A 135,712-nucleotide genomic window follows, 5' to 3' on the forward strand; every position below is an offset into this window, starting at 1 on the left:
CCTTCCGTTCTACCTGCTTCCCGACCCTATAACAAGGAAGCTGAAGTGCCGGGCTGACCAACCTTCCTCACCTGACGTCAATTCTGACATCGGAGAGGAAGTTCCAGGCCAGTCAATCAATCGCTGCCTGGCTGGCACAGAACTTCCTCTCTGACTTTAGAATTGACGTCGGGTGGGGGAAGGTTGGTCAGCCCGGTGCTTTAGCGTCCTCTTTACGGCGGTGGCCTGTTCCCCAATGGCGGTGGAGGGCATGGAGACAGACAGAAAGGGAGCATGGAAAGAGAAAGACAAGGAGATAGACAGAAAGGGGGCATGGACAGAGAAAGACAGGGAGGCAAGGAGAGAGGAAGAAAAAGTTGGGGGAGGGAATGAGGTCTAGAGGAGAGGAAGTATACAGGAGGCTGAAAGTAGGGAAGAAATATTGGATGCACAGTCAGAAGAATAAAGTGCAAACAGAGACTCATGAAATCACCAAACAAAGGTAGGAAAAATTATTTTCTTTTCAATTTAGTGATCAAAATGTGTCCGTTTTGAGAATTTATATCTGCTGTTTATATTTTGCACTATGGTCCCCTTTTACTAAACCGCGATAGTGGTTTTTAGCGCAGGGAGCCTATGAGTATCGAGTGCAGCGCAGGGCATTCAGCGCAGCTCCCTGCGCTAAAAACCACTATCGCGGTTTAGTAAAAAAGGAGGGGGTATATTTGTCTATTTCTGTATAGTTGTTACTGAGGTGACATTGCCTAAAGTCATCTGCCTTGACCTCTTTGAAAACCCGCAGAATATAAATGATAATTAACATTTTCTCTGCATACAGTGTGCTTTGTAGGGGGGGGGGGTATTTTATTGTTGGTAGATCATGTGACTTGGTCATTTTAAAAGTAGCTTGCAAGCCCAAAAAGCGTGGGCACCCCTGATATAGATGATGTCTTTTGTAATCCTCATGATTAAACAGAGAGAACCTATTAGTCGGGACTCCTGTCCCTCTTGCACAGGAACTTCCCATTATAGAGGCTAAGAGGCTATCATTTTGCAAGCTGAAATGCACCAGTCAAAAGCACATTTCTGATCGTACCACTTTCTAAAGTGGTACCAGGCATATGCAGCACTGAACATACATATGAGAGACAGTGCTCCACAGAGCTTACAGTCTAGTCTAGACCAACATTAGTACATGGCCAAAAAGACCATTTAAGAGAATGTATTAAAGTGACAATTTTTCTGAGATCACTTATTCTATAAATAAATCACTGAAAAGCAATAAAATGTCAGCTTTCCAGATAAACTTAATTTGTGGAATCCGAGGAACTATCTAGTGTAAACAAATACATCTCACACCAGAAAGTACTTAAAATTCCTAAACATAACATAAATTTTTATTTATATAACGCAAAAGGCTTTCGGTTTGAGGCATTTAGAGGAAAAATGGCTGAGGAGAATCAGCGAGCTAAAGCAAATGTTAAAATGCTAACAGAATAAAATATAATCAAAAACTAGTTTTACTTTTTGACCTATCAGCCCATTGTCTTTCTAAAATTGCTGCTGAAAGTTCTTAAATAGAACTCTAGGATGTTTAAATAAACAATAGCTTTAACTTGGATATTTTATCTAGTGAATTTTATGATTGTTAAGCCTGCTCAGTTGAAACCTAATACAAACCAAAACTCTCAACTCTAGGATCAAGATAATCCACTCTCCTTACTTGTGTAGACTTCAGATTCTCCGCTAAGGCTGACAATTGTTTCTTTAGTCATGCATTCACTGGGAGCTACACTGTGACCATCAAATTATTTCATGTAGCCCATGGAATATCTTTCAGATGTTAATAACTCATCACTATCAACCTGAAGCAGCAACCTAGAGAAGAATAATTCCATAAGGCTCTGTCAATTCACTGAGCCATCCTACCCTCATGAATGTTAAGGGTGATGAGTCAAAACTAGATGCTTGACATTTCAGCTGACACATTGCCATGTATGGTTGATATTAAAACAGGGTAATATTTGAGTAGCTATATCGGTTCAGGAAAACATTCTTTTAGATTTAAAGACTTTAAGGACTAATAAAATGATATACTAAAGAAGTTTTTCAGATCTCGTAGGCCTCTTCTTCAAGATTACAATTTTTTTGTGGGGCCTTTTAACACAACAGTATCACAGCCTACAAAGGCTCCTAAAAAATGAAGTGTTACAGTACATGGTAATAAAGTCTTTAGTGTTGAGACCACCCCCAATCTTAAACCTAATTTTAATGTTTTCCAGGATTTATGTATGAAGATGGCCATGCATTGGCAAACAAGGCACTGCTCCCCAGAAATTTAAAGAAAACAAATCCCTTCTTAATATTTCAAATTAATTTTCATTTTCCTACAATATCTAATAATCAAATTCATCAGCCATCGTTCAGTAAACACATCATTACTTTATATATCTCTACGGGTCTTGGTATTATTACAGGGATATTTGGGTAACTTTATTCTTCATTTGTATTATATATTAGGTTATATTGTGCTATTGATATATGCAAGAAAATGAAATTATTGAATGATATTTATGTTACCTGTACAGATATTAGTGTAATGTATGTAATACCTACTGTTCTTTCATTTATACGACACTGTTTTTGATTAAAAATCAATAAAGATTAAATTAAAAAAAATAAAAAAACAAATCCCATGAACTGTATGAAGCTGAAAATACCCATCTATGAAAAAGACTTTTGTACAAATAATAAGTGCAAGGTGCTTCTAAGATCCTTATGTCATTTTAGGTCGCCCAGGCAGCCAGCTGCTTCATTTCATCATCATCTTCCACTCTCTTCCTAGACGTTGCTGCAATGAAACAAAAAAATTAGAAGAACTCTGAAGTGGAACACTATCTACAATAGTACTGGCAAATGTATGGCACAAGTGCCCAACATAGACAATTCTATTAGAAATCAAGCTTGCACAATTTCCTGCTGAAACACAAAGTACCACCAATATTCAACACCAATTTTCAGTACCTGGGGAATGGAAGATTTTTGATAGGTTATGGAATCGGCAATCCAAAAAATAACTTCCTCTACCACAGGGCCACTAAAGACTGGACTCTGTTTTGAAATTAATTACTCCACCCTGAACCGACTTGGATAAAAAACATGCTTCTGTAAACTGTCTGTATCACATGCAAGTAAATATCCACCATCATATTCTGTTTTCTAAATTTATTTAAATTTCATGGGCTTGATGTCATAGTAGACTTGCATACTGTATCAGTACCTAATTATATTAACATGACTGAGACAGTCTAGTGAATTGGTGTTTTTCCACTAATCATATCTATAGTAACAGTCATCCAAATAGAAAACAAGACACAGTCCATTAAAAAGTCAAAGCATTCAAATGATTCCATTTCAATAGGGTGTATTTGTGGTCCTGATTTTTTTAAGGGAAATGAGAAACACAGACACTTATGTGTACTTGGAAAAATTCAAGACTGGCTCAGCAATTTGCTTAGCAGCTGAAGCAATCTGGTAAACCTCATGAATTTGTCTGTCTGTTGTCTATTGGATTAGTTATCATCTTTTCCTACCCTGGTGTTCTAAATTCTGGTCAGCCTAATGGTTAGTGCAATAGTCTGAGAACTTGGGGAACTGTGTTCAATTTCCACTAGAGCTCCTTGTGACTCTGGGCAAATCATTTCTATTACCCCAGGTACAAAATAAATATCTATAAATCATTTTGATTGTAACCACAGAGAGGCAGAATATTAAATCCCATCCCCTTGCCTTTCATCTATAGTACAAATTGTGTTTACACAGAAAGAGAGAAAAATGAAGGCAGATAAAGACCATAGGGCCTATCTAGTCTGCCTATCCATGTATCTACTATCCTTTACTCTCTCTTAGATATCCAATGTATTTATCCCAAGCTTTCTTGAATTCAAATACACTTTTCATCTCCACCACCTTCACCAGGCGGCCATTCCATGCATTCACTATCCTTTCCGTGAAAAATTTTCTGAGGTTACTTCTTAGTCTATCCTCTCATTTTCATCCTATTTCCTCTCATTCAAGAGCTTCCTTTCAATTGAAGGAGACTCACCTCAAGCGCATTTATGACACATAGGTATTTAAACGTCTCTATCATATCTCCCCTATCCCATCCTTCCTCACAAGTATACATATCTTTAAGTCTGTCTTCAAACTGTTTATGCTGAAGACCACCAACCATTTTAGTAGCAGTCCTCTGGACTGACTCCATCCTATTTATATCTTTTGAAGGTGTGGTCTCCAGAAAGGTACATAATATTTTAAATGAGGTCTCACCAGAGTCTTATATAGGGGCATCAATACCTCCTTTTTCCTACTGGCCATTCTTCACCTAATGCACCCTAGCATCCTTCTAGCTTTCGCCATTGTCTTTTCTACTTGTTTGGTCACCTTAAGATCATCACATACGATCACACCCAAATCCTACTCCTCTTTCATGCACAAAAGTTCTTCACCCCCTAAACTGTACTGTTACCTTGGGTTTTTGCAGCCCAAATGCATTACCCAGACAGAAGTGAGCAGAAGCTGCCCAAAATATGTTCTTCGTTTCCTTTTTTTGAGGAAATAGTAGTGTTAAATTACAATGTTTTATTCATTTAAGACCAAACTGATGTTTCAAAAAGATAAATAATCCCCCAGCATAGATACTAGGACATAAGCAGTCCACTTACATAGTAACATAGTAAATGACGGCAGATAAAGACCTGAACATCCAGTCATACCCATTAAAAATACATGATTAAATTAACTTGTCTCTTCTTTGATATTTCTGGGTCATAGACTGTAAAGTCCACCTGGTATTGTCCTAGGTTCCAAATGTTGAAGTTGCTGTCCAAGATCACTCCAGCCTATCCAACCATCCTGTTTGCAGGATATCTACCATAAAGTCTGGCCAGTAACATCCTCATGTTTCAAGTTAGTGGAATTTCCATTGATGCCCTCCCCAGCCCAATCCTACACCAAATCATCACATTTGGGACACAGTGTGCAAGATTCACTTCTTCCTCTCCTATGGACCCTGACCTTCAGTATGGATAGAGATACAGATATACTGTCTAATCCACAGCTGAATTTGCAGGCCATTTCATTCTTCTACTTACTATCCTATCAAACACTACTGAACATTTGTTAGTGGTATCAAAGAATCCCTGTAGCCATTAACATTGATGGCAAAGCACATGTCTAACTAAATTCAGTCTTGCCTTGTTCCCCCTTAGCAACATTCGGAATCTGAAGGTAGTCTGTATGGCCAACACCAAATATGTATGAGCAAAGATGGTCTTACCAGGTCTGGAGGGTAATGATGTGGCAGGTACACTTGGAAGTCGCACATCTGCCATATGTTTATTTAACTCTTCCTGCTCTAATTCTTCTAACTCTGCCATCAGCTCATCCTAAATGCAAATTAAAAAAAAAAAATGAACAGTTCATGTTTTGTAACCAACACCACTTTCAGTAAACAAATGTCACAGTATATTCCAAGATCACAACTTGGGAAGGGTAGGAAACCTAAAATGGACACTTTAGAAAAAGTATACTCTTACCTCTGATTCAGATATAATGCACAGTACTCTAACTGAAATGTCATACACAGGGGGGTCTCTACTACAGCATTAACACTTTATTACTGACCTCATCAAACTCTTCACCAAATCCAGCAGGTCGAGAAATGGCATCTGATATTTCTTGGGCAATATCTTGCTGCTCATGGATATCCTGCATCAAGGAGTCGATTTTGTCTACATCCCTAGAAGAGAAAATAAAAGCAATCTAGTAGAAATAAAAAAGGAAGTAATACTGCATAACCAAAGGAAATTGAACCTTGCCCCACTCCAGACTATTGCTATCAAAGTTTTCTTCCAAAGTTAACACAGTAATATAGAAACATGATGGCAGATAAAGGCCAAATGGCCCAACTGCAGTAACCATTATCTCTTCCTCTCTCTAAGAGATCCCGTGTGCCTATCCCATGCCTTCTTTTATTCAGACATAGTCTCTGTCTCCACTACTTCTTCAGAAGACTGTTACATGCATCTACCACCCTTTCTATAAAAAAGTATTTCCTTAGATTACTCTGGAGCCTATCACCTCTTAACTTCATCCTATGCCCTCTCATTTCAGTACTTTCTTTCAATTGAAAGAGACTCGACTCATGCTCATTTGTGCCACATAGGTATTTAAACGTCTCTATCATATCTCCCCTCTTCCGCCTTTCCTCTAAAGTATACATATTGAGATCTTTAAATCTGTCCCCATACAACTTATTATGAAGGTCTGACCAGTGGCCATCAATACCTCCTTTTTCCTACTAGCAATACTTCTTCCTATGCACCCTAGCATCCTTCTAGCTTTTGCTGTCACCTTTTCAACCTGTAGTACAGATTATTACTGGTTCAAAACAGATTTTGGGTTCTGGTAACTATTGTTCTTTATTCAGCACACAGCTATAAGAAAAGTAAAAGTTTGGACATTAACATACTATTATAAAAATATAGGGTTTAAGGGAGGTTTTTATGACTAATGATGGCTCCGATACATGGAAACTTGGCCAGAGCATTCTAAACCTTTGTTCCCTGGAGCACTTGAGGTCTTTTCCTCCCTCAGTCATATATGAGATAGGCTGTGATCCTTTAGTTTGTGAGGTTGTCTTTTAAACCTATTAACAACGTGGTGTACATTATTTAATCAAAAAAAAAACAAAAAAAAACAAACTGATAAAGGAACAATGCTACTTCAAAAAACCTTTAAACCTTGGGTGGTGCTCAGATTCCAAGATGGAAAGCAAAGACCTTGGTGTCCCAGCACCAAGAGGGGGGGGAGAGAGCTGGCCCAGCCCGTGTCCTCCGAGACGTTTCCAGTAACTTGATCTCTCAACCCTGCTGGAAGCCTCATTTCTCCTCTGCTGAAAGGCACTTCCACCTCTTCCCTGCTTTTTTCCCCTCTTTTAGCCCTCGACTGGGACATATTTACCACCTCCTTGCGCCCCGCCACCAGGAATAAGACAAGTTTTGAACATTGTGTTATTTACTGACGTCAATTAGAACAAGCTGAATACAAGTTGCTTGCGGGTCTTCTGAGGAAGCCAGGGCGGCGAAACGCGTCAGGACCCTGCATTACCAACGCTTCCTGTATTTTACAGCTAAGTTCATTTTTTCAAGCTCATTCAATTTAAAGTTTATTCTACTTTGAAGTGTTTAAAGATAGAGACTAAACAATCATCGAGTCCATCACCAACAAGTACTTCATACAAATCTCTCACACGGTGCAATGATAGATACCACAGAGTCTCTATAGGGGTTAAGTCCCCATATTGAGGTCTTTGCTTTCCATCTTGGAATCTGAGCACCACCCAAGGTTTAAAGGTTTTTTGAAGTAGCATTGTTCCTTTATCAGTTTGTTTTTTGTCATGGACATTTAGGAACAATTTTGTTTTTTGAATTTACCCAGTTGTTTATATTGATATACATTATTTAATCAAAACAGAGATTGGCAGTCATGTGTTATGAAGCAATTGTACTGGCTTTCTTTGAGCTTCAACATCCATTTTCAAACACTAGTGAATATTGACATTTTATTCCACATTTTATTTTTAAATCTAACCAAGATGTAGGATCAATACTCCCTCTAAGGACTGGCCAGGTGCATGCACATTTTTTCTCATGTGAGCAACAAGTTCTGAAAATCAAACATTTTCCAGATTTGCAAGTGTTTTTGTAAGCAACCATGTAAAATCTGTGAGCAACACTCCTAGAATGTACACTTTTCCCTCCATATTTGCGGTGATTGGGGGATGAACAGACCCGCAAATAAAAGGGAAGCAGATACAAGGAAGGGGGAAGAAAGAAAAGAGAATAGAAATAGGAGCTATGGGGTTGAGACAAAAGCTTGTAACGCATTAAGAGCACGAGGGAAGCCATTACAGAACTAGAATGAGGCTTGGAAAACAACCTAAAAGAGACTATTGGAGCACCAGAATGAAGCTTGGAGTTTTAAAAGTTGGAACAGCTGATCGATTTGGGAACACGGAACCGGAAGTAGCGGCCGTTGTTCATTACATTGCTGCGCGCACTAGACCTTAACGCCAACATTGAGCTGGCGTTAGTTCTAGCCACGTAGCATGTGGTAATTTCCTGCGTGAACTAAAAACGCTAGTGCACCTTAGTAAAAGGAGCTCCTAGAAATACAACTATTATTGTGCATCTTTGCCAGTGTTCAAAGTGAAGTAGTTTTTTCCAGAAATACTGATTATTGCATGTATAACTATTGTTTAATAGCTATTTTAAGATACTAAACCTGATCATTACATAATAAACAGAGAAACATAATTTGCAAGGTACTCAACCTGTTTGCCTACTTCTAAACTGGAATGAACACTCCAGGCCTAGAAAACATTATAAGGATAAGATTAACATATGCTATAAAAGTGTGTTCCACCTGCATCATAAATAGCATAATACAGTATAAATTAAAGAAAGAGGTGAAAGCAGAAGACAGTCAGAATTGGCCTAATAGTTAGAGCAACGAGCTGAAACTGGGGAAGCTTGGGATCAATTCTTGCTTCTGGTCCCAGATACTGTCTCAGGTACCCACAGTGTAAGTGTTCTAGAGCAGTGTTCTTCAACCTTTTTACACCCGTGGACCGGCAGAAATAAAATAATTATTTTGTGGACCGGCAAACTACTAAGACCGAAATAAAAAACACATTTTTGCCCCGTCTCCGCAAGCTCGGTCCCCGCAAACCATCTGATCTCATCTGCACAAGCCTCAGTTATGATTTTATATTGAACGTATTTTATTAAAGTATAAAAAGAAACAATATTCTGTACAATTGTCATTTTATAAATATAAATATTCAGAGCAAGGACCAACAAAACCCCTGTCTCCCCTCCCCTTCACATATATCCCCTCTACTATCAAGAAAACTGAACAAGCCAATTATTACAGAATGCTACACAGAAATATCATAACAGAATACTGCAGTCACACATGATAGGAATAGTGTTAGGCTTTGCAGTCCCCAGTTATGTCTCTAGCAGGATATATATTTCAAATCTGATATATTGTAATGACAAAATAGAAATACAATTATTTTTTTCTACCTTTTGTGGTCTCTGCTTTCATCTTCTTTCCACTCTTCCTTCCAGCGTCTGCCCGTTCCATCCACTGTCTGGTCTCTCCTCCTTCCATATGTATCTGACTTCTTTCGATGCCCCTTTCTCCTTTCCATCCAGCCTGTGCCTCCTCTCTCCTTTTTACATCATTCATTCCAGCTTCACTGCTTTCTTCATTTTTATCTCTCCTACACCAGATCTAGCATATTTATCCCTCTCTCATTTCTCTGCTGACCCCCTTTCCAGCATCAATCTCTCTCTACTTTCTCATTCTTGTCTCTCCCCTTTCCCTCCTCTAATCTCCCTGCCAGCTGTTTCCTTCCTTTTTACCTTCTCCCTTCCCTCCTATCCAACAGTAGCTCTCTTCCCATCCCTTTCCCTCTTCCCCTCCCAGCAGCATCTCTCCTTCTACCTCCCTCCAGGTCCAGTACTAGCTCTCCCTTTATCCATCAGCTTCCCAGCCTCCAACAGTGGCTTCCTCTCCTTCCAGCAGCTCTCAGTACTTGCCTGCAGCAGTGATTTCCTTAGGCAGCCTTGGGTCGTTGCTGCCTCTGAGGAAGGGGAAGTTGCCAAAGTGAATCACTGCCCTGGTAAGTACAAAACTGCTAGGAGAGGAGACAGCCACTGTTGAAGGGTCCCTGCACATTCGCGACCCCCCCTCCCAAGCCGGCAAAAACAGCTTTGCATCGCAGGCCCTGCCGCCCAAGACGAGCCGGAGGCCCCTATCCGCCGCATCCTGCACGTGGGCAGACTCTCAGCACAGACGCTGCTGATGGCCCCAATCCACACGCTGCCCCCCACCGCGCACGCTGACCATCTCCCTTCTACTTGCCGCTTCCCCGCGGCCCTCTTCGGCGACTCGGCAGGGGCCGCGATCAAGACAGTCTGCTGACGTCGGGACCTTCCCTCTCTGAGTCCCGCCTATTTTGTTTCAACTTCCTGTTTCCGCATAGGCAAGACTCAGAGGGAATGCCCAACGTCAGCAGCCTGTCTTGATTGCCCGAGGCTGGGAGGAACAGAAGATTTCCCCGAACACCACCAGGGCAGGAAATTTAACAGCGTCCATCTCGCCGGCCCTGCGCGGACCGGCAGGAATTTTCAGCGGACCGGCACCGGTCCGCGGACCGGCGGTTGAAGAACTGTGTTCTAGAGCACTGGCATACACGCTTTCCACTTACTCTGTGTTATGTTATTTTACAGATAACACAGGGGAAGAGCAAACAGTTACTGACCCTTCCAACAAGGATCCCCTAGACCAGTGTCTCTCAAACTTTCTCAAGCTGGGACACACTAAAGGTAGTGGCCACGGCTCGAGGCACCCAGAAGTGCGTGGACATCGCCGTGATGACATCATGCGCATGCGTGACATCATCACACTCATATCCATGCATGTGCAGAGGCCCTCCAAGCAGGGTATGAAATGCCAGTAAGGCGTGCCAGCAGGGAAGTCCAACAAATATCAACTGAGTACCCCCAACCACAGACCTCCCAAACTCTACCCTAGACCCACCCAAGCTCTTCCCCAGATCCCACCCCCTTTACTAATTGTAATGCAATTTTTTTCCATTCATTTTTCATATACAAACAATATACACAGCAGACATAAATTCTCAAAACTGACATTTCAATCTCTATATTGAAAATAAAATCATTTTCCCTACCTTTGTTGTCTGGTGACTTTATTTTTCTGTGCTTTTAACTATGTTTCCAGGGCCTTCTCTGTCTTCACTTTCTGCCTTGCATCCATCTTTGGCATTAACTTAACATTCAATATTTCCATTTTTCTGCTTTCTTCTCAAAATCTACTTTTTCATGTCTTCCCTTCCTATCTCTCTCTCTCCTTCCTTTCCCCCCTTCCCAGTCGGGAATCTCTCTCCTCTCCTTCCCATAATCTAGCATCTCTCTCTACTACCGCTACTATTATTATTTCTATAACACTACCAGACTCCCAACTTTCTCTTCCATTCCCTGGTCTGATATCTCTCCCTTCCTTTAGTCATCTCTCCTCCCCCCCCCAGTGTAATATTTCTCTTTCCCTTCCTCCTTTCTGCCCCTTGAAGTCCATCTCCCTTCTTCCTTTTTGGCCCCCTCTCAGTCCAACATTTCTCCCTCCTTTCCACCAGCCCAACATTTTTTTCTCTCTTCCTCCAGCATGCTTCACCTGTGGTCCTCTTTCCCTCCCCCAACCAACATCTCTCTCTCCCCCTAATCTAATCTAATGCTTGGTATTGTATACTGAGACTTCAATCCAGGAAAGCTCGTCTCGGTTTACAATAATTAGTTTAGGCCAATAAGGACTATAGAGAAGGAGATATCAAAGAGAATTAGTTACAAAAATGCTTAGTGAACAGAATAGTTTTCAAAGACTTACAAAAAAAGGGAAGGGAGATAGAGCTTCTTAAAAAGAGTGGAAGATTGTTCCAAACTTGAAGGTCGGAGATTGACTAAAAATCTTGGCTCCTTTGATATCTTTGCTAGAAGGACAGGATAGTTTAAGTTGTTGGTCACCCCTTGCAAAAGAGAATCTATAAAGATTCTAAGATAAAGGAACTAAGAGAGTGAAAATACCATGAAGAATTTTAAAGATGACACAGGCACATTTGAACTGCACTCTGAAATACACAGGGAGCCAATGAAGACTATGAAGCAGTGGTGTTACATGGTCGAACTTATGCTTCCCTAAAATCAATCTAGTGGCAGTATTTTGGAAAGACAGGTTTTTGTACTACTAAGATAAATGACATTGCAATAATCAACATATCAGAATCTATTAAAACAAAACTGGACGCTCCCATCACCACGTCTGAGATTGAAACTGCTATATCCTCCTTACCCACTGGGAAAGCCCCAGGTCCGGATGGCTTTTCTAATGAATTTTTCAAAATTTTCCGAGCTCTTTTATCGCCTCAACTCCTCACGTATTATGATTTTCTCCACTCCACTCCGGATAAACAGTTTAATTTCGCTGAGGCCACTATTGTAGTTATTCCTAAACCAGAACGTGATGCTACTTTGGTTAAAAATTTCCGTCCTATCTCTCTCCTTAATTTGGATTACAAAATTATGGCAAAACTACTCGCATTAAGACTCACCACAGTGATCCCAACCCTTGTACACAAAGATCAAACAGGATTCATCAAACAAAGATACATAGGAGATAATTTACGCTTATTTCACTATATCAATGCTCACGCCAAAACACTGTTGGATCCTGTGATTGGTCTAGCCATTGATGCTGAGAAAGCCTTTGACTGAGTGGAGTGGCCATTCTTATTCCGAGTACTGAAATGGTACAATTTTGGTCCTTTCTTCACAAATTGGATAGAAACACTATATAGACAACCCACAGCCCGTATTCTGATTAACAACTCTCTCTCCAACAAATTCCCCCTTCATAGAGGCACCCGTCAAGGCTGTCCCCTTTCACCATTGTTATTTGACTTATCGTTGGAACCTCTCCTGTCAGCTATCCGACAATGTCCCCTAATTAAGGGTATCCCCTTGTCCAGTAGAGACATTAAATTAGCAGCCTATGCTGACGATGTCCTTCTCTTTCTCAGAGATCCTCTTGTCTCCTTGCCCCATCTTATTAACACTGTTTCTCAATACTCTCAACTCTCTGGATACTCTGTTAATTGGGAGAAATCAGAGATCTTTCCTCTCAATGACCATATCTCCTCCTCAGATCTGGCTCAATTTCCTTTTTCATGGTCACATGGAGCTGTGAAATATTTAGGGGTCCTAATTCATAAAGATCCAGTACATGCCCAGGATTTGAACATATCCAAAATCAAAAATTTAGTTTCAAATACTACAACTCGTTGGTCCCCACTTTATTTGTCATGGTGGGGTAGAATAGCCTCCATTAAAATGACTTTAGCCCCGCAAATTAATTACACCCTTTCCATGCTTCCCCTCCTATGCCAGAAAAAATTATTTCATTGGCTCAATATGAAAATCTCTGAATTTATTTGGAACAAGAAAAACCCCGTATTGCTCTCGCCAAGCTGAAAGCCTCTAAAATTAATGGCGGATTAAATTTACCAGATTTTTATTATTATTATATCGCATCTTTAGCCAAATATGGAGCTTATTGGATCGTTAATTCTAATCCTCAGGATCAACCAGCATGGTTTGAAATGGAACGCTTTTTATGTGCACCACTGTGCGTTTCCTGCTTCCTTACGGTGTCAATACCTAGACACTTGAGAAAGTATTCCTTGTTGAGTGCAACGCAGCATGCTTTTCATCTTTTAGATGCAACAGCTGAGATCTCTGTTAGTGAAAGCCCGCTCATGTCCCTTTGGAATAACCCTAAAATTCAAAATAAAGGTAGATCCCTCTCATGGAAAAGGTGGCAACGGGCGGGAGTCGAGTTTGCTCATCAATTGATCTCCTCCACCTCAATCGTTCCTTTTGATACTTTTTGTTCTGCATATTCACTTCCATCCTCTATACATTCCCAATGGCTCATGCTTACTGAAATACTGTCTAAGGTACATATGCGCCATGACTTTATGACCTCTATCCACACTGTTCACCACTGGTCTACTCTGGCTTTAATGAAGGGTAGAGCGATATCTCTTTTTTATAGTATTCTAAGGGATCACTCTTTCACCTTTTCACCTCAATCAATGAACCAATGGGACTCGATTCTGCAGACTACACTTTCTGATTGGGAACTTTTCTGGTCCTCCACAAACCGTCCTCTCCTATCTTCCAGAGTCTCGCAATCAATGTTCTTCGTTATGTGGAATGCAGTATGGACCCCATATCGCATGTGGAAAGCGAAGCTAAAACAAGACTCCACCTGCTGGAACTGTTTGAAAGAGTCTGGAACTCTTGATCACATGCTTTTTCATTGCACTATAGTCCACTCCTTCTGGATTCGTATTTGGGACACTATAAAATCTATTACTAAGTGTTCAGAAGAGATTTCCATGGACATTGTAATTCTTCGTTCTCAACACCCTTGTTTCACACAAACAAACTGCCCACCTAAACTCATTGACGCCATGTTTGTAACAGCTCTTATGCATATTCTGAAAAATTGGAAATCATCCTCGCTACTTGACTACACCTTTTGGTGGAATTCTCTGAGCATGTATCACAAATTTGAATCTTATGCATATGAGAAAAACATGATTTCTCGACTCTCCACAAACATGGTGCAAAATAAATCACCTTGGTCATTCTTAGACTCATATGTTCATTCTAATCAGTAGACACTTCTGCCTCTCTATCTATCTATCTCTCTCTTTTTCCTTTTCTCCCTCTTTCTTTCCCTCTCTCTTATTTCACTCTCCCTGCTTTTCTGCCTTTCATATATCTTCTATTAGCAGTTACATATACCCTAGATTCTTTTTATTAATCTGGTTGTAAGTAAATGATTATAGATATGGACTTTTTCTATACCATTGTGTCTTATTCAGATTTTGTGTGTTTGAACTGCTTTCTGTAAATTTCTTATAATATTCAATAAAAACTATTGAACTAAAAAAAAAAAATAATAATAATCAACATAAGAATTGCCGCTGCTGGGTCAGTCCAGTGGTCCATCATGCCCAGCAGTCCGCTCACGCGGCGACCCTCTGGTCAAATATCAGCGCCCTAACTGGGACTAGCCCTACCAATGTACGCTCTTGTTCACCAGGAACTTGTCTAACTTTGTCTTAAATCCCTGGAGGGTGTTTTCCCCTATGACAGACTCCAGAAGAGTGTTCCAGTTTTCTACCACTCTCTGGGTGAAGAAGAACTTCCTTACATTTGTACGGAATCTATCCCCTTTCAACTTTAAGAGAGTGCCCTCTCGTGCTCCCTACCTTGGAGAGGGTGAACAACCTGTCCTTATCTACAAAATCTATCCCCTTCAGTACCTTGAATGTTTCGATCATGTCCCCTCTCAATCTCCTCTGTTCGAGGGAGAAGAGACCCAGTTTCTCTAATCTTTCACTGTATGGCAGCTCCTCCAACCCCTTAACCATCTTAGTCGCTCTTCTCTGGACCCTTTCAAGTAGTACCGTGCCCTTCTTCATGATGAGATAAAATGATTGACTGAACTAGAATGGAAAAATAATGAAAGAGGTGTCTAACCTTCCTCAACATGCGCAAATTGAAAAAGCATTTCTTAATCACAGAGTTAATTTGATCCTTGAAAGAAAGTGAGGAGTCAAAAAGGACTCCTAGGATCTTGGCAGAAAACTCAATTTGTAAGGAGGATCCAGAAGCTAGTGTTACAGAACTAGGGAGACAATCCAATTTTGGGCCTAGCTATAATAATTATGTCTTAGATTCATTCAGTTTCATCCGAACGGCCTGGGCCAACATTAGAAGTTTGGAGATACAAAGATTAACTTTAGATACTAAATCGATGGTATCCGGATCTATCTCTATCAGTATAAAAATGTCATCTACATAAGTGAGTAAGGTTTCGCAAGTAGACAACTTAAAAATATTAAGGGTAGTCATGTAAAGATTAAATAATATTGGAGATCCCTAAGGGACTCCACAAGGGGACTGCCAGGAAATGGATGTATTACCTTCAAAATTCACTGAATAAGAGCGATACAGAAGGAATTTGGAGAAGCAATCCAAGACTGCTTGGTGGAGACCTATATCTGAAAGCAGCTGAAGCAGGATGTCATGATTGGAGAAACTGGGACTCTTTCCTGGAGAAGAGGAGACTTAGAGAGGATATGATACAGACTTATAAGATCATGAAGGGCATAGAGAGAGTAGTGAGGGACAGATTCTTCAAACTTTCAAAAAATAAGAGAACAAGAGGGCATTCGGAAAAGTTGAAAGAGAACAGATTCAAAACTAAGTTTTTCTTTACCCAACATGTGGTGGACACCTGGAATGCGCTTCCAGAGGGCGTAAAAGGGCAGAGTATGGTACTGGGGTTCAAGAAAGGATTGGACAATTTCCTGCTGGAAAAAGGGATAGAGGGGTATAGACAGAGGATTACTGCACAAGTCCTGGAATTGTTGGGCCGCCGCGTAAGCAGACTGCTGGGCACGATGGACCTCAGGTCTGACCCAGTGGAGGCATTGCTCATGTTTTTATGATGAACCACATCAAATGCTGCAGATAAATCAAACTGAAGTAAAATGGAATATTTATTTTGAAAATGAATTTGTTGGATTTTAGAAAGAAGAGAGATCAATAAAATTTCAGTACTAAAGTTAGAACGGAATCCATGTTGAAATTGCTGGAGTAGAGAGAATTTTTCCAGGTAAACCAGTTAGTTGGCTACCACAATTGATTCTAACATTTTTGCCAGTAGGGGAATATTAGCGATAGGGCAATAATGGGAAGGATCAGAAGGGTCTAGATCAGGGGTAGGGAACTCCGGTCCTCGAGAGCCGTATTCCAGTCGGGTTTTCAGGATTTCCCCAATGAATATGCATTGAAAGCAGTGCATACAAATAGATCTCATGCATATTCATTGGGGAAATCCTGAAAACCCGACTGGAATATGGCTCTCGAGGACCGGAGTTCCCTACCCCTGGTCTCGATCATCCCTCCCTGAGTCCAACTTTTCACTCTCTGCCCTCTTCCCTTCCCCATCTTTTCACTCTCTGCCCTCTTCCCTTCCCCAGAGTGTAAAATTTCTCCTTCCCTCCTTTCTGTCCTCCCCATTCATCTCACCCTCTCGAGTCAAACACTTTCTGCCTCCTGCACCCTTTCTCTCTTTGTCCTTGCATCTTCCCTCGAGTGGCATCCCTCCTTCCTACCCCCAACCCAACATGCTTTCTCCCCATGCACCATCTCACCCTCAACTCGTGTGTAGCACCTTTCCTTTCCCTCCCTTTCTGCCAGGTCCAGCAGCATCTCTTCTCCCTTCCTTTTACCTCCCCCCTGTCCAGCATTACCTCTTCTCCCTTCCTTTTACCTCCCCCCTGTCCAGCATTACCCCTTCTCCTTTCCCTCCTCCCTCCCCCATCCAGCATTACCTCTTCTCCCTTTCCTCCTCCCTCCCCCTATCCAACATTACCCATTCTCTCCTCCCTCTCCTGTCCAGCATTACCCCTTCTCCCTTCCCTCCTCCCCCAGGCCAGCATTACCTCTTCTCCCTTCCCTCCTCCCCCCCTGTCCAGCATTACCCCTTCTCCCTTCCCTCCTCCCCCCCTGTCCAGGAGTACCACTTCCCCTTCCCTGTCCAGCAATACCTCTCCTGTCTAGCCTAGCGGCAGCTCATTATGTGCTTTTAACTTTGGCACACAGCTGCCACTAGCAGTAGTTTACCCCCAGTTTCATCAGACAGCCTCAGGGCCTTTGCTAGGCCGGCCCGCATTGCATCATCGAAGCGGGGCGGCCTAGCAAAGGCTTCGAGGCTGCCTGAAGAAACCGGGGTAAACTACTGTCGCCGCAGATCGTGCTGTTACCCTGATCGCTACTGAAAACAATGTTCTTATCTTCGGCGGAGTAGTTTTGTTTGCAGCAAAATTCTGGCACCAGAGCTAAGTTTATTCTTTTTCCTTCTTTCATCTTTTGTTGTTTATATATGCCTTCTTTAAAAAAACGGGCTTTTTTGAATAAATGAAGTGAATAATCATATAACATTAAATGAAAATGAACAAATGAAAAAATAACTAAAAATTATAAAATTAATTTTCTACTGTGCACAGTAGTGGGTTTTCTATTTCTTTTGATTCCGACATTCTATTTTAGTGTGAGTTTTTTGCTGATGATAAAAACAACGCTAGCTTACAAATCATCAATGATTGCTAAGTGAAATATCGCTTGAGGCTTTTTCTCCACCTTTTTTACTTAAATGGGGGATCTGAGGAATTAAGTCCACTTCTGGCAAGTGACATTTTTTTGAAATTATTGATTTTACTGTCACTACGATTTATTTATTGAGAGACATTTAAATACCTACATTGCACAAATGTGCAAGAGTCAAGTCTCTTTCATTTGAAAGGAAGCTCTGAAATGAGAGGGCACAAGGTCAAGTTAAGAGGTAATGGGCTCAGGAGAAATTTAAGGAAATACTTTTTTTACAGTCTCCCAGAAGAGGTAGTAGAGACAGAGAATGTGTCAGATTTCAAGAAAGCCTGGGATAGGCATGTGGTTACTGCGGATGGGCAGACTGGATAGGCCATTTGGCAGTAATCTGGGATCATGTTTCTATCTTGCTGGGAAGAATGGATGGACCGCAAAGGTCTTTATCTGCTGTCATTTACTGTGCTTCTGTGAATGTTATATGTTGATATATCATTTTAAAACTTTTTGAAAAGTTCTCTTGTCCAAAGTTAAGAAGAACCAACTACAGTGGTGCCTCGCATAACGAACGCCTCGCACAGCGAACGCTGCGCACAACGAACTTCTTGTCTTGATTCGTACAACGGACTTCGTTTCACACAACGAAGTCGCCCGAGCTGCATCCTTCCGCACAGGCACTGCGCTTAACTGCCCTCTCTCACTTGTTTCCCCCGATTATCCAGCATCTAGCCCTCCCCCCCAAACACTTCCTGTTTCCAGCAAGGCGGCCCGCGTCAGAGGGGACGGGGTATCGAAGCGCGAGCGAGCTGCGGAAGTGGTGTTGGTGGTGGACGGCCTCAGGTATGAGTTAGGATGGTGGGGTGGGGAGGGGAGGCCTGAGAGCGAGCATGCGCGCACAGTGAGGAGACGGGGAGAGACGCGCTGGATTGGCAACGGTTGTTCTCTGTCGCCTCCCGGCTCCAGCGGCGTGACAGTTTTCAAACAGGCGCGTGGTTCTTTCTAAGCAGAACCACCAGCTTTAACGGCGCTGACTCCCGACTACAGCCTCCAACAGATGACTGCTTCCCATTGCATCCGGCCGCTGGCAGGTCTCGCGCGCAGCAGCCAATGGGTGCCAGCCACGAGTCGGCCAGCACCAGAGGGGGGAATCAGGAGAGACGAGCATCAGAGGGTGGAGGAGAGGCAAGGTAGAAGAAGAAAATCAGAGAGGAGGAGAGAAGCAGAGAGAGAGAGATTGGACAAAGAGGAGGGGATGGTGAAGGAGGAAGAGAACAGAAAAGGAAAGCATAGGAGGAGCATTAGAGAGGGAGAGGAGAAGACAGTTTGCCAGCCTGAGAAACTCCCTAACCCCTTATGCTGCTGCACAGGGAAATGGGGAAAAATGACAGACAGACAGCGGGAGGGAGGGAGACAGAAAGAAAGAAAGAAAGACACAGGGGCAGTGAGAGGGACAGAAAGACAGACAGAGAAAGGGGGCCAGAGAGAGAGTCAGCGGGAGAAGGAAAGGGGGCTGCTTTGGGGGGGCGGAGCTACTCTCGCCGCTTCCCCGATGCTAGAAAAAAAAAAAAAATGAACAGTTAAGTCCCAGTTTTTGCAGCCGAGACTCTGCCCTCTCTCACTGTAAAATTAGACTCTACTTAGTCTGTCTTTAAATTTAAAAAATGTGTGTTGTTTTAAAAAACAATTATGTTTTTAGATGTATCTAAATAAAAATAATAACAAAAAATTTATCTTTTTTTATGTCATCTTAGCATATTTTATGCTACAGAACGAATTATTTTTTTTTACATGTATTGTTATGGGAAAACACGTTTCACATAACGAACTTTTCGCATAACAAACTTGCTCCTGGAACCAATTAAGTTCGTTGTGTGAGGCACCACTGTATTACATTTACTTTTGCCAAACAAGACTGGCTAAAACCAACTCTCCTTTGCACAACAGAAAGGAAAGATGTGGATGCGAGACTTGTCTCAATGGCTACCTGAAACTTCTGGAAGTTAGTTAACATTACTACTACTATTCATTATTTCTAGAGCACTACCAGACATATGCGGTGCTGTATAGAGTCATGAAGGAGACAGTCCATGCTCTAATGAGATTACAATCTAAACATCTCTAGAAGTTTGTTTTCAATTTAACCCAAAGCACTTAAATTTTACTGGTTCATATGCTTGCATGGTAGTATGCACATGTGTGTGCTTACAAATACTGTACATACACTTTGTTGTGTCAATGTCAGCCTGCTTACATTTTTAACTTTATTTTATTATTGTCTATCAGTCTGCAGTGAGAGCTGCAAGGCTATACAGTACTAAATTCTGGCTGTGAGGAGGGAGATTGTCACTGTTTTTTGTGGTGCTGGGTGGCACATATGTTCTCCTTCCCTCTCCCTCCTACCTTCTTGCTACCTGAGTGGCTATAATTGGTTAAAGATGGCTTTGTTATTGCTTCTGATAGTAGCTTCATTCCTCTGCTCTCTTTTCTGCACTGTGGGTGTGGTGCTTAAGAGTTGGTGTAGTTGCTTAGCTGTGTTTGTAGGTGGAGTACAGGATGTTAGTGGAACAACTGGAGTGGCTGCCTTTCCTGCATGCTATGAATAGCTTATTTCAAGTCAAGTTGCCTATTACACCTATGATTTTGCTAAAATGTCTCAATACCTGCTTTCACAATTCTCTGGCATTTTCCACGATTTGCACTCCAGAGGACAAAAAGAATTGGGGTGTAAATAGTCATACTTCATACCACAAATATCACTCTCTCTCTCTACCATTTTTCTAAGGAAACCATAGAATGTGTCAATACCTCCAGAATATTCCTCTGTCTTATTCAGCATACCAAAGTATAAATCTGTAAAACAGACACCGAATTTAAAGGGTTTTCCCCCAAACACTTCCACCTGGGTCCCTTGTGCACTAAAATTAGCAGATGCCCCTTCCCCCACCCAAGAAACTATTACATCGCCTTCATCTTACCATCGAGGCATCAATGGGGTTTTTCCCTCTTCAAAAAAATGCAGAAAATGTATCTTTCTCAATATGTATCCCCCTACAGTCTCCTTGGCCATCAGTCTCACTCTATCCACCTCCCCACCCTACCTCTACCACACACACAAACACCCCATCCTTTCTATCAATTTTCTCTCTCAACTCCCCCTACCCTGAATCCCTACTACCCTCCTCTCTCTCAGGCAGTATTTATTCCAGAAACAGCTCTTCTATGGGCCTCCTACTTTTGGCCATGTGGGCAGATGACAACACCCCATCTTGTTTTTGACCTACATATTGAGGAAATCTGTACCCTGCTTTTGGCCATGTAGGCTGATTCTGCTACCTTCCCTTTTTACCCTAAGTGACCAAATAAAGCAACCTCAAAGAGCTGCACGTAGTTCACAAGATGCAAACTGTTCTTCAACCGCTGGTCCGTGGACAGGTGCCAGTCCACAGAAAATTCCTGCCGGTGCGCACAGGGCCAGCGAGATCGACAGCTGCAATTTCCTGTCGGTCCACACAGGGCCGGCAAGATCGACAAGCTGCAGGTCCGCGCAGGGCCGGCAAGATCATGGGGAGCCTCCAACAGTTGCTTTCTCCCCTCCCAGCAGCTGTTGGTACTTACCAGCACAGCGATTTACTTAGGCAGCCTTGAGGCTTTTGCTGAGTCGCGGCCGCCTCTGATGATGCAACTTCCTCTTTCCTCAGAGGCGACGCGACCCATCAAAGGACCTAAGGCTGTCTTAGTGAATCGCTGCGCTGGCAAGTATGGAGAGCTGCTGGGAGAGGAGAAAGCCACTGTTAGAAGCTGGGAAGCTGCTGGGCAAGGGGAAAAAAGGGACAGCTGCTACTGGACCTGGAGAGAAGGAGAGATGCTGCTGGACAGGTGGAGGAGGGAAGGGAGAAGGAAAAAGGAAAGAAACAGTTGGCAGGGAGATTAGAGGAGGGGAAGGGGGAGAGACAGGAATGAAAAAGTATAGAGATTGGAAGGGGGTCAGCAGAGAAATAGAGATGCTAGATCTGGTGGTGTAGGAGAGATAAAAATGAAGAGAGCAGTGAAGCTGGAATGAATCATGTAAAAAGGAGAGAGAGGGCACAGGCTGGATGGAAAGGGGAGAGGGGCAAAGAAAGAAGACAGATACCATATGGAAGAGGGAGAGGGCAGACAGTGGATGGAAGGGGCAGATGCTGGATTGAAGAGACAGAGAGGGCAGATGCTGGAAGGAAGAAAGTGAAAAAAAGATGAAAGCAGAAACCAGAGACAACAAAAGGTAGAAAAAATAATTTTATTTCTATTTTGTGATTAGAATATATCAGATTTGAATTATATATCCTGCTAGAGCTGGTGTTAGACATAACTGGGGACTGCAAAGCCCAGGCAGTGGCTTAGGGCTCTCTCTGACCAGGGGGCAGTTGCCCTAATTGCACTCCCCTAACACTATTCCTGCTATGTGTGACTGCGGTATTCTGTTAGCATGATATTTCCGTGTAGCATTCTATAATAATTTGGCTTTTTCAGTTTTCTTGATAGTAGAGGGGATATATGTGAAGGGGAGGGGAGACAGGGGTTTTGTTGATCCTTGCTCTATATTATTTGTATTTATAAAATGACAATTGTACAGAATATTGTTTCTTTTTATACTTTAATAAAATACATAAGAACAAAAGAATTGCCATCTCCGGATCAGACCCTGGGTCCATCAAGTTCGGTGATCCACACACGCGGAGGCCCCGCCAGGTCTACCCTGGCATAGTTTTAGTCCCCATATCACTATGCTTCTCAAGGGAGATGTGCATCTAATTTACCCTTACCCGTATCACTCTATGCCACTCTTAAAGAGATGAGCATCTAGTTCACCCTTAAATCCTAGAACAGTGGATTCTGCAATTACTTCCTCTGGGAGAGCATTCCAGGTGTCCACCACTCGCTGCGTGAAACAGAACTTCCTGATATTCGTCCTGGACCTGTCCCTCCTCAGCTTCAGTCTATGTCCTCTTGTCCGTGTCACATTGGACATTGTAAATAACTGCTTTCCCTGCTCCATTTTGTCGAATCCTTTCAGTATTTTGAAAGTCTCAATCAGATCCCGTCGCAGTCTCCTCTTCTCAAGGGAGAACAACCCTAGTCTCCTAAGTCATTCCTCGTAGTCCAGGTTCTCCATACCTTTCACTAGCTTCGTTGCTCGACTCCGCACCCTCTCTAGTAGTTTTATATCCTTCTGGACACAGTATTCCAGGTGCAGTCTGACCATGGCTCTGTAGAGCGGTATTATAACTTTCTCTGATCTACTCGTAATTCCCTTCTTTATCATGCCTAGCATTCTATTTGCTTTCTTCGCTGCTGCCGCCACACATTGCGCCAATGGTTTCAGAGTCCTATTTATCAGTACACCCTGGTCCTTTTCCTTTTCGGTCTTTCCCAGAGTTACACCTGACATACTATACTTGTGATCTTTATTTTTTTTGCCTAAATGCATCACTTTGCATTTTTCCACATTAAAATTCATCTGCCATTTATCTGCCCACTTCTCCAATTGAATTCAAGTCGCTCTGGAGTTCCTCGCTGTCCTTCTGCGATCTGATTGCCCAGAATAGCTTTGTGTCGTCTGCAAACTTGATGATTTCACTGGATGTTCCTTCTTCCAGGTCATTTATGAAAATATTAAATAAGATGGGTCCAAGTACCGAGCCTTGGGGTACACTGCTAGTCACTTTTTCCCATTCTGAGAACTTCCCATTTATGCCCACTCTCTGTTTTCTGTTCTCTAGCCATTTGCCTATCCATCTTAGTATATCTCCCTCTATTCCATGGCCTTGTAATTTCCTGAGAAGTCTTACATGTGGAACCTTGTCGAACACTTTCTGAAAGTCCAAGTATACAATATCCACCGGTTCTCCACTATCAATTTGTCTGTTCACTGTCTCAAAAAATTGAAGTAGGTTTGTCAAACATGATTTCCCTTTCCTGAACCCATGTTGACTGGCTCTCATCAGGTCGTGTGTGTCTAGGTTCCGGACTATGCTATCTTTGATCAGCGCCTCAACCATCTTTCCAAGGACAGACGTAAGACTCACAGGTCTGTAATTGCCTGGCACTCCTCTCGATCCTTTTTTAAATATTGGTGTGACGTTCGCTATCTTCCAGTCGTCCGGTATCTGTCCTGTTTTGATTGACAGGTTGGCAAGTTTTTGCAATAGTTCTCCAATTTCAAATTTCAGTTATTTTATGACTCTCGGATGAATTCCGTCCGGTCCAGGAGATTTATCACTTTTAAGTTTGTCGATCTGGTGGTAAATCTGGTCCAAGTCCACTTCTACTGTGGTGAGGCTGTCCTGTACGACTCCCTTGAACACTTTCACTGTGTCAGATATTGTTGCGGTGTCTTCCTTTGTAAAGACAGACGCAAAGAAGGAATTCAGTCTGTCTGCAATTTGTTTGTCATCCTTGACGCACCCTTTTCCTCCCAGGTCGTCCAGCAGTCTCACCGCCTCCCGTGTGGGTTTTTTCCTTTTACGTATCTAAAAAAGGGCTTGAAATTTTTGGCCTCTTGCGCTATTTTCTCCTCGTAGACCTTTTTGGCAACCCTCACTGCCTTGTGACATTTTTTCTGATCATCTCTATGTTTGTTCCAAGCTTCGGATGTTTTCGTGCGTTTCCACGTCTTAAAGGAGTCCTTCTTTTCATTTATGGCTTCCTTCACCTCTTTGGTAAGCCATGCCGGCTCTCTTTTGCCTTTGGTTTTCTTTACTTTGGACATCCGCAGAATGTAGAGGCTTTGTGCTTCCGTGATAGTATTTTTCAGTAGGGACCATGCCTGTTCCACCGTTATGACTTTGCCCATCTTTTTCTTGATCCGTTTTTTCACCATGGCTCTCATGCTGTTGTATCTTCCCTTTTTAAAGTTTAAAGTCGTGGTTGAGGTTTTGGTACCTTTCTTTTTCCCAACATCAAGTTTGAAGTTGATCATGTTGTGATCGCTTGTCCCCAGCGCGACTCTGACTTCTACTTCCTTTGCCGGACCCATAATGCCATTTAGGACCAAGTCCAAGGTGACGTTTCCTCTCGTCGGCTCTCCTATCATCTGTTCCAGGAAGCAGTCCCCTAGCACTTCCAGGAACTTTGCCTCCTTGCCACAGTTGGAGGTTCACAGGACCCAGTCTATCCCAGGGAAATTGAAATCCCCCAAGATTATGACATTACCTGTCTTACATTCTTGTTTAATTTCCTCTATCATTCCCGGCGGTCGATAGTAAAGGCCAATCTTTATGTCAGCATCGTTGTGTCTGGAAATCCTGATCTCTTTCTCTTCCGTCATAGTCTCTCTCGGATTCTAATCCTTCCCGAATATATAGGGCAATACCTCCACCTTTCTGCCCCATCTATCTTTTCTGTACAGTTTGTATCCCTGTAGTAATGTGTCCCATTTGTTTTTGTCATTCCACCATGTTTCTGTTATGCCAATGATTTCCAGTTCGTCGTTTTTTGCTATTGCTTCTAACTCTCTCATTTTGTTTCCCAAACTTCTAGCGTTCGTATACATACATTTGAGTTCCCTTTGTGTTACCTTCTTGGACTTTTTAAGCTTAGCAGTATCTACTGTTTCTTCCACGGTATCCATTTCTGCTGCTGTGTTGTCTTCCTTATTTGCTTTGTGGTCAACCCCTTCCGTGTCCGAGTAGTTGTCCATAATTCCTTCTACGGGCATCCTGTCACCCGGGCCATCGACTGGTGGTTGACTGTCGGCTTTCCCCTATCCTTTAGTTTAAAGCCTTCTCTATGGCCCTCTTCATGTTGCCTGCCAGTACTCTTACTCCTTCCTTGTTGAGGTGCAGTCTGTTTTTTCTGTAGTACTTGCTTTTTCCCCAGAACGCTGTCCAGTTGCTCACAAAGTCAAAGCCTTCCTCTTCGCACCATCGTCTCATCCAGGCATTGATTGCTTGCAGTTCCCCTTGTCTCTGTGCATCCGCTCTTGGTACCGGGAGGATCTCAGAGAAGGCCACCTTCACCTCCCTGATCTTCAATTTTCTTCCAAGTGAGCGGAGCTGTCCCTTCATCTCTTCCCTGTCATACAATCAATATAAAATCATAACTGAGGCTTGTGCGGATGGGATCAGATGGTTTGCGAGGACCGAGCTCGCGGAGACAGGACAGAAATGAGGTTTTTAAATTTCAGTCCTAGTAGTTTGCTGGTCCACAAAATAATTATTTTTTTCCGCCGATCCATAGGTGTAAAAAGGTTGAAGAACACTAGTCTACCCCACACTATACATATTTTTTCAATCTGAGCTATTCCTTTCACAACTAAAAAACACCTTTGTAGGGTTACTAGACATCTGGAAAAACCCAGACAAGCCCTCTTTTTCGAGGACTGTCAGAGTGCTCGGATGGTTTTTCAAAAATGGGGGGAGTCTGTCCGGGTTTAGCTGGCTCTCTCCTGACTCCCCCACCTACCTCTTCCCTGGGTCAGCCACTGTAATTGAATCTTCAGGCAGCCAACAGCAACAATGAAGTAAGCCTGCTGCTGCCAGCCTGCCCCTGAAGACATCTTTCTGCAAGTCCCACCTACACAGGAACAGGAAGTCAGTGCAGAGATGTGGCTTCCGGGGCATGCCGGAGGCGGCAGGCTTATCTTGTTGCTGCTGCAAGCTGCCTGAAGATTCAATTACAGCAGCTGACTGGAGAAACAGCATGGAGAGAGGGCTGGAGAAACAGCATGGAGGCAGGCTGGAGAAACTGCACAGATGGAAGGAAAGTGGGGAACTGGAGAAACAGTATGAAGGAAAGGAGGGAGAGAGGGAGGGAGGACTGGAAAAACAGCATTGAGGGTTGAAGAAGCATTATGGTAAAGAGAGAGTGCTAGAGAAAAAATGCATGGAGTAGGCAGTGCTGGATAGGAGGGGAGCAACAGAAACAGCAGGAGAGGAGGTTGGAAGGCGGGAGGGGTCCATAGTTTTGATTTCAGCCAAAACTGACCATGTGTTTTTGGTGAAAGCCAAATCGATGCAGACAGCGTGCCAGACTTTAAGAATAAATGGGATACCCATGTGGGATCCCTACGAGGGTCAAGATAAGGAAATTGGGTCATTAGGGCATAGACAGGGGGTGGGTAAGCAGAGTGGGCAGACTTGATGGGCTGTAGCCCTTTTCTGCCGTCATCTTCTATGTTTCTATGTTTTGTCCTGTTTATCTCCATCCCCCTTCCCTCTGAATAAGATTTGCCTCTCTTTCCTGCCCACCTGCAGATGTCCCTCTTAGCCTTATCTTACAATCCTTGGTGAGTTAGGGGTGTAGCCAAGGCAGGAGTAATCCCCAGTAGCTCCTGTCCATGTTGGTTCTACTCTCAAAATGGCTGTCATGACCTCTTGTGAGTCTGTCAAACAGAAAAGGCAAGGGAGGTGTCTTTTCAACCAGTAATAAAGTCTTTATTGAACAGGTAATAGTCCAACAAGGATCCTTTTTTTGGCGTGTAAAGCACCTTCTTCAGGGGACACTGAGACTGTGAAACGCTGAAAGTATAGAATCGCATGATTAGTCAGTCACCCCCCGCCTGCCCGCTGAACTTATGGCAGGAGGGATGTCCAGTTCCTCCTGCCATTGGGTCCTCTCCTCTCCTCCCTTCCCCCCAGACAAACAGCAGGAGGGATGCCCACTCCCCGGCCCTTTAAAAGTTGGGAGGAGGGGTGTTCAGTCCCTCCTGCTCCTTCGGCTTCCTGCGATGCAATGCGGGCCTTAGGCCCTGCCCCGGTGCATCATGTGATGCTTTGGGAGGAGGCTGAGGCGCCTAAGCCAATCATGGATTTCCTTAGGGATGATCCTGAGGAAGTCCTTGATTGGCCATTTTCTATTGCAGATACACTATAGTACAAAAGTTATTCATCATGAAGAAGAACGAATGAGGAAATGGTCAACCAGATATCCCAGTGCTAAAGTCTTCCCTTGAGTGAAATGGACTGGTCTAGCAGGACTCAAGGAAAGGAAACTCCTGTCTGTCTATCCAAATTAAATTGTAAGTTCTTCCGACCAGGGACAGGAAGTCCCTGATTGGCCATTGTTTTTGGTCAGAGACTTCCTTAGAAGCCGAAAAGCATGCCCAAACTGCACCCAAGAGTGACAAACCCCGCAACAGGATGGGACTCTGGATTCATCTGCTGTGACTAAAGGAAAGAAAATTATCAGATTAAGGACATAATTTTACCTTCCTTGTCATCAACAGCAGATGAATCCAGAGACTAGTGGGATGTACCAAAGCAGTCCCAAACGTAGAGAGGGAAATTAAATGTATAGCATTGCATATGCCTCTCAGTGCTATAGAAATGATAGTAGTAGTAGTAGAAACAGGAAGAATAATTTCAAACCTTCCTCATCCTGCAAGACAAATACAGACCAATGGGATGTGCCAAAGCTTTGTCCATCAGGATAGGAGGAAGACACAATGCCTGTGGCGGTCATGGAGGAGTCATCTTCCAATATATCATTACTGTAGTGCTTAAAGGAATGTAACACCTTGAGACATATTTTAGAAAGGGTGCTTTGTCTTCCATTAAGGAAGCTGCTTGCTATCTAGCTTAATGCTTTCCAGAACCATCCTTTAATTAGAAAGGTATGCCACCCTAAACTCAGTCTTCATCAAATGCCTAAAAAACACATACTACCTGCAACCTAAACTTTAATGGAGTTGAGTTCTAGACCTTTATCTAAGCTTTCCTGTAAAAAAATAAAATAAAAAAATAAAGATAAGAGGTAAATCAGTTCATCATACCAGTGGTCATAAAGTCTCTAGACAAGCATATAAGCAAAGGATGTCAAGGGCTTGCTAGCTTGAAACAGATTAGCTATAAGTGCAGAAATATAGCCTCTGTTCATTAGACTGTACCTCTCAAGAGCTGAGACGTAAGCCATAATGAATCCAGATCCTTCAGAATTGTTAGAAAGGGATGCAAAACAAGTACCTGTATATATGTAAATCATTCTGATTTTAACCCTAACCCCTTTGCCTTTTGAAGGCTGCTGGAGTGGGGTTGCAATAGAGATGAGTTAAGGTAGCACTGCCCTAGTGAAAGCTTCATGGTACGACTCATAGATGCTAGCTCTGTGGGTGCTTGAGCACCCCCAATATTAAGTAAACACCATTACTGTGACTAGGTAGCATACGCTTTTGTTGAGTTTAGCACACTCAATCTTTTTGAAAAGTTGGCTCCTACGGTATGACTGCCTGGCAATAGGAGATGATGCAAAGACAAACACCTAGGAATTAGTTTCTCCCATTTCACTTAAAATTAAGCATGGAAACCCCAATAATTAAGCTCTAGAAAAATAATGTGAACTAAATGCTATAAAAGTAATTTAAACTAACTTTAATGACATTTTAGCCTTAATAATTACTATATTCAATGTTGATCATAAGAAAAAATGTATTTGCTCTTAGTAATGCTTTCAAATGATATGTGGACTTACATGTTGGCATGAGCAGCTTTCATGGCTTTTGCAGCATAACCCATGTTCTTCAGTACTTCTGTATTGGTATGGGAGTTTTCCAGTGCTTCTCTCTGAAACTCAATGGTGGAAAGCGTCCCATCAATTTGTATCAATTGCTTCTCAAGCCTCTTCTTTCTCTTAAGTGCCTGTAGTGCAGCTGGATAGAACAAAGGAAGAAACTATAATCATGAATCTCTAATACTTACTAAAAACAGGAACAGACCAAAGCAAGTGTACTACTACACAGCATTAATAGTGACATTTTGCTCCATATAAAGCAGCTTTCACCTAGGGGCAAAAGGGACCATTGCCCAAGGCCCTGCATAATCAAGGACCCATCTAGCCTAATGACTACTGGAAGTACCTGAATTTCAGGCAGTAGAGAGCAGTCATATGCTTCTTGCTCCAGTCCCTCACTTTGCAGGCAGCAGCACTGAACAAGACAAGAAGGAGTAAGACTAGAGTCAACAGAGCATAGTGCACATCAAAGATCCATAAGAATAGCCTTACTTGATCAGACCAATAGTCCATCTAGCCCAGTATCCTGTCTACTCCCTAGTTTAGCTGCCTTCCCTCCCCATGTTTGAAGCAAACAGGAAGGAAGAGTGAAATAGGAGTGAATAGTAGAGCAAAGAATTCAGTTTTTGTTTACAAATAATCATTTCTAATTTATAGTCACTTATTTTATTTTATATTGGGGGAGGCTCTGTTTTGTTATGCATAGCCTAAGTGAAGAACTAAGTGAGGATCCGTAGTAGTTCCGCTTATTCTATGATCCTAGTACCTGAAAGACCAAGCTTTGCTCAGAGAAGTAGTATGAGTGAGCAGCACAGATAGACAGGATCTGTTGCCTTGGCAACTTTCAGTCCTGCTTTTTTTTCCCTGCAGCCTATTGGCTGGCTAAAGTTCCTTAGGAATGTCTGACCAATGGGCTATAGTTATCTTTTTATCACTTTCCATGCCTCCCCCAGCTTGCATTAACTTTAGTTGTGTTCTCCCTTTCACATTCCATATCTCTTCCCTTCACAACCCCTTACCTACACTGCAGTTCTTCTTCCTTAGTCAGCCAATAAGCTGCAGAGAATACAGGACCAATAGGTTATAAGATGTCAACCTTCAATCCTGGTTTTCCCTGTAATGTACTGGTTGACTAAGTTTCTTTAGGAATGTCTGACCAATTGGCTGCAGGGGGCAGCAGGAGCAGTAGCTACAGAGACACCTAATCAAACTTTAGTCCTACTTTTCCCTGCAGCCTGTTGGCTTGCTAAACTTCCTTAGCAAAATGTAACCAATGGGCTGAAGTGGGAGGCAAGAGCAGTAGCCACAGAGATAGTGCCTTAGAAACCTTCAGTTCTGGCTTTCCCTGTTGCCTAATGGCTGGCTAAGCTTCCTTACGAATATCTGACCAATGGGTTGCAGGAAGAGGCAGGAGCAGTAGCTAAATAGACACTGCCTTTTAGGAAAATCCCCTGGTTCACCCCCAAAATGAGTTTTGCCAAACTCCAGACCTAGCTAAATCACTTTCTTTCACCTGAAAACCTTAGATTCACCCTATTTCAACAAAATCCTTAGGGCCATTTTCTTCATCCAAGTCTGTGACAAACATACAATTATTGCTCTCTTTATAGGATAGGATTTTCAACCAGTGCCAACACTGGCAACCACATCTCAAAAAAAGATACAGTGAAATTAGAAGAGGTACATAAAATGGTGACCAAATGATAAATGGGAAAGAACAGCTTGCCTATGTGGAAAGACTAGAGAGTATTGTTCAAACTTGGAGAAGAAGCGAGAAATGAGCAGAGTGAAGAGGTAAATGCAAGCTGTTTAAAAAAGTATAAAAACTAGGGGACATATCATGAAGGTATAAAGTAGTACATTTAAAACAAGTGTATATTTTTATTCATTCTACAATATAATTAAGTTCTGGAACTCACTACCAGAGAATGTAGTAAAAGCTGTTGGGAGTGTGTGGTGCAGTAGTTAGAGCTGCCGTGCGGGAAGGCACCTACTCCTGAAACTGAGTGAAGCTCTTTACCGAAGCCACTCTGGAGAAAACTAAATTTTTTTTATTTTTATTTTTCACAACAAATAGCGTATATAACAACAGAAAAGAAGAACCACTCCACTGGGAACCACCAGCGTTCATACCAGCACAAAACAGCCCCGCAGTTCAAATACAAAGTGAAGTAAACATATACTCACAACCTTTTTAGAAGTGCCGGCAAATGCCGGCTGCTCAACACTAGCAGGGCAAAAACATAGCTGTGAAGTCCCTTTTTTTTTTTGTAAGGGAAAGAAGAAAAAAATAGGGACTAAGGCAGACCCTCTATCATCGGAGGGAGGGTGAGGCAGGGACATGGGGTGGCCAAAGTGTAACCTCTAAAGCAGGCATCGTTCAGCCGGACACCCCTGTCTCACTGAAGAGAAGACCTCAACAGGAGAAATAGATTATCCAGCTCACTGAAGAGAAAGCCTCAACAGGAGAAAATAAAGGCCCAGTCACAGCCAGATTCCAGGAGCTAGTTGAATAGCGACCATCACCTACTGGGAGATAGAGAATACTGGGGATATAGGAGGAGTGCCAGCCAATAGGACCACCTGTTAATCAGTTTCTCTATCTCCGCCTGCTGGTAGATGTGAGCTATCCCATTGGTCTCTGGATTCATCTGCTGCTGTTGCTAAGGAAGAATGTTTCAAAATTAATCAAGTCTGCAAAGAACAGTAGGCTAAGAAGTCCTCAACAGCAGAATGAAAACCCAATATCAAATTACAGGATATTGTTTGGTTGTAATTATTGCTGCTATAACAGTGATTCACCTGGTTATTAAGTTTAGGAGCAGTTACTTTTTCAAATGGGTGATATGGCTGTTGGATAACTTTGTTCTTTAATAAAGGAAGTCAATTTAAAACCATATTATGTGCTTACTCAGGTTTCCTTTGTCTTAAGATCATAAACCATTCAGTGCAACATACGTACAATAATAGCAGAAATCAGGAGGGAATTGAATACTTTTTCACATCACTGTGAAAACAGTCTATTAGGTGAGTAGAGACTGAAAAAGGGGATAGAATGCAGTAAGAAAAAAAAAAAAAAAAGAGAAGCTTATGTTTAGTGTTTATGGATTTAAGGGAAATCTATCTGCATCCCCAAAACTGCTACTAATCATGAAAATCTCACTCGTATAAAAGAATATTGTGCGCTCCTCTTTTGTGTTGGGTTAATGCACTTATAAAATATTCTTGGAAAGCTGCTAACATCCCATGTACTTAAATATTTGCCCAGTTAGTACTTTCTCAATATTTCTATTTAAGAACAACTTCCATGTAACAAATACATATAATATAATTACCAGTGATACAGTTTCCAAACATATGTGCACTTAGGTTATTTGCATTAATATACGAGTGAAAGTATTTAAAGCAGTTTCGATTTGTACCTTTTGGTTCTATACTGCAACATTAGTCTGAGGATTTTTTTCCCCCTCTTTTTGGGTGCATGCTGGGTTTGAAGAGGGGGGTACATCGGTGCCACGATCACACAACATTTTGACTCATTATAGGAGCATATTATAAGTTGTGTATCTTCATATAATTTATTAATATACGAGTACAATATCCCACTTTTATCTCCATCACACAGTGCAGGTTGTTTCAGTTGTATAAGCAAAATCTGCTACCAGTTCATCTGACAACTCCTTTGTAACATGTTACTGTATGCCTCTCAGTTGTAAAGAAAAAGCCAAACAATCATAAGAGCTGCAGAAGACAAAGAGAACTTACTTTACAGTAGTTTGTAGTTTGTAAAAATAGACTGAAAAAAAGAGAGATGGTTTCCCCAGGTCACAGATTTCAGAGAAAGAACAGAGTTAGATAAGAATAATCAGAGCTGTATCTAAGGAAATAAAAGGATAAGCAATTTAATGATTGGAGATCAGAATTTATTGAGCAAGAAAAAAAAAAGAAAACAAGAGGCTATCCATGCTTCAACCTAATACCCATGCCCAAGCTTAGGGGCACCTTTACTAAGCTGTGTTAAAAAGTGGCTTTTAGCACACCCATATGCCGGTTTATCCCATGTTTCAAGGCCATTTTTAAACCACAGCCGTAAAAAAAAAAAAAAAAAGCCTTTTTATTTTTTTGTAGTAATGGCCATGTGTGCTAATGTTGTCATTAGCGAAGGGTAATTAAAAAGATTTACTACATACACATTTACTGCCACCCATTTTGAAGGCAGTTAAGGGCTCACATGGTATCTATGCTATAACAAGTTAGCATGCGTTAATGTAGCTGCACTAACTCTGTAGGAATGCAAACACTCTGCCCCAGCTGATTAGTGTGTCCCATAGTAGGCCACTTTAAGTAGCATTAGGTGTGCATTAATATCTAATGCAGCTTAGTAAAAGGGCCCTTTAGTTACTTCTACCATAATTTAAGCAGACATTTATCCAACCACTGATTGCAATTTGGTAAACTTCCACATAAAGGAAAACACCTCGATTGGGTCCCACTATTTTAGTACACGTCTCCCTCCATATTCGCGGTGGATGCGGGCAGAACAAAGCCGCAAATATGGAAAAAACGTGAATAACTTTTCAACAGTTATTTGCGTTTTTTTGTAAAAGCCAGCATTTTTATTATTGAAACCGCGAATGCAGTAGTGTACAGTAATAATCTCAGGGTAAAAAAAAAAGTTGCGAGGTGTTTGCAAGAAGGTACAGTGCCCTGTTCTTTACTACTACTACGGGGATTTAAAAGAGCTCCTGAGCAGGGGGAAAGTACACACTGTTGAGTGCATGGCGGGCCGGCACTATCGATTGCCTCCCCGCCCCTTGCTTACCTTGGACATGATTAGCAGCTCCCTGTGCTCCAGGCCCCCTTTCAGCGTGAAGCCCCACAGTGCTCCCCTTGCAGCTGCACATGAATGCACTGGAAAGGGACGGCTCTGCTCTGCTCTCCATTCTCTCCTCCTGGCTGGCAGTGGGAGCTCCCCCCCTGATCCATGCTCTGCACTATTTAAAACTCATCCGCAGCTGGCTCCATTCACTGTCCGCTCCGATTTTACATACAGGAAAGAGAAGAGGTGGGGGACACGCGCACACGCCTCCGGCAAAGATTGTGAGGCACTGACAGTGACCCGGAGCACCGAAGCCCTGCGACTGACAAGGCACCACAGCAAAGGGCAGCCCGTGCCTGCCGAAATCCAGCCAATCATCTCGCAGTATACAGTAAAAGAAAAGGAACTTTACTCATGATGTAATTTGGGGGGGGGGGGGGCAGAGTCAGCATGCGAATAAGCGAAACCGCGAGTGCTGAAACCGTGAATACAGAGGGAGAAGTGTATCACAATGCAGCCCTTCTCCGCTGATTACTATAACTTCCCTTTTCTTTGCCTGTGTATTTACACCAATGGTCTCAAATTTGCAGCTTGGGGGGCCACATGCAGCCCCCCAGGTACTATTTTGAGGCCCTCGGTATGTTTATCATAATCACAAAAGTAAAATAAAACAGTTTCTTGATCATATGTCTCTTTAGCTATAAATTACAATATTATTATTAAGACTTGGCCAAAAGGAAAGATGTATAAACTATAAAGAGTTTTACCTCATGCAAGATTGTCATTTTTTAAATAAGACATTAACTATTTTTTCTGAGGCCCTCCCAAGTACCTACAAATCCAAAATGTGGCCCTGCAAAGGGTTTGAGTTTGAGACCACTGGTTTACATTATACCTTCCCATTCATTATTTTCTACTCCATCCACGTAGCCTGCTAGTTTAATTGCCTTCAGCTATATTCACTTACACTAATGAATTGATAGTCAAATTTCTGAGAAATCAAAATTGTAATACATATTTACTACATTGATAAAGGATAAAGATAGATTTTAAGTTTCATACAGCAAAATGCATTCCTGTGCTTTTTATACAATAAAACCTTTTATTGCTTAATTGAGATTTCTTGTTGCTTGCTTGGTAACTTTTCAAAGATATTTACTATTCCCCCATCACCAATATTCTACCAGTATCAAGTAGTGTGGTGACTACCTGAATATCCAGTTTCATTTTTATTATCCAGTTTCATTATGACTTTGGCAACTTAACCAGTTAAGTGTTTTGTGGTTAAAGACAGGCCATATATATAACAGACCTATATTAGCCACTAAACATAACTAGTTTGGCACGAAACATCCACGCTTAACTGGCTCTGTCATGTGATATAGCAGGTTAGCCACAGATTTTCAGCAAGAGATAACTGTCTGCAGTTAGGTACTAAAACATTATTTAACCGGCTAGGAGCCTTTCCTGGACAGTAAAATAATTTTGAATATCAGCTGGTTTATTCTTAAACTTCTGCACTGCTCTCTGCTGCACCAAAATGTCTTGCAAATGGAGAATCAGGTCACATTTATTCAAATGACAGTTACTTTTTCTAACATTCTCTTCTCTGCATAACCCATCTGTTCTGTATATTCTTTTTTTTTTTTTTTTTTTTTTTTTAATATTTTAATATTTTATTCAACAAAATGAAAAAACAGTACACAGGCAGCATGCCAACAGCAAAAGTACATTGCCCATAGGAAAAACATAACCCCCCCCTCCCCCAACCGAGTGATACAGCATAACCCTAAAACAAAAAAAAAGAAGAAAAAGGAAAAGAGGATAACTCAAAAAAGACCCCGCCAGGAGCCATAACGAGACCACTGACGATGAAACGTACCACAAGAATCATTATTCAAAGCAGTCAGTTTAGACATCAAGTAAATTTGGTCAATCTTATTTAACAATTCAGTACGAGAAGGCAAAGAAGCACGCTTCCAATATGTAGCCACAGTAAGTCTAGCCGCCGTAGCAACTAGAGCCACAAAATGATTCTGATCAACATCCAAACTCCCCGAAGGATAATTAAGTAGAAATACTTCCATACGCAATAGAATGGGTAAGTGTAACACATCAATCATCAGTTGTTGAACCATCTTCCAAAAAGGTACAATCATAGCACAATCCCACCAAACATGCCCAAAAGTGCCCAGACTCCCACAGTTACGCCAGCAGTGCCCATCTCCACAATGATAGAAACGGTGCACCTTTTCCGGCGTAAGGTACCACTGAAATAGCATCTTATACCCTTGCTCAACTAAGGGGGACGCTAAAGAAACTCTTAGTAATGTACCATAAAGGCGGTCCCATTGTTGATAATCAAATGTCTTTCCCAACAAGGTTTCCCAACGATGTTCATATGTGCGAGCCTAAGGCCTAGTGTATAGAAGAGCTTTATAAAGACGTGAAATAAGGCCCACTCCAAATCCCATCCTAAAAACTTGAAGAAAAGCAGAGTCTGCCCCTTCCCACTCAGGAATCACCCTCCTCACCATAAAATCCCGGAGTTGAACATAGGCGAAAAAATCCGTTGAGGGTAGGTCATATAAAGATTGCAAGGCAGCAAAGGATACCAGATGTCCACCCACTACCAACTGACCCAGGACCCGAAGACCCTCCATTTCCCAACGCCGAAAAATCCCAGTATCCCTAGCAGGCAAAAAATCCGGGGCAAATCTAATGGGAGTAGCATAAAAATAGCGCTGACGTGGGAACCAAGCTCGTCGAACCCGGCTCCACGCCTGCAGGGTACACGCCATCCCATAAGAAGTCCCAGTCTGCAAATCCCGAAGGATATCAAAAGACAGCCAAGGCAATGCTGCCAATGGGTAGGTTGGCTGTAGAGCCTGTTCCAGAGAAACCCAGCGTTGGGAGGGATAAGCCCAATGAAACAACACTTGCAGTTGGGACGCATAATAATATGTAGAAAAATCAGGGACACCCATTCCCCCATGTAACCTGTCCCAATACATACGTTCCCTCCGCACCCTAGGAGGCTTACGAGTCCAAATATAAGCAAAGGCCCGCCGTTGTAGCCTAAGTAGGAACCGCTTAGGGATTGAGAGAGGCAGGCAGGAAAACAAATATAAAAAACGAGGCAGCACATTCATACGCAAAGCACTAATCCTACCCATCCAAGACAACCTCAATCCTTCCCAGCGATCCAGATCTGCAAACACAGTTCGTAGCAACGGAGGGTAATTCAATTCAAAAAGGTCAGAGAGTCTTCGAGATATACGCACACCAAGGTATTTAATGGATTTAGCCGCCCATCGAAACGAAAATTTAGCACGTAAGTCCGTCACCAACAAGTCCGGAAGGGAAACATTAAGCAATTCAGACTTTTCAATGTTAATTTTAAAGCCAGCCACCACACCAAACCTAGTCAAAACACGAAGCACCTCCGTCAAAGAAAGATGTGGGTGGGTCAAGGTAAACAAAATATCATCAGCATACAGTAAGATCTTATGTTCTTCGCCACCCACCACAATCCCTTGAATATCAGCATTCGCACGTATAGCAGCTGCTAAAGGCTCCATAACCAACGCAAAAATCAGCGGCGACAAAGGGCACCCTTGCCTAGTTCCTCTACGAATCATAAAATTAGCAGTATATCTTCCATTAACCCTTAAACAAGCCTCCGGAGCAGCATATAATAGGGTCACCCAATGTAGAAAAGCTCCCGAAATGCCCATCTTCTTTAAAGCTGCTAGCATAAACGGCCAATAAACCCTATCAAAGGCTTTTTCAGCGTCTACTGATAACAAGACAGCTGGAACAGAATTTTGATGGGCCACTCCAATAAGATCTAACACTCTCCGAATATTATCACCAGGTTGCCTCCCTGAAATAAAACCACATTGATCACCATGAACTAGGAAAGGCAAAAAACGTTGCAACCGAACCGCCAAGATACGGGTAAACAGCTTATAATCAACTCCCAACAATGAGATAGGGCGGTAGGACCCACAAAGGAGGGGATCTCTCCCGGGTTTAAGAAGAAGAGAGACCGCAGCCTGACGAAACGAATACGGCAAACAATCCCCCTCCAAAAAAGAATTAAACAATCTAGTCAAAGGAGCGACTATATGGGCCTCCATTTTTTTATAAAACAGGGGCGAAAAACCATCAACACCCGGTGCTTTAGAAGCAGCTAAATGATGTATAGCCGCCACCACCTCAGCGGGTTGAATAGGGGAAGAGAGCCACTCTGCATCAACCTCCGCCAAACAAGGCAAGGTTACGTTAGACAGAAAAGCATCTATCTCCCCCTCCGTGGCTTCAATCTCCGGAGAGTACAGAGTCCGATAGAAAGATAAAAAAGCCTGGTGAATGGCCACATCATCTGCACAAAGCTGTCCCGACCCAGTACGAACCCGAGTGATAGAATGTTGCGCCTGAGTTTGCCTGATTTGTGTAGCTAACAAGCGACCCGCCCTACCACCCCATTCAAAAAACCGTTGTTTCCGTCTCTGTAGGGCCCAAGCCATTCCCTCTAAATCAAGCTCCTGTAAATCCCTCCGGCACTCCGTCAGCGCCACACCCCCAGCCACCGACGGGGCTCTCTTATGAGCATTCTCCAAGTGTCTGAGGCGGGACACCAGCTCTAATCTACGAGCAACTCGACATTGGTTACGATACGACCCTCTCGAGATACAACAACCCCGAAGGGTGGCCTTAAAACTTTCCCATAGTATCTCAACCTTAATGCCGGCCACATCGTTAAAAACAAAAAACTCCTTAACATCAGCCTCCAACAAAGTCAAGGTACTGGGATCCTTCAACAAAGAATCATTCATACGCCACAATCGACGACCACCTCTAACCAGTCCAACTTGTAACTCCAAAGTCAAGGGAGCATGATCAGACCACACACGGGGTTCAATACTGGAGGCCAGGGCACGGGGCAGAGCAGCACGAGGCAGCATCACATATCAATTCTAGTATACGAATCATGTTTTGATGAATAAAAAGTGTAATCCCGCACGCCAGGGTGTAAATAGCGCCACACATCTATCAAATCCTGCCGACGCAGAAAGCGCAAAAAAGCCTTTCTGTCACTTCTAGCATAGCGGATGGAAGAATTGGAATTATCCTCCTGAGGATAGCAGGTAAGATTAAAGTCTCCACCTACAAGGAGAGTACCTTCTACATGATCCAACAGCACGCGTTCTAACAACGTAAAGAAGGCCCCCTGACCAACGTTTGGGGCATAGACATTCAGTAAACTATATAAGGTGCCATCCAACTCAGCCTTGACCAGAATGTAGCGGCCTTCAACATCCCGCACCACCTCTCTCAATACCACCTGGACACGTTTATGGATTAAAATACCCACCCCCTGAGTCTTTTTCCGGATCTTATTAGAGGAAAGGAAAACATGAGGATAGCTATTGTGTGTAAGCAATTTCTCAAAGTGAGATTGAAAATGGGTCTCCTGAATGAATCCAACAGCACTATTCAGGCGGCTCAATTCCTTAAACAACAAGCGTCGCTTTTGTGGAGAATTCAAACCATGTACATTATAAGACAGCAAAGAAAGTTTATCCATTTATACAAGAGAAAAAAAAGCACTTCATCACCAAACCCATACCATGTTCCAAAGCAGCCAAATCAGCCAACCCCTGCAATCGCAACCTTAAGAAAAACAATATACAAACATACTCCCATACAACCACACAAAAGAACACTCGGTCATAACCCTTCCCAACACCAACACCCCACCCCCCTCCCCCCAACCCCCCAACAACACCCCACATGGTCCAGCTACCAAAGCACCTGGTTACCACGGTACAGGAAGTGTAGAGAAACAGCTCACAAAGGGACCCCCAGATCAAGCCCTAAAAACAACCTTCGCAACAAAAGCCTCACTGCAAAAATAATAAGAAATATACACAGCACAAAAGTTCAGGAACACATCCCACAAATACAAAAGTTCAAAGGGATGAAGACGTGGCCACTTCCAAAGGGCGACGAGTTGCAGTCGACCTAGCCACTCTCTGCCATCCCAGCCCTCTTCCTGATTTGGGTATAGGTGACCTCTGAGGCAGTGGAGCCATTTCCGAAGCCGTCATCAATCCTGCTTCCACCATTCGAGATTGAACATCAGCCACAGTTAATGCAGAGTAGTTCTTGCCTGCATGTGTAAAAGCCAGTCCAATAGGATAAATCCATCGATATCGAACACTGCGCTCCTGCAGTATACGGGTACAGTCTCTATATGTGCGCCGGCGGGCCAGGGTTGCTGGAGCCACATCAGGGTAAACATCTATTTCCGCTTCTTCCCATTTAACAGCTCCCCCAGAACGCCTCACCGCCCTAAGCACATGTTCCTTATCCATATAGCGATGGAAACAGGCCACAACATCATGAGGGCGGTTCACATCACGAGGGCCAGGGATGCGATGAGCCCTATCAAGCAATGGTTTTCCCACTTCCACAGGTAATCCAGCAGTCTCAAGTGCCTGAATACAGATATGATCAATCACCTCCATACAGCGAGAATCAGAGACAGTGTCAGGCACACCCCGAAAGCGAAGGTTGCATCTCCTGGAACGATTCTCCAAGTCCTCCAGCTTTAGGGTGCTCACTTCAGCTTTTTCCTCCAGCGTTGCAATCCTGCCTTTCAACTGGGCTAATTCAGAGCTGTGAGCCTCCACCACAACCTCAGTTTCTCCCACTCGACTCCCGATCTCACCCACCTCACGCTTCAGTTCAGCAACGACTGTGTGTATATCAGCCCGAACCGCTGCAATTTCAGTTTTCAGGTCTTGAAACCAGCCGCGCATCTCCTGCTGTAAAGTCGGCAACGCTGCATCCGAAAGTGAAACCTCCGCAGCTGCAGCCGGGTCGGGCGCCATTTTGGAGCCAGCTTTAGTCGGCCCATGCGGGAGCGGCGAGGAGAACGCCTTAATATCCATTTGTTTCTTCCGTGTTGCCATCAGAGTGCAGCAGACAGTTTTGCAAGTGTGCTGAGAGAAGTGAGAAGTGCAGGCATGCAAAATCGCGCGAAGGCAGCGAAAAACAGCACCGGGGTCCGCGGAGCTATCGCTCTAGGCTGCCATTAGCCACGATGACGTCACTTCCTCCTGTTCTGTATATTCTGAACACATCAATGGTTTTTATTTGTTAGATGAGTGCAGTGGAAAACTTCAAAATGATACACATTCCAGGTCAAAGACATCTAAGAACAACACTTGTAGGTCTAGGATCAGCTGCACATTAGGAATCTTGCAGTGCCTTGCAAAAGTCTCCATACCCTTATGCTTTACTCTAGTATCTAAAATGGCGAAGTTATGTTTACCAGATAATTTTCCTTTCTATAGTCAGTGACACTATTCTGAACAAATCGGCATTTTCCCTTCCTGCCAGCAGATGGAGGTACAGAAAACTGAATTTTACCAGGGCAGAATGCACAAAGCTCCGGAAACCCAGTAAAAAACTGGAAGCAATTTTGATTTTCCAGGGCATGCTCAGCACAAATAGCATGCAAATCATATGCATGTTATTTGTGTTGAGTAGTCTGGTAAAAAGGGGAGGAATTATGCCTGGTGCCTGCACACAAGAGCTAAGCGGAAAACACGGTTCTTCTGTGCAGGCCCAGTACAATTCCCGATTGCTGGAGCTCACAAGCAAATTAATTTTTGTCGGGGTTTTTTTTTGTTTGTTTCACAGTGATATGGACGCAGCTGTTGTACAAGTGTGTGCCCTGCACGTAAACAACTGCTTTCTGACCATAGGCACAGGATATACACTCACACAACACACACACAAACAGCTACTGGCAGCTCCAGACCTGACGGAAACTTTTGCATTACAAGGAGTGCTCATTGTAATACTAATGAGCACCTTATATTGCATTTACATAGGGTTCTCAGTGGCTGCTACTACAATTGGTAGACGCATCCAAGAATTCTTTTGTGCATCGGAGGCTTAACTGCCTTACAAGTAAGACTGACTACAACCAGTCTTACTTTCACGGCAAGCTTTTGAGCATCTTCCCTGCAGTGATATTACAGAGGGAGAAGTGTATCACAATGCAGCCCTTCTCCGCTGATTACTATAACTTCCCTTTTCTTTGCCTGTGTATTTACACCAATGGTCTCAAATTTGCAGCTTGGGGGGCCACATGCAGCCCCCCAGGTACTATTTTGAGGCCCTCGGTATGTTTATCATAATCACAAAAGTTAAATAAAACAGTTTCTTGATCATATGTCTCTTTAGCTATAAATTACAATATTATTATTGTAGTGCTCCCTGGAGCAATCCAGTATGCATCTACCCAAGCAGCAGAAGGTCCCTTTTGTAACGTACCCATGTCCCATCAACTACTGCAGCCACAATAATAGTCCAGCGTGCAAAACACTACCAAGTGGCACTTGTTATCCTGCATATATAAGGATATAGCCATATCAGAGGAACCCTAGAAAAAAAATCTTCCAGTCTTATTGTGTCTAGCTACCCCCTCAATGATTGAATATATTCATCAAATGGACCTCAACTCCCACAAGGGAATTAAAACTCAAGGAGGACATATTTCCACTAAAGAGTCTTAAACCAGAGTTTCTCAATTTCTTCAAGCCAAGTACCCTTAAGTCTAATAAATATCAACCGAGTACCCCTGCCCAAGATCTGCCCCAGACCCACCCAAGTTCCGCCCCTAACCCCACCCCTATAATAATAGTACTAATTGTAATGCAATTTCTTCCATACATTTTTCATATACATACAATATAATCTTAATACATAATGGCAACCTCAAAATTAAAAAATACAATGCAGAGAAAAGGTTAATTATCACTAATAAGGAAAAATTATGTTCTTACCTGTTAATTTTCTTTCCTTTATATGCAGTAGATGAATCCAGAGATCAATGGGATAGCACAGATCTACCAGCAAGCGGAGATAGAGAAAATGATTAACAGGTGGTCCTATTGGCTGGCACTCCTACTGTATCTTCAATATAGCTCCTTGCCCAAGCATCCGTAACCATCAATAGGCATAAGCATGTAAAAAACTGCTTTCCCATAACAAATCTCAAAAGACAATAATACAGAATACAACCATCAATAATAACAAACTTTGAAAGTTGCAAAAGAAAAAACCGACAGACAATATCCAGAAAGGGTGGGGCTCTGGATTCATCTGCTGCGTCTAAAGGAAAGAAAATTAACAGGTAAGAACATAATTTTTCCTTCCTTAGCAACAGTAGCAGATGAATCCAGAGACCAATGGGATGTAGCAAAGCAATCTTCAATCTAGGTAGGAAGCAAACGCCGCCTCCGCAACAACCGAAGCACTAAACACATCTACCACATGCGCCCCCACATCCAACTGGTAATGCTGAGATAAAGCACTCTCAGAAGACTAAGTAGCCGCGAGATAAAACTCCTCCAAGGAAAAAACCTCTGGACCAAGTCCAAGAAGTAGCCATCGCTTTGGCGGAATGGTCATGAAGTTCTTTTGCCAACCACTTCCCTGCCATCAAGCAAGCATAAAGAATGTCCTTTTGGACCCATCGAGCGACGGAGGCTTTGGACGCCACCATACATTTGAGGCGTCCCTTGAAGAATACAAAAAGCAATCTAAACAACTAAAAGTCATTAGAAACCTAGCTCGCAGAGAATGCTACACACTTTCAAAAAAAAATGCAGTGAATAAAAGCATGTCTCCCCATTTCTCCTCCCAGGAAGAAGGAAGGAAAAGTGAGTGTATCATAAAAGAAAGGATGACACCTCCTTAGAAAGACATTGTGGTACCGTCTGAACTGACACCCCAGATTTTGTAAATCAGAAATAGGAATTCCTGCCGAACAAGACCTGCAACTCAGAAAACCGCCGAGCTGAAGCCATGGCCACAAGAAACACTGTGTTCAACGGCACAGCCCTTTAGAGTCTCAAAAGACAAGGATGAAATGAAGCCTTTGGTAAACTGCAAAGAAGTACCTTAAGACTGTACTCTGGACAAGGCTTTCTAAGAGGTGTACGAATATACCGTACTCCCTTTAGGAACTGAACTACATGAAGCTGAGAAGTAAGCGAAGAGCAATATACAGTGGTGCCTCACACAACGAACTTAATTCGTTCCAGGAGCAAGTTTGTTATGCGAAAAGTTCGTTATGTGAAACGCGTTTTCCCATAACAATACATGTAAAAAAAAATAATTCGTTCTGTAGCATAAAATATGCTAAGATGACATAAAAAAAGATAAATTTTTGGTTATTATTTTTATTTAGATACATCTAAAAACATAATTGTTTTTTAAAACAACACACATTTTTTAAATTTAAAGACAGACTAAGTAGAGTCTAATTTTACAGTGAGAGAGGGCAGAGTCTCAGCGGCAAAAACTGGGACTTAACTGTTCATTTTTTTTTTTTTTCTACCGTGTTTCCCCGATAAGGCAGGGCCATCAAATAAGACAGCCCCCCCTTTTTAGAAAAAAATGTAAAATAAGGCACCCCCCCGCAAATAAGCCACCCACCGATACCTGCGCTTACCCGAATCGGGTGGTACGGTGGGTGACTCCGTGTGGTCCCTGGCACCCCCGACACGATCGGGGCAAGAGGGAGCTCAAGCCCTCTTGCCCCCCGACTCCCCGACACGATCGGGGCAAGAGGGAGCTCAAGCCCTCTTGCCCCCCCGACTCCCCGATACGATCGGGGCAAGAGGGAGCTCAAGCCCTCTTGCCCCCCCGACTCCCCGACACGATCGGGGCAAGAGGGAGCTCAAGCCCTCTTGCCCCCCCGACTCCCCGACACGATCGGGGCAAGAGGGAGCCCAAGCCCTCTTGCCCCCCCGACTCCCCGACACGATCGGGGCAAGAGGGAGCCCAAGCCCTCTTGCCCCGCCGATTCCCCAACTCCCCGACAATATCGGGCCAGGAGGGAGCCCAAGTCCTCCTGGCCACGGCGACCCCCTAACCCCACCCTGCACTACATTACGGGCAGGAGGGATCCCAGGCCCTCCTGCCCTCGACGCAAACCCCCCTCCCCCCAACGACCGCCCCCCCCAAGAACCTCCGACCGCCCTCCCAGCCGACCCGCGACCCCCCTGGCCGACCCCCACGACACCCCCAACCCCCTTCCCCGTACCTTTCTGTAGTTGGCCGGACAGACGGGAGCCAAACCCGCCTGTCCGGCAGGCAGCCATCGACGGAATGAGGCCGGATTGGCCCATCCGTCCCAAAGCTCCGCCTACTGGTGGGGCCTAAGGCGCCTGGGCCAATCAGAATAGGCCCGGGAGCCTTAGGTCCCTCCTGGGGGCAGGGCCTGAGGCACATGGTCGGGTTGGGCCCATGTGCCTCAGGCCCCGCCCCCAGGAGGGACCTAAGGCTCCCGGGCCTATTCTGATTGGCCCAGGCGCCTTAGGCCCCACCAGTAGGCGGAGCTTTGGGACGGATGGGCCAATCCGGCCTCATTCCGTCGATGGCTGCCTGCCGGACAGGCGGGTTTGGCTCCCGTCTGTCCGGCCAACTACAGAAAGGTACGGGGAAGGGGGTTGGGGGTGTCGTGGGGGTCGGCCAGGGGGGTCGCGGGTCGGCTGGGAGGGCGGTCGGAGGTTCTTGGGGGGGGGGCGGTCGTTGGGGGGAGGGGGGTTTGCGTCGAGGGCAGGAGGGCCTGGGATCCCTCCTGCCCGTAATGTAGTGCAGGGTGGGGTTAGGGGGTCGCCGTGGCCAGGAGGACTTGGGCTCCCTCCTGGCCCGATATTGTCGGGGAGTTGGGGAATCGGCGGGGCAAGAGGGCTTGGGCTCCCTTTTGCCCCGATCGTGTCGGGGAGTCGGGGGGCAAGAGGGCTTGAGCTCCCTCTTGCCCCGATCGTGTCGGGGAGTCGGGGGGGCAAGAGGGAGCCAGGCGGAGAGAGGGCAGTTAAGCGCAGTGCCTGCGCGGAAGGATGCAGCTCGGGCGACTTCGTTGTGTGAAACGAAGTTCGTTGTACGGATCAAGACATAAAGTTCGTTGTGCGCAGCGTTCGCTGTGCGAGGCGTCCGTTATGCGAGGCACCACTGTACCTAGCTCTTGTAACAAGCTAAAAATGGCACTTGAAGCTGAAGGTAATTGAACGCTCAGCCCTTGGCAATACACTTGTGCCAAAAAAGAACTCTGGAAGGGTGCAAATGTTGAGAAGTACCCAAGAAAGGAAAAACCTCCAAAAGGAAGCAGAAGCCACAGGTGAAGACGTCTGTATCGCCTGGATAAGAGAAGAAACAACCTGCTTCACATAACCCTTACACGTCAGCCATGACTTTTCAAAAGCTAGGTTGTAATACCAAAGTAGTAAGAATATCTATGTTGATCGGACCCTAGGTGAGCAAATCCGGAGATACCAGGAAACTCAACAGTTCGGCTGTCGAAAGATTCATCAGATCCGCATAGCAAGGATGACGCAGCCAATCCAAAGATTCTACAAATACTGTGCCCTGAAAGCGAGCTTGAGATGGCAAATCCAAGCCATCATCAGCCAGGGGAAAACACTGAAAAAAGAGAAAACAGAGGTGAGAAAGAAGCCAAGCTGCTACCCCCTCTGACTCCCACTCCCTATGCCCGCCGAAGAAGCTAGGAAACTTAGAATTTCGAGACGAGGCCTTGAGGTCTAGTTCCAGGAGATCTCACTTCCATAAAAAGAGCTGGAATGCCTGAGCTAAAATTCTCAATATCCAGGATGTAGAAGATTTCACTATTACTAACATTTACACTTTCTAGAGCGTACACAGCGCTGTACACTGTAACATACAATAAATGGGCCATGCTCAGATTTTGCGGAGAGAAAGTCTATCCAAACTCTTTTTCTGACCCATAAAATAATCTGCCAACAGAAGAGGAAGATGAGGGTCCAGCCATTGAAGTAGAACCACAACTTTACCCGCCAACTGAGTACATCACCTACTGCCCAGGCTGTAGAGAAATACCCCCATCATAATACTGACTGAAAAGACCTTCAGCGTCATTCCGGAAGAATGTTCTGAAGCTCCAGAAACAGTAGCCTGACCATGCTCCAGAGTAGAAGAATGAACAAGTACCGAGTTGCCTCTTAAGACCAAACTCCTGGAGCTGAGGATGGAAGGCACTGAGCCCCCCAACCCGACAGCCCGGGATTGGTGACCATGAGCTAGTCCAGCAAAGACCGAGGCATGCCTTTGAAAAGAGAAATCTCGCTGAGCCACCAAATCATACAGAGTGATGCTTGAGGAGCCTACCAAATAATTGGAGCCCTGAGATACCGGGAACCACTGGAACAAAAGCGACTGTTGTAGCATTATAATGGGAAAGCAAGTCGAAGTTTCCAGTGAAGTCAGCAACATGGATCCTAGAACCCATACAGAATCCCATACTCTTGGTCATGGTGACCGAAGAAGAATGCAAACCTGAGACTGTGACCCATCGCCCTAGTCTCTGGGAAGAAACACATTTCTCTTCTATAATTAAAAACATCTCCCCGATATACCTATAAATAGTACAGGAGAAAAGAGCGCTGAGCAAATTCAAAGATTCACATCCAAAGAACTGAGGAAAAGAAAACACCCTTTTCATGTCAGTCAAATGGCCCGACTGGAAGACGTCCGAATCAAGCAGTCAGTCAAGAAAGACAGACAGACAGCGGCCAAGGAGAGAGAGAGAGAGAGAGAGAGAGAGAGAGAGAGAGAGAGAGAGACAAAGACAGACAGAGAGCAGCCAACGAGAGAGAGAGAAAGAGACAGAAAGACAGACAGCAGCCAAGGAGAGAGAGAGAGACAGAAAGACAGACAGCGGCAAATGAGAGAGAGAAAGAGAGAGAAAGACAGACAGCAGCCAAGGAGAGAGAGAGACAGAAAGACAGACAGCGGCAAATGAGAGAGAAAGAGACAGAAAGACAGACAGACAGACAGCAGCCAAGGAGAGAGAGACAGAAAGACAGACAGCAGCCAAGGAGAGAGAGAGAGACAGACAGACAGCAGCCAAGGAGAGAGAGACAGACAGACAGACAGAAAGACAGACACACACAGAAAGCGACAGAGGGAGACAGAAAGACAGACAGCGGCCAAGGAGAGAGAGACAGAAAGACAGACAGGCACACAGACAGTGGTCAAGGAGAGACACAAAAAGAAAGACAGACAGACAATGGCCAAAGAGAGAGAGAGAGACAGAAAAAAAGACAGACAGGCGCATCTATTCTAGCACCCATTAATGTAATGGGCTTAAAGACTGGTTATTTTTCTTTTTTTTTTTTGGGGGGGGGGTTCAAAGAGGTCAAGGCAGATGACTTTAAAATATGCAATGTCACCTCAGTAACAACTATAGAAAAATAAGACATATAGTTCAAAATATAAATGCTCAAAACTGACACATTTTGATCACTAAATTGAAAACAAAATCATTTTTCCTACCTTTGCTATCTGGTGATTTCTCTGATTGCATTTCTTGCTTACTGTGCATCCAATATTTCTTTCTTTCTGCCTCCTGCATGCTTCCTCTCCTCCAGACCTCATTCCATTCCCCAACCAATATCTCTCTCTGCCCCTCCATTAGTCCAACTTTTCTTCCTCTCTCCTCCGCCCCCATTGGAAACATGTCTCCCTCTCTCTCTCATTCCTTCCCCTGCTGCAAAAGGAGTAGGGAAAAGAGAGAGAGATTCAGGGTGCCTCTCTCCCACTCCCTCTACTGCCACATCCAACATTTCTCCCTTCTTTCCACCAGTCCAACATCTCTTTCTCTCTGCCTCCTGCACGCTTCCTCTCCTCCAGTCCTCATTCCCTCCCCTAACCAACATCTGTCTCCCTCCATGAGTTCAACATTTTTCTAGCTGCCCTCTCCATGACTGGATATGGGATGGATTACAATCATTGTTTCATAGGCAATAGACAGACTGGGTTGTCAATGATATCCATCCACTTGGAAGCTAAGTACAGCAGGAATTTTTATTTTTTTTTTTTGCCTTTTCGCTTTGCTTTTGCTAATGCTCTCTGCCAATTGTGGCACAGTTTGTACGCCAATTTTGATGCTTAACATAGCTCCCAGGAACAATAGTTTAACCTCATTTATATTTTTGTGCCTAGTATTCCTTCATTGTTTTATTGCATGAAGCTATTTGGCCTGGTTTTTTGGCCAGAAATTTTTTCTTCCTCAGTAGGTTTAGGAGGGAATATTTTTCTCTCTAGCCTGTTTCCAGAGCGGACCTATGATAAGACAGTTTAAGACTTTTTAGTATAGATATATTCTCCCTGAGTTTTAATTCCCTTGTGCGAGTTGAGGTCCATTTGATGAATATATGCAATCATTGAGGAGATAACTAGACATAATAAGGCTGTAAGATTTTTTTTGTCTGGTGGTTTTACTGTTAGCATTGAATCTTTCTTTCCAATTCTAGGAACTTTATATTTTGAGCCAAAAAGAAAATCCATTTTATGATTTATTTTATTTTTTTTTCTTTTGAAGAACTGAAAAGGAAGCATACATCATACCCAGAACAAGGTCTTCCAAAGGCAGGACTGCAGAATGGTGCTGCTGACTAAAGAAAAGAAAATTAGCTAGTAAGACATAATTTCTCCTTTTAAGTGTCAGCTCCACCATTCTGTTCAAATGGGATGTATTGATTGGGGGAAGCCAAGGTCCTCGGAATGATAGTGCTGCTAAAGTCCAACCAGATTCTGACCAACACATCTGATCTAGTGTGACATCAAACACTCCTAATGTTCATTCAGGCCCATCCTAAGCGATATCTGGTTTGCCACCTGGAGGACTAGGACGTACACAGTGAAATTGTAACTATAATTTTAATTTAAAGTTTTGAAATTGAATTTTGATCTCCCTTTGTATGTATGTATGTGTACACTTCTTTCTTATCTTTAATTAGAGCTCCTTTCTAAATCTTTTAGTATTTGTACACTGCCTTGAACCATGCAATGGATAAAATGGTATATCAATAAACAAACACACTCTGCATATCTCTCATCAGGGAAAACTGCTTGGGCCTCTGCCCAAGAAGCTACTCGAGCCCTAGTAGAGTGGGCCTTCAGCCCCTGAGGCACCAGCCGATTCTTGCTGATGTAAGCATACTTGATAGCTGCTTTGATCCACCTTGCACTGGAGGTCTTAGAGGCTGCCTAGCCCTTTCAAGGACTATGAAACAGCACAAAGAGATGGTTCAAGAGATGAAACTCATTCACCTTCTGCAGTTACTGAAGTAACACCCTCCAGACATCCATCTTGTGGAGCCTCCAGTCCACAGAAGGTGAATCTTCCACACCAAAAGAGGGAAAGCAGACCTTCTTATTTACAGACACCACTTTTGGCAGAAAAGAGGAAACGGTACGCAAAGACACCGAATCTAAGAAAGAAAGGTAAGAGATCCGGCATGAGAAAGCTTGCAGCTCCAAAACCCTTAAAGCAGAGCTGATAGCCACCAGAAATACTGTTTTGAGAATAAGATCCTTAATGAAAGCCAGTTGAAGGGGCTCAAACAGGACCCGGATAGTGCCTGGAGAACCAAATTTAGATCTCATGGAGGAAAGGTAGGAAGAAACAAAGACCTCAGATGCGCTATCCATTTCATGAATCAAGCCACCTCCTTATACAGTGCCAAAGAATTGGCCTGCACGTTCTCCCCAAAACTGCAGCCACCTGAACCCTCACGGAGCTCAGTGCCAACCCATGATCTAGGTCTAGTTACAGAAACCCCAAGGCATCGGGGATCTAAGCCCTGTAAAGAGAAAGATTGGTCTACACGTCAAGATTCAAAAACACACCAGACCCTGACATAAGCCAGAGATATAGAGAACTTCCTGGAGCGCAGCAGTATAGAGACTATCAGGGAGGAGAAACCATGCTTCTCTAAAAGCCTCCTTTCAATGGCCAGATCTTAAGCCAGAAGAGATCCGTTCTTCCATTTCTACCGGTCCTTGCTGAAGCAGACCCCTGAACCCTTGGCCAGTGAGGCTAGTCCAGAGCCACCAGCAGAACTAGATAAGGATGAATTGCAATCTACAGCAACAGTCAGCTTATCAAAGTCCACAGAAGGAAGACAAAGAGGCTCTTTCTTTTACCAAGGTCCCCGGAATGATAGCGCTGCTAAAGTCCAACCAGACTCTGGCCAAACATCTGATCTAGTGTGACATCAAACACTCCTGATGTTCACTCAGGTCCATCCTAAGCGGTATCTGGTTTGCCACTTGGGGAGATTAGGACGTACACACTTAACTAAGGCATCAATTCCCTGAAAGGCTGGCTCCCTCCAATGACTGATTCCCTCCTTCGCACTGATTCTGAACACCATCAGGCTGAACTGTGGAAGCCCCTAGCAGTCCACAATGACTGACATCAATTATTTTCATATTTACATATTTAGGTGTCTATTATCAACAAGCAAGTTAATAAACCATTCAATTCGTTCCAGTTTACCTCTTGGTTTCTGCCTGTTCATCATCCCAAGTGACAGGGGAGACTGAGTGATTGGAGCACAAGGATTTGCATTTCCTCCTGCCTACCAGACTTAGCTAGCCCCAGCCTACAACCAAGCTCGTGTAAGAACTGTAACTGACACAGTGACCAAGTACAAAGTAAAATGGATTTTTCTTTAACTTTTTTTATGAGCTGTGGTGTGGGGCGGGCGAGCGAGTGAGCAACCAACCTGACGAGCTGGCTGGAGCCTGCCATGTGGAGGCATGGGCAGGCAGAACACAAGGGCTACATTATGAGTCTCGTAGCTATCTGCAAGCTTGAGCTGCTTCATGCCGGAGGTTTGTGTTAATCTCACAGTTTCAACTCTCACCAGATTTAAAACTGAAAGACCACTTCTAGCACCATACTGCCCAAGCTTGCACACAGCAGAATCACAGTGGGAAACAGGATTCCCACTAGTCCTCTGCCACTGGAGCCAGGTAAGGGGAAAGAAACTGGGTGAAGGCTACATGAGAAAGACTGGGGGGGGCTGCATGAGAGAGAAAGAGACTGGGTGTGTGTTCAACTTCTCAGAGAGTATGATTTTCAGAAGGAGAGAATGAGTACTGATACCAATAAAGAAGGAAATTAACATCTTGGGAATCTGCTTAGATGTCATTAAATATGGGACAACAAGTTTTGAACATGTTCAAAAGGTTATGTGCAGCTTTGTCTACTTTATAGATTGAAACCTATGATTTCAGAACAGTGGGGCAATCACTGCTTTTGAGTAGATTAGATTATTGCAATGTACTGTTTCTGGGATTATCTATGGCACATGTGTCAAACACAAGGCCTGCGGGCCTAATCCGGCTCGCCTGGCCTTTTTATGTGGCCCATGGCAATGTTCCCAATCTTCCCCTTTGAGCCCAGCATGTCCTCCCCTCCGCGCCGGTCCGACGACGCTGACAACAAGCCGGAAAGTCTGCCGGCCTCAGCAGCAACTCGGCAGTGCTGTTTGTGGCTCCCCCTCCTGCCCTCCGTCCGCCGCGGTCCATCCGGGAGGAAACATGAAGTTGTGCGTCATTGGAGACAGACCATTGCAGGCAAAAAGCAGGAAGAGGAGCAACACACAGCACTCCCGAATCGCCGAGGCCAGCAAATTCCCTGGCCTAGCAGCGACATCGGACCGGCACCAGAGGGAAAGACACGACAGGCTGTGGATGAAGGGAGAGATGAAGGGAGATGAAGCGAGATGAAGGGAGAGAGGTTGGACCTGGGGTAGTGTGGAGAAAGAGGGAAAAAGTTACTTGAAGGGAGAACCGTTGGGAAGAAAAAGGGAGAAATGGTGGACCTGGGGGGAGAAAGGCAGGCAGACAGGGAGAGAAGGGATGGGGGCAGTTGGGAAGAGAAAGGGAGAGAAGTTGGATCTGGAGATGGAAGTGGATGGAGAAGTGTTAGGCCTGGGGGTGGAAGGGAGAGAGAGATGCAGCATATCCTTCCCCCCCCATCTCATTGTTCAGCATCAAGGGGGGAGAGAAAAAGAACAACAAAAAAGAGAGGGAGCAAAATGTTGGACCAAAAAGGTTGGACCAAGAGGAGAGAGGAGGAGAGACAAAAGGAAATAGGAGGCTGAGAAAGGAGTGAGATGGGAAATGGGAGAGCTACATAATAAGAGAAGATGGAAAATTGATAGGTAGCAGAAAGTTTAAAAAGAAGAAGGATTAGAAAGAGGGCAAGATTTGAGTGGACAGAGGCAGAAAAGAAAAAAAGGAAAAAAGTTGAAAGGGAAAAAATCAATATGTTGGAGACAAGGACTGGAGCAAGAGAGGAGAAAAAAAATGGACAGCAGACACTAGAAAGAAAATTAGAAGATAGACAAAATCAGAAAGAGAAACTGGGACCAAAAGCAAAACGACCGGACAACAAAAGGTAGAAAAAATAATTTTATTTTCTATTTTGTGATTACAATATGTCAGATTTTAAATATGTATCCTGCCAGAGCTGGTGTTAAGACAGCAAGCATGAACTAGGACCTAAAAGAGAGGAAAAGTCTTTTTTATTTATTTTGTAGCCGGCGTGGGGTTGGAGAGGTTGCATCCCTAAACTTCTACTAAGACTAACCCCCTCCTTTGCTGGAGTGCAGCGTGGGTTTTGGCGCCAGCGATTGATCAGACGCTCACAGAAGCCCTGTGAGCATTGGAGCCACCACCAACGCTGGGGCCCACACTACTCGTCAGCAAAGAAGGGGGCAAGTATCTTAATAAAAAATCCAGCCCACAACTTAACCTGCGTTTTAGATTTCGGCCCCTGATGTGATTTGAGTTTGACACCCCTGATCTAAGGTAAAGCTAAAAGCCCTACAGCTATTGATGAACTCTGCGGCCAGATTGATTAGTGGGATATCGAGAACAGCTTATGTTACTCCTGTATTAAAAAGACTACATTGGTTGCCGATTGAACAGATAATCCATTTTAAAGTACACTTCCCCCTCCCCATTCGTGGTTTCCACACTCACGGTTTCATATATTTGCGATTTTTTTTTTGGGGGGGGAGGGGGAACTTCCTATGCTCCTGCCCCATGCAGATCGCCAATAGGAAATGGCTGCCATGAGCTCCTGTCGTAGTCTCTAGAGACTATGGGAACTCACAGCAGTCATTTCCTATTGGTGATCTGCACGGGGCAGGAGCGTAGGAAGATCGCTCCTGCCCCGAAAGCCTGCTAGATCACCAGGTAAGGCCGGGATGCCGAGGGGAAGGCGGGAGGGAGGCGGGGATGGGTCAGAGCCGGACTAGAAGATATTTGTGGTTTTTCTCAATTCTTGGTCCAGCTCTGCCCCTATCCCCCACGAATACCGATAGTGTACTATCTCTGGTGCATCAAACATTACATCGGAAGGTACCTTGTTGGTTTCAGGGTCTATAAACCTGTTAGAGACTTACGATATGCTGGTAGTATGAAATTAGCATGTCAGTCTCCTATGAGTGCAAACTATGTGCCAACAGAAAAGAGCATGTTTATGGTTGCAAGGATGTCCCTATGGAATAAGTTATCTGGTCAAACAAGGTTATATGTGTTGAGCATTTGACTTTTAAGAAATTGCTTAAGAGAAAGTTATTTGTTGATGCTTATTTCTGACATGGTTTAATAGCTATTATTCTGAAACTGTTTTATTTTTACTGGCTATTGTAATAGAGTATTACTGCTAATATCATCATTTGATGTTACAACTATATGTATGTTGATATTGAATTTTTGTTTATTGTATTTGTGTTTTATATTTTATGTATGTTAATTCTGTAAACCACTGAGTTTCTGGCGGTACAAAATGTTTTAAAATAAAAAAAATTGTTCTCACGCATTTGTGTTTTAGCCCTCTGAATATTACGAAATATAAAATGTTGCCCCTGACAGAAAAAGGTTGGACAAGGCTGACCTAAAGGAGTCTGCTCCTACTTAAAGACTGTATTCTGTGCAGCTTCACAGCAGTGCTCTGATAACACTATATTTCTTTGCCCATGCCCCTGCTCCATTCCCATCTCTCCAGTCCTTGCCTTTGGGTGCTAAGATCTTAAATTCAGTATTGCAAGTTAGACTTCCACAGCAGGGATAGGTGGGAAGACTGGAAAGGCCAATGGGCCTTTTTATTGATATACCAGAGCTTCCCAAATAGGGTCATGAAATGGATCATGAGTTAGATGGGCTTGATGGCAATAATTATATTAAGCAAGATATAAAGGAGGGGACATAATTTAATATGTAGGGGGGGGCATAATCTAATATGTATGAGTCACCCCTTGCCTGGGAAACCTGAAAAGACAAAAATATATATATATATATATATATATATATATATATATATATATATATATATATATAAAAGATGAAGATGAAGGATATAGAAATGCTTCAGTTACAGTATAAATAATATTGCTTGGATAGATGTTTGACCCAGCTACATCCTCTGTTCCATTAACAGAATAGAGGAAGTACCTAAGGTCAGTGTGCCCTAATTGGCATGTTGTTACAAGTTGAAAAAAAGCAATGAAACAGAACACCTCCTCTAATGCTGACAGGGGCAAAGCTGAATAGCATGTGATAACTAAGAGCTCCTTTTACAAAGGTGCGCTAGTGTTTTTAGCGCACGCACCGGATTAGTGTGCGCTAGCCGAAAAACTACCGCCTGCTCAAGAGGAAGCGGTAGCGGCTAGCGCGCACTATTCCGCGCATTAAGGCCCTAACGCACCTTTGGAAAAGGAGCCCCAACCAAGTCATTATTGTTGCTAGGGAAAATTACTAATGAAATAAGACTGGAAAGAAATCATGCTATCAAAACTAACCAAAAGAACATTGCTGGAGTATACTATCAATCACTAGACCTAATGAATTAAGTGATATCATAAATCCAGTAAAAATGGCCAGCGACTTGTAATCTGGTGAGATTCTTGGTTAGTATTTTACCAGTTTGAACGCCAAGAACTCCCAAGACCTTGATGTTTAAACTACACTTTTGTGTCTGGTAATTATTTCCTTGGTCTCCAAGCTAAGGGGTATGAAACCTGTTCATGTAGTTATTCAGAGCAAATAGGCTCTTCATACCTGCACCATTATTCCGAGTCTCCAGGGGATGATGTAAATTTATTTGGCTACAATCATAGGTCACAGTCACAACAGATTGGAAAATACTGTCATATATTATGTTGTTGTATACATAGTTTCATAAAATATCAATGAAATGAATCACCTGCATTCTACCAGTCACAAAAGTACTTACACCAAATATCTTGACTCAGTGATTCCCCAAAAAATCCTGGAGACACCCCAGCCATTCAGATTTTCAGGATATCCACAATGAATAGTCATAAGAGAGATTTGACTGCATGGAAACTGCAAATCTCTCTCATGAATATTCTTTATAGATATGCCAAAAACCTGACTGGCTAGGACCAAGTTTAGGAACCACTGTCCTAATTTATAACCCAGTTAGTTTCTGGCAATCTGATACAGTGTCAAAGAATGTATGCACCAAATTAAAAAGTACTTAATCTCCGGCCATCTCGTGCTGCAGCATCACTCATGTACCCCAAAAGTGGCAGGCATCCCTCGGTTAAATGAGAGGGCAATCCGCTTATGATAGAGTTAACAGCTGCCCCTCAGACCTGCTCCACACAAGTTCTAGGCGACTACCGTATTTTGGAAAAGTCAGGGCAAGTTATGGGTTTACACTGAAAACAGCCCTTTCCGCCAGACTCACTGAAAGCTCTGAACCCCCCACCCCTCACCTCGCTTGTTCTTCGTGCCGTGCTTCCGGGCTGTCGCCAGCTCCTGCTCAATCTTTTTTTCCAAGTAGTCCTGTTTCTTGGCCAACATTTCCTCGGTCTCCCGCAGTCGGCCCAAAGCCTCCTGCGGCGTCGGAGCCCCGCGGCTCCGGGAAGAGCCTCCAGCGCCCTTGAAAAGTTTCGTCAGTTTACTCATCTCTCCCTCAGGACGGTTGCCGGGGGGCTTAACCGCAAGAAGTTACGGAAGCCGAACGCACAGACCACACGTCGGCTCCCGCCTGTCCTGGAACGCGAACCCGAACGGCCAAGTGACTTCCGGAGCAGGAGCAACACCTGTGTGGCCGCACGGTGACGTCAGACAAGGAGCAGGTTCTGCCGGGTCGCACGCCTACAACTTGAGCGGGAGGGGCGTGCCAGCTCTCTCGCAGCACTAAATTACTCACGCGCTGCATCAATACCTGTCAAGCGCGGTTTTCACGGTATAGTGCTGCATAATATTATTGAAATTCCGGTCCAAACATCGGATTCTCAGGATTTCCCAGAGGAATGAAATCATCTTTTTTTTTTTTTTAAATTTCCGCTGCTGCTAGGCTTTTCAGCTGTTCATTCCGCCTCACTAAATGCTCAGATTCCAGCCCATCCACCACCATAAACGCTTTGCAGGGGCTCCGCTAGTGGAATGATTGACTGATTTACACTGATGCTAATGAGACTAGCACTGTTGCTTCTCTCCCTTGATGGTTGTCAACCAGTCCTGAGTAATCTTGGTTTTCTTAATCCCCCGTCTCTAAACATTCATCAGACTGAAAAAGCCCTCAAATTCCTAAAGATTGATTTACTTGTAAACACCCTCAGCATCTCTTCCCCGTATCCATTTACCAGATGTGAAATTAAATGTCAGTTCAGCTTCAGGTAGCTTGACATCCCGTCCCAGAGGTGGCTGCATGCATTTTTGTGAGACATCACATACATCAGATTCAATTACAGTGAGTCAGAAATGACTTTCTGTTCCTGCCAGATTGAAATACAACCAGACTTTGATATTTTAGTGATTTTTTTTTCTCAAATATTTATTGAAAATTTAAATTGTTAGAATACAAAAGATTTATAACATGAACATAAAGAGAACAAGAAATGTATACAGGCTTGTATGTAATAGGGCACCAAAACCAAAAATTTAAATAAATTGTTCCTGAACTATGAAAGAAAACAATCTGGAGACTTCCATTTTCTGATTCTTAAAGAGTAATTTGGAGAGTTATAAGGTTGTCTTCATATTTTATGTACATCAATATCCAGTTCCACCACATATAATGATAAATTGGAATTATCTTTCCAGTTGTTAAGTTTTAAAGCTATGGACTAAAGAAGTCAAAATGGGCTTTGTCATCATCAGAAAGTTGTGTGGTAAAAGGGGAGAGAGAATCCATAAATTTAAGAATAGCTTGCATTTTAGACCATATATTGGTCCAAAAATTTGAAGATTGTTGCAGTGATAAATTTGATGCATAAGAGTACCTACTTCCTTGTGACATGACCAACACAGGCTGATAGTTGAATTAGATAACTTGGCTTTTCTCGGTGTCTATAAGCACAGTGTTGGAGAAAGAATAATGATTGTGTAATAGCAGAGGAGCAAGAAGATCTAGGACCTCATGACCAAAACATGTTCTAGTGACGAGGAAACAAAGTTGATTCTAGAACTTTTTCCCAACTTTTTCCCAATACAGAAGTTTCTGTTCGATAATTGTAGAATCTTATAAATCTGAGATGCTAGATGAGAGCACTTATTATGTTTAAGAATTTAAGAGTCAAGTAAACTCATGTACTGTATGTAATTAGGGAAATTTTGAGTTAGCAGCACATGTGTAGTTGATACCACTTTAAAAATTGGGAATCTTTTAGGTGAAATTCCTCTTTCAGCTGGTCAAAGCTTTTTAAAGTACCATTCAATAATAATTGACTAAGTAACACTTTTTTCATATAAACCAATTAATTGGAGATTTATCTATTAGAACAGATGAATTGTTCCAAATGACCATGTCAGAGGAAGTATCAGAAGGTATAGGTAATCATTTACTCAAATATGTAAAAGAGAAAATTGTGGCGGGAATAATATGAGAAATATTGTGTTCAGTTTTGGAGACCGTATCTGGCGAAAGACGTAAGAAGACTTGAGGCGGTCCAGAGGAGGGCGACGAAAATGATAGGAGGCTTGCACCAGAAGACATATGAGGAGAGACTGGAAGCCCTGAATATGTATACCCTAGAGGAAAGGAGAGACAGGGGAGATATGATTCAGACGTTCAAATACTTAAAGGGTATTAACGTAGAACAAAATCTTTTCCAGAGAAAGGAAAATGGTAAAACCAGAGGACATAATTTGAGGTTGAGGGGTGGTAGATTCAGGGGCAATGTTAGGAAATTCTACTTTACGGAGAGGGTGGTGGATGCCTGGAATGCGCTCCCGGGAGAGGTGGTGGAGAGTAAAACTGTGACTGAGTTCAAAGAAGCGTGGGATGAACACAGAAGATTTAGAATCAGAAAATAATATTAAAGATTGAACTAGGCCAGTTACTGGGCAGACTTGTACGGTCTGTGTCTGTGTATGGCCGTTTGGAGGAGGATGGGCAGGGGAGGGCTTCAATGGCTGGGAGGGTGTAGATGGGCTGGAGTAAGTCTTAACAGAGATTTCGGCAGTTGGAACCCAAGCACAGTACCGGGTAAAGCTTTGGATTCTCGCCCAGAAATAGCTAAGAAGAAAAAAAAAAAAAATTTTTTTAATTGAATCAGGTTGGGCAGACTGGATGGACCATTCGGGTCTTTATCTGCCGTCATCTACTATGTTACTATGTTAAATAGTAGATTTAGATAAGGCAGACATGTCTGACAGTACAAATAAAGGAGTATCCCAACTTAAGACATTATCTAAAGATATCCAAGAGAGAAACTTTTACTGAGAATATAAGCAGTATGAACATTTTTGAAATCGGGGAAATTAACGCCTCCATAAAATTTTGGTAATTTCAAAATTCAGGCAGCTATTCTGGGAGGTTTGGAGTAGAGGTCTGCACGGGAACGGGGATCGCGGGGATCCCGCGGGTCCCGCGGGGATCCCGCGGGTTCCCCCCCTGGCCCACGGGACTCCCACGGGGACGCCCCCTGGCCCACGGGACTCCCACGGGGATGCCCCCCTGACCCACGGGACTCCCACGGGGACGCCCCCTTGCCCACGGGACTCCCACGGGGATGAAAACAACCTACCTAAATTCTGGCGATGCAAGCATGCAGCTTACAAGCGTCGCGTCGGGAAATAGCCATGTTGAGCAGTGAGCTCAGCACGTACACAGATGAAAGCCTTGCTTGCTGATTGGTCCGGCGGCCCCGCCCCACCGTGCCGCCGGACCAATCAGCAAGCAAGGCTTTCATCTGTGTACGTGCTGAGCTCACTGCTCAGCATGGCTATTTCCCGACGCGGGCATTAGGCTGTTTTTTGTCATTTCGGGTGGGGGATGGTAGCGGCAGCAGCAGCCTGAAAAAGAAATCATCCTGGCCGGGTTCGGTGTCATGCTCCGGAGCTTCTACAGCCTTCCTATCTCCCTCTCCCTTCTACCTGCGGCTCTCTTCGGCAACTCAGCAGCAGCTTCTGATGTCGGGGCCTACCCTCTGCGAGTCCCGCTTGTTTCAACTTCCTTTTTCCACAAAGGCGGGACTCGTAGAGGGAAGGCCTCGATGTCGGCAGCTTGTCTTGATCACCGCTGCTGACGAGTTGCTTAAGAGAGCCGCGGAGCAGGGGGGTGTTGCCAGGTGCAGGTAGAAGGAAGAGGGCCAGATGCAGGACTCGTGGGTGAGGGAGGAGAAGAGAGAGAGAAAGAGAGAGGGGAGGGAAACAAAAGGAAATATTTCATACTGGGCTGGGCCGGAGTGGAGGGAAGGTGGAAAGATTCTGGCTACCGGGTGCAGTAACAAAGGAAAAGGGGGGAAAGCTGAAAATGAAGATAGTGACACAAAGAAGAGAAAGAGTAAGCAGGACCTACTGAATAAGGATAGAGATACAGAGGGGACATGAAGAGGAGGTGAAATAGAGACATATAAGTAATGCTGAAAAAGTGTGGGGGGGGGGAGATAAAGACATTGAAAGGGCAAATGGTGAAAATGGGGTAAAGACAAGGACAGAGACAAATGAAGATTCTGAAAAAGTGGTGAGATAGGGATATAGGTGAGATGGACACAAAGAAGGGTGATGCTGGAAAATAGGTGGAATGGTAATTCTGACAGACACAGAAGGGAAATGCTGGATCAAGGAGAGATGGGGCTCAGGCTGGATGGTATGAGGAGAAATGCCTTGTTGGCCCGGAACTTCCTCTCCTACGTCAGAATTGACGTCAGGGAGCGGAATGCTGGTCAGCGCGACGCTTCTGCAGGGAAAGCTTGGGACAGCGGTGGCTTGGGGACTATTCCCCGATGGCGGTGGCAGCAAACCGAGTGGCTTGGGGGAGGGCACGGAGAAAGAAAGAAAGGGGGCAGACAGAGAGACAGAAAGAAGGGGGAACAGGGAGACAGAAAGAAAAAGTTGGGGGAGAGAATGAGGTCTGGAGGAGAGGAAACATACAGGAGGCTGAAAGAAAGGAAGAAAGATTGGATGCACAGTCAGAAGAAGAAAGTGCAACCAGAGACTCATGAAATCACCAAACAGCAAAGATAGGAAAAATGATTTTATTTTCAATTTAGTGATCAAAATGTGTCTGTTTTGAGAATTTATATCTGCTGTCTATATTTTGCACTATGGCTCCCTTTTACTAAACCGCAATATTGTTTTTTAGCGCAGGGAGCCTATGAGCATTGAGAGCAGCGCGAGGCATTCAGCGTAACTCCCTGTGCTAAAACCTACTATTGTGGTTTAGTAAAAAGGGAGGGGGTGTATTTGTCTATTTTTGTATTTTGTTACCGAGGTGACATTGCATAGAGTCATCTGCCTTGGGAAATGTATATGGCAGATATCTTTGTTTTGTGTTCAAAAGAAAAGGAAATGCATTTCTGGTTTTATTTCTACAGTGTTGAAGTACTTGTTGGCCCTTGCTGTGACTGGTGGGGATCCCCAAGCACCGCCAGCAGAGGACCTCCTCTAGAGATGGTCAGAACTCCCCTCCACCAAGCGCAGCAGTCGCTGGCAGCATCCATGAGCCACTGAGGTGCCAGCATCTGTGACTCAGGGACGCTACTGCTGCCTGCCAAGCTTGGCAAAAGGGACCCCAGGCCAACTGCAAAGGAAGTCCTCAGCTGACAGTTTGTGGGTTCTCATCAGCTGAGTATTTATATTTTATATTTACATTAGAGGTTCTGGTAGAAACCCATTTACAAAGTATGTATTCTTCCCAATTAATATTTCCAAATTAATAGTCTCTTTGCTTATTTGTAAATGGGTCTCTACCAGAGCCTTTAATTCAGTAGCATAATTAAATAAAATAACTATTTCTGAAGTTTATAGGGAAGGATGGTGACGGAGGGGATTCCTCGCGGGGACGGGTGGGGACGGAGGGGATTCCTCGCGGGGACGGGTGGGGACGGAGGGGATTCCTCGCGGGGACGGGTGGGGACGGAGGGATTCCTCACGGGGACGGGTGGGGACGGAGGGATTCCTCACGGGGACGGGTGGGGATGGGTGGGATTTTGGCGGGGACGGGTGGGGACGGGTGGGATTTCTGTCCCCGCGCAACTCTCTAGTTTGGAGTTCCAAAGAAATTTCAGGAATATAGTATCTATTGACTTATAAAAGGAATCAGGAAATTTAATAGGAAGCATAGATAATAAATAATTAACTCGAGGTGCCAGAGTCATCTTTATTGACACTAAGGCCCAGATTCTGTATAGGACGCCCAGAAAGGGTGTCCTATACAGAATTGGGCCTAGGCCCACCCAAAATAAACCCCATTCTGTAACCAACAACCATGTTACAGACGCTGGTTACAAAACCGGCTATACTTATCACTGCTATACTTATCGCTGAGATGGCCCGTGTACCTAAGACCCTGCCCATAGGAGGGGCCTTAGAGCTTTTGGGTTGGGCAGGGGAGGGGCGGGCCTACCTCATTTGGATGGAGGCGGGCCTGCCGGACGGATCGTGCAAGGACGGGCTGGTAGGCCAACTTACTAGGTGAGCCCGGAGGGGGGGGTTCCGGAGTGGGAAGTTTCGGGGACAGGGGGGGTTCATTGGGTGATCCGGCAGGAGAGATTGTGCACCCTCCTGCTGTGATCATCGTAGGGCCACCTAGGTTCGCCTAAGGCTACCGCCTAGCCTTAGGGGAGCTTAGGCGGTCTTGCGGGGCTCCCGGAGGTGCCTTCAATATAGGCGGCCTGCCTGGGGAGCATTTTTTTTTTTTTTTAAATGTGCATCCCGATTGGCTGATTAGACAGCTGTACGATGCCTACAGCTGTCTACAATCGGGGCACAGTTTACAGAATCCGGGCCTAAATGATCCCACCAGCTCAGATAAAGAGGAAACCATTTTGACACAGAATCTTTCAGTGAGGCTAGAAGATAATCCATATTTTTAGTACCAGTACCAGTAATGGTATGACCAAAAAATAAACCTAAATATTTTATGAAGTCCATTGGATAGTAAAAGGAAATTGAGCAAAATCTTGTTTGGCTATGTCATAGTGAAGGGGCATACTATACATTCTGTTTCATCCCAGTTAATTTTATAGCCGGATTTTACAGAAAATTAATTTAATAAAGAATATGTGGAATGGAGGGAATGGCTGTATAAAGTAGTAGAAAACCAAAAAAACTCTGTGGAGTGACGATGTTCCCAAATGGACTTTATTTGAAAGTATCAAAGTTCCAAAGGTACACTAAAATCATCCACATAAAATAATTCCATCCACATAAAAGTAAATCATCCACATAAGAGCCTTAAAGGACCTAGTCCGCTAGGGATACAGGACCCAACACGGTCCGCGTTTCGACAAAAAGTCTTCTTCAGGGGTCCCTGGGGGTCCTATAAAGGTGAGTACGTGGGAAACAATTGTGTGGTGAACCGGAAGTGAGACACGCAAATGTGGAGTCCCGCAAGGCTCACCCCTCTCCCCTATCCTTTTCAATATCTACATGTCCTCTCTGAAACTCCTTCATCTGTCCCCCCTAGAAACTCTCTACTCCTACGCTGACGACATCCTCATCCTCTTCGAGACCGACTCGAACCTCTCTAACCTCGCTGAGAACATATCCACATGTATTACAAACCTCCAATCCTGGGCCCAATCTGTACAAATGAAACTGAATGAGTCCAAAACAAAACTACTTTGGCTCGGCCCAATTTCAGATCATTTACCCACCTCCATCACACTACCTTCCGGCCCCACTCTTCAGCTTGAGTTTTCAAGCAAAGTCCTAGGCATCATCTTAGACTCCTCTCTCTCCTTCAATGATCACCTCAACTCCCTGGTAAAAAAATGCTTATTTAGCCTCCATATGTTGAGGAAAGTAAGATCCTGCTTTCATCATTCTCATTTCGCCATCCTCGTTCAATTCACCATCCTCTCTAAACTGGACTACTGCAACTCCATCTATATAAGCCTAACTAAGAAAAACCTCCATAGACTTCAGCTAATTCAGAACGCTGCGGCCAAGCTTATTTTAGCAAAAGGCAAGTTCGATCACGTCTCCCCACTCCTCTCCAAGCTTCACTGGCTCCCAGTATACTCCAGAGTCCTCTATAAATGTGCCTGCATAGCCTTCAAGATTCTACATGGCGCCCTCCCTCCCGTTATCCTACTCTTCTGGAATTCCTCAAACCCACTCTCCACTAGATCCTCCCAAAAACTAAAACTATCTTTCCCATCTACAAAAGGTATATCCCGCACAGGAAAACTTGGAACATCCCTCCCCTTTAAAACCACAGAACTCTGGATCAACCTCTCATTCCCACTCAGAAATTCTAGCTCCCTCCAATCCTTCCGCAAACACTTGAAAACTTGGCTCTTTTCAAAAATCTAATCTCCTCCCGTTCTCTAGTACCCTGTTCCCTCTCTATTTTCTCAGTCCCTCTCCTATATCCCTTTGTAGTTCCTTTCCTCTCAACCTCTGTAAACCGTGCCGAGCTCTGCGCTTGCGGAGATGGTGCGGTATACAAACCTAAGGTTTAGTTTAGTTTAGACAAGGAAAAGGCCCCCAAAATCAAACCATTAACCATGACTTTAGTTGTAGGGTTTAAGTATAATAATCGTATCATATTTATGAAGGGTTCTGTGAAACCAAAACACTGTAATACTTTAAAAAGATAAGGCCACTCAACTCTATCGAAGGCCTTCTCCGTGTCCAGAGCGAGTATAACATATTGGATGTTTTGAAGCTAAAGAGAGAATATTACAAAATAATCTTGAGTTATCAGAGGTGGATATATTAGCCATAAAACCACATTGATTAATGTTTATGATAAAAGGCAGTACAATATTTATTCTGTAAGCCAAAATTCTTGCATATATTTTATTTTCAAAATGAATAAATAATATGGGGCTATAATTTCTAACAAGAGATGAGTCAGGTTTCAGTATCACAATTATCTGAGCTTCCCTGAAAGTACCTGAAATGGGTTGGGTAACATGCATATGAAAAGGGTCTCTAATAAAGGGCTGGTGCACTGAATGCTCTGACGGTCTTAGAGTTTGTATGAGCATCAGAGCTCTAAAAACCTCTTCCATGCTTTTGTAAAAAGGGGGGTAAATGATTTCTAAAATTCAGCAGAAAAATCATTGGGTCCAGGAGACTTATTCAGAGGGAAAGATTTAGGGGTCCTTTTATCAAGCTGGGGTTTAACGCGCGTAATACTACGTGTTAAACCGCCTGCATTGAGCAGGTGTTAGTTTTTTAGCCGGCCGCAGGGGTTAGCGTGTGATGAAATGTCCAACGCGCTAACCCCGCTAGCGCAGCTTGATAAAAAGAGCCCTTAATTGCTTTATTTATGTTATCTATAGAAATAGGTAATTCTAACAGTTCTATATTGTCTCTAACCAACTAAGGACTATTCAATTTAGATTTAAAAAATTGTCAGTTTCAGTATCAGACAGTGTTGTGCATGAGTGTCTTATGCGTAATTGTCTGCATGTGATTGTCTGCGCGCATTTGTCTTGCATGAATTTGACCAGCCACCACCAGACAGTTAGTACTTTGCGCATTTCCAAGTAAAACAAATCTGTGCATATGCTGGAATGTTATTCTGAGGATAAATATCAACATTGTAAAACTTTTATGTGCAAGAAAGTTTTGCAATACTGTTATTTATGCATAGTATAGCATTCCAGAATACATGCAGATACAATTTGTTTTTACTTGTTCCTGTGTGCAACACTGTCACCTCCAATTCTGTCTTAAAGTTGTTGGTACAAAAAGCAAAGAACAAGAAACAGGTATTAAATACCAAAAACTGGCATTAAATCCTCTCAATGAACCATACTACACCTCCTCAGACCCGTCCCTCAAGTTCTAGCATTATGCTTATATTAAAGTCTTCTGCATACTTCTCAGCATTGGGGCAGACTTCATTGCCATTTATTTTAATATGCCTTGCATATGTCTGTGCAATATTACTTCCTGTATGAACATTTTTCTGTATCGTGCAGCCATAAAGTTCATGTAGATGTCTGGCTAACCACACTCTTCCATCCATGCTAGCTTTCTGCATTGGCCCCAGAATTCTCTTATAATGGGGTTTTAATGCAAGCCCTGAGAAAGAGTAAAGCTTTTTGTTCTGCAGTCAGTGCTGATGAGGATTTTGTACCCATTTTATGCTCTCAATTAGTGAGCACAGGATCTACAACTTTTTCTTTCTTGAAGAGAGGCAGGCATGTTAGAACAAAGAAATGCTGGATTGTTGACAATATTACTATTTTCAAAAATCATGTATAGGCACTTTGACCTGCATGCTCAAATGCTCTTTTGTGCATAATTACCAGTAATTGCATTGCAAAATTGTATGCACAGGGGAGCATTCAAACACATACGTGGCTCTATGCACCTGCTACTCCAGTGCTGATAGTTTTCTTGTACACCTGCTACTCCAGTGCTGATACAATTTTCTTGTACTCCAAAATATAACCATCACTAGCAGAGACCCATGTGCACATGCATCCTTTGTGTTGTTCCACATTAGCACTTTGGGGGTTTTTGTTGTTGTTTTTTTATTTATTTTTTTTTGGGGGGGGGGTTGTGTGCAGATCATTTGCTTTCAATTTCCTTACTGCACTGGGGCACTATTTTTCTCTTGTATGTATGCATAGGAAACTAGTAGCATAGAGCCCTCATCCATGGCTTTCTGCATTAGCCCCTCAAGTAGCTGATTCAATGAGGTAAAAGAGCTTGAGCACCTAGTGGTGCAAGAATCCAATATAAATTAAGAAAGAAAAGATTGGCAAAGAATACAACAGAAGACCAAAATTGTTATTGAAAAAGTATTTTAACAGCATGGAATAACATACGGGCTATCAGCTTGCAATCTTTGTGCTGTCACACAGCTTTGGATCTACAGCCTTGACTCAATAATCTTAAAAAAATTGGAAATAAGAAAAAAGAATAACCAAAGGTCATAAGGAGAATCACTGGTCACTTCCCTGGTTCACAGTCTACTTCTCTAAGACTATGCCTCCATTGCTTAAATCCCGCTTGATTTTTGTGGCTTTAGGAAAATTACTGTAATATCTTGTTAATTAAATTAAAATCATGTTTATTTGTACTAACAATTTAAAATATATATACTTACTGTATTTAGCATGTGTAGATTTGAGAATAACAAAAAGTACAAAGACAATATAATAGAGTGCATTTCTCACCTCTGTCTTGAAGTTACCTTTGTTGTTTCTTGCTTTTGTAGAAAGCATTGTGAATTACAAATCAGCTTTGTTATGCTTTCTTGTACTGTACTTTTATAATCCTTTTAACCAGTCATCAGCATACACTTCTGTTATGCAATTAGATGTTTCCCTATGATGATTGTTTTCTCATTAGTCCAGACAGAATATGTCACTATTGCCTAAGACACATTATATAACACCCCCCCCAAAAAAAATCAAAAACAAAAAAAAACCCAAAACAAAACAAAACTGTGCTGTGGGACTACGGACATGCTCAAATTTAACCTTTTCAAACACTTGCATAGCAAAATCTGGGCACATGTCCTTAGGGTTAAATATAAAATCAAAAGAAAGAGAAACCTCAAATACTTTTCAAACACTGTGTCACGCTTCATACTGCATACCTGAATCAAAACTGGCAGTTTCCTTGTATTCTACTGTTTATCTTTCATTTTGAGTTTTCCACCGTTTATCTTTCATTTTAAATTTATATTGCTATTATTGTAAAGAAAATGCCTCAGAGCTCAGCGTCGGAGGGAAGCTTACAACTTGCTGATTTTACTTGCTTCGGGCAACGAGGAAGGCCCGAAGCAAGTAAAAGCAGCAAGTTATAAGCTTCCCTCTGGGGTTCTAACGTGTGCGTGCCGGCTTCCCTTCTCTTCTCTTCTCTTCTCTCCCACCACGGGACGTAACTTCCGGTTTCGGAGGGAAGAGAACGGAAGCCGGCACGCACACGTTAGAGCCCCAGAGCGTGCTGGTAAAAGCACAATTTTCGGCGGCGAGTCAGCCCGGGAAGGAGCATCGGCGGTAGCAGTAGGATTCGCCGGGCGGTCATTTAAATTAGCGCCAGGGGGAGATTTTAACCATATGAATAACTATGAAGGGCAATATTATTTCTTAGTATACGACTTCCTAATTATTTCCCTTGCGCAACGCGAAATCGAGAATGTGAAAAGCGCGACAACTTGCTCGGTTGCTATGATTGCGCAGGCGCCGAAGCCAGACGATGGCGGAGTTGGATGTTGGGCAGCACTGTGGAGTAAAGCACTGCGGCCAACTAGGTAAGTGTGTATTTTTAAAATGATCTGAAAATAGAAGTAAAAATGGATGGTCCTTAAAAACATTAGTAAATCCCTACTTTTATTGACTAGCGAAAGTTTACTCGCATCAATATTGCATCAGAAAATTATTGTAGCCCAACTTTTGGGTTCCCTGAACCAGATGAGCTCTGTGCTACGGTAGGTCTAGAAAGCTCCCACTCATCTCCTAATGCAGTGTTTTCCATGATTCCCCTGGAATCACATCTAGCCAGTTGGCTTTCAGGATCACCATAGTCATGCCTAAGAGATCCATTGTTAGCAAATGTATGCTACAATACAGTATCATATACCACAGTTCTCTGCAAGGAATGTATGCGGTTCATAATAAAAAATCAAGTTCTTGAAAGTTACATTGTTAGAAGGAAGAGGTGATGGATAAGAGAATAGCTATAGAGAGAAAATGTATCTCATATATTCATTGTGCCAAGCTGAAGAAAAGCTGACTTTCTCACCCTTCTCCCCCACTCACATATATAAGAATCACCTAATACATAGGAGCCAACTCGGTGGATGCTGAGCAAGCATCCCAGGAAGGGGTAACTTATATTGTGTTGGCACTAGAGAATGACATGGGGACAAATTTTTCCCCCTCCCTACGGAAACTCATTTTCCAGTTCTGTCCCCGCAAATTCTTTTCCTGTCCCTGCCCCATTCCTGCAAGCTCCGTCCTCATCAGCAGAAGCCTCAAACACTTTGAAATCATAAGTGTTTGAGGCTTGTGTGGTTAAGGCAGAGCTTACAGGAATGGGACAGTGACAGTGACAAAACTCACGGGGATGGGGCAGGAAAATTGAGTTCCTGCAAGGACGGGGAAAAATCTGTCTCCAAGTCTTTCTCTAGTTGGCACCCAAAATCATTTTTATCTATAGCACCAATGGCCTAAGGGCTAGACAAGCAGGCTGAGAAACAGGGAAGCAAAGCTTTAAGTCACACTGCAGCACCATGTGGTTTTGGGCATGTCATTAACCCTCCATTGCATCAGATACAAACTTGCCCCCGCACTCCCTCCTCTCTTTTTATCAAGCTGTATTAGAGGTTTTTTGCGCAGGCTGGTGTGATAAATGCTCCAATGCTCATAGAATTCCTATGTGCGTCAGAGCACTTATCTCACCAGCCCGCACTAAAAACCTCTAAATCAGCTTGATAAAAAGGAGTGTTTGATTGTAAGCTTTCTAGGGAAAGGAAAATACCTAACATACCTGAATGTACTTTGCCTTGCGTGATAACTGAAAAAAAGCATGAGTTAAATCTAGTCGTCTTACTGTAGTGTCCCGCAAACCTTTCGGTCCGGCAGCACACTAAACCCAGTGCCCCGGCTTGAAGGCACCCAGAAGTGTGCAGACATTGATGCGATGACATCATACGCATGCATGACATCACGTCGATGTCTGCACATGTGTGGAGGCCCTCCGGCCGCGACCCTGAACTTGTCACTTCGCCGGTGGGGGATCCAGGAGGAGAGACGCCGGCAAGCTGGTGAGTCATCGGCTGACTGCCTGCAGGATGTGCCTCTCGCCACGAGAGGCCCTGAACCTGTCTTCAGTGGTTGGGGATCCAGGAGGAGGGGAGGTGCGGGGAGAAGAGGAGAGGCGTCGGCTGACTGCCTACAAGACGTGCCTCTTGCCGCAAGAGACACGTCCTAAAAGCAGTCAGCAGGTACCTCTTCTCCTTACCGTCGACTCATTGAGCACTAGAGAATGACACGGTGACAAAATTCATCACCGTTCCCGCGGATAACCGCGGTAAACCATCTTCATTTCATTCTTTAAGGAGAGAAAGAAGAATCGGAGTATGAATGGCCACAACCGCTGACCCTCAAGCTTTGCTTTGAAGAATGCTGGTGTAGAAGGACTGAGGCTGAAATAGACACAAAAAATGACATGGGATTATTTCCCGCGGTTATCGGCGGGGACAGGAATGGTGATGAATTTTGTCACCGTGTCATTCACATCTGGAATCTGCTGCGGCACACAGTTTGCGATACTGTCCTACCATTAAAAATGGTGAGGTTGCAGCTAAAGTCACTGACTTAAACAGAACTGGTGCCATTGTTTAAAATGGCTAGCAATGAGGATAAAAGAAGGTATTAAAGGTAAGTATGAGGGAGCCCAGATATGTAGGAAGAATTTAGATTTTAGGTTTATTCATCTTTTTATTAGAAATCCACTTGGCTAAAATAAAATGGTCTAAGACTGTAAAAGGTGCTATTGTAAGTTTTTAAGAATTTAGGGATCATCTACATTGTGCCACTGAATGACCATCAGTCAATCTTGGACAGGTAATATATTATTGTCAATATGTTACTTTTAAAAGTAATGAGTAACAGTAATGATTACTTTTGTGCAAATGTAACAAATAACTGTAATAGATTACATTTTTCAGTAATGAGGAATAGAATGTCAAGTTATTTTATATAGTTACTTTTTAGTAACACTCATCTGATTTTCTTTGCGCCACAAGCCCATTTTGGGGCTCTCACCAGCTTCTAGAAAAACTTCCTTTTGAGTGAAATTGTTGAAGTATGCAGTATGAGGTGGTAAAGATGGTTGGGTCTTCAACGTTTAAGTCAAATTTTCTGATTTAGTAAGTGAAAAAGATAACAATATTAGGTGCAAGTTGTGTCTGGTAGGCCACAAACGTAAGAGTGAATAGGGTCTCTATATCAGCTTTGCATGGCCGGATTCTTGATCTTTGCCCGCCTAGGGTTTTCCCTGGTATTTTGGGGGCATGGCAGCAGGACTTGGGTAGGGACCTGGGGGACAATTTCTTGTTAAAAACCCTGACTCGAACTGCGGGCATGGTACATAGTGCTGAGCTCTGTGAATGTCACTTTCGAACTGTCCTGCGGGCCTACGCCTCCCAGAGTCAGGCTTACCATATGGGTTGTGTAGATAATCAGTTATGTATCCGCTGTTCGGTGGAGGTAAATTCTTACTTTCATGGTTTCTGGAGTTGTGAGGGGATTCAGACCTTCTGGACCGAGATGGCCTCCTTTTTACAGGGCTTGTTGCGGACCCCTGTGCCAGTCTCCGTGCAGTCTATGCTGTTTGCCCATTTTTCATTCTTGTATATGTACAATTCTTATGAAAAATTATTTCTTAGTAAATGTTTTATTTTGGGGAAGAAATGTATCTTGTGTTGCTGGCTGTCTGCTGAACCACCTTCATTCTGGTATTGGAGGAATCGCCTCCATGAACTTATGGGTTGGGAAGCCCGTTTGGCTCGTTCTTCCCGACGCCGGAGCAGAGACTTTGTTCACACTTGGACTCCATATTTGAACATTTTGCCTCCTGAGAGTCGTAGCCGGGTCTTGAATAGACTCCACCTCTGAAACTGTGCTTCTAGATGTCTCTGCTGTTCACTGCTTGCGAGTTTTCTGTACATGTGGGGGGATGGGGAGGGGTGGGTGGGGGTAGGGTTTTCTTTGTTGGGGGGTGGGGGTATGGTGGGTCCGGGGAGGACATAAGAGTCCAGTCCTCCGCGGGTGTTTGATGAAACTGCATTCCTTGGTTATTCTTGCTGTTGTACTTACTGTTGCTTAATAAAATAGATTTAAACATAAAGTGGTGTCAATGCTAGCAAAGAAATAAAATTTTATTCAGCCATCTGTTAATTTTAACCAAATCGTATGAAGTAATTTTTCTGGGTGAGTACTGCCAAGTTATGAGTCCATTAGCAGCTGCACTGGACATTCTACAGAGTGGTCATGTTGAAAATGAAGCTGACGTTAAGGGCTCCTTTTACGAAGGTGCGCTAGGGCCTTAACGCACGGAATAGCACGTGCTAAATTGCCCCACGCACTAGCCGCTAACGCCTCCTTTTGAGCAGGCGGTAGATTTTCAGCTCGCGCGCACTAATCCAGTGCGTGTGCTAAAACTGCTAGCGCACTTTCGTAAAAGGAGCCCTAAGTATGCCTCACCTCTGGTTCATGCACTTCTGCGTGGGCTCGAAGGAGCGTTTTGATCATTATCTTGACCACCAAAGATTTGATTTTAGCTGCAGTTATGCTGCCACAAATTTTTTTCATTGAGTTGAAGGAGATGAAATACAAAGAACTTCTTTTTGAAGCAATGAAGACAATGAAGCTGTCATTGGAACAAACTGCATCAGCTTCAAGAAGTGATTGTGGTGATGAAGATGACTTCTGTTTTCAAAATGTTGTTGGCAGCGACAGAAGTGATGCTGCTAAATTGGACCTAGTTCTAAATGACAATTCTTGTGACGTAATCCATGTATGGCAGTTTTCTTTTCTCAAAATCGAGGCACTGTTTTTGAAGTATAACATAGATTTGCCTTCAAGTTCTGTTGAAAGGCTTTTCAAAATGGTTGGACAAATGATGTCTCCAAGAAGATGCAAAATGACAAAACATTTTAAATGCAGATGCTCCTTCATTGTATTGGGAACTGCAGATGTTATACTTCAAAAACAGTGCCTAGATACGAAGAAACTGTTATTGGGCCTATTTCTAAATTACATTACAAACCTGGACGCCTATGATCAACCATTCTGATTGAACAAGTTTTTGTTTCTTTGCTGGCATTGATGCCAGATGTAGGCTGTACTTGCTGCTGCTACTCTGAGAACTGCTAAATATAGATAGTTTGATTTCTGCAGTGTTCATATGCTAGCTATTTTCATATTTTTTCCTTTTTGATTTAAATATCTTTCTAATTGTATTGGATCCCTATATTTGAGGACTTGAACATTTTCAATTTAGATGTTTTCTTTGATAGGGATAAATTTCCAATTGCCAGAATTTATTTGATGTAATGTTAAAACAACTGTTTTTATCTAAGAATTAACTAAGAGTAACATATTACAGTACTTTCACTGTAACTTAGCATACTACTTTCATTAAACAAGGAACTATGGGCTCCTTTTCCAAAGCTGTGGTAGAGGTTTCTACTGCGGGCCGGCAAGGTAAAGACTCCAACACTCTTAAGAATTCTTTGAGTATCAGAGCGTTTACCTCACCAGCCTGCAGTAGAAACCTCTACTACAGCTTTGTAAAAGCCAGCGTATATTAGTAACTGTAATATATTACTTTTTCCTTGTAGTAACTAGTAACTGTAATATTTTTTTTTTTAAGTAACTTACCCAACACTGCCATCAGTTTAGGATTCTGAACACTATCTGAAGGACACAAGCAGAATGACTGCTGTTAATAGTTATACTGTATTTTGTAACTCAAAACTGTTTGTGGCCATTAAAGGCTATAGTTGAGAAGCCCAGGTCCAGAAGCACCAGCTCAAGAACCAAAGCTTAAAAAATACTTGTGATACTGTCTTAAATGTTGAAATCTGATAAAATCTGTGTTCTGATTTCAGATTTTCTTCCATTTGTATGCAGTTACTGTTCAGGAGTATATTGGTAAGAGGAAATATTGCATAGTGAATCAAAGTTTCAGTGTACTAATAGTTAAAAAGCCAGTGCTCTTCATGGTTTTGGACAATAGGTATAGCCCAATGCTTTTTGTGTCTGGCAATGTTAGCTGAAGACAGTGTTGAACTTTACAGCATATGAGCTTGAGGCCAGTACAGGTATTCATTCTTGAACCAGAACTCATCAGAACTTATGTCTGGTGGGTTCCAGCACACATTAATATCACAGATACTAGGCAAAACCAGTGCTCCTCTTTGCTATTGGCATTTGGCATGGTACTAGAAGAAGGTCAGTGTTCGAGCCGACGATGTCAGTATTGAAGGAGAGGACAGCACTAAAAAATGCAGATTCCCTTAGGGGAGGTTGTAATAGCAGCACTGTCATTGATAAGTGTTGCTGTTGATGACTGATCCTGATAGTACAAGGTTCTATCCTGCCCAGTTACCAGTAGCCATAATAGAGAGGTAAGAAACAGAAAATGATGGCAGATAAAGAACATATGACCTATTAAGTCTGCCCCTTTCCTCTCCCTTAGAGATCCTAGGCACTTATCCCAGGCTTTCTTCAATTCAGATACAGTTTTTGTCTTTACCACCTCCACTGAGAGACTGTTCCATGATCTCACCACCCTTTCTGTGAAGTAGTATTTTATCAGGTTACTTCCGAGTCTTTTCCTTTTTTACTTTCATCCCATTCTCCCTCATACCAGAGCTTCCTTTCAGTTGAAAGGGACTCGCCTCTTGCGCATTTATGCTATGAAGGTATTTAAAAAATCTATATCAGATCTCCCCTCCCTTTCTTCCAAAATGTACATATTGACATCTTTATGTCCCCATTTGTTTTTTGCTGCTGACCATTGTAGTAACCACCTTCCGTACCAACTTCATTCTGTTATTTCTTTTTAAAATGCTGTCTCCAGAATTGAACACAGTACTTTAAATGAGATTTTACCAGAAACTTATACAGAGGTACTATTGCCTCCTTTTCCCTGCTGGTCATTTATCTCCCTGGGCAACCAAGATTCTTTTTATGTTGACTTTTCTACCTGTTTGGCCACATTAAAATAATTTAGATTTGATCGCTCCCAAGTCTCTTCTTTCTTGCACAGAAAGTTCTTTACCCCCTGTACTGTTCCACTCATTTTTGCAGGCCAAAATGCATGACCCAGTATTTTTTTTTTTTTAAGATTAAATTTTAGCTGCTAAGTTCTAGACCATTTTTCAAACTTCAGTAGATCCCTTCCCATATTATCCACACCATCAACATGCCCTGATGGTCTTCCACTCAGCTTGGATGATGCTTTGGTACATTCCACTGGTCCGACATGGGTGAAGAGGAAAGTACAATTATGCCTTACCTGATAGCTGTCTTTCTTTGAGTACTGCTAGATCAAACCAGAATAATCTATCCTCTATGTAATCTATGTGACATGTGGAATATGGATGATTTAAAACAAGTGAGTGTAGAGGGGGGGGGGTGAATAATGTAATAGTATGAGTGATTTGTTGTGTTAATGATGACTTTTAAAATTACAGTAAAAGGAAGCTTTAACAATATCATATTGAACTGCTTCTGTTTACACCAGCATACTTGTATTTATAAAGGGAAAGTGAGCAGATCTGCTCTATCTGTGCCTCCTGGAAGGAGGGCAATTCCCACTGTTTTGGCAGGACTCGAGGAGCAAAAGAACAAAAGGTGGAACATGTGGATGGTTAGGATCCAATATACTGTGTATTTAATGCATAGTTCAACAAAGTGTCAATACAAGCAATTGGTTGCTTTCAAAAAAAGTTCAGCAAAGTGTCAATACAAGCAATTGGTTGCTTTCAAAAAAAGTTCAGCAAAGTGTCAATACAAGCAATTGGTTGCTTTCAAAAAAAGTTCAGCAAAGTGTCAATACAAGCAATTGGTTGCTTTCAAAAAAAGTTCAGCAAAGTGTCAATACAAGCAATTGGTTGCTTTCAAAAAAATTCAGCAAAGTACAAAATACAAACAATTCCTTTTCTCAATATGGCCGTGTTTTGGCAATTATGCCTTCATCAGGCGAATGAATAAACTTTACAAATATATAAAAATATAAAGACATATAGAGATAAATACATATAATTAAAATAAATAAAAACAAAGAAACAAATAATTTAATTCAAAATCTATAGAACAGGCAAAATATAACTATCCCTTATTTCCAAATGTTTAAATCAGCTGCATTTGCCCCTTGATTCAGAGCTGTGACGTACTAATGGATAACTTTTTTTTGTTTTTCCTAAGTCTTGAACACAGAAGCAGAGCTTCTCATGGTTGTCTGCAGGTAAGCAAATGTCCTATACATAACCTGTAGATTGTTTAAATGCATTTTAATAACAAATGTAAAGACATTCAGTGTAGTGGCCAGGTTAGATGGACTCAAAATTGAGAAAATGTGGTTAACGCTGAATAAAGGGTTCGCGACACAGTAGAAAGTCTATTCTAATTGAACTGATTGTCCCAAAAAGCAGCAAAAGAAAAAAATATTCAGACTCGAGAGGATTTGGACTTTTTATTCAGCAATTCCCCTTTTCAAGCTCAGGTTCAGTTAAAAATTCAGGTCCTTGCACAAGACAACTTGCAATCTAAATGTGTACCTGAGGTGATGAAGATAAAATAACTTGTCTGAGGATACAGGGAGTATTTGTGAAAGAAGCAGGATCTGAGCCTGGTTCTCAACCTTCTGTTTTAACCAGGCTAAGCCATGTCATTGAGGTTTACTCACATACATAGCAGCATACCTAATTTTGCAGAATAGGTAACTCAGTGAGCTTTGTGGTCAAATGTAGAAACATGATGGCAGATAAACTAAACCTAGGCAGATCTTACTAAACCTTATAAATAGAGAATGACACGGGGAAAAAATTTATCCCTGTCCCCGCCCCGTCCCTGTGACTATTATCCCCGCAGCATCCATACAAGCCTCAGTACTGCAATATTTAGCTTATTCCTTCCTTATAAATCAAAGTTCTAGCTGCTGAACTAGAGAAAGAGATGTTCAGTTGGCAAGGCTTTGTTTATAAATTTTTATAAACAACTAATATACTACTTTATCCTAAAGCAAAAAAAATAGAATAAATAAATATAAATTTTTTTTCTACCTTTGTTGTCTGATTTCTGCTTCCCTCATTTTCTCATTCAATTCCTTCCATCCACTGTCTGTCTTCTCTCTGCGTCTTCCATTTGCTCTTACTGTGCCTCCCCTTCCCGCAAAGGTAAGGGGGAGGGAGGGAGATAGATTTGGGTAGGTAGGAGGAGGGAGGGGGCCATGCACGATTGGTGACCTTGCGCATTCCCTCCCTTAACTGCGGGGACAAGGCCATTCACCACCCCACGGGGCAGTGGATGGCCTTGTCCCCGTCCCCGTGCCAGCAGTGAGCACTTTCCCCCCTCACCATTTCTGCGGGTTACCTGCGGCTAGCCGTTGGTAACAACCACCGTGTCATTCTCTACTTATAAACTCACCCCCAAATCCCACCGATCATACTAACCATAAATTCTTGCAAGTTCATTCTCTCTGTTTAACTTTGCAAGCTCCCTATTTAACTTTGCGAACTCATTCTCTCTGTTTAACTTTGCAAGCTCCCTATTTAACTTTGCGAGCTCATTCAATCTGTTTAACTTTGCAAGCTCCCTGGGAATGCCCAGACCTATTCTTTTTGTAAACTGCCTAGAACTGAAAGGTATTGACGGGCTAGAAAACAGCAATGCAATGTAATAAAGGCCAAATGGCCCATCCGCAGCATCTATTATCTCCTCTGTCTAAGAGATCCCATGTGCCTGTCCCACTCTTTCTTGAAGTCAGACACAGTCTTTGTCTCCACCACCTCTACCAGGAGACTATTCCATGCATCAACCACCCTTTCTGTAAAAAAGTATTTCCTTAGATTACTCCTGAGCCTATAACCTCTTAACCTCATTCTATGCCCTCTCATTCTGAGTGAAAAAATATTTCCTCCTATTGGTTTTAAAAATATTCCCCTTTAACTTAATCAAGTGTCCCCTAGTCTTTGTAATTTTTGACAAAGTGAAAAATCGATCCACTTGTACCCGTTCTACTCCACTCAGGATTTTGTAGGCTTCAGTCAGATTTCCCCTCAGCCTTCTCTTTTCCAAGCTGGAGAGCCCCAACCTTTTTAGTCTTTCCTCATACGAGTGGAGTTCCATCCCTTTTATCATCTTTTCCTCTTACTTTTACTTTTCTTACAAAATGGTTTGTTGCCCTTACTATAGCACCTTTCAGTTTTGCCCTCTGCTTTCCTACTTCTTCCAGATGTTCCCACCCAGACAACAATTATTTAACATAATCCCCTGTCTGAACAAAGTTTTTTTTAAAGTTTAGAACCTTCACTTTCAAATGAGCGTTCTCCAATATTAAACCATACCATGTGGTGATCACTGCATGCTAAATGATCAACTATAACACCAGAAACACTTTCCCTGTTGTAAGCACTAAGTTCAGTATGGCCCATCCTGCTTAGATTCCGTTACCAACTGCTGGATCAGTTCTCCTTTATGTATTTTTATTTATTCATTCAGTTTTCTATACTGTTCTCCCAGGGGAGCTCGGAACAGTTTTACATGAATTTATTCAGGTATTCAAGCATTTTTCCCTGTTTGTCCCAGCGGGCTCACAATCTATCTAATGTACCTGGGGCAATGGGAGGATTAAGTGACTTGGTCAGGATCACAAGGAGCAGCTTGGGTTTGAACCCACAACCTCCTAGTGCGGAGGCTGTAGCTTTAACCACTGCGCCATACTCTCCTCTCTCCTTGTAGAGAGTCCAGGCTCTCCATACTTCTAGGACAGTGGTCTCAAACTTGCGGCCAGGGACCACATGCGGCCCCCCAGGTACTATTTGTAGCCCTCGGTATGTTTATCATAATCACAAAAGTAAAATAAAACAGTTTCTTGATCATATATCTCTTTTGCTATAAATTAAAATATTATTATTAAGACTTAGCCAAAAGGAAAGATTTATAAACTATAAAGAGTTTTACCTCATGCAAAATTGTCATTTCTTTAATAAGACATTAGCTATTTTTTCTGAGGCCCTCCAAGTACCTACAAATCCAAAATGTGGTCCTGCAAAAGGTTTGAGTTTGAGACCACTGTTCTAGGAGATCCCACAATAGGGATACTCCAATCAATATCTGGCATATTAAAATCTCCTGTTCGTAATACTTCACCTTTTACAGCTACATTTTGAATGTCTTCTATTAAAACTCCGTCCACTTCTTCCATCTTTGGAGGCCTGTATATCATACCAGTGTAAATATATTTTTAATTCCTTCTTTCTAGTTTGACCCACAATGTCTCTTCCTTACCCTGTAGATCCTGCAATTGTGTGGCTTTAATTTGATCTTTAACACATAATGCTACTCACCCTCCTTTTCTTCCTAACTTGCCTTTCCTGAACAGATTATAGCCTGGTATAACGAAACATTTTTGCAACCTCTATGATACTACATATACCATCTTTCGCATGACTTTGGACTATAAGTTATTTCTACCTTCTACCTCGTAGCATCACTCCTTAAACAGTACTAGTTTTATCTCTTGTAGTGTACCATCTCTCAAACTGTTTGGTAATGTATCTTCTGTAGCTGCCTTTGTACTGTACTAAATTGTCTCTCTTAAAATTGTACTGTAAATTGCTGTGAACCTACTTAGGCCTAGTGCCAACTCATAAATCTCAGATTAGATTGGATATCTGTCATGGCGCTCCGTGAACCACATTTTTGTGATTGCCACTAAATCCAACTCAACCCTCTTCCATCAGAACCTTGTTTCCCATACTTCAAGCATTGGTGTATACTGCTTTCAGTTATAATAATCTATAGAGTAAATTGACTTCAGATGATCAGGAAACTGTTCTGTTCACACTTGTAAAAGTGATCAAAGGAATAGAGTGTCATTTTTCAAATGTGAAATCACATTCAAAATAAACATTGAATTTTTCACTGTTTGTTTAACTGTGGGCATACTTAAAAATGACAGCAACTTTACTACGTTCATTTTCTTTTTATTGTTTTATGGTGTTTTTTTCTATGCATTGGATTTTTTATCCTCTATAATAAAACCCTAAGCTTGCGCACTTAGGGTTTTATGATCCCTGCCACCATGCTGTGTGCCTCTGTGCTGAATTTGATTGGAGGCACATGGAGCAGCTTCGGACGGCTTGGGGCGCATGCAGCAATTTCAGCGGCAGTGGCGTTTTGACTCCTGCCCTGCCGGGACGCCTCTTCTCACCCCCGGACCAGCAAATGCAGCAGATGCGAGGCATTTGCTAGGCCAGCCCACTTTGATAATGCGAGGTGGGCCGGCCTAGCAAAAGCCCCGAGGCTGCCCGGGCTAGCGGATGCTGGACAGGGGGAGCAGGGAAAGGAGCAGACCTACTGCTAGACAGGGGGGATCAGGTAAGAGATACTGCTGGACAGGAGAGAGGTAAAAGGAAGGGAGAAGGCCTACTGCTGGACAGGGGGAGCAGGGAAGAGGTGCTGCTGGACAGGGGGGAGGTAAAAGGAAAGGAGAAGGCCTACTGCTGGACAGGGGGTGCAGGGAGACGTACTGCTGGACAGGGGGGAGATAAAATGAAGGGTGAAGGGGCTGCTGCTGGACAGGGGGAGCAGTGAAGGGGTGCTACTGGGCAGGGGAGATGTAAAATGAAGGTAAAAGGGCTGCTGCTGGACAGGGGGAACAGGGAAGGGGTGCTGCTGGACACGAGGGAGGTAAAAGGAAGGGAGAAGGCCTACTGCTGGACAGGGGGAGCAGGCAAGGTTGACAACCGAGGAAAGAGAGGGACATAAAGAAAGAAAGACAGCGGCCAAGGAGAGAGAGATAGAAAGAAATAAAGAAAGACAGACACACACTATTCTAGCAACCATTAATGTAACGGGCTTAAAGATTAGTATTACATAAGAACATAAGAATAGCCTTACTGGATCAGACCAGTGGTCCATCTAGCCCAGTATCCTGTCTTCACAAAGTCCAATCCAAGTCGCAAGTACCTGGCAGAAACCAGAATAGCATTCCATGCCAACCCCTTTCATGGATGTTATGCCCTTGAAAGGATAAGCAAATGTAATAAACCTGAACTTGTTTAAGCACACAGAGTGGGGAAAAGGCTAGCATAAGGTAGTCGATCTGTAAAAATAAAATCAAAGTAATTAATATGATTTTTCTGTGTGGTTTGGTAATTCATACAGTTGTTCCTTTCTCTTTTTGAATGTTTAGGATAGCACAAGAAATGAAAGTGTGAAATCAGAAGGACACACAATTCATCCTTGTACATTTAGAAGTTGCGATGAAAAGGAGCTGGTGTTACTTTTGTGTCCCTTTTGTGACAAACACTTTTGTCTCAGGTGAGCAGAGCTCTAGAATATCTCACACATTAGCAAGTTTCTGTTTTGTGAGTTCTTGATTAATTGGTACTGTTTAATGTTCTAGGCATCGCCACCAGTCAGACCATGAGTGTGAGAAACTGGAGTGCACAAAGCCTCGTATGGCTGCCACTAAGCAACTTGTTCAGGAGATTGTAGGCAAGTGTTATACAGCTTGTACATCTTACAGGAGGAAAATGTTCAGAGGGGCAACAAAAATTATTAAGGGGATATAACGCCTCTCTTATGAAAAGAAGCTAAACAGATTAGGGCTCTTCAGCTTGGACAAAAGATATCTGAGAAGGTGATATGACAAAAGTTTATAAAATCATGACTGGGTTGAAACACTGAAATAGGGAATACTGTACCATACCATGTCTTATACCCCGCAAAATTCAACTTTGATTCTATGCGGCTGACACTAAGATATCAGAAGTCACATTACATTTTTGATTAAGAAGAAGTAGGTTATAAGATTGCTTTGGATTAGAGAATGACACGGTGACAAAATTCATCACCGTTCCCGTGTCCGCGGATAACCACGGGAAACCATCTTCATGTCATTCTTTAAGGAGAGAGGGAAGAATCAGAGTATGAATGGCCACAACCACTGACCCGCAAGCTTTGCTTTGAAGAATGCTGGTGTAGAAGGACTGAGGTTGAGATAGACACTAAAGAATGACAGTCTCTGGTATCCAGAGCAGATATTGTGATGTCATAATGCCTCATTCCACCAATGCCTAAGAGCCAAACTCATCAGTAATGTCACAATTGCTTGATTATCCTATACTTGGCTCCCGTAAGAATCAGAGTATGAATGGCCACAACCACTGACCCACAAGCTTTGCTTTGAAGAATGCTGGTGTAGAAGGACTGAGGTTGAAATAGACACTTGAAAATGACATGGGATTATTTCCCGCTGTTATCCGCGGGGACAGTGATGAATTTTGTCACCGTGTCATTCTCTACTTTGGATGTCATTGGGTGAAGAATAAGAGCTGCAATACTGGGACAGACCATAAGCCAAGTATCCTGTTTCTAACAGGGCCAACCCAGGTCACAGTACCTGGCAAGATCCCAAAGATTAAAATATATTTTATACTGCTTATCCTAGGAATAAGCAGTGGATTTCCCCACATCCATCTTAATAATGGCTTATGGACTTCTCTTTTAGGAAATTATCCAAACCTTTTTTTAAACCATCCTAAGCTAACTGCTTTCACCACATTCTCCGGCAATGAATTCCAGAATGATTATTAAACTGTTCAAAGCATTAAAATAAGAGGGTGTTCCATGAAGCTAACGATCAGCAAGATTGGAACTGAATCAGAAAGTATGGTGTTTTATTAATGCAGTGCAAAATTAAGCTGTAGAATATGTTGCTACAGGATGTAAAGGGGGCACTTGATGAAGTTGCAAGGAAATACTTTTAAAACCAATAGGAGGAAATATTTTTTCACTCAGAGAATAGTTAAGCTCTGGAACGCATTGACAAGTTGTGGTAAAAGCGGAAACGTAGCTGGTTTTAAGAAAGGTTTTGACAAATTCCTGGAGGAAAAGTCCATAGTCTGTTATTAAGACATGGGAGAAGCCACTGCTTGCCCTGGATTGGTAGCATGGAATGTTGCTACTCTTTGTGTTTTGGCCTAGGTTGGCCACCATGAAAACGGACTCCTGGACCTGATGGACCATTGGTCTGGCCCAGTAAGGCTATTCTTATGTTCTTATGGTGTGATTACAATGATTAAAATAATGGGATTCAGAGCTTTGTTGAAGTTCTGGAGGAAAAGTTCATAAAATTTATTAGCCAGATAGATTTGGGAAATTCATCCCTTAACTCATGAAAAAGTTATGATAAAAGATATGCTAAATAGATCTACTTTATGGAATCCAACAGTCACTTGTAACTCAAATTTTCCAATGTCAGAAACAGTGTCATGGGCTTGATGGATCTTGGCCTGACTCAACATGGCTTTTCTTGGTGAGAAGGAAAAATACAAGGCACTTTAAGATGCTTCAGCATTTATAGCCTATGAGAACAGAAATCCTAGAAGGCTGGGTGGTATATTAAGCTTTTTAAAATAAAACATTTTAAGTCATTGACAAATGAGGACAACTTGATGATCTCTTTCATATTGTAAATAGAAGATATATTGCAGAGATGGATCACTAAACCTGCTGAAATCCAAACCTGCTCTTGAACAATTAAATCACATGGATTGCCATGAATATGCACAGCATGACTCCAAAACCAGTCCCTAATCTAAAGTGCTGATTTTGCTTCATTATTTTTTTAACTTCTCTTTTTCTTAAAGAATCCAAAAAATGCAGCCCAAGAACCAGAGGACGAAAGGGAGCCAAATCCAGTGAAACTGCAGCAAGAGTTGCACTGATGAAGCTGAAGTTACATGCGCTTGGGGAGAGATCTCTTCCACAGGTTAGGGGTGTTTTTTGTAAATATTTTTATCCCAGGACAAGCAGGATATTCTCGCATGTGGGTGACGTCATCCACGGAGCCTTGGTATGGACAGCAGCTAAAGTGCTCTTGCACTTTAAGAATTTTAGAAAGTTTGCGACTGACCACCACGCATGCATAAGTGCTTTCCCACCCGATGTAGGCGTGCAGCTCCTCAGTTCTGAGTTTTCCAAGGAGCTGCAAAGTCGTGTGTAAAAAGGTCTCTGTTTAGTTTTTGCCTTTCCGCTTGCATGTTCTCAGATATTTTTTTTTTTTTTTTCTTAACTCCTTTTCTTTTTCACTAAAATAAAAATTAAAAAAAAAGAAGTTTCTTTATTTTTTCAGAAGCCGTTTTCTGACAGCAGGGCCTTTGCCTCTGCTTCCACCTTCAAATTTTGATTTGGCTGAGCTGGTTTTCCCTCCCATGTCCTGCCCATTAACTGGCTTCATGAATTGCGGTAGATGCCAGCGCACTATTTCTTTAACTGATCCACACAAGTGGTGTATTCAGTGCCTGGGTATGAACCATCGCGTGGAGTCGTGTACGTGCTGTTCATCTTTGCAGAAGCACTCCATTAAAAACCACCTTCTACAACAAAACTTATTTTCGGTACCATGGATACATCGCAGGTACCTTTGACACCATCCAAGCCATCGTCATCGAAGGCATCGTCATCAATCGAGGTACCAGCTTCCATACCGGTGTCGCAGATTATAGCTCCGTGAGATAAGCCAGCTAAGAAGTCACCAGCTTCTTCTACCAATTTTTCCTTCTCTTCTTACACAGAATCAAAGTTCGCTTCTTCATCCCAATCTGCAGTCTTTACACCTGACAGCATGGTATCTCTTGGGATGAACTCATCTGACCTTCAGTTTTCTCAACCTGTCAGAGACATCTTGGATGCTTCCAGAAAACCAGCCACAAGACAATGTTATACTCAAAAATGGACTCAGTTTTCTGCTTAGTTCAATCTTCATCATCAAGAACCACAATCCACCTCTTTGTCTTCAATTCTGGATCATCTTTTTCATTTATCTCAGTCTTGACTCAAATCAACTTCTATTAGAGTCCATCTCAGTGCAGTTGCTGCTTTTCATCAACCATTAGATGGAAAACCTCTCTGCTCACCCTGTGGTTTCCAAATTTATGAAAGGACTATTCAATGTTAAACCACCTCCGGTAGTTTGGGATTTCAGTGTTGTACTTGCTAAACTAATGAAGCCTCCGTTTGAACCAATATCTACTGCTCATCTTAAATATCTCACTTGGAAAGTTTTCCTCATTTCTCTGTCCTCTGCTCGCAGAGTCAGCGAACTTCAAGCCTTAGTGGCGGATCTACCATTTACAGTGTTTCATCGTGATAAGGTTGTACTCCACACCCATCCAAAGTTCTTACCTAAGGTTGTTACTGAGTTCCATCTCAGTCAATTGATTGTCCTTCCAGTATTTTTTTCTAAGTCTCATTCTCATCCTGGAGAAGCAGCTCTTCACACTTTGGACTTGCAAATGAGCATTGGCCTACTATTTGCAACTAACTAAATCGCACAGATATTCTCCACAACTTTTTGTTTCTTTCAATCTTAACAAGTTGGGGCATCCTGTTTCCAAGAGGACAATTTCCAACTGGCTGGCTACTTGCATCTCATTTTGTTATGCTCGGGCTGGCCTGCAACTGGAGGGTCATGTCACAGCCCACAAAGTTAGATCCATGGCAGCTTCTGTAGCTTTTCTATGTTCTACCCCTTGTGACAAATCTCAGCTGTGGGAAGTGGTGGTGATGATGGACGCCAGCCTTCATGGTTGAGGGGCCCATTGTTGTCACCTCATGGCTCAGGGGAAATGGAGCTCGATGGAGGCAGGGTAGTCCATCAATTGGCTGGAATTATGGGCGAAGCAGCTGGCCCTGTTATCCTTTTGGAAGTTGCTCTGGGAAAAGCTGATCTGTGTACTTGTGGACAACGTGATGGCAGTGGCCTACATCAACAGATTGGGGGCACTCACAGCAAGAGGATGATGGAGAAGAATGTTTGCTTGCTGTTGGCAGCCCACATTGCAGGAACATCGAATGTAACAGCAGATTTCCTTTGTCGGACCGCCCTGGATCTGGCAAAATGGAAACTGTCCCCTTCGGCTTTTCTGCTAGTTCTGTGAAAGTGGGGGCTCCCTGTGTTGGACCTGATGGCAACATGTCACAATGCCAAGGTCCCCCCACATTCTTCATCAGGGAAGAGAACTCGGGTCAGAGGAGTTAGATGCCCTGTCTCAGCCCTAGCCTCGAGAGGGGCTCCTGTATGCATTTCTGCCCTGGCCCCTAATAGGCAGGGTTCTCTTCAGAATCAGAAGTCACCCAGGATAGGTGGTCCTAGTGACCCTGGACTGTGGTATGTGGGCCTGATGCAACTTTTGGTGGATGAACCCCTGAAGCTCACAGTGATGCTGGATCTGTTGTGTCAGGGGACCGTTCATATGGAAAACCTGCTCTTAATGCCTGATTCTTTGGTGGGCATGATTAAGAAGGAAAGGTTTTTCCAATTCATCATTGCTACCTTACTGCAGGCTCATAAATGCTCTACATTGGGAGCCTACACCAGGGTTTGGCTTCTGTTTGAATCTTGGTGCTCCCAGAGGGCGATTTTGCTGTTCAATTCTTCTTTGCCGCAGATTTTGTTTTGCAGGATGGCTGCGAGAGAGGGTTAGTGGCCAGCTCTCTGCGGGTGCAAGTGAAGAAGCTAGCCTGATTTTAGGGACAAATACAGAATTCTTTTTTGACAACTCATCTGGATGTTGTTTGTTTCCTGAAAGTGGTGGGCTGCTTGCATCCTCCATGGAGGAGGCCTTGTCCAGACTGGAAGCTTAACCTGGTGCTGTGATTATTGCAAAGAGCTCCTTTTCAGACTCTTCAGAGATCTACTGTGAAGGACCTCACTTTGAAGACAGTGTTATTTCTCGTGGCAATCACATCGACCCAGCAGGTGTCTGAGCTTCAGGCACTGTCTTGCTGCGATCCTGTCCTGTGTTTCGCGGAGGTCCGTATGGTTCCTTCATTTTTGCCTAGGATGGTTTTCACCTTTCACATGAATCGGCCGTTATTTCTTCTGGCCTTTTGGGAGGAAGACAATCCTGACCAATTTCAACTGCTTCACCTTTTTGGATGTCCATAGGATCTTATTGTGTTAACTTGCAGGTCACAAATGACTTGTGTTCTCTTCAATGGTCAGGCTAAGGACATGATGGCCTCTAAGGCGACAGTAGATAGATGGTTTAGGGAAGCCATATCTTTCCCTTATTTCTTGGTAGGGAAGACTTTGCCTTTGTCTTTAAGGGTGCATTCAACTAGGGGCACTGGCAGCATCCTGGGCAGAGTCATGGTCTTTCTCTTTGGTCTGTTCCTGTTCCGGTGCCGTTCCCGGTTTAGTTCGCCTAAGCAGACCCCTCCTGAAGAAGAACACGAAACTCGGGTCGGGGGGCCAGGCATTGAACAAATGTGATATTTGGCACTTTACTGCACTACTTGCACCAAATGCTTTTTTGCACAAATTGCACATTTTTGCACTAGATTTTATTTTCCGCTGGACTCTTATAGCGATATTTCCCTGCCATTTTTTGGACTGTGGCAGGAGTATTGGGAAGATACGGCTAATAACATATACTAGCCCTAAGAGTGTTTCCATCGTGTTATGAACACTGAATCAGAATATGCAAGGATAATTTTGTTTTTAATGCAATGTTTTGTAAATTGTGAAATGAGAGCTGTGATATAATAAAGCACTTTCTCTTTGGAAGACATTTGCCGTGTGGCCACTTGGTAGTCGGTGAATACGTATGTCAGGCACTGTTGTGTGGATTTGGTGGTGCAATCAGAAGCCTGTTTTGGAGCATTGGTACTTTCCGCAGCATCATCCTACCCTGTTTAAGGACTGCTTTGCTACAACCCTTATATCTGGATTTGTCTTCTACTTATGACAGGGAAGATAAGATGTCTTATCTGATCATTTTCTTTCCTTTAGTCACAGCAGATGAATCCAGGGCCCCGCCCTTCTTGTAGGTTTCTGTCTGTCTCTATGTCCAGTGTCTTTTCCTTGATTTTTCCTCAGGGAAGCAAGTATGCAGCTGGGGGTTGCTGGCTCGTGGCATTGGTTGGGGGGGCGCTCAGTTGATGTTGACTCCTTTTTGGCTTGGCTAAAGAAATACTGGAAAATCAGGGATCCAAGGTAATGGATCATACAACTTTGGTTTTCTCTTTCTCTGCCTGTTGGTACATTGACTTAACCCATACATTTGGATTTGTCTGCTGTGACTAAGGGAAAGAAAATTATCAGGTAAGACATAAATTTATCTTATAATCCACTGCTTTAGTAGACTATGTTAAGATCCTGAGACTTTCACTGACTTTACACTGTACTTCTATGTAATGATAATTGCTGTTGATTGTAACTCGCCTTGAACTCCACTTAAAATTTGGCAGGATATAAGACCATGTATAACAGGGGTGCCCACATTTTTTGGGCTTGCAAGTTACTTTTAAAATGACCAAGTCAAAATGATCTACCAACAATAAAATTTTTAAAAAACACAAAGTACACTGTACGTAGAGAAAATGTTAATTATCATTTATGTTCCGGGGTTTTTTCTCAAAGAGGTCAAGGCAGATGACTCTATGCAATGTCACCTCAGTAACAACTATACAAAAATAGACAAATATACCCCCTCCCTTTTTACTAAACTGTGATAACCAGTTTTTAGCACAAAGAGCTGTGCTGAATGCCCCGCGCTGCTCTCGACGCTCATAGGCTCCCTGCGCTAAAAACTGCTATTGCGGTTTAGTAAAAGGGGGCCATAGTGCAAAATATAGACAGCAGATATAAGTTCTCAAAACGGACACATTTTGATCACTAAATTGAAAATAAAATCATTTTTCTTACCTTTGTTGTCTCTGGTGATTTCATGAGTCTCTGGTTGCACTTTCTTCTTCTGACTGTGCATCCAATATTTCTTCCCTTCTTTCAGCCTACTGTATGCTTCCTCTTCTCCAGACCTCATTCCCTCCCCCCAACTTTTTCTTCCTCTCTCCCTGCCCCCTCCCCTTTTTTTCTTTCTTTCTCCCTGCCCCCTTCTGTCTTTCTGTCTCCCTGTCCCCTTTTTCTCTCTCCATGTCCCCTTTCATTCTTTCTGTCTCCCTGTCCCCCTTTCTTTCTGTTTCCCTTCTTTCTTTCTGTCTCCCTGCCTGCCCCCTTTCTTTCTTTGTCTCCCTAGCCCCCTTTCTTTCTGTTTCCCTTCTTTCTTTCTGTCTCCCTGCCCTCTTTCTTTCTGTCTCCCGTCTGCCCCCTTTATTTCTTTCTCCCTGCCCTCCACCAAGCCACTGCCGCCGCCATCGGGGAACAGGCCACCGCCACCCCAAGCTCTCTCTGCTTCCCGACGCAGAAGTGTCAGACCGACCAGCCTTCCTTTCCCCAAAGTCAATTCTGACGTCGGGGAGGAAGTTCCAGGCCAGCCAGGCAGCGATTGGCTGGCCCGGAACATCCTCTTCGACGTCAGAATTGACGTCGGGGAGAGGAAGGCTGATCGGCCCGGAGCGTCTGCATCCTTTTTAAGGCGTCGGGATGCAGGTAGAACGCAAAGGCAATGCGAGTCTTATCATGGAGCACGGGATGGGCTCCATGATCGACTCGCATTTTTTTTTTTTTTTTTCGATCTATTGGTCGATCACGATCTCTTTTGGGCACCTTTGATGTATAACATAACAAAGCCAGACAAATTTTGTTCACTATTAGTTTCATTTGTCTTAAACTTAAGCAACTGTAGTGTAAAAGTGAAAAAAATGATCTGCATTTATAGTTCCACTTTAATTTTTTTTTCACATTGATGGTCCCCTAGTTGCATAGAAGTTTTGACTTATCTACTTTCTTGTTACAGTCAGAAAGAATTTACTTTCAAGTATTATTACCCAAGGAGAGTAAAGAGAGAAGCGTGCCCATGTTTTTCTGCAACAAGTGGAGTATTGGTAAAGTAGTAGACTTTGCAGCCTCCCTGGCAAACCTCAGAAACGACAACAATAAATCCACTGCCAAGGTACATTTTGTTTTCAGGTATTCCACTTTATGAACCTATCAACCTAATTTACTAAGCTTTATTTTCTTATAAACACAGAATTTGTATTGGGGGAGCAGCCTTAATAGACCATTACTTTTAAAGGACTTTATCATTTGTTCTGCATCTAAATTAGATAAAGATTTATGTGTTTGCATTTCAGAAATTGCGACTGTGCCATGTGACATCAGGGGAAGCTTTGCCACTGGACCACACTTTGGAAAGCTGGATATCAAGTGCCAAGGACCCCCTCTATAATGGCGGGAATATAATCTTAGAGTATCTGGATAATGACTGCACAGTTCTAACTAATATCGGCTCTTACCTAGCTTAACCCACTGCAAGTATGAGCAGCTAATTTGCTGCTGCTGGAAGTCTGCAGAGATGCATAACAGAAATACTGAGGAGATGAAGAAAAAACTAGTTGAACACAAAGTTGATCAACTTATTTTTATTAGTTTTTGAGAGCAAATCAGTAAATCTCAGCTTTTGTGGCAGATTTCCCTCCACTCATTGTGAAGCACTTTAGTTTTCAAGAAATAGGCTTTCTTTCTTCTAGCCTTTATTTCAAAATGCAGTAGACTCTCAGTTATCCTGCACCTATGGGAATTGATAGATGTAGAATAAGTGTTACCGTTAATAAATAGGCCTAATTAATACTATACCCCATACCATACCATAAACTCTGTATTGACTTGATATTCTTCATGAGTTCCTGCTTTTTCATGGTTGCCACAAGAATTTGCAGCAGCCTTTCAGATAGCAGCTCTTCTCGGGGCAGGAGTGAAAGAAGATCACTTCTGCCCCGGTTCACTGCTAGACCTCCAAGGATTTTAAAGGTACTATTTATATTAATTGGGAAGGTGGGAGGGAGATGAGAATTCTTAGAGTCGGCTGGGACAGGAGGCAGGAGGGATCCCTCCTGTCCTGGCCCACCAGTGGCCCATTAGATCTTACAGCAGGCCCGGTGGAGGCCTGCAAAGAGTCCAGGAGGGGGGCGGATGGGCACTGACCTGAACATAAACCGAGACCTCCCCATTTTCAGCCATTATTTTGGCCCCAAGATCTTGATTTATGTTCAAATATATACAGTATACAGGAATTCAAAGTTATTTCATGTTTGATTCCCTATTTTCCAGCAGCTCCCTTCCATCACTACAGGCTAACTTACTATCACCTCACATAGTGGACAGCTCTTGAAGAGCTGCTTTTAGCTGTTTAGCCCCTCAGTTATGGAAAGCACTCCCCACTGAGCTTAGGCTGGAAAGTTCTTATAAGTTTAAAATGGGTATTAAAACTTGGTGATTTCCAGAAATATGGTTTATACTGATTAGTCAATGCCTGATATGTTTTTGATTGTATTTTGGGCTGCAGGAAACAAATTTCCCTCTCTTACCTTGTGTATGTTTATTACCTTGTGTCTTTGGGGCAAAAGCAATAACACAATAATTCCATCCCATCTTTTGTTTTGCTTCTTTGTCTTGTGAGTCTTTTTTTGTCCTTCCTATAACAGTAAAGATTTTTTTTTAATATGTTTTTAGGGCAAGAGAACCATCAGTCTTCAATACTTGGGTTCTGTTCCCAAGACCACGAGATCTGGTATAGAGAGACTCCTTAATAACTTTTTTTCTGCTCTGCCTCCCAACCCTGTGGGCTGTGCTTCTTCTTTCCAGTTGTTCTCTCTACATGCGAAATAGTAAGAGCCTGACAGTTCTGCTCCTGTTTATTTTTCAACAGAACAATATATGGAAAAACACTACAGTATGAAGGTGATACTATATATGATCACAGTAAATGGTCACCTTAAATGATATATATATATATAAATGGTACAACCTAAATATATTATTAGATTTAAAAAAATGATTTCCTGGAATACTTGGCAATTTTCTTATATATGGGACTTAATGACCTGATTATAACAAACCCTATCAATAATATTAACCCTACATGGAAAACATTTGCTGAATTGCAATCTCTTAACCTCACTGATAATTCTATAATTGGATTCAATTATTATACTCTGTGAAAAAGTCAGCCATAGAAATTAACCTTTTCATCATCAAGGTCAGCAGCTATTACATAAACAATGTTTTATATAGATCACAAATAATGTAGGAACACCAATTAAATCACATTATCTATCACTGTCTCATTCCTGCTGGTCTTATAAAATTGCTTTAGACACAGTAAAGCATATGTTGTTTGAATGTAAGTTTGTTGAATTATACTGGAAAGAAATATGAAATACTATTTGTTCAATATTTAATTTGACAAACGAATTAAGACATCATCTTGTGATCTGTATGTTTCCAACATATCCTAAATCAGCAACAGTGCTTATTGTTAGAGTCTCTGTTGTCCATTGCTTTAAAAATTATCTTAAACTCTTGGAAAGACCTATCCAAAATCCATTACATACAGTTGTGGAATTTGGTTTGTGTAACATACCGATATGAAATTTACTAAGCTAAAAATATCCATATTACATTCCAAAAACACTGATAAATTGTATATTTTATCTACTTTTATTGATACAGAGGACATATCTACAACATTGTCTTAGGTTTAACTCTTTATGTTAGAACTTTTACTCTCTCGCAATCAAAACCAGGGAAGGGTGGGGGGGTTATTTCTGTCATAATTTGATTTTTAAATATTTACATTTGGAATGGGTGGGAAGATGGAAGGATCTGGCTAATAGGGTAAGGTTATTGGGGAAATCTATGGGCTCTTTTTACGAAACCGCATTAGAGGCTTTATCGCATGTACCTTTTTAGCGTGCACTAACCCCCGCAGTAGCCGAAAAATTACCACTTGCTCAAGAGGAGGTGGTAGCGGCTGGCAAATTAGCACATGCTATTACGCGTGTTAAACCACTAATGTAGCTTCGTAAAAAGAGCCCTATGTTTGTGTTTTATTAAATTATCATTAGGTAGATGGGTGGGTGGGTGGGAGAAATTGGTTGGTTATGTATTTTTGAAAGTTAAATGTGCTTATATGATATATTTATGTATTGCACTATTGAAGATTGGAAAATCAATAAAGATTTTAAAAAATAACTTTTACTTTTTCTTCATAATTATTGTGATAACAATACTTGTTATGCAGTGTTTGAGAATTACAATGTTTTTGTAAAAATAATGTTTCTTTTCTCAATAAAAATACAAAGACTAAAAAAAAGAAGCCCAGGCGGATTTGAAAACATTTTTAGCCCATAGTACAAACCTGGAGAAAACAAAAGGAGGTTGAAGGCATCCAGGTGGTACAATTGAACAATCTCCTGGCTGCACCTCAATGAAAGGCACAAAGCAAGGTAAACACACCTTAACTATATAACTATGGGCTCCTTTTACGAAGCCACGTTAGCAGTTTAACGTATGTAATAGCACGCAGTTTGAGTTGTGATATCGTCAGTTTGAGTTAGGCACAGGAAGTTTGAAAAGGAATGACTGTGGCACACAGGAATTGTGACAAAGAGGTAAAATCGATCAGTCCTAGGATCAAACTGAAAATAGACGCTGCAGGCACATTATGGTAAAGGAAAAGAGACTCCTTGCTGGTGTAGAAAAGCCTCTGGGACCTGCCCTCCCAAGCAAATACACTTTAAAGACTGAGGAGAAGAGGTGAGAGGATGCAGTCACTCAATAGTATGCTAGAAATACACCTTTTTCACATGTGTAGTTTCAGTGGGAATCTATTATTTCTATTACTTGTTTTCCTGCATGGAAGATCAGTGGTAAGTAAAAGCTGTGATGGAGCTTTGATTGTTTCAGTTGTGAAGTGACTTGACGACAGTAAGAATTTTTCATTTCCTATATGAAGGACAGTGAGGAATCATTATTAGATGCGAACTGTGCCGCACGTGATGCTCCCAACCACTCTGAAAGCTCCTTTAATCCTGCTTAATTCATTAGTATTTCCGGCTTAATTGTAGACAAACTTTTCTGAGTAAAATCACTGTTAACAGACTCCATTCATGGATATGCAAAAGGTTTGCACAGATCATATTATACAGAGTTGAAGTAGTGCCTATGTTGTAGCATTTGACATAAAAAGTGGTTTAATAAAATAATTCTGCATTTCTACCAATCTACTGTTGTTTTTAGTCTCTCATTTCATTGCTTTTGCAACATCCTGAGCTGTTTTGCACTTCAGGTTATTCAACTTGTGGACTTCAGTACCAGATAACCATTAAAGATATGTTCCGTTTATTTCAGTGGTCTCAAACTCAAACCCTTTGCAGGACCACATTTTGGAGTTGTAGGTACTTGGAGGGCCTCAGAAAAAAATAAATAGTTAATGTCTTATTAAAGAAATGATAATTTTGTATGAGGTAAAACTCTTTATAGTTTATAAATCTTTCCTTTTAGCTAAGTCTTAATAATAATATTGTAATTTATAGCTAAAGAGACATATGATTAAGAAACTGTTTTGTTTTACTTTTTTGATTATGATAACATACCCAGGGCCTCAAAATAGTACCTGGCGGGCCGCATGTGGCCTCTGGGCCGTGAGTTTGAAACCACTGGTTTATTTGATTGTTTTAGTATCAACACTGTGAGTTTATAAAACTATGCTTTAAAAATTGCTTTTGCAGGGGAGGATCCTTACCACTTACTGAAAATGATTGCAAAGCCTCTGTTAATCAGCGTTTTGTTCTTCATGAGCCTGAGTCTAGCAAGGAAGCTGCCTCCACATTATCTTACTATTAATGAGCAGAATGAAATTATTCTTGCCTCTGGGATGCAAGACACATTTTCTGTGATGTCCAGTTATAAAGAGAGCCCACAGGCACAGAGCTTCCTTAACTGCAATGTCAAGACCCAGACCGGGTTTGTGTAATGATCATAACTAGGATTTCTTGTCCTGCACCAAGTTTTACTGTACAGTATGGGTAAAGGCTGGAGAGAAAGGGGAAACGACACTGAAAGTCCAACTCTGGGATCTACAGGGAGGACAAAGAAGACTTATAGAAGAATCCAAAGTCAAAGTGACCAAAACTGCACCAAAGCATGTTTCAGAGTCACTAGGGCAGTTTGTTACAAATATTGTAATCTTCCTCTTGCCTCTGATTCTGCTGAATAGATGTGCATTTGGTTGTAAGATTGAAATGGAAACGCTACAGAATCTTTGGAAGGAACCTTTACCAGTAGTGCTTGGGGCAGCTATACAGTTTCTCCTGATGCCGCTTTATGGGTTTCTGTTAACTCGAATCATGTCATTCTCTCCATTGCTCTTATGGTTTTATTATGGCCTATACGAGCCCAGGAGGGGGAGGAAGATATCTTTATGTCCTGCTTTTGGAAGGAGACATTACACTAGCAATCTTGATGACATGCATTTCAACATTCGTAGAATTATTCACGATGCCCATCAATTCATCAGTCTACAGTCAAATTTTAGGGCTGACCAGTTCATTGCACATTTCATTCCTGAAAATCATGTTAACCCTGCTTTCAATTGAAATATCTATATCAGGGGTAGGGAACCTTTTTGGCTGAGAGCCATAAAGCCACATATTTTGAAATTAATTCCGTGAGAGCCATACAATATGTTTAAAGTTTAAACATATTGTATGGCTCTCACAGCATTATATTTTAAACCTAAATACAATTAAATGTGTGCATTATAGGTAAGACCAACACTTTTAAAGTACAATAAGTCTCTGAATTCTTTTTAATAACGTTGTTATGCTGTTCCTAACCAATGATGAATAAAGCACTTCTTACCATTAATGTGACTTCTGGTGCTGCATGGTTTTGCTGATGGCTTTGTAGTCTGGTTGATACGAGGTGAGGTGTTGAGACTTCCATCCGTTAAACGTGATCGTAGGTTGGTCTTAATGTTCCTTAGAAACATAGAAGATGACGGCAGAAAAGGGCTATAGCCCATCAAGTCTGCCCACCCTACTGTCCCTTCCTCTTAAGTCTATACCTAGTGACTATTTATTCAGATTGACTCTCTTATGGATCCCCTATAGGCATCCCATTTATTTTTAAAGTCCCATTTATTCTTAGTCCAACACGATGCAGGTCTTGATCATCCCATCAAGTCTGCTGACCCATCCTCTTAAGTCTATACATAGCGACTGATGTTCCAGTTCGACCCTCGTAGGGATCCCACATAGGTATCCCATTTATTCTTAAAGTCCAGCACACTGCTGGCCTCGATCACCTGCGCTGGAAGCTCATTCCAACGGTCAACTACTCTTTCTGTAAAGAAGTACTTCCAGATGTCGCCATGAAATTTCCCGCCCCTGAGTTTGAGCGGATGCCCTCTGGTGACAGAGGGTCCCCTGAGAAAGAAGATAACTTCCACCTCGATACGTCCTGGGATGTATTTAAATGTCTCAATCATGTCTCCCCTCTCCCTACGTTCTTCTCGAGTGTGGAGCTGTAGTTTGTTTAGTCTCTCCTTGTACGAGAGACCTTTGAGACCCGAGATCCTCCTGGTGGCCATCCGTTGAACCGACTCTATTCTAAGCACATCTTTACGGTAATGTGGCCTCCAGAATTGTACACAGTATTCCAGATGAGGTCTCACCATGGTTCTGTACAATGGCATTATGACTTCAGGCTTCTTGCTGACAAAGCTTCTACTGATACATCCCATCATCTGCCTTGCTTTAGATGAAGCCTTCTCCACTTGATTGGCAGTTTTCATGTCTGCACTGATGATTACTCCTAGATCTCGTTCCGCCGAAGTACTAGTTAAAGTTTCTCCATTCAAGGTGTAATTTCTGCATGGATTACCGCTACCGAGGTGCATAACCTTACATTTCCCAGCGTTGAAGCCCAGCTGCCAGGTTGAGGACCATCTTTCCAATGTAAGCAGGTCCTGTGCCATACTATCCTGTAAATTACATTCACTTACTGTATTGCATAGTTTAGCGTCGTCGGCGAATAATGTTATTTTACCCTGAAGCCCCTGAGTCAGATCCCCTATGAATATGTTGAAAAGGAGTGGGCCCAGGACTGAACCCTGCGGTACTCCGCTGGTCACCTCCGATGTTTTAGAGAGGGTACCGTTAATCATTACCCTTTGAAGTCTTCCACTTAGCCAATCATTGACCCAAGTAGTTAGTGTTTCTCCTAACCCCATCGATTTCATTTTGCTCAACAGCCTGCGGTGTGGGACGCTATCAAATGCTTTACTGAAATCCAGGTACACGATGTCCATAGACTCTCCCAAGTCTAGCTTCCTTGTCACCCAGTCAAAGAAGCTGATGAGATTGGATTGGCAGGACCTAAATGGTGAGACCTTGGTTAGGACCACGGAGGAACGCGATCTAGGAGTGATCATTAGCGAAGACATGAAAGTTGCCAATCAAGTGGAGAAGGCTTCCTCCAAGGCAAGACAAATATTGGGGTGTATCCGCAGAGGTTTCGTCAGCAGGAGACCTGAAGTTATGATGCCGTTGTACAGAGCCATGGTGAGGCCACACTTGGAGTACTGTGTTCAGTTTTGGAGACCACACTACCGAAAGGACGTGCTGAGGATCGAGTCGGTTCAGCGAACGGCCACCAGGATGGTCATGGGGCTCAAGGATCTCCCGTATGAAGAAAGACTAAAGAAGTTGCGACAGTACTCACTCGAGGAAAGAAGAGAACGGGGAGATATGATTGAAACGTATAAATACATCACGGGACGCATCGAGTCAGAAGATGATATCTTCGGGCTCGTGGGACCCTCGACCACCAGAGGGCATCCGCTGAAAATCAGGGGAGGGAAGTTTCATGGCGACTCCAGGAAGTACTTCTTCACCGAAAGAGTGGTGGATCATTGGAACAGACTCCCACTCCAGGTGATAAAGGCCAGCAGCGTGTCGAATTTTAAGAAAAAATGGGATACTCTTGTGGGATCTTTAAGGGAGTAAATTCAGGGGGGGGGATACTTGGAATGGGCAGACTTGGTGGGCTATAGCCCTTTTCTGCCGCTTTTTCTATGTTTCTACCCTTGGTGAATCCATGTTGATTGGGATCCCGTAGATTCCCCTCATACAGGATCGTGTCTAATTTGCATTTAATTAAAGTTTCCATGAGTTTACACACTATTGATGTAAGAACATAAGCAATGCCTCTGCTGGGTCAGACCTGAGGTCCATCTTGCCCAGCAGTCCGCTCATGCGGCGGCCCAACAGGTCCAGGACCTGAGCAGTAATCCTCTATTTATACCCTTCTATTCCCTTTTCCAGCAGGAAAATGTCCAATCCTCTCTTAAATCCCAGTACTGTATTCTGCCCTATAACGTCCTCTGGAAGCGCATTCCAAGTGTCCACCACACGTTGGGTAAAGAAGAACTTCCTGGCATTTGTATTGAATCTGTCCCCTTTCAACTTTTCCGAATGGCCTCTTGTTCTTTTATTTTTTGAAAGTTTGAAGAATCTGTACCTCTCTACTCTCTCTATGCCCCTCATGATCTTATAAGTCTCTATCATATCCCCTCTAAGTCTCCTCTTCTCCAGGGAAAAGAGACCCAGTTTCTCCAATCTCTCAGCGTATGAAAGGTTTTCCATCCCTTTTATCAGACGTGTTGCTCTTCTCTGAACTCTCTTGAGTAACGTCATATCCTTCTTAAGGTATGGCAACCAAAACTGGACACAGTATTCCAGGTGTGGGCGCACCATCGCCCGAAACAGCGGCAGGATAACTTCTTTCGTCGTGGCTGTAATACCCTTCTTGATTATACCTAGCATTCTATTTGCTCTCTTAGCGGCCGCTGCGCACTGTGCCGTCGGCTTCATTGACCTGTCCACCATTACCCCCAAGTCCCTCTCTTGGGTACTCTCATTCAATAACATCCCTCCCATCGTATAGTTGTACCTCGGGTTTCTGCTTCCCACATGCAATACTTTACATTTCTCAACATTTACATTTTGTCGCCCATTCTCCTAGTTTGTTCAAGTCCCTTTGCAATTCCTCACAGTCCTCTTTAGTCCGAGCTCCCCTAAATAGTTTGGTGTCATCTGCAAATTTTATTATCTCACACTTCGTCCCTGTTTCTAGATCATTTATGAATATATTAAATAACAGCGGCCCGATCACCAAGCCCTGCGGAACACCACTCGTGACCCTCCTCCAGTCAGAGTAGTGTCCCTTCAACCCTACCCTTTGTTTCCTACTTGCCAACCAGTTACTGATCCATCTATGTACGTCTCCGTCCACCCCATGGTTCTTCAGTTTCCGGAGTAATCGTTCATGAGGCACCTTGTCAAAGGCTTTTTGGAAATCAAGGTATATGATGTCTATGGAGTCACCTCTGTCCATCTGTTTGTTAATTCCTTCGAAGAAGTGTAGTAAGTTGGTTAGGCACGATCTCCCCCTGCAGAAACCATGTTGGCTGGTTATCAGAAGTTTGTTTCTTTCCAAGTGATCATCGATGTTTTCTTTTATCAGTGCTTCTGCTATTTTTCCGGGAACCGAGGTCAGACTCACCGGTCTGTAGTTTCCCGGGTCACCTCTTGATCCCTTTTTAAAGTTGGGCGTGATGTTGGCCGTCTTCCAATCCTCCGGGATCACGCCTGTTTTCAGGGATAGATTGCATATTTGCTGCAGTAGTTCTGCTATCTCCTCCTTTAGTTCCTTCAGAACCCTTGGATGGATTCCGTCCGGACCTGGAGATTTGTCAATTTTTAGTTTATCTATCTGCCTGCGCACATCTTCAAGGCTCACTTCCATGAATGTTAATTTTTCTGCTTGATTTCCATTGAAGAATTGCTCAGGTTCCGGTATGTTGGTTGTGTCTTCGTTTGTAAATACAGACGAAAAGAACATGTTCAGTCTTTCCGCGACATCTTTCTCCTCCTTCACTACTCCCTTCCTGACTCCATCATTCAGCGGTCCCACCTCCTCTCTAGCTGGCTGTTTCCCTTTAACATATCTGATGAACGGTTTGAAATTTCGAGTCTCCCTGGCTAACTTCTCTTCATACTCTCTTTTGGCTTTTCGAACCACACGGTGACATTCTTTTTGATACTTCCTGTGCTCTATCCAGTTTCCTTCAGTTTTGTCCTTTTTCCATCTCCTGAATGAATTTTTCTTATTACTTATCGCTTCCTTCACTATTTTGGTCATCCATATCGGGTCCTTTATTCGACTCTTTTTGCTCCCCTTTCTGAATCTGGGGATGTACAGATTTTGCGCCTCGCTCACCGTGACCTTGAAAAAAGACCAGGCATGTTCTACCATCCTCCATTTCTTGGAAGTGTTCCTAAATTTCTTCCTTACCATTTTCCTCATTGCTTCATAGTTTCCTTTTCTGAAGTTGAAAGTTGTCGCCATGGTTCTCTTTCCTTTTGGTTTTCCTGCTTCAACCTTGAACTTGATCATGTTATGGTCACTGTTTCCCAACGTTCCCACTATTTCCACTTCCTTTGCAGGTCCCATTAACCCATTTAGGATTAGATCCAAAGTGGCATTTCCTCTCGTCGATTCTCTAACAAGCTGCTCCATGAAGCAATCTTGTGTAGCCTCCAGGAATTCTGTTTCCCTAGCGCATTTTGAGTTTCCAAGACTCCAGTCTATCCCGGGGTAGTTGAAGTCTCCCATAATAACTGTCAACCATTTTTGCATTCTTGTTTCATCTCGGCTTCCATTTCCTTATCAATATCTCCGGTTTGCCCGGGTGGATGATAGTATAGGCCCATTTTTATTTCATGTCCCTTTCTACCTGGTATTTTAACCCAGAGCGATTCCAGCTTGTTGGTCGTCTCCGCTGTGTCTATTCTTGTCGATTGTATGGTTTCTTTTATGTATAGGGCTATTCCACCTCCTTTCTGTCCTGACCTGTCCTGGCGATAGAGCTTAAATCCCGGCAGTGCTGTATCCCATTTGCTTTCCTCATTTGCTTTTCCACCATGTTTCAGAGATTCCAATGATGGCTTCTAATTCCGTGGCCAATGCAGAAGACTTAGACATCATTGGAATCTCTGAAACATGTGAGACTCACCGGTCTGTAATTCGCAGCTTCTGCCCTGCAACCCTTTTTGTGCAGAGGAATGACTACTCACATGCATACGTAGAGCCAAACATTGTCAGTACAGCGATACTCACACGCTGCAGTGTGTGGTATGTGACAGGAAGCGTGTTCCAAGTTTTGACAGTCAGCTGGTCCGCCGGTTGACGTTTTTTCATTTCTCCCCACTTGTGTTTGCTCGCCAACTCTGTTTGCTGTCGTGCAAGTCTTTCCAAATCTTCTTTCAGTGACTTGAACTTATTCACCCACATGTCTGAGGCCTTCAGGGCAGCAGCTTGTAGCTCAAAATCTCTGATGGAGATACCGGGGATTTAACTCAGTTTGGCGCTGTCCACTGCACACTCGTGTGGATGGGTGATGAACTTAAAAAGATGAGTGCGCTCACAAAATTCTCCAAAGCGCGCTTTGAATGACTGCAGGAGATTAGATGTGAAACCCGCTAGCTGCTGAAGATCAAGATGTTGAGCAGGGTCACTTGCTGTGCATGCATCTTTAAACTCCCCCAGTTTTTCAAAGTGTAGTAAACAACCTGTTTCAATGTCGGCGATGAAGAGTTCTAGCTTGTTTTCAAATGCAAACACTGCTTGTTGAAGGGATAAGACTGTATTTCCAACGCCTTGCATTTTCACATTGAGCTGGTTCAGATGTTCAGTGATGTTCACGAGATAGTAGAACTTCAAGAGCCACTCAGTGTTAGCTAACTCAGGATGCTCGACGTTTTTCATTTCAAGAAAAGTCCTGATTTTGCTCAGACAAGCCGCAAAACGGCTGAGCACCTTCCCTCTTGACAACCAACGCACATTGCTGTGCAGAAGCAGACCAGGATAATTATTCCCCACTTCTTCCAGCAGTGTTTTAAACTGGCAATCATTTAAAGCTCAGGCAACAATAAAGTTGACCACTTGAATGACCAGCAACATCACCTCACCAAGCTGCTCACCATACATCTGAGCTTTTCAGATAAAGACAAGATAATCAAACAGGAAACTCCTGATGTAGGATGCAGTGAAAACTTAGGATGGGTCTCTTTACATGTTCACGAAGAAACGCTACGAATCCTCTGTTTTTCCCCACCATGCATGGAGCACCATCAGTACACACCGAAGCAAGTTTATCCATCGGTAGATTTTGTTCTTTAATGAACTCGATGAAAGACTTGAATAAATCCTCCCCTCTCGTTGTCTCTTTCGTAGGCAAAACAGCAAGACTTTCCTCACGTAGTGTGTCACCAACAGCATACCTTACAATCACACTGAACTGGGATAAATGGCTTATGTCTGTTGATTCATCCAAAGCGAGAGAAAAGAATGGTGCTGCATTTATGTCTTTCACTTGTGTTGCCTCAATTTGATTTGCCATCATGATGGTACGATCGTGAACAGTTCTTGCCGACAGAGGCATGTCTTTTATTCATTTGATTATCTTGTCTTTATCTGAAAAGTCGTCAAAAAGTTCATTGGCAACATCAAGCATGAATGTTTTGGCATACTCCCCATCTGTGAATGTCTTTCTGTTTCTCACAATTGCTAAAGCACCAGCAAAGCTAGCCGAATTCCAGACACCTTGTTGGGTCCAAACACGGAGTTGCTGCTGACTAGCTTGTACTCTGCACAGTAGCTCTTGACATGCTTTCTTCCTGCTGTTCTCCGCAGGATATTTCAATGCAAATGTAGTATGGCGTGTGTCGAAGTGCCGCTTTATATTTGACCATTTTATCATTGCATATTAGACACACTGCAGAACCTGCTCTCTCCACAAAGGTGAATTCCTCTGTCCATTCCTTCTGAAAAGTACAATACTCCTCATCTTTTTTTCTTTTAGCCATATTCTTCAATAAAAGGGCAGGGTAGCCAATTACAGGTATAGCTGGTGGGATGGACCCTTATAGGCTGTCAAGGCAGGTTAGGCCCAAGTCGGGGGCTTGATGTTTGGCCACTGGTGGAAAGTGGCATGATTTGTGGATGCAGCTTCAGGCCCTTTCGGCCACGGATGCTACGGGGGCCGCAACTGTAGCTAGGCCGAAGCGGGGGTCTCAAATTGTGGCAGTACGTTTTGCTGGCAGGCCACTGACTGTAGCTGGGCAGAAGTGGGGGCCTCAATTTGTGGCTGTATGTTGGCTGTGGGGGCTACCAACTTTAGCTAGACCGAAGCCTCAATTTGTGCCTGTGGCCCGTTCTTCCGCGGATGCTGCAAGGTAGGGCGATGGATCGCCTGTGAATGTTGCGATGCCGAAGCCAGATACTGCGATAAAATAGAAATACATAGACAAAGGTTAAATTGAACCAGTAAGAAGTTGGACTCTGCATACAGTGCACCACAGAAACAGTGACACATGTCTCCTAAAGCAATAAATAAATAGAATTTTTTTTCTACCTTTGTCTTCTGTGGTTTCTGCTTTCCTCATTTTCTTGTAACTCTCTTTCTTCCATCCACTGTCTGCCGTCTCTCTTCCCCTATATGGCATCTTCTCTCCTATGCCCCTTCCAGAAACTGTATGCCTCCCCCTTTCATATCTCCTTTCACCCCCATTGGTCTGGCATCTCTCTCCTCTCCTTCCTTCTCCCACATCTCTCCTCTGCAATCCCTTTCCCTTTTCCCCTCATTTTCCTTTTCAATTTATTTTCTGCATTTGTCTAGATTACGTTCTTACTACCATCTCATCAATGTCCTTTTTTTACTGTCTACTTAAAGCTTGACACCTCTTTCCCTCACCTCTCCAGTGTTTCCCTAACTCAATCCTTTTCTCCCCATCATGTGCCCTTTTATTTATCCCCTCCTTCCATCATGTACCCTCTTTCTCCAACCCTTCCATCTAGTACCTTCTCCTCTGTCCACTTCCATCCAGCATCTGCGCCCCTCTTTCTCTCCTTCCATTTCCTTCCTGCATTTGCTCCCTTATCTCTCCCATCTGCACTTCCATCCAGCATAGGCTCCCCACTACCATCCAATGTATGCCCTTTCTCTCGCCATCCACCCCTCTTCAATCAGCATCTGCCCTCTTTCTTTCCATCCAATATCCTTCCCCCTTATGTTTCTCCCCTTTCTCTGTACATCAATTCCATGGAAGGGGTTAGAAGAGGGTAGGGAGGACTATGGAGGGCAGGAAGGAATGGAGAGGAGAGAAGAATGTAGAATATTTCATAGAAATTCCTAACTACAGATAGGAGCACTATCTATGTAAATGATATCTAAATGAATTAAAGTAATATGTAAAAAGGAATAGAAGGGAGGAACCGTTAATAGAATTCAGTTAATCAAATAAAAACAATAGGGGTAAAAACAATGGAATAAAATTTAAAATAATTCATAAACAGGAAAACAAAAAAATCAAATAAGTCTGGCAGAAGTCCAATTTCCTGAAGCAGCTCTGTTGTCCCAGCATATTTTAAATAATCCCAACGACAAAAGTCCAGATGGGACAGATATCAGCTCGGGCTTTCTAGCTGCTGCAGCCTTGATTCATCGTTTCCAAGCAGAAGATGCACAGAGATAGAACAATCCAGCGTCGGACCACACTGCTGTTGGTGGCCGTTGGATTCTCATGGGCAGCTCCTGAAGGATACAGAACTCTGCCCACATCAGACAAGAGGGAGGAGGAGTCCACGGCACAGTCCCACTCCACGGATCCGGAGACCACCAGCTCTTCCCCAATGAGAGAGCAGACCCTGCCCCATGCTAGGCAACAACCAGCAGCGATCAACCATGCCTCCGCTGGTCCCGCCTCCAGCAACGATCTCCAGTCACCACACGCAGGTAGGAAGGGCCTCTGCTTAAAATAAACCGTTCCAATATCAGTATCAAAGAAACTGCAAAAAAAACCCAAAACCCAGCTACAAGGGGCTGCTGAAAAGTTCTCCGCCCAACGAAGAAGATAATGATGTGGAACCATGAAACTTTTCATTTCAATGATATGAAATGAAGTGAAAAGCATCAAGAAAAGTGTGGGGTAACTTGTAAGTTTCATGGCTCCATATCATTCTCTTCTTCATTGGGCTGAGAACTTTTCAGCAGCCCTCACAGTGCTTCAACAAACACTGCAAACAATCTAATATAATAAAACCCTAAGCGCGCATGCGCACACATACCTGCGTGTTCCGTTTTCCATGAACCTGTAGGTCCCCACCAGCAAGAGTGCGCATGCATGCTTCTATTCCCTCCCTCACTGTATGTTCGCCGCCGTCGTTGCCCCCTCCCCCCCCCCGTGCACCCTTTCCCGGCGCACACGAACCCCCATTGACCCTCCCACTGCGAGACACACAAACGTCCCGGCTCCAGCAGCAGCCGCATTACACTAAAGACGCTGCTTCGCGGCCTTCCTATGCCCTGATTTCCTCTGCCACGTCTGATGACATCATCAGAGACACTGGGGGAGCAGGGAAGAGGGACAGGGGGAGCACGGAACAGGTGCTGCTGCACAGAGAAGTGGATTGGGGGAGGGAAATGCTGCTGCTACTGCACAGGAAAATGGAGGGGGAGGGTATGCTTCTGCTGCTACTGCAGTGGAGTGGGGAGGGAAATGCTGCTGGTGAGAAAAGGGGGCTGGGGCTGAAAGGGAAAAAATGGGAGAAGGGGGCTGGGGGGGTAAAAATGGGTTTGGAGCTGGGGCTGAAAATAGGGGATATGTGAGGGAAAGAAGCTTTACTAGCACCCGTTAATGTAACGGGTTTAAACACTAGTAATGTATATACAAGAGAGAAAAGTTCAGTAACTGAAAGCACTTCCCACTGCTAAACAATTGCTATCACCTGAGCCTCTGCTGTGATCAGTGAATCTACAAGTTACATCATAATTAGTCTCTCTTCTTGCTAAAAGTCAAAAATCGAATTGAGCCTAGTGTCTCTGTTAATAAATCATAGCCCACATATTCATAAAAATACTAAGGGCTCCTTTTACTAAGGTGCGCTATCGTTTTTAGTGCATGCAGCAGATTTGTGCACGCTAACCCTGCGCTATGTGGCTAGAACTAACACCAGCTCAATGCAGGCGTTGGCATCTAGTGCGCACAGCACTGTAGCGTGCGCTATTCCACGTGTTAAAGCCCTAATGCAGCTTAGTAAAAGGATCCCTAAATTTCACTTAGCTTGTGAAAAGAATCTAAAGTTCAGTTAATGTCGAACTGATGAGGTGCCCCATTTCGGTTCCTCCTTCAGGAACTTCTTTTGGCTCAGCAAACAAACTACAACCACTGAAGGGGGGGGGATGTGTCTATAGTGTAAATGTTTTATTTATTATTCTTCACTTATTGAAATTATTTACAAATGAATAAAGATTATTAAAAAAATACAAAAAAAAACATGTATTATGTGAATTATTTGGGCACAGTAAACAATTGGATCAGCAAAGTAGAATTGGAAATAAACAAATTAAATCTGAGTAATAATGATACCGTGTCAGCACACTACACACTAAACAAAATAAAGCATTCATGGAACAAGTCACATTAAGGCAAAAACCAAAAGAAAATCCAATGAAGACTGCAGTACAGGAACAAAAAACACGAAGCTAGAAAAAACTGCAGACAATTTGTACAAGATGCAGGTTGTATTTATTATATCAAATATTAAATGCGGTCAATGATACCACCTTTTTACAAACTAAGGGACCCGACCTGGTCCATGTTTCGGTAAACATGCCTTCCTCAGGGTTCCATGGTTGATAAGGTCTTGAATCAAACCGTTTTGCTTCAGTATCCATTTTGTGCTGCAACCGTTGGCTCGCATTCATCTGATTACTGCATAGGCTTTTGTTCATTATCAGTTTAAATTGTGGTTTGATTCAAAACCTTATCAACCATGGACCCCTGAGGAAGGCATGTTTACCGAAACACGGACCGTGTCGGGTCCCTTGGTTTGTAAAAAGGTGGTATCATTGACCGCATTTAATAAAAGTCACATTAAGACACAGTGGAATATTCATATAATAGAGGCCTAAAAACATTTAAGAGACAGCAAACGAGACATGTGGAGGCATAGATGGCAGCTCTGTGGGTACTTGACCACTCCTAATTTTTGCCTTTACTGCCTTAGGAGCTGAGAGCTCTGTGCAGAGCAGGATGGAAACAATATTATATGTGACCATGCTTGATGTGAAACAGAAAAATGACATGTTTATTTGATCAGATTTAAATTTTTTTAATAGTAACATACTAAAGTATCAAACCAATAAAACTGCAAAGTGCATCTATCTCATTTCATGCCAAAATTGCACCTATGACACTTTTGCTTTCTCATGCTGTCCTCTCTACTAGTGCTTCTACTTCCCTTGCAGTCTGTTAGCTGGTTAGTGAATGCGGGTACTTGACCAGCGAGTTTCAGGGGCAGGAGAGAGCATCAGCAGTGTTGACAAACAGGCTTCCTGTCTATTCTGCCACAGAGACAGGGAAAGTGCTTATGAAGGCACGGAAAGGCAATAAGAAAGAGAAAAAACCCAAGAGCAAGAAAATAATTTTTTGACTAACTCGCTCAAGTCCTCTACCTATGATTCCAAGATTACACATAGGCGAGTAAGAAAAAAAAAAAAAAGGAAATACAACAATATAGCAAGATAAACTACAGGTAGTGCTGAGGTAGGAGCAGCTTAATTAACTATTGAGCACTTGATTTTCCTTCATCTAGTCAGGACGAGGCCAAAAAACCACTTAATTGTTGAGGTTCAAAGAAAACATATTTAACTGAGCAGTGGCAAATAATACACTTGCAAATAGAATGTTGCCCCCAGTGAAATGACCCCTGGTCTCAAAAGAAGAATTTCTCTACGGCGCTTTTGAGTTTCTCTTAAAAGATCAGGAAACATTTGCATTTTACATCCAAGGAACTCTTTTTGTTTGTTTTTAAAGAAAAGCCTCAATAATCACATTTATCAATTGAGAGAGCTACTGTTAATATCATCGTAGATGGTATAGCAATGCCTCTATCTGACGTTTGTTTTTTATGAAGCTGTATTCAGACTAACCCACTTTCTGTACAAGTTATAAAGAAATTTAAAAAAGAAAGAAAGAGAAAAAAGAGCAGGTAGAACAGGGAACAGTGATGGATTTAAAAATAAAATAAATAAGCTATAAATTAGGACCTCACAATCTGCATCACCCTTCTGTGTGCCCATCTCACTACTTTTCCAGCATATCCCCTCTATGTCCCTATCTCACTTATTTTCCAGAATCTGGCCCTATCCTCTCACATGTTCACCAGCTGTCCTCTATGGGCTAGATTCACTAAGCAAACCGATTGGTTTGCAAACCGATTGGTTTGCGACCCGATTTCCCTCCGACCCAATTCACTAACCTCTGTCCCGATCGTCCTCCGATCCACGCATGCAAATGAGAGGGAACAGCACTGAAATGTAGGCAGGCAGTGATTTACTAACAAAAACCCTACAACATCGACTGGGCTGGCCGATCATAAACAAGCGATTGCTGGGGACCAGTCATTCACTGCTTTTCGACTGCCATCTCCTGCTTTATGCCTGCTGCCTACTCCAACTTTCCAGCTCTCTGCCCCCGACTCTCCTGCTCTCTGCTGCGATTTTCTCCTGCCGGCCTGCTCTGCCCCAAATCTCCTCTCCTGCTCCCTGCCCCGACTCTGACAATTTTCTCCTGTCGGCTTGCTCTGCCCCAGACTCTCCTGCTCTCTGCCCCAAGCGCTGTCCTGGCCTTCCCCCGCAGTACAAGCTCGTGGTTTTAACCTGTGGGTTTAAAGTGGGTTTAAACCATGTGTTCGCTGGACTAAAGTTTTTTTTTAAAGTTGCTGCTTTTCGACGCATGCATAGACCATCTACAAATGGTCTGCGCATGCGTCAGGATTGCTACAGAGTGATCCAGGCGCTCAGTTGGGGGCGTGATTCCGATCGCCCTCATTTGCATCAGGGTGATTCATAAATCAGCCCCCCGGACAAGGATCGGATCGGATTCCTCACGGATCCAATCCGATCTGTCCCTTTAGTGAATCTAGCCCTGTCCTTATCTTCTCCTCCCCCACCTCCACACACTCTTTTTCGGAAAATTAATGAGTCCCTTGTCTCATCGTCTTTATCAATCGATTCCAAAACATTTCTTTCTGTAAATGAACAACTTGCCATTTGGGATAAAGCATGTCAATCATTACTAGAATTAATAGCACCATTATCTACTCAAATAATTTCCTCTAAAAAACAAAGAAACCCCTGGTTTAACTCTTCACTTTCACTATTGAAACACCAACTGCGTTCTACTGAATGCAAATGGCGTAAACAACCTTCTCAAACCAACCTGGATAATTATAAGAATCAATCTCACCATTATCGCCAATCAATTAATACTGCGAAGAAACAATATTACTCGAAAAAAATTTGTTTAACAAAAAACTCATCCACTCTTTTTAAAATTCTTAAACAGTTAACAGTATTTAAACATAAACCAGTTATTCCTAAAAACAACGTCCCGTCTGCTCAAAGTTTGGCTGATTACTTCCAAACAAAAGTAAAACTAATAAGATCCAACATCATCAGTAAAACCATTGCTCCATTATGCCCTGTAAATTCAGAAGATACTGGGTTTTCAACATTAAACTCTACATGCTCTAATTTTTCTCTTCCTTCTTTAAAAGTTATAGAAAATATCCTCCAATCCATCAATATCAAAGGTTCTAATATAGAGTCTCTTCCCCCTTTTTTCTATAAATGCTACTTTTCTATATTGGGACCTTACATTCTCCAAATTATCCATAAAAGCCTTTCCATTGCAAGTCTCCCATCAGATTGGAAGCATTCAATCCTTCCGCAGATAAAAGACTCAAAAAACTCTCCCACAGACAGTTAAAATTACCATCCAATAGCCAATCTTCCGTTCTTAGCCAAATTAACAGAAAAACTTGTATTTCAGCAATTATCAATTTCATTGATAAAACTCAGGTACTGCATCCTTATCAAGTAGGATTCCACAAAAATCATTCCACAGAGCACTCTTTATTGGGACTCACTACAACTATACAGTACAACCTCAACCAACATAAGTCTGTATTATTAATCTCTTTAGATCTTGCGGCTGCCTTCGACACTATTGATCACCTCTTACTACTTCAAAGACTTGCTTCCATTGGATTAACTGATCAAGCTCTAGAATGGTTTAGATCTTATTTTTCTGATAGATCTTCCTCAGTCCATTTTAATAATTCCATTTCAAAACCATTTTTTTCCAACTTCGGCGTTCCCCAAGGTTCTATTCTATCTCCTTTACTGTTTAATATCTATCTGGCACCACTTTTAACTCTTTGTCAATCAATTGGATTTACAGCTGATGCCTACGCCGATGACCTTCAACTTTTACACAATATAGACCCCGCAAGTCTAAACGACATTCTTTCTATTAATCAAAAATTATCCATTATTCATGACTGGTTAAATACAAATATGCTTTCATTAAGCATTACTAAAACTAACATCATGCTATTTTCATGGAAAGAAGGGTTACACTTAACTGCTCCAATTTCAATTGATAATATTCCACTTAAACCAACTACTACTATAAAAATCTTAGGTGTTCTAATTGACCATAAACTCACATTTCGCCCACAAATTAGCACTCTAGTTAAAAACTGTTTTTATAAATTAAGGATGATTAGATCTTTGGCCCCCCCTTCTTGATGCCAAATCCCTTACTACATTAATTCACTCCCTTGTGATATCCAAAATGGACTATTGTAATTCTCTACTGAAAGGGATAAACCTAAAAGATATAAAGCGTCTACAATTAATTCAAAACATAGCTATCAAACTTATATCAGGTTCAAAAAAATATGATCATGTCACCCCTCTTCTACAAAAATCCCACTGACTACCTGTCATATATAGAATAACATATAAAATAGCACTTCTAACCTTTAAAACAATACAAACACACGCCCCGACATTCATTGACAGACTTCTAATTCCATATGACCCCCCGAGAGCCCTAAGATCCACTTCACAGCATACTCTTAATATTCCATCTTTAAGAATAATAGGCACTCGACGTAATACAATCTTTTCAGTAACTGCCCCCACGATTTGGAATTCTCTTCCCATATATATAAGATCTGAACACAACTTACAGAAATTTAAAAATAGTTTTAAATGTTTCTTTTTTAAAGATGCTTTAACTGACTATCCGATTCAAGTCCAGTAACTCTTAACCTTTCCCCGTCCCGATGTACTTTCCTTTTTTGTACCTTTTCTTAATAAATATTGTAGTTCTCTCCTCCTTTCCTATTGTGTCTTTATAGATTAAAAAAAAAAAAAAGTCAAGTATGTTAAAATTGTTTGTCTTCCCATACTCCTGTTAATGTTTTAATTATTATTGTACAATGCTTAGTATCTCATGATAAGCGTTTAATCAAATAATCAAATAAACTTGAAACTTGATTTCAATATTGCTTCTCCATGTCTATATTTCACCTCCTCTTTTTAGCACTCTCTCTCTCTCTGTGTACCTATCTATGCCCCTTCAGCACTCTCCATTTCAGTATTATTTCCCTCTGTATGCCCATCTACCCCCCTTTCAGCATTTCCACCTTGTCCCAATCTACCCCCTTTCAGCATTTCCTATCTGCATCCTTATCCTTATAGTTCTTGCCTGCCCCTTCTCTTTATGTCACTGTTTATCTTCATGTTCAGCTTATCCCTTCTCTTCCCTTGTTCCTGTATCCTGAATCTAGTATCTTTCCAACACCCTGCCAGCCCAGTATGACATATTTCCCTTCTCCCCTCCCCCTGCTGTATGACATCTTTCCTTCTGCTCCCTGGTGATTCCTGCATCTGACCTTCTGTAGGCAGTAGTTAAGACAGGCTGCCAGCATTGAGGCCGTCTTTCTATGAGTCTTGCCTACACATTAACAGGAAGTTGAAACAAAGTAGGCAGAATATGCATAAGGAAGGCCTCAATGCCAGCAGCTTGTCATAATTGCTACCTCTGCCAAGTCACCAAAGAGGGCTATGGGAAAGGGGTGAGCATGAAGAAAGGGCCAGTTGTAGAACTTACTGGGAAGTAGGGGAAGAAAGAGGGAGAGACAGACCTAATTTTATCAATGGGCAGGTGTGTGTCTGGGCCCCCTTTTTGCAGGGGCCTGAGGCAGCTGCCCCTTTTGCCCATTAATAAAAGTGGCCCTTACCGCCACCCATTATATAGGTGGTAAGAGCTCATGTGCTCATTGGTTAGCATGCGGCAATGTAGCTGCGCTGATTAATGTAGAACATACCCATTCTGTGCTCCTCCCCAACCCCCCAGTCATGCCCCCAGCATACCTTAAAGAAGCAGGAAAAATGCCATCTTCGAAAATGGTGGTGTCTTGGGGTCATTCAGCCAAATAATGGGATTTTCCATTATTTGATAGTCTATATGCAGATGACCAAATAAGGTGATAATCCCCTTATTTGGAAAACTCACCATATATGGTACATCCCATGATGCACCACACAGGATTAGGTGCTGCTATTTTTTAAGATGGCAGCATGGAGGTTGGACCAAGTGGACATCAATCTTTCCTCATGAATGTATGCTTGGGGATGTCTTGGGGAATTCGATGAGGGGAGGTAAGTACACTAGACTACCAGGGGCTGTTGTGTTTTTTAAATGTCAGGATGGAGGACCAAGAGGAATGGGGCTGCTAAACTACTAATTATTTTTAAAGGTAGGGAAATGCTAAACTACCATGGATTTTTTAAATGATAAGTACAGGGGGATAGGTTTGGGGAAACTGGAGGAGGACTGTTAGACTATCAAGGAAGGCTGGGTTTGAATTGTGGAGAGTGAGGGGGATATTTGTAATGCTGGGGGTCCATGCAGGCCTGGAAATTTTTTTTTTAAAGATCCCTTCCTGTCAGTTTGTAAGCCAGTCACCCACTCATGCACGTAAAGGGACATTTTGGCAATGATCTGCAGATTACTGCCACATTTTTAAAGTAGCAGCAGCAGTTTTCATACTCATTGATTACTACATTGCTGTGCTATATTTTCCTTATGCTAAATTCATGGTAGAAGCCATATGGTTTTCTGCATCATCCCCTTTTGAGCACATGCTTATGATCAAGGTCTGCTTATCCCATTTCCTCCAATGCAAATTTCCTGTTTCAAAGGGAGCGGAATGCATTCATGTTCAAAGGCTCCATGCTGATTATGGCTTTTGGTGCCATGGCCAGGATCTCCTCTAGTGCTCCCAGAGCCGGATTTAGATGAAAAGAGGACCTAGGCTATTCCACTTATGAGGCCCTTTCACCTCCCATTTTTAAGTTTGTAAATTACATGAGAGATAATAAAATACATCACCCGGGGCTGAGACCGATTCCCCTTTGGAGCCGGGAAAGGGGTGGGGGGGAAAGAGGAGCAGCGGGATCTGATCCGGAGCTGGAGCACGTGTGCAATTCGGATTCCCCACCCCCGGCTGAATTTTGATGAGTCGCTGGCGAAGGCGCCATGAGGAGTGACACAGAAGCACACCTCACACTACCAGGACTCACGATATTTCAACAGCGCATGCGCGCTCTAGGATTTTATTATTTATGATATAATCATGAAAATATAAAATAAAGCACGTAATATACATTTTAAAATATGCAAATTAAAACATATGTTAAGAACTTACTTAGAATTCCGTGAAATGAAGATATTGTCACAAAAAAATTTTCAATAGTCTATAAACACTTCACTAAAGTATTGAACCTACTGAACTCAAAAGGCGAGAATCAAATGATCGTGTACGCAATCCTAAAATAAGAATATTTTCTAATAACATTAACACGTGTTTCATATTATCGAAGTAACACAAATATAACCGAATGTCGGGATATCAATAGGTCGGTTCGTTTGTTTGTTCCAGTCTACACCAATCTGCACTTTATTTATGCAAGAACAAACCAGAGCTTAGTAGCATAAGGCACGTCAATATTTGCCATAGCAATCAGTGAACGTATGAACTATACTTTGGTGCAATCTAATATATACAAACGAACAGACCCAATGAGCCGATCGCGTTGATCTTAACCAATACATTTTTATGTTTGTTTATTAGTCATATGTGTAGAATTTCTCCTTATTTTCGGTTCAGTGTTTTAGTGTTCACTGTTTTTAGAATAGTGTAATTTTAATTTTGCTAACAATTTGAATGTAGGCCCCTCTTGATCTTGAGGCCCTAGGCTGAAGCCTAGTTAGCCTTTAGGAAAATCCGGCCCCGAGTGCTCCTATTGGCTCTACCAGTACCACCCTCAAAATTGTGCTACCCTAGGCAGTTATCTAATAATTTGACTGGCTCTATTGGAGAAGGAAATGGAGAGAGGGAGATAGAGAGGATGGAGCTGCAAGGGAAGGACAGAAACTATTAGTCAGTGACTCAGTGCTTAGAAAGCTGTGCTCAGGAAGGACACACCTTCATTCCAATACTAGTGACATCATCATTAAATCTAAGTATGTAATACACATCTTTGAAAGATGATTCATTCTCACCAGATCAAATGCCTAAATGAGTTAAGAAAAGATGAAACAAAGAAATGTAACATGAACTTTCTGCATTGCACTCTTAACTGATGACTTTTAAACAGAAATTTATTAGCTATTCTTTTCAAGAGACTTTTAATGACCATGTACCTGGCTGCAGCGCTCCATGATATACAGCATTATTCAAGATAAGTTGTTGATAGGGAAAGTTATCAACAATTCATCTGCTGAATCTGCTGTACATTTAAACCAGGTCTAGTTATATAAGTCAATGAGGAAGTTTTTCTCTTTAGGCTCCTCTTTAGTAAATTGTTTTGGTATTAACATGACTATTAATGTGTGCTAAGAGTGCAGCAACAAATGAACAGTTAATGCAGCATGTTAGCTTTTAGTACACACTAATTGCTGCATTAAGCAACTAATATAACAATTCCAATTAGTAGTCAAGAAATGGGCATGAATTGTGTGGAGACAGTTATTGTGAAGTGTTAGTTAGCTACATCTACAGAAGCATAATTAATCATATTCAACTTCATCGGCCAAGTCCTAACAGGCATTAGTGATCATTGGTTTAAACCAGGGGTGTCAAAGTCGGTCCTCGAGGGCTGGAATCCAGTTGGGTTTTCTGGATTTCCCCAATGAATATGCATTGAAAGCAGTGCATGCAAATAGATCTCATGCAGATTCATTGGGGAAATCCTGAAAACCCGACTGGATTCTGGCCCTCGAGGACCGACTTTGACACCTGTGGTTTAAACTATAGTGTATAGCCTTAAGTCTCTGTTAGGGTTTTATATAAATTTAGAGTCTAGGTTAGTATTTTAGATTGGATTTTGGAGCATAAGATAACATCAGTTTAGACTAGAGCATAGATTACAGTTGAGGAAAGCCTCTGTTTAGTGCAGGGGTAGGGAACTCCGATCCTCGAGAGCCGTATTCCAGTCGGGTTTTCAGGATTTCCCCAATGAATATGCATGAGATCTATTTGCATGCACTGCTTTCAATGCATATTCACTGGGGAAATCCTGAAAACCCGACTGGAATACGGCTCTCGAGGACTGGAGTTCCCTACCCCTGAACTACAGTATGGCTGGGAAACATTGCATCACCAAGGATGTTGTCCTGCTTATAGCTTCTGCGTCTATGCTACCCAAAGAGCGGTACTGGCTTGATGTCAAGATATTTTCAGCTTGAATTCCTATTGAAGGAAAAAAGAGAGGAAGCGGCAAGACTGAGAAGCATCCATGAGAATGAGAGGTACATCAATGAAATACTTAATGAGGCATCAAAGAGTCTTAGGTGATCGGTTTCAGTTACAGACTGCTATAGTTTGGCATTAAGCACTCAAGACAGGTATGCGATGGTTTGAGAACAGTATGGTTTTTACTGCTTTCTGGAAAGGTAGCAGGCTATCTATAGTTTGAATGTTAGGGAAGTTGGTTCTACAGTTTTGCCACACTATGGGAGAAGGATTGTTTCCAAGTGGTTTCAAGATGGAGCTGATGAGCTGGTGGGATACATAATCAGTGTTCCAGTTGTGATCCGAGTGGTCTGGCCGGACTCTTTGTGGAAACATTAAACATATCTACTCTAGCTTACCCCTTGTTTAATGAATGGACTTGAACTTTGCTAGTTGCTGTCTGGTTACTGCTCCAAAAAGAGTGATTTAAAACAGAATTTCACTGTAGCATATTTCTGATACTAGCTCAGTTTGAATAGAAATTTCTTACCTCTGCCCAGAAAAAGATTGTCGCTCCCCCCCCTACTCCTCTTTCAAGACATCCTTCTCCATGACACATCTTTCCAGTCCCTCTGTATGTATGTTTAACTTGTTTAAGTATAGTCTTGAATACCTTCATATTTCTTTAAAAGAAGCAGTTTTAATTTAGAAAACTGGAAATGCATGACTTAGAAAGGCATACCTAGAAGCATCAATAACAACAAAGTACAGCTAATAGAAGGAGCTGATGGAATCACCTTACCCAATACGAAGTGTCACAGATCAATATGTTATAGAGGAAATTACATCAAAATTCAAATAAGGGTAAGGCATTTGATACTGCCTTTCAGTGGTGTACCAAGGGGAGGGGGGGAGGTCCACCCCCCATGCAGCCTTAGGGGGGTGCACAGCCGGCCAGGTCCGGAAAATGGTCGATCGCCAAGGCAAGGAGAATTTGGTCTCTTAAAGTTAGACAAAAATATATTAAAATTAATCCAATAAAAGGATCACCATTTCTATTTCTAAACATTTATCAACACAGCTAAAATATTACTTTATCCTAAAGCAATAAAATAAAAAATAGACTTTTTTTCTACCTCTGTCATGTGGTTTCTGCTTTTCTCATCTTCTTGTCATTCGCTTCCTTCTATCCAGTGTCTGCCTTTTCCATAAAATCTCTACCTCCCTCTGCCATCTCTCTTTCTGCTCCCCCGCCCCTCTTTGGTCTAGCATCCATCATCTTCCCTCTGTTCCCCCCCATGGTCTGGCATCTCTCTCATTCCATCTCTCCCTCCTGTGGTTTTTAGTGTCTCTCTCTTATCATTTCCTCTAATATCTGATATCTGTCTCCCCCGTTTCTGGGAATTCTCTTCTCTCTTCCCTTTTCTTCTCTGTTCTTCCTTCTCTATTTCCTGCCTCCGTTTAAATTAAATTCTTTCTTACTATTCAGTCCTCAGTTTCCCTCTTTTCACTGTCTACTCACAGCTTGCCACTCCTTTGCTTCATCCCCCCTCTATCTCACTAACTCTATCTTCTTCCCCCCATTCAGCATGTGGGAAAGCAGCAGCAGTGGTGAGGAGGTGAGGGCCCCTCACCACTGCTGCTGCTTTCCCATATGCGCCTGAAGCTGACGGCACAAGTTCTCCCCGCTTCCATCATCTGCCCCTTCTCTCTCTCTCTCCACCCCAGGCAATTCCATCAGTTATCCTGCCCCCCTCAGTGAATTGCCTGGGGTGGAAGGAGGGAGAGAAAAGAGTAGATGATGGAAGTGGAAAGAACTTGTGCCGTCAGCGTCAGGCGCATGTGGGAAAGCAGCAGCAGTGAGGGGCTAGAGGTTATCTTCCTCTCATTCATATCCATGCCACCCCTGTCCCTTGGTCGGTCCCACAATTTCCAGCATATCCCCTCCCTCCATTCTTGTAGCCCAGCATCTCCTCTCCTGACATCTCCCTGTCCTTTTTCCTTCACTATCTTACTATCCCATCTCTATTCCCTTCTAGCCCTCTCCCCATGATCAATCATCTCACCACCTCTCTCTTCCCTCCTCCTTAGGTCAAAGATTACTTCCACTCTCTTTCCTGTTGTTCTCTCCCCCCGTCACCCTATGATCTAGCACCCCTCCTGCCCTTGTCCAACATTTCTCCTTCTCTCCCTCCCTCTCATCCCCTGTTCCAACATATCGTATTTCTACTGCCCTTCCATCTTCCCCTCCCCAGGCCTGTGACTTCCACTTATTTACTGCTTTCTCCTGCCTCTGCCGAAGCCCGCCCTCCCCCCTGGCAGCGATTGGCAACACTGCCCCCCCCCCCTCAATCGGCAAAACAGGGCCGGCGACTGCTTTCTCCCGCCACTGCCGAAGCCTGTAAATAACTTTAACACATGCCGCGGGGCTCTAACAGTGTGCGTGCTGCCGATGGCTTCCTTTCTCCTTCCTCCCCCTCATGACGTAACTTCCCATGTGGTTGATGGAGGAGGAAGAGGAGGGAAGCCGGTAGCATCATGCACACTGTTAGAGCCCTGTGGTTAAAGTTATTTACAGGCTTCGGCAGCAGCGGGAGAAAGCTGTTGTCGGCCCTGTTTCACCGATTGAGGGGGGGGCCGTGTTGCCGATCACTGCCGGGGGGGGGGGGGGGGACCGGGCTGTCGCCATCTGAAATTTCTTTTTTTTGAGTGGTCTCTTTCAGTGGGCCCCCCTAACCATTTTGGGCCCTAGGTACATGCCTACTTGGTCTAGTGGTTAATCCAGCTCTGGATAGGCCAAAATAGAACCAGCATCTCCAATAAACAGGAACATCACTAAACCAAGGAAGCACTACTCCAGACAGCCCCAGCAGTTCTACTCAGCAGGATTTAAATGAAGGAACTACCCCGGTGATTGCCCTGAAGGATGAGTAAGGAAAGGCGACAGAGGATAAAAAGAAAGACAAACTCTGGGAGTTGGAATTCACCCAGAACTGAGACTGAGATTCACCTAGATTCACCTACTGGTAGTATATAGACTGATTACCACTCATCAGTAGACATATCAACACAATGTAATGGAAATCAAAAAAATTCAGTTGTATTGCTGTAGGAAGTTCCTTGCTTGGAATGAAACAATACTTGTTAACAATCATGATCAAGCACTTTTGTTTCTTTTCCCTTGAGCTAGAGATACACAAAGACCAACATATTTTGCTGCAATTTCTGAAGGAACATTAAACAATTTAAAAATTAGCTAGGCTTTCTTCTTTTCTTAATAACATCCAGACTTTTTCAGGAAAGTGTAGTACTTAGTTTCTCTGACTGTACCATTGTAACCTTCGCTGATTGTCCAGCCCTTCTTCACTGTAAACCGCCTCGAACTACTATAGCTTTGGCGGTATATAAGAAATAAATTATTATTATTATTTTCTGTTAGGCTTAATTTTTTTATTTTTAGAATCCAGAAAAAAAAAAAAGAAAAGAAAAGCCAAACAAACCCAAAACCCAACAATCTTTTAACATTTTATGTATGTAACCCCTTCTGAACCGGTATAGAAAAAAACGGTATAGAAATTTTAAAAAGAAATAAAGAAATAACTTAGGGGCCCTTTTCTTAAAGGTATTACATCATTAATGCAGTTTTATTGTAGGAAAACAGGTTCCCACAAAATGCATTAAAATATTTTGTAATGTTTTGTCTGTTTTTGCACACTATACACACATTATTTATAAAAATATATATTTTTGTAGAGGGGTGTGTCAGAGGCAGAGAGTGAGGTTCTTGTGTTATCCAGCTAGCATGCTCTGATTAATATGTTCTAAGGGCTGGATTCTACATCAGCCACAAAAAGCCAGGCAGCAGTAGCTGCCCTACCGCCGCCTAGCTTTAATTTGTTTAATTGCCTTTAATTGACACGATAACACTGGACAAAAATTTTTCCAAACGTTCTGCTTCCTTAATACAAACTGGTGATTAAGATAGACCCCTTCAAAATAAACACAAATATAATTTCACCATTGAATGTATCACGTAAGAATTTTGAGAAACACAATGGTATCTTTGACTATAACATGTTTTTTAATGCACAAAGTTTCTGATACACGGTGATAGATCACCATGGCTAAAAGTGTTTTCTGCTGATTTCCATTTGTACTCAAGTGTCCAGTGTCCAACAATAGTCAGCCAGCATTGATGGATTCCAGTTGCCCTGATATATTTTTCCCATAGTGGCAATGTCCTGGTGAAACCTTTTACCATGTTCATTGCTGACTGCACCCCTTCCCCCAAGCACACAGTACAGATTCTCCACCTGTCCCTTTCCTGCCCCTCCCTCCTGGGGTCCCCATCTCTTTCTGCCTTCTATTTGCGGCTGGGAGAACACGTTCAGTGGGCGCAGCAGTGCTCCGGGGAGCCTCCTGTTTGGGCGCATTCCAGGCATTAATGAGTCCCGCCTCCTTTGATGTGCACTTCCTCTTCCTGTTGCTGTGTAATCAGGACCCAGCAGTGGCTAACTGTGCATGAGCAGGAGGCTCCATGGAGCATTGCTGTGTTTGCTGGGCATGATTTGTTGCCCGCAGGTGAGGGTTTGGACAGGGGTAGAATCCGGGGGTGGGGTGGGAAGATGGACAGATGGAGATGCTGTAATGTGTATTTGGATGAGGTAGGAGGGAAGCAGACAGAGTGCGAATGGAAAGGGTGCCAAAGTGTGCGGTTCCACAGGGTGCAGATATGTCTTGCTACTGTCCTGCAAGTTAGTGTATTAGTTATGAAAGAAAACGGTGACCAGCGTGGTACCAAGGGCTAAACATGTAATACAGCTGAGCAGTACACAAATATGAAGGTGTACAAATTGTTCCCGGTTCTCTCTCTCCATGGTGTTGATGAACCTTGCAGGTGGGGAACCAGTGGCAAGGCACAAAGGGCTAGATTCACTAAACAGTCCGATCGTGTCCCGACCAGTTTGCAATCATTCCCTGACCCTGACCTAATTCACAAACCTTCCACCCACTCCGATCTGCACCCGATCCAATCCGCCCATGCAAATGAGGGGAAACGCATGCAAAGTAGGAAGGGCCTTGATTCACTAAAGAGAAGAAAGAACACCGATTGGGCTGGCCAATCCAAACTGAAGGAACTGCCGAGAACCAGTTGCTCACGTCCTTGCTGATTGTCCTGCTCTCTGCCGCCCTGAAATCCCAGCCCTGCAGCCCTGAAACCATAAAAGTAAAACATCTCCCTTGTGCAAAAAAGCGCCCTGCTCGCTGCTGCCCTGCCTCTCTCTGCAAGCCTGTGTTTTTAACCCACAGTTTTAACCCGCGTGTTAAAAGTGGGACTGCACTATGGCATTGTCATTTTTGTTCCAGTCTGATTTGTTCCCCAGTCTGATTTTTGGGCTAGATCAGGGGTAGGGAACTCCGGTCCTTGAGAGCTGTATTCCAATCGGGTTTTCAGGATTTCCTCAATGAATATGCATTGAAAGCAGTACATGCAAATAGATCTCATGCATATTCATTGGGGAAATCCTGAAAACCCAACTGGAATATGGCTCTCGAGGACCGGAGTTCCCTACCCCTGGGCTAGATGGTTTATGGGGCCAGCGAGTGCAACCACCCCTCCCCCCTTTTTTTTTTGTTTTGACCTCGACCTGAGCGAGCTTTGCAAACACATGTGCAGATCGCATCTCCAGGAAGAGAGGATAGTCTGCGCATGCATCTGGATCGTTCTGCAGTGAACCATGGGATTGCTTGTGAGTGGGTGTCCAATCAGATCATTTGCATGGGGACTCTTTTGTGAATTGGTCACCCAGCAAGACTTGCCCACTAATCACCCAAAAAAAGGAGGTTAGTGAATCTACAAAACATTGTTAACCGGCCAGACATTTGCTTGATGGTCGGGATATTAAAAACTAATAAACTTGGAAACTAGGCCAAAGAGTGAAACTATGGTTTTGGTAGTGTCCTGTGGAAAGACAATGATCCTGATATGGACTTTAATGAAAGAGTCAAAGTTCCAAATATACATTGAAAAACCAATTTCCAAATAAACAAAATAATCCATATCAAAAATTGAAATCCACATACAAATCGAAAGGACCTAGCCCGCTAATGGAGCAGGATCCAACACAGTCCGCATTTTGACAAGATGTCTTCCTCAGGGGTCCATAAGAGTCCTATGATGATGAATATGTGGAAAAACTGGTATGTGGAAAATCAACGTAGCTGGAACCCAAGGCCTAGAACTTGTCATATTCCCCTTGATTTAACGTCTGGGAAGCCCTTCAGTGTAACACTTTCTCAGGGACTTCTCAGTTAATGAAATATGGGAGTCAGGACTGCACTACAACAATGGTGCTCTCCCAGCCACCTGGAATACTCATCTTATTGTTACTGAATAGAAATAAAGGCAAAAGACTTTATCCTTCTCTATATATTCTGCTTGGAAATTTACCAGAACAGGTGCACACTTTAGTTACTCAGAAGCTGACACATCGTCTCTCACAGAATCATTGTTATGCTTATCTCTCATAGACTGGAAAATGCAATGAGTCACTAAGTATCATCTTATGAAATGCATTTCATTTACTAGAACATAGAAACAAACAAAACACCCAGAAGTACAATAGCCCTGGAAACTGCCACTTTCAAGACCAAAATGTCTTTGAATACAAATGATTTTTCCTCAGTAGTCATTTGCAAGCTCTGGAATCAGTATAACCTGTTAGCTTCACTGAATTCAGGAGGACCCCGATCGCCAATTGTCACTGAACCAATTCAGTGAGGAAAGGGGGATGATTCAATCTCATGCCCTATTCCAGCTCTTAGGGCTAGATTCACTAAGGACACGGATCGGATCGGATCCATGTCTGGGAGGGGGGGGGCTGATTCATGGATCGCCCTCATGCCCCCAACCAAGCACCTGGATCACTCTATAGCAATCCTGACACATGTGCAGACCATCTGTAGATGGTCTGTGCATGCGCTGCCCTCCGTGCCCGGCAGAGCAGGAAACTTTTTTAAATGTTGCTTTTTTTTTTACTTGACAAACCCATGGTTTTAACCCGTTTTTAAGCCCATGGGTTAAAGCCATGGGCTTGCACTGTGGGGAATGGCAGGCGAGTCGCGCGGCAGGAGAGATTCAGGGCTGAGAGCAGGAGATCGAGGCAGGCAGGAGATTGGGGCTTAGAGCAGGGCGGCAGAAGGCAGGGCAGTCGGAAAGGACCTGAGAGACTGGTCCTCAGCAGTCACTTATTTTGGATTGGTCAGCCCAGTCAGTGTCTCTCTCTCTCTTTTTTTTTTTTTTTTTTAGTGAATCGCTGCCTGCCTACATTTGAATGTTGTTCCCCCTCATTTGCATGTGCGGATTGGAGGATGATCAGGACAGAGGTTAGTGAATTGGGTAGGAGGGAAATCGGGTTGCAAATGGGTCACTATGTGGTCGGAAGTTGATCGGTGGGCTTAGTCAGAAAAATGCAGAAAACTGAGTGCGATTTTTCTTTAAAAATGTATATTCTGCCTAACATTTTAAGAAAAAGCCCTATGACATCAACTAACATTGAATTTAAACTAAAATTCACATCCTATAAAGATAGATTGGCCAGTGAGCATATTCCTATTCTTAGAGCATGCAAGTATTTGGATTTGGCACTGCATATGAAATTCCAAGTGAAGACTGCGGTGAAAAAGTCTTTTTTTTCCAGTTAAGACTTTTGAGGAGCCTGAAAGATTTGTTGTCATCTGTAAACTTTCAGTGATTTTCTGTAATTCTTTGTACTTGGGACTTACCAAGCACATGTTATAGGATTTGCGGCTTGTGCAAAATGCGGCAGCCCGATTGGTGATCAGGGTCTCTAAAAGTGAGCATATTACACCGATTTTGGAAAAGTTGCACTCAATGGCATAGCAAGGAAAGTTGGCACCTGAGGCAGTGGCACCCAGCATTACCATGCCATGTACCCCCATTTGCCCCATATCTCTTGAAAATTTTGCTGGCTTGAGCAGAATCTTCCTCCTGCGGCTCACGCCGACCTTGGCTCCCTTCTGATGTCACGTCAATGGCCCGCGACCAGGAAATGACATCAGAAGGGAGCCAAGGCCAGCGCAAGCAGCAGGTGGAAGATGCCGCTTGGGCCAGTGAAAATGTAGAGAGGTACACGGGGGACAAAGAGGAGGAGAGGCGCCGGTACCCCTGCAAAAACATAATAACAATTAAGTTATGCATGAAACTGACCTATTCTCTAACTTCCATCAAATTGTGCACCCAAGTTTATATAATGAGGGGGGACATTGTTTGACTTACACTAGGGAATCCCTTGGGTTTTCTTCTCTGTTTAAATATCCATTCTTAGAGAGGTGAGTGTGTGCAGTAAAAACACACCTTGAGGCCTCAGACAGAGAAACCTCTCTGACTAGATTTTTCTGGTTTATGGGAAAGGACTACTCCAGCAACATGTCTCTGCTTGCTCAACTTGTTTCTTAAGTGCTCTGTATAAATACTTGCCTCCCCCTGTGCCCTGAGTGATTTTGTCAATCCAGGCTGCTTGAAGAAGTCTCTGATCTCCAGCACCCAGCCATTCAGAGGAAGAACATGACTGCTTTCAAAGGCGTGTGGACGAGGCAGTTCTGGACCTCCATGGGCGGAGAATTTTTAGCAGTTTTTTTCTTTCTGATAGTCAGCTTGGGATCCACAGTGCCTCTCAGCTCATTTTCACCACCTAGCAATGCCCACATTGCCTTTTGCTTTGGGCTCAGTATTGCCATCTTTATTCACTGCTTTGGGCACATCTGTGAAGCTTTTCTGAACCCTGCAGTGGCCATGGCAATGATTTGCACCAGGAAGATTACAGTAGCCAAAGGATTCTTTTACATTCTTATTCAATGCCTGGCGGCTACAGCAGGGGCTGGCATTATAGCCTTGGTCACACCTCATGATAACTGGCCCTTTGGCCTTACTAAAGTAAGTATCATTAAAAATTAACCAATTGAGTGGGTCTTTAGGACTCAATTGCTAGAAATTCATGTACCTGGCAGAGCAAAATTGTTATTAATTTGGATGTGCTCACACCTTTTCAGTTCTATTATCTTGATCCATCTTGTTGTTATGTCTGCTTGCTTTATGAATAAAAAAACTTTTCAACCCCCCCCCCCACTCCAAAACCCTAATTTCTTAATGACACCCAGACTGTTTTTGGAATACACTTCTCCCTCCGGATTCGCGGGGGATAGGGGCAGAGCCGGACTGCGAATGGCGAAAAACCGCAAATATCCAGCTCTGACCCACCCCCGCCTCCCTCCCGCCTTCCCGGCCTTACCTGGTGGTCTAGCGGGCTTTCAGGGCAGGGCTTTTTTCTTTTTTCCCCCTCCCCAAAAAATCACGAATATGTGAAATCGCGATTACCGAAACTGCGAATGGGGAGGGGGAGGTGTATGTATTTGTCAGTCAGACATAGAGCTGGCCTTGGCCTTTACAAATATAATGAACAATTTTGCCCATTCACAATTCTGAAAGACTTTTCCAAAGGAAAGGAGTCACACCTGGGTCCTGGGATCACATGGTTTCTAGTATAATCCAGGAGACCTGGTTTGTTCCCACATGTCCTTCTGAACAAATAATGTTATCTACACTATTTCTTTATTCTAAAAATGAATTCTCAGAAATATTCTTAATAAAATTTTGTTGACATCTGTTTATTATACATATATTTATCTAATTCATTTTCTATCCTATTCTCCCTAAAGAGCTCAGAATGGGTTACAGGTTAACATAAATAATATATAGTTAATAGGTTACAATTTGCCATAGTTACAGTACAAGTTTGGTGTTTTTTTTTAAATAGAAATTTATATCCTAGCTCAACACATACTTGAGATCCAATACCAATATACATTGGGGGGGGGGGGGGGAGAGGTCATTTACTAATGGTTAATGCATGCAATCTGCCGAAAGACCATTTTATTCATAAAGTTACTGCAGCAGATACATCTGAGGGGGTGCTGAAAAGTTCTCAGCCCAACCAACCAACTTCCTAAATTCTGAGGGTTATTTTGCCACTGTAGCTGAAAAAATTGTTATCTTATTTCGTTACGGGCCAATTTGCAAAAACAAAATTCTATGGGCTCCTTTTACGAAGCCGCGGTAGGGCCTTGCGCGGAATAGCACGTGCTAAATTGCCGCACGCTCTAGCCGCTACCGCCTCCTTTTGAGCAGGCGGTAGATTTCTGGCTAGCACGTGCTAATCCGGTGTGTGCGTTAAAACCGCTAGCGCGGCTTCGTAAAAGGAGCCCTATGTTTTGACATTGCTTTCAGATCATTCATTGAACCACATCCAAGTCACTCTCTTCTTGGTCAGCACCCCCTTGTAGGACGCACACGGACCTCTAGGACATTTTTCCCTCCTTTTACAAAACCGTAGCGCAGTTTATAGTGCCGGCTGCGGCAGTAACACCTCTGATACTCATAGAAATTCTATGAGCATCGGAGCTGTTACCACCACAGTCAGTGCTATAAACCGCACTATGGTTTTGTAAAAAAAAAAAGGTGGGATATTTTTTCACTGAAAGCCACATATTTTACTACTCTCACTTATATCAGATTTATTTTTATGTAACATTATATGCACCACTATAAAAAAAAAAAATAATGAACATTATTTCAGCGTCGGACATGGAGTTTTCACAAATTGTTCATGGGGAATTTAGGAGACACCTCAAAACATATCTATTCATGAAGTAGCTGATCTGCACAATCTTTCCCACAACAACTGATCTCTAGAACCGTTAGTCACTAATTTCTAACTTTGTTAGTTCTACTGAATTTGTAGCATTTTTAATCATTGTAAACCGCATAGAACTTCAAGGTCCTGCGGTATATAAACTGTTAATATTATTATTATTAAATGTAAATTTCTATTATAATTCAGATTTTATTGGGATGTTTTTGGTCTACCTTTCAGGTGAATGCTTCCATATCAGCTGGCCAGGCTCTCCTTGTAGAAACCCTTATCTCTTTCCAGCTGGTCTTTACAATTTTTGCTTCTTGTGACCAAAAAAGGAAAGACATTAATGTCCCTGTACCTATGATCATTGGATTTTCTGTTACCATCGGCCATCTCTTTGCAGTAAGTATAGGAAAAAGTCAGATGTGCTAGACATAGCTTAACAATAACAGCCTGATCTTTTTTCTTAGCATTGGCCTTGACAGTCATTATGTGTTAATTTTGTTTTCAATGCTAGATACCGTACACAGGTGCCAGCATGAACCCAGCTAGATCATTAGGAACAAGCATTGTGTTTTCCGACTGGCATAATCACTGGGTATGTATTTATTGGCATAATGCACAATTTTCCCTCTGCTATGAAGTTTTGCAACAATTTGGAAATTTTTGGTCCAAACTGCATTAAAATGATTATGCAGGAAATGACCAACTTTTCTATGTAAGAAAAAACATATTTTTTTCTGAAATAAATTTAGAGCAAATTCTAATAGTCACCGATGATATGACACTACATTTATTGACTTCTATTCCACTTTAACCTTTCAGTTCTAGGTGGATTACAGTAAGAAATATCTAGCCATTTCCAGAAAATTACATTTTCAGTCTAGTACAGGGTGGTCATTGGGTTAACATAGCTTGACATATTTTCTAAACAACATGGTTTTTATTTCCTTTTGGAAGAGTCTGTAATTTGGTACTGTTTTAAATATTCTGACATATTTAGAAAAGACATAGGGCTGCTTTTAGTAAGCCGCGCTAGCGGGGTTAACGAGCGTGACTTTTCATCATGCGCTAACCCCCGTGCTGGCCTAAAAACTACTGCCTGCTCAAGAGCGGCTAGCGGTTTAGCGCGTGGTATTACACGCGTTATACCGCTAGCATGCCTTTGTAAAAGGAGCCCATAGTAAAAAAGATTTTGCCTGTCAATTGATTCAATATATCACTGACGAAAAATGAAGAAGATTGTTTCTTTTTATTCGGAATTTGTAGACAGATTTGCCTCTGCTATGACGCACAGGAAACTTGCAGATCTCAGCAAGAGGGACCTGTCTGGAAATCAATGGGTGATAAGAACGAAACAAAATGGGCATAGCCTGCAATGGCAAAAATCCTTTGCACTGAACTGTTACATAAAATTTTCTAAGCAATGGAAAAAAAAACATTTCTTAACACTTGTTTTCCAGCCTAGAGAACTGTTTAGTTTTGACCCACCATTTTACAAGGGCTCTGACTGTGCTCCTCCCACTCTAATACCAGACTCTGCGCTTTCTGTCGGGGGCTCCCTTTCCAGACTGGGCAGGGAGTGGTCGAGGTGGCACTCTTTGATGACTACAATAGAAATTTGTCACATGAGACACAAACTTCCAATGCTGTAACTAGACATTTGAAGAGCAATTCTATAACTGGACACCCACATTTACATGTTACTTGTAGGCATAAATGTTCATAATACTAGCAGGCTCAAACATAAGTGTATACTTATGCACATGAGTGGCAGTTAAGTTCAGTAACTTAGGGAGGAATTCGTCAATTGGCGCTAAGCGATTTATCAAGCATTAATGATTAGCACACGCTAAATGCTAAGACACCCATGGGAATATAATGGGTTCCTTAGTGTTTTAACACATGCTCACACAGTTAGCACCTGTGGATGAATTCCCCCCCAATTGCTCTTCTGTAAGGATGCCAGTAAGTGTACGGGAGAACATTCTCAAAAGGGCACCAAAATTCATGCACCAGGATGATGTACATTAAGGGCCTGACTCTATTAATGATGCCTAAATCAATAGGTGCCTAGGGAAACAACATCTACAGTGTCAGTCAAAGTTAGGTGCCAGTAGGTGTCAGAAAATTAGGCACTGGTATATTAGGTCAGGGTTTTCTTGGCCAAAGCACCAACCGTTGCCTAACTCATTCCATGCCCAAACTTTGCCTCTAACCATGCCTACTTTTAGGATAGGCACCTTGGTTTAGACACCTACATTGCGTCAAGTTAGGCACCAACCTGAAAATTAATATTCCCTCCCCCCCGCCCCCCGCTTTTTAAAATAAAAGTTCAGAAGAGGTTTTTAGTGCTAGCCGGCGCATTGAATGCTCTGCACCGCTCCAACGGTCATAGAATTCCTACGTGCGTCGGAGCAGTGCAGAATAGAGACCGACACGGGGGCAAATTTTTCCTCGTCCCCGCGGGAACTCATTTTCCCATCCTGGACAGTTCTGTTCCTGTCCCCGCCCCATTCCTGCAAGCTCCATCTTCATCTGCACAAGCCTCAAACACTTTAAAATCACGTGTTCGTGGTTTGTGCAGTTAAGGCGGAGCTTATAGGAATGGGGCAGGGACAGGGACAATGACAAAACTCGCAGGGACGGGGAAATTGAGTTCCTGCAGGGATGGGGGAAAATTTGTCCCCGTGTCATTCTCTAGTGCAGAGCATTCAGCGCACTGACTGGCGCTAAAAACCTCTTCTGTGCTTTTGTAAAAGAGGAGGGGGGGTGTCTTTTAATTGTTGGTTGTTTTTTTAATGGTGCTGTTCAATTAACAGCACCAATTGAACCAATTATAAAATTAGGTTAGGCACCTATCTGTGTCTTTTATAGAATCTGGCCCTAAGTGCAAATTCTGTATTGACCATTGTACATGCAAAACAAAATTATTTAATCGATTTTTAAGTTAAGGATTTACTATTTTACTTTTACATTGTATGTACGTACTGATGACTTTATATTGTGCTTTATTTCATGATTGTCCAGCACTTCTTGTTGTACACCGCCTCGAACTATTATGGCTTTGGCGGTATATAAGAATAAAATTATTATTATTATTATAATACTAGCATAAATTTATAATTATTCACTTGACCTTATCATGGTCTCAGCATGTGGTGTTGTTGTACAGGGCCCCTATATGGATGTGCAGAGTGCATCTTATCAGGTGCCGCCTCCTGGCACATGACATTAGCTATTTCCTTGTAGAGATGGATGGCGCATTTCTGTCAGGTCATTTAATATTTCTCTCTAAAGTCAAGGTCAGAAACTTCAGCTGAGAGACCCTTACCTCACCTGACCTATTGTATATTAAACCTAACACCTATAGTGCTTGTAAAGGGTTTGCAGTAACATAGCATAATCATAGAATAACATTACTAATTGTTATTTATGATTATGCACTAAAATAGTGTAGTAGGTAATTGTTAGGGGACATGGGTGGGAATGACGTGTATAATTTACATAATACACATATAAATGTTGCATTTAGATGCTCACATTTGCATGAGCCATAGACCTGTTACCAATGTGCATACCTAAATTTTGGTGTGTTGATGTGGGACTTGATCAAAACATTCAAGATAACAAAGGGAACAGACTTAGTAGATAAAGACAGGTTGTTCACCCTCTCCAAGGTAGAGAGAACGAGAGGGCACTCTCTAAAGTTAAAAGGGGATAGATTCCGTACAAACATAAGGAAGTTCTTCTTCACCCAGAGAGTGGTAAAAAACTGGAACGCTTTTCCGGAGGCTGTTATAGGGGAAAACACTCTCCAGGGATTCAAGACAAAGTTAGACAAGTTCCTGCTGACCCAGAACGTACGCAGGTACGGCTAGACTCAGGGCACTGGTCTTGACCTAAGGGCCGCCGCGTGAGCAGACTGATGGGCACGATGGACCACTGGTCTGACTCAGCAGCGGCAATTCTTATGTTCTTATAAGAACACATATGCGTTCTTATAGAATAGGCTCACTTCCTGCAGAAATATGGTGCCTAAATTTTGGCATTCTGATATAGAATTGCCTTTGTAGTGACTACCGCTTTCTTGAGTGCAGTTCACCATTCTATGACCACAGGGCAGCCTTTAGTTGTGTTAGCCCAGCAATCTGGAATAGTCTGTAATTTAAACATAGACAATGCATGGATTACTTAACATTCCACAAACTTGTAAAAATGTTCCATGATTTGCCCTTTATGGGCCTTTTAGCACTTACTTTTATCCTCTGTTTTGGTATTTGCTGTCCAGTAAGAGTTTGGTGGCCTCTGCTATTACATGTATGCTGGTTTATATTATACCAATTTTTAAAATAAGGTTGCATTTCTATTTTTATTCTCAATAATCATGTTCTGTAGCTATTGTATTTTTTTACTGTTGTGCTTAAATTGCACATTATCTGTGGTGTGTTTATATGCTGTTATCTCACTCAGCAATGTTTGAATTATCTGGAGGGAAGAAAATCTAAATAAATACCAAAATGGGGATAGGACTTGATATACCACCTTCCTGGGGTTACTATCAAAGTGTTATTTTGTATATTATATACTGGTACTTATTCTGTACCTGGGATAATAGAGGGTTAAGTGACTTGCACAGAGTCACAGGGAGCTACAGTGGGAACTGAACTCAGTTCCTCTGGCTTTCAGGCCTACAGTCTTGCCCTTGATTCCCCCTCCTCCTCCCTCACCTTGACTCACCCAGTGGTCCTCAGGTTCCTGCCTTTCCCCAGCTCTGGGGATCCTCAAACTGTTATCCCCACTAGATCTCTAGCCCCTTCTATAAAAGGAGTGTCCAACCTCAGTCCTTGAGGATCCACAACCCAGTCAGATTTTCAAGATTTCTCCACTGAATATTTATTTATTTAGATTTCTATCCTGTCCTCCCGTAAGCTCAGAACGGGTTACAGAAGAACATTCACAGAGATTACAGTAGATACATTTAGTCAGAATATATTAGACATATATTAGTCAGGATATATTAGACAACTTTTTTATTCGCTAAACATTTTGAAAACTAACTCTTGTATTTTAATTTACTTTATTTTATTTTTTTTTTTAATTTATTGTTAACCGCATCAAGCTTCCTTTGGTTGAAGACCCGGTATATAAGGTTAAGTTTAGTTCATGGCACATTACAGTTATATTAGGAGTTCATGGTACATTATATAGGGCAGCCATGGAACTGCGCGTAGCCATGGTAGCGTAGGACAAAACAGGATGCAGAGAGATGTTCATAGCAGTCACAAGTGTTTCCTGCTGGAAGAGAAAAAGGGTACTGGCTTGAGGGACGTAGTTCAGGTGAAAAGGAAAGTTTTTTTTTACTGCTCTTTGGAAGTTCATCAGTGAATTCAGCGATCTTATCTGAACAGGCAGTTGGTTCCATAGGCGTGGTATAAAATGACTGTAGGAGCACTTGTGGGTTGTTTCCATCTGAAGAAATATATTTGCATGTACTGTCTTCCTGTTGTATAACCTAGCAGTTTGCCATCTTCTACGCTCCCAATTTGATTCCCCTCTGTAGCTCTGCTCTATTATGGACTTGTACACTCACGCTCCCCTTTAAATCTCACATGCTGGCATGACAACAGAAGTGGCAATAATAGCTTTTATTTTGCTTAGAAAGTGGGGTGGTCAGGCAGTACAGCCCTGCTTTCCTTTATTTCTTACTATTTGGCTCTTTAATAATAATAATAATAATTTTATTTCTTATATACCGCTATACCATAAGTTCAAAGCGGTTTACAACAAGATTCATGCTATGTTTACAACAAAAAACATATGTTAACAACAAGAAACATAAGTTCAGAGCGGTTTGCCCTTTGGTTTTATTTTTTGCTGTTCTAAATCCTGCTGTCCTAGCTGCTTCTATAATTTGCCTACTCACTCAGATGTATTGTAAGACAATGCATTTAAGCATTAATTCCACACAAGCGTTTCCTGGATCTTCTGAGGTGGACTCCACTGAACGGGATGGGGAGTCACTTAGAATGGGCACTGGGGCTTTTTGAGACAGAAAACAAAATCACATACAGAATGTGATGGGTGTATTGACACTAATGGAGAGTGGAATGTTCCAAAGACAAACACTTTTCAAACAGATAGAGAAGTGGATGATCCCCAGAGCTGTGCATCAAAAATGCATTTTCCCCTAACCAACTGCATACTTTTCCACAGGTGTACTGGATTGGTCCAATGATGGGTGGCATCCTGGCTGGTTTTATCTATGAATATGTGTTCTGTCCAGATCCAGAACTGAAAATAAAGTTTCAAGCTACTTTAAGGAGACCTGATAATGAGGACAAATCAGTACAATTAACCATCCAGCCTGGAAGTACTTACAACAAACTGGAATCAGCTGCATCCTAACCCAGTATTCCTCAATGCAAGGCCCGGAAGTCAATGGTGGCCTCTGGAGACCTCTGGGATGGACCTCATCATCGTTCTGGCTTTTTTTCTGTCTAGCTCTGCCTCTCTACCCAAGCTCACAATAGAAAGGGAGAGGTGGATGAGAGGAAGAGCCACATGCTAAAAGGATAAAACATTTCTCAATAGACTTAAGAAAATGTATTTGGAAAAGCCCACCTTCTTGAGGATACACCCAATAAAATGTTTTACATTGGGCTGGTGGAGATAGATGCCATTGACATACACCAGTTAGCAGTATTGTAGTCCCTCTGGGAAGATATTTAATAATAGTAATAACTTTATATGTATATACCGCCACACCACATAGTTCTAGGCGGTTCATAGCAAAGAGGACTGTACAATCAGAGGAAATACAATTGACATGAAAATACATCAAGGAAAAATCAGAATTACAAATTTACATCAAGGTAAAATATCAGTTTACAAATTTACCAAATAAATCAGTTTTCAGCACCTTCCTAAAAGACAGATAAGACTGAGCCTGAGCAATAATGGTACACAACCAAGAATTAATTTTGCCTGCCTGAAATGCAAATAATTTGTCTAGAAATCTCTTATAACAACAAGATTTTATAGTCGGGTAAGCAAACAAATGATTTCTTCGGGTGATATTCAGTTTATACCGTTCAAAATGGAGGATAGGTAAGCTGGAGTCAGGCCGAATAAAGCCTTGAATCAGATAAAAACAAACTTAATCCCCCATTGCCCCAGGTAGATTGTGAGCCCACCGGGACAGACAGGGAAAACTGCTTGAGTACCTGAACAAATGCACTTAAATTGTTCTGAGCTTCCCTGGGAGAACGGTATAGAAAATTGAATAAATAAACAAACAATATTCTTGCCTCAAATGGCAGCCAATGTAACTGTTGATTGTATGGACTAACATGATCGTATTTTTTCCTTCATCTCATTTGGATCCAAAGTGGTCCCAACTGAAAACTTAGGACTCCTTTTACGAAGCGGTTTTAGCGCACGTTACAATGCCGCACGTGCTAGACGCTAACGCCTCCATAGAGCTGGCGTTAGTATTTTCCATGTAGTGCGGTGTTGGCGCACGTGGCAGTGTAGCGCGTGATAAAAATGTTAGCGCACCTTCGTAAAAGGAGCCCTTGGTGAATACCAGTCTGTCCTAACCCTTCTTGCTCTGGTTGCTGTAAATAATAATAACTTTATTCTTGTATACCGCCACGCCACTTAGTTCTAGGCGGCTCACATCAAAGAGAGACTGAACAATCGGTGATAATACATTTATTGGGACATATCACCCAGAAAGACGAAGAAGCAGGAGTGCTTCAGTCAAGATTTCTAGTAACAATTCACATTTTTAATGATGTTTAGTAGCATAGTAACAATAGAAAAAGCAGCAGTTTCCTGACCCAATGAAACACTCCTCAAATTTCTGTTGTTTTTTTTTTTTCCCCCAGGATATGGCAACAAATTGTCATTGTTCAGTTTTTGTACAGATTTGGTTTAAAAGCAAGGCTGATTGGTTTATCCTGGAAATCTGCTGAGGGTTATTGGGAACTAGATTTGAAAACCACTGACCTTGATTGTAAAAGGGAAGAGGGAACATATACTGTTACTATGTGAAGAACTTTTGTTTTGCACAAATATGTCTCTGTTGAAAATGTTAGGCTGTGTTCATTTTCTAAATCTGCAGCAATTGTTACACTAGATATGGCTCTTTTAAAGGTAGAATGTGCTATAGCCGTTCACAGCCTTCTAGCAAATTATTTGCTAAATATGTCAAAGTTATGTGAAATTTTTAGGACTATCCTCTACCATGCATTAACCCCCCTCCCCCTCCCCACTGATTGTGGTATTTAAAACATCATGTATATTCAGTGGGACTATCTGGATTTATTTATTTAAAAAGATTTGTATAACGCCTGGAGTCACAACAGTTTCCATATAAACATACATAAAGCAGAAACAAATAATAATACATATAACTCTTAAAACAATATCAAAGCACACACACACAAAAATACAACCTACAGATTCTTCAATAACATATAGGGCTACATCTTACCAAGATACCCAGACATTTTCAGGAAAAACAAACCAGAAGTATGCCTCTACGAACACCTTAGTTTGGTGACAGGACTAAATTGCGCGAGACAACGAACTGAGCGCAAGGTTGACGGCACGCCGAAGAAAAGCACTATTTTAAAGGGCTCCGACGGGGGGTGTGGTGGGGGGAACCCCCCTATTTTACTTAACAGACATCGAGCTGGTGTTGTGGGGGGTTTGGGGGGTTGTAACCCCCCTCATTATACTTGAAACCGAACTTTTTGCCTGTTTTTTAGGGAAAAAGTTCAGTTTTAAGTATAATGTGGGGGGTTACAACCCCCCAAACCCCCCACAACGCCAGCATGATGTCTGTTAAGTAAAGTGGGGGGGTTCCCCCCATGCCCCCCGTCGGAGCCCTTTAAAATAGTGCTTTTCTTCGGCGCGCCGTCAACCTTGTGCTCAGTTGTCGGCGCGCTGTTGTCTCGCGCGATTTAGTCCTGTCACCGTGTTTGGTTGGTGTGGAAAGACAGGGGTAGTTTTGAGGGTATAGGAGAAGTTTGGGGAGTTAGCAATATTGTCCACCCTTTCTGCCTATTGTTCCTTTTACTTGTTTTGTTTTTTTGGGGGGTGTTGGTGTTTAGTGTTTAGGGTAGTTTGGGTGGTATAGTGAGGTATTGGGTGGAGGGGGTCACAGCTGTGGAAATGGTGTTATTCCAGGTGGCCATTCAGTGTGGTTTAAAGTATTGAATGAATCGTGGGTGTGGAATACTTATGTGCGATAACGCTACAAGTAGTGG

General features: G+C 42.7%; 4 protein-coding genes across 12 annotated transcripts; 3 read left to right on the forward strand and 1 right to left on the reverse strand.

Moving 5' to 3' along the window:
- Nucleotides 1-1,481: 1,481 nt before the first annotated feature.
- On the reverse strand, nt 1,482-57,346 carry CHMP4C (charged multivesicular body protein 4C). The gene is made up of 5 exons (XM_033935080.1): nt 56,850-57,346; nt 29,316-29,493; nt 5,665-5,779; nt 5,318-5,426; nt 1,482-2,830 (listed from the first exon to the last, which is right to left on the reverse strand). Exons 1-5 carry the CDS (start codon nt 57,040-57,042, stop codon nt 2,766-2,768), a joined length of 660 nt encoding a protein of 219 aa, XP_033790971.1. The 5' UTR covers nt 57,043-57,346; the 3' UTR covers nt 1,482-2,765.
- An 11,043-nt stretch (nt 57,347-68,389) lies between these two features.
- ZFAND1 (zinc finger AN1-type containing 1) lies at nt 68,390-95,140 on the forward strand. Of its 9 annotated transcripts, none has more exons than XM_033933953.1 (9): nt 68,390-68,755; nt 74,123-74,165; nt 76,446-76,485; nt 81,439-81,566; nt 81,652-81,743; nt 83,900-84,021; nt 89,954-90,109; nt 91,669-91,823; nt 93,300-93,443. In XM_033933953.1, coding segments are annotated over exons 1-9 (792 nt in total). In that variant the 5' UTR covers nt 68,390-68,700; the 3' UTR covers nt 93,301-93,443. The 9 variants fall into 9 exon arrangements, 5 of the variants coding, with proteins under 5 accessions (XP_033789844.1, XP_033789843.1, XP_033789845.1 ...); XR_004538364.1 differs by lacking the exon at nt 91,669-91,823 and adding an exon at nt 94,728-95,140 and having other exon boundaries at nt 68,391-68,755; nt 89,954-90,126; XR_004538365.1 differs by lacking the exon at nt 91,669-91,823 and adding an exon at nt 94,728-95,140 and having other exon boundaries at nt 68,391-68,755.
- On the forward strand, nt 94,754-95,866 carry SLC10A5 (solute carrier family 10 member 5). Its single transcript, XM_033932790.1, is given in 4 exon segments — nt 94,754-94,934; nt 94,937-95,019; nt 95,022-95,362; nt 95,364-95,866. Coding segments are annotated over 4 exon segments (873 nt in total). The 3' UTR covers nt 95,632-95,866.
- Nucleotides 95,867-124,303: 28,437 nt separating this feature from the next.
- On the forward strand, nt 124,304-134,135 carry LOC117355403 (aquaporin-4-like). Its single transcript, XM_033933908.1, has 4 exons — nt 124,304-124,675; nt 126,672-126,836; nt 126,952-127,032; nt 132,651-134,135. The coding sequence occupies exons 1-4, from the start codon at nt 124,307-124,309 to the stop codon at nt 132,840-132,842; spliced, it is 807 nt and encodes a 268-aa protein (XP_033789799.1). The 5' UTR covers nt 124,304-124,306; the 3' UTR covers nt 132,843-134,135.
- The last annotated feature ends 1,577 nt before the right edge of the window (nt 134,136-135,712 follow it).

This window comes from Geotrypetes seraphini, chromosome 2 (genome assembly GCF_902459505.1).
Source record: "Geotrypetes seraphini chromosome 2, aGeoSer1.1, whole genome shotgun sequence".
NCBI lineage: Eukaryota > Metazoa > Chordata > Amphibia > Gymnophiona > Dermophiidae > Geotrypetes > Geotrypetes seraphini.

Bases quoted from the DNA above. Each gene is read 5' to 3' on its own strand.
- CHMP4C (XM_033935080.1), bottom strand. From the start codon at position 57,042: ATGAGTAAACTGACGAAACTTTTCAAGGGCGCTGGAGGCTCTTCCCGG. The intron at 29,494-56,849 runs GTGAGGGGTGGG...TGTTCTATCCAG, and splicing joins CGGCACGAAGAACAAGCGAG to CTGCACTACAGGCACTTAAG. The intron at 2,831-5,317 runs GTAAGACCATCT...GTTTCATTGCAG, and splicing joins ATCATTACCCTCCAGACCTG to CAACGTCTAGGAAGAGAGTG.
- ZFAND1 (XM_033933951.1), top strand. From the start codon at position 68,701: ATGGCGGAGTTGGATGTTGGGCAGCACTGTGGAGTAAAGCACTGCGGC. The intron at 81,567-81,651 runs GTGAGCAGAGCT...TTAATGTTCTAG, and splicing joins GACAAACACTTTTGTCTCAG to GCATCGCCACCAGTCAGACC. The intron at 84,022-89,953 runs GTTAGGGGTGTT...TTCTTGTTACAG, and splicing joins GGGAGAGATCTCTTCCACAG to TCAGAAAGAATTTACTTTCA.
- LOC117355403 (XM_033933908.1), top strand. From the start codon at position 124,307: ATGACTGCTTTCAAAGGCGTGTGGACGAGGCAGTTCTGGACCTCCATG. The intron at 126,837-126,951 runs GTAAGTATAGGA...TTTCAATGCTAG, and splicing joins CCATCGGCCATCTCTTTGCA to ATACCGTACACAGGTGCCAG. The intron at 127,033-132,650 runs GTATGTATTTAT...ACTTTTCCACAG, and splicing joins CCGACTGGCATAATCACTGG to GTGTACTGGATTGGTCCAAT.